This window comes from Diplotaxodon limnothrissa, linkage group LG7 (genome assembly GCF_057381915.1).
Source record: "Diplotaxodon limnothrissa isolate DT_005_m linkage group LG7, D_limnothrissa_male_GT1.1, whole genome shotgun sequence".
Taxonomy (NCBI): domain Eukaryota; kingdom Metazoa; phylum Chordata; class Actinopteri; order Cichliformes; family Cichlidae; genus Diplotaxodon; species Diplotaxodon limnothrissa.
Genome location: NC_140602.1, coordinates 26,532,952 through 26,669,857, shown reverse-complemented (window position 1 = coordinate 26,669,857; position 136,906 = coordinate 26,532,952). Strand labels below are relative to the sequence as shown.

General features: G+C 40.2%; 2 protein-coding genes across 5 annotated transcripts; one reads left to right on the top strand and one right to left on the bottom strand.

Moving 5' to 3' along the window:
- Window positions 1–16,619: 16,619 nt before the first annotated feature.
- LOC146628386 (NT-3 growth factor receptor-like) lies at window positions 16,620–94,657 on the bottom strand. Of its 4 annotated transcripts, XM_085357799.1 has the most exons (19): window positions 94,401–94,657; window positions 79,917–79,991; window positions 73,549–73,620; window positions 67,269–67,340; window positions 57,394–57,548; window positions 51,564–51,706; window positions 47,171–47,312; window positions 43,534–43,646; window positions 41,931–42,111; window positions 40,545–40,559; window positions 39,323–39,337; window positions 39,130–39,176; window positions 38,576–38,681; window positions 29,597–29,785; window positions 27,617–27,747; window positions 24,942–25,114; window positions 23,173–23,416; window positions 20,690–20,848; window positions 16,620–16,805 (listed from the first exon to the last, which is right to left on the bottom strand). In XM_085357799.1, exons 1-19 carry the CDS (start codon window positions 94,655–94,657, stop codon window positions 16,620–16,622), a joined length of 2,475 nt encoding a protein of 824 aa, XP_085213925.1. The 4 variants fall into 4 exon arrangements, with proteins under 4 accessions (XP_085213925.1, XP_085213923.1, XP_085213924.1 ...); XM_085357797.1 differs by lacking the exons at window positions 39,323–39,337; window positions 40,545–40,559 and adding an exon at window positions 40,254–40,270 and having other exon boundaries at window positions 41,927–42,111; XM_085357798.1 differs by lacking the exon at window positions 39,323–39,337.
- Window positions 94,658–121,522: 26,865 nt separating this feature from the next.
- Window positions 121,523–136,647, top strand: pard6a (par-6 family cell polarity regulator alpha). The gene is made up of 6 exons (XM_085357795.1): window positions 121,523–121,600; window positions 128,815–129,037; window positions 134,266–134,555; window positions 134,804–134,929; window positions 135,805–136,004; window positions 136,320–136,647. Exons 1-6 carry the CDS (start codon window positions 121,523–121,525, stop codon window positions 136,645–136,647), a joined length of 1,245 nt encoding a protein of 414 aa, XP_085213921.1.
- The last annotated feature ends 259 nt before the right edge of the window (window positions 136,648–136,906 follow it).

Sequence of the window (136,906 nt, the reverse complement as noted above, 5' to 3'; positions counted from 1 at the left end):
TCAGGTAGTTTGAGAGATTTCCTAATTTGACTTAATATCTTTAAGGAGTGTTTAACAACAAAATTACGACTGAGCGAATTGTTAAAAGAACCCGTGTTAGAAAACAATAAGACCGGTAATGAGGCTTCAGATACTGTTGCTGCCTCTACCTGGAGCCAGATCGGAAGCTTGTCATGACAATAATCAATAGGCGAACCCCACTGCCAGTGCAATAGAGCTCTTGAATTTGCTGCCCAATAATAATGTCTAAACACAGGGAGACCTAACCCCCCGCAGGAAGTGTTTTTTTTTTGAAGATGAGCCATGGATATCCGAGGGGGTTTTCCTGCCCAAATGAATGAGTGAATCAATGAATCAAGCTGCTTAAAAAAGTTTAAGTGGCAAGTGAATAGGAAGGTTTTGAAAAAGATATAAAAATCGTGGCAAAGACACCATTCTAACCATCCCTCAAAGCTAACTGGTAAATGTGCTGGTACTTATATAATGCTTTTCTACTTAATTTGAGCATTCACAGGGCTGTCTTACTGGAAGCCTCATTCACCCATTTCCAACGCATTTTCTTTCTATGGCTAAGTGCTTTCAACCTAACATGCACACACTCACACTTTGATAGATGCATCTGGTGCAACTTTGAGAACAGTATCATGCCCCAGGATACTTCAGCATGCTGTTTGAATGGTTAGAATTCAATTTATTTCAATTTTATTTATATAGTGCAAAAACACAACAACAGACGCCCCAAGGGACGTAATCTTGTTAGGCAAAGACCTTCCAATATTAGACAGAAACCCCAACAATCAGATGACCCCCTATGAGCAAGCAGAGTTTTATTTATTTCTGGTTAAATAAACATTAAATAAAAAAATAAAAAAATAAAAAAATAACGTGGCAGCTGTCGCACAAACCATATACTTCTGGGCATCCTCGTCTCTCTCTCTTATTTTCTTCTTTCATGAGCTTCTCAGAGTAGTCCTATCTTCTTAGCACATTTCTATTTCTACCCTTAATCACCCTAACCTGCTGCACATCCTTTCAAAATCACTCAAACTCACTATAACCCTTTGCCACATCTCTCTTTGTTGTACATCTTAACTTCAATTACTAGTGTATATTTCCTGGGTATCCCACTTTTTCTTTTCTAACCTCTTCCTTTGAATACTTTCCTGTACTTCCTCATTCCATCACCACGTCTCCTTATCGTCTTTCCTCTGTCCAGAGGATACACCAAATACCTTCTTGGCACTTTCTCTCATCACTTCAGCAGTCCTTTCCCAGTCATCTGGTAACTCTTCCCCACCCTAGAGCCAATCTTAATCCCTTCCTCTTTCCTAAATGACACAAAGTTTTCAGAAACATTATTTGGCTATTGCAAGGTTCTAACCTGTTGCAATATTATATTATCATTTCAGTGATAAAGTTTTATTTTCATTCTTAAATGCACTTGTTCATTATATTCCACTGGTTGTAAACTACTTTTGGTTGCTCCCTTATTCACACAAGGGTTTACTACAACAGTAGCTCTGCATAGATTTAAGAGATTTTTACACTGGACACTATTCCTTATGCAAAGCCTCCTACTGAACTTATTATAGACTCAAACAGCACTGCCCTCATCATAAATGGAGAATGGGTGGAATCTGTCTCCAGCTTTAGGTTTCTGGGCACCCACTCTCTGCCAGTCTCAACATTGGTGTTGTGGGTCACCAACAGAGATGGGCAGTGACGCGTTACTTGTAACGCGTTACTGTAATCTGATTGCTTTTTTCGAGTAATGAGTAAAGTAAGGGATTACTATTGCAAAAACGGTAATTAGATTACTGTTACTTTCCCGTAGGAACACTGCGTTACTAAAACCGTGATTTTTTGCAAGAATGTCTCATGACAGTGACGTAAGCGAGTGCGCCGTTAGTGACAACAGCTGTGTGCAGATCAACAATGGATCATATATCGATTGTGGGAGAGAGTATGAGCGTGCAGCGTTTAAAGCGTGGAAGTACTGACCTTACTTTGAGTTTGATTCCATAAAAAGTGACAAAAACATTAGTGTCCGTTAGGGCTGCCACGATTTGTCGACTAGTCACGATTACGTCGACTATCAAAATCGTCGTCGACTGATTTAATAGTCGATGCGTCGTTTGAAGCTTTGTAAGATCACAAAAGACGCAGGAATAAGTAGTAGGATTTAAGAGTGTAATAACGGACTGAAACAGAAGATGGCAGCACTGCATGTACAAGGATGCCAGCTGCCGTTAAACCCCGAAGAAGAAGAAGCTGTGTCCCAGAATTCATAGCGCAGCCCAGCTCAGTTTCCAACAATGGCGGCAGCTAGTTAGTTTTGATATTACTCTTATTATTCTTTCTGGGTCACAAAATAAACGTTTAACATATTTTCAGGCGAGAATGAAGCTGTGTAAACCTCAAATATCTGCTCAGTTTATCAAGACACCACATGTTTTCAAAAGCGCTCCGACGTTTTCGGAGACGTCTGTTACCCACTAGCTCGATAGCTAGCCGGGGGCTAGGCTCGCTAGAGCCGTGAGAACACCGGACTCCTGGCAAATCGTTTTCAAACCCACCGCTGTCTTTCGCTACTCAGGTTAAACATGATATATAAGTCACTTAGATAACTTAAAAATTTTATTGTTTGGCTTTTGTAGTATTTTATTAGTTCCTGAGTAAATCGGTTTGGCTGAGATTAAAGTTATAGTTTTTACACAGCTGAATAAACTTCAAGCAGACAGCTGATTATCAGAAGTGTGAGATGCTCGAGAGTTTACTCCGGTGTCCTGTTATATTTTAGATAGCAAGGAGTTTATTAAATTTTAATGAAATTTGCAGATTGTTTCGGTGAAGTTTAATAAACTATCATCTTGTCTTTATTTTTAGTTAGCACAGACCTTAAACACTTAAAGCTGTAAGCTAATGATAGTTATATAAGAGCAGATGCTGCTGGTGCAATAAGCTGTACGTTTTACGTCCAATGGATGATGATCTGATTAGTCGACTAATCGCAAAAATAATCGGTGACTAGTCGACTATCAAAATAATCGTTTGTGGCAGCCCTAGTGTCCGTTGTGCGTGGGAAGAAAACTTCTTTTTACAGCGAAAAAACCCCCTAAACTTCCAAGCAAGTACCGAGTGCGCAACAACATAATGGGAAACTCACAGAGAAACTCGCGGATTCTTCCACTGACCGCAGCACACCTGCACCAGGTTAAACCTCCGCCTACCGCAGTGCTGCTTAATAGGTGAAAATAGAGCAACAGGACCGCTGAGTCTTTGACTTTATTTATGTTCTGCTGTGTTTTACTTGCATCTATTTGAAAGAGTGAGTGTAAACACAAAAAATATTTTATTTTATGTGCTGGAATGTGCAGAAAATAGGTTTCAATGTTAAACTAATTTATTCAACTCAGAGAATGTTGCATATAATTAAATTTTTGCTTGATGCATAAAGTTAAAAGATTAAATCAGAATCAGAATCAGAATCAGAATACTTTATTGAAACTAATAAAACAAGTTTTGAAAAGAGACTTTTCCATTTGATTACATTTTGTATGATGGATTATGCAGAAAAAGTAGAATTGGGCTGAAAGATCTATCGCATAGGTGTCAAACTCTGGCCCGCGGGCCAAATTTGGCCCGCAGCCTAATTATATTTGGCCCGCGAAGCCATACCAAATTATTGTTAGAGCTGGCCTACTGGTATTATACAGCTAATATATATATTGTTTAGTATTAAGCTTTGCTTGTTCCATATTCAGTTTTTCAGCAAAGCTTGTTTGAGTCTATAAGAAAAGATTCATTCTTATATCTAGAGGAAGATTTTTTTTTCAATAAATATTAACGTTAGCCCGCGACTTTGTTCCAGTTTTGAATTTTGGCCCACTGTGTATTTGAGTTTGACACCCCTGGTCTATCGCTTTATCACCTATTCAGGGTGTAAATCGTGTTTTTAAAAAGTAACTAAGTAACTAAGTAATTAATTACTTTTGAAAATAAGTAATCAGTAAAGTAATGGGATTACTTTTTTGGGGAAGTAATCAGTAATTAGTTACTGATTACTTTTTTCAAGTAACTTGACCAACACTGGTCACCAATGCCCTGGTAAAGATGAAGTGCAGCAGAGGCTGAACAGGAAGGCTGTGAAGAGGGTAATTAACACTGCCCAAAAATTCATTGGCTCTACCAGGGGTGGCCTCCATTGCCAGCTGCTCCTGTCTCAGGAAAACTAGGGCCAACAAAAGTTACCCCTTGCACCCTGCACACCGGTCCCACCCAACCCTGGACACACACACACACACACACACACACACACACACACACACACACACACACACACACACACACACTACCCCTGGGCCACCCACCCACCAATCTGAGACAACCTTCGTAACCCTCATCACTCACACCACTCACATATGGACGCTACTCAGACTGAGTCCCTTGCACTACTTCCAAGCACTCTGCAACCTGTTCTTTAATGTGCCTTTTCTATTGTTTGTCTTTTTCTTATTTTGTATATATTTTTCATGTTTGTTATTTATACCTGCTGTCTTTCTATATATATTTCATTCCTGCACAGCTGATATGGAGCTCCCAAATTTCGTTGTACATGTACAATGACAATAAAGGGCATTCTGTTCTATTTACTAAGTTTAATTAGCGTTTTTGCTATTACATCACTTTTATTTTTTTTGCTATTTTTAATCTATAATAATAACAATATAGGGCTGTTTACCACACGCCTGACCCAATTATGAAGAAGTTCTGGTTAATATCAGCTCAAATAACAAAATCAAATCTGACATCTTACCAGCACCCCTCTTAGATCACAGACCCACAGACGTTTCTTGAGATAAATGTCTCGGCACAGTACAAAACAAGAAAGGCAATATGTTGGAAAGCTGGATTTGTGCGTGTGTGTGTGTGTGTGTGTGTGTGTGTGTGTGTGTGTGTGTGCAGGAGAGGTGGTCTAAGTAATGGCAGATTGTGTGTCACTTAGGCAAAGAGACTCCCGTGGGATGATGTGATAAAAGAGAGAAAATTTGATTAAAATACTGACAAGGCACTCAGAAGCACAGACACACTTACACACATGTAGAGTAGAAAGAGAAGACAGAGCAGGAGATGGAGCGATAAATGCAGTAAATGGAAGGAGCATACAAATATGGGGTGAGTGTGGGAAACAAAGACAAATACTTGACTTAAGTAGAGTGAAACTAATTGAAAAGAATTTCAGTTCATGCATAACAATAGATTGAATTTTCTGAACATTCAGATCCCAGTTTTAACATTGGTCCATGAGTTTGTGAATAACAATACCCCAATAGTTCTCGTTCAGGTCACTTACTCGTTTAAAGAATTTTATTTTTATTGCATGTTACATGCATTACAGTACAGTGGCATGGTGGTTAGCACTGCTGCCTCACAGCCAGAAGGTCCAGAGTTGGACTCCACCATCTGCTCAGAGCCTTTCTGTGTGGAGTTTGCATCTTCTCGTGTTTGTGTAGGTTCTCTGTGGGTATTCCAGCTTCTTCCCAAAACCTAAAGACATGTTTGCTTAGGTTAACTGGTGATTCTAAATTGCCCATAGATGTGACTGGTTGTGTGTCTCTCTGTGTTATCACTATGTTAGACTGCCAACCTATCCAGGGTGTACCCTGCCTGGATAGTGTATATATACATATATATGCAGCTGTTTGCCGGGGTTACTTGCATAGTAGCATTCCAACAACGCCCTGTTTTCGTCTCTTGCCCACCGATGCCTTCTTCTTCCAGTAGCCCACTTTTCGTCAGGGTGCCCTGGTTCCTCAACACCTGACGCGGACCTTGTTGATCCGGGCGACGTCCGAGCCGGCATGCCTTCTTATTTATTTGTCTCGCTCATGTCTGCGGTAGGCTCGCTTAGCATAGGGGGTCTAGCCTTAGGACCCTTACTGGATACAGACGCCCCAGGCAGGAATTGAACTTGCGATCCTCTGTTCCAAAGGCATGTAGTCTAACCACTACGCTATCCAGCTGTTAAGGAACACGAGAAGCTGGAGAAATACCAAGGGCTCAGAGAAGAGCTCGAGAGGATGTGGAGGGTGAAGGTAATGGTGGTCCCCGTGGTAATCGGAGCACTAGGTGCGGTGACTCCCAAGCTAGGCGAGTGGCTCCAGCAGATCCCGGGAATAACATCGGAGATCTCTGTCCAGAAGAGCGCAGTCCTGGGAACAGCTAAGATACTGCGCAGGACCCTCAAGCTCCCAGGCCTCTGGTAGAGGACCCGAGCTTGAAGGATAAACCGCCCGCAGGGGCGTGCTGGGTGTTTTTATATATATATATATATATATATATTTGAGACATTTATCTCAAGAAACGTCTGTGGGTCTGTGATCTAAGAGGGGTGCTGGTAAGATGTCAGATTTGATTTTGTTATTTGAGCTGATATACATATATTGAACGAATTTAGCAGACAGAGTAGTAACGCTTAGTAAATCTTAATGGGAGCTGATTCTTTTAATGCTGCTGTTTATTCCTAATGTGATGGCTACAAATGATAGCTTTCAACTGGATCCAATTAAACATCAAAGCTTACTGCCCCATGGCCTTAAGGAGACATGGAAATCACTGTAGTTTGGAAGCTGATCAAACATGATTTGTAAAGGTGTATTCATGTGGGTCCATGAAGAGTGTCAATGAAATGTTTATTCTGTCAACAGACACAATGTATATGTTCAGTACACTGACTGACATCTCAAACCAAATTGTTTTTCCAAAATAGTCCAAAAGAATTTTTTAAAAAGTGTCCTTGTGCAAACATCCAACCGAGGTCCAACAGCATGATGTAGTTCTGCTTTCCTGTATTGTAAAAATTATATCTAAACACAAGAATTAATATAATTTGTGATTTCTTTTAATAAAATACACACACATACAATAGCACAACCTAACCCACTACTATTATAGTAGCAAGCTGCTTTCATGAGCTGCAGTAAATATGCCTCTAAAAAAACATTAAGAAGAGAGCAGCAGTCTGTAGTATGTGGTCAGTCAGTTGTATCATGTCTCCTTTAAAAATTCATTGGCACCAAAAGACTACTCCCTTATTATTGCTGATAAATTCACTCCAGACCATGTGGAGGCTGATAGGCAAGCATTTACCATGCAACTCTATACTTAAAGGTCACAAAGAGCAGTACAAGCCTGTGTGTGGTGTGTGCTATGCAGTAAGGATTCCAGCTTCAGTTAACAAATGATATGGATTTGCTGTGTCTGTGTGTGACTTGGCTCATGTCCCTTCTGAGGATCAAATTTCATGGTTGACAATCTAGATAAAAAACCTAATGAAAATTAAAATGATAATATAATGTGTCCCCCTTGTAATACATAAATCCTATCACAGTTGGCACAGCTGTCAAAAAGACCAGTGCTGAATCACGCCAAATCACAGTAATGGTCACCTCAAAGTGCTTATTGTAATGTAAAGACCCTACAGTAATAAGGTGTAAAATGTAGCTGGCAACCTCTAGTTAGATACATATAGATAAAGTTGGGCTTGTCTAAATGCACAGGTTGAGCTCTGGAACCAGGTGGTGGAGAGGGGCTGGACCAATCTGGAGTTGCTGAGATGCAGATGACAAGGTTGGGTAGAGTTGTATCTGTACCTCAATTCAACAACTGAATCTGTTTTCCCTGGTGTATTAGAGATTTGCTTCTCCACGCCCTTGGCTTGGGGAAAAGGTCAAGACTGTTGTTTATGCTTATGTGACAAATAACAGTTCAGTGTACCCAAACTTCTTGGAGTCACTAGGCAAGGTGCTTGAAGATGTTTGAAAGTTCCCTGCTTGAGACTTACTGTGATATTGAAACCTTGATTCTATCTGTTCACACTGTTAGATATTTCAAGGTTTGGACACAAGTTTGATTTAGAGCCCTGCCTGTGTTTATGTAAAATAAAAATGAGTACGTCATCAAGGTGCATTGCCAGTCAAAAGTTTGGACATAACTTGTCATTTAATGGTTTTTCTTTATTTTGACTACTTTCTACACTGTAGACCAGGGGTGGGCAACTACTGGCCTTGAGGGCCAGTGTCCTGCAGGTTTTAGATGTTTCCTTGATCCAACACAGCTGATTCAAATGGTTAAATTCAGGTGTGTTGACCCAGGGTAATAGCAAAAACCTGCAGGACACCGGCCCTCGAGGCCTGGAGTTGCCCACCCCAGCTGTAGACACATACTGAAGACATCAGATATATGAAGCAAGATATATGGAATCTTGTAGCAAAGAAAAAATTGATAAATAACTCAATAACACATGCATTGCCTTATATTTTAGATTCCTCAAAGTAGCTACCCTTTGCTTTATTGACAGCGCTTTAAACCCTTGGCCTTCTCTCAATGTGCTTCATGATGTAGTCACCTGAAATGCTTTGCTGGTAACACTGTTGGGGATTTATTGAAAATTGAAGGCACGCTGAACCAACATGGTTACCACAGCATCCTGCAGCAACATGCCATCCTATCCGGTTTGCTTTTAGTTGGACCATCATTTATTTTTCAACAGGACAATGACCCCAAGCACACCTCAAAGCTGCGTAAGGGCTATTTGACCCGGAAGGAGGGTGATGGAGTGCTGCGCCAGATGGCCACAGTCACCTGACCTAAACCCAATTGAAATGGTTTGGGATGAGATGAAGGCAAAAGGGCCAACAAGTGCTCAACATCTCTGGAAACTCCTTCAAGACTTTTGGAAAACCTTTTCAGGTGACAACCTCATGAAGCTCATCAAGAGAATGCCAAGAGTGTGCAAAGCAGCAATCAAAGCAAAGGAGGGCTAATTTGAAGAATCTAAAATATAAAACATGTTTTGAGTTATTTTGCACTTTTGGTTTACTACATAATTCCACGTGTGTTAATTCATAGTTTTGATGCCTTCAGTGAGAATCTACAATGTAAATAAAGAAAAACCATTAAATTTGAAGGTGTGTTCAAACTTTTGACTGCTGGAGTGCTTGTTAGACTGAAGGGCATAACCAGATATTCAAAGTTACATAAATGTGTTTTCTTTCATCTCCTTCCTTTATCCTAACGAAATGGTAGGTATTATGGAGGTCCAGTTTTTGTGAACATAGTAGCACCTTGGAGGAATTAGAGTAGGGAAAGTGGATATTTTACCATGACTTTATTTAGGCCATGAAAGTCAAGGATGGAGCGATTTATCTTTCTTTTCTACAAAGAACAAGTCCCAACCAAAAGACCCATAGATGGACCCAGTGCTTGGCAGTTTGGCAGTGACTTACTCCAGTAATGATGTCAAGGAAATTAGTCTGAGTTATGGCCTGAGTTCTATGTGTTGTGTCCAGCAGACAGGGAGAAAGGTTCAGGAAGCGGAACGGGAGATAAATATGAATGAGCAGCAAGAGAGTGATCAATACTATTTGACTCCGGAATCAATTAAAGCTTTGAGGAAGTACGTTTGACCGCTGACTGAGATTTTAGCTAGAAGCATGAGTCTTGGCATGTTTCCAGCAAACATGAAACACTAGAGACTTTGCCAGCCAATAACCCCATCGTTATTGGTGGGCACAACTTTTGGTATGGAAAACCCCCATGTTTCTCTAACTCACCATCTTTCTCTAACTAACTCAGGCGTAGGTAAAGGCCTTTTCAGAAAATTGGGTGGCGGCGATGGCTGCAGAACAACAGGTGGTGCGGGGCTGTGACGAACAGGTAGGTTAACCAGAAATTCAGTTACATGTGTTTGCATCATACCTTTCACTTCACCCAAGTGAAGGGTGATTGTGTTCATTTCTCCTGAGATGTGCTGCAGCATTTCTTCGTGCCAGCCCAGCTGTTCTTGTTGGTTTGCAAGGGCGCAACTCACTTGACCCGAGCCGGCTGGGTCCATCGGATCATTCTGTCAAGGTATGGACACAAATTGGATTCACGTGGAGTTCCAAGTCAAAGTTTAGTGTGCTAATTCACTAGCTGGGCCCACGTCCTCATTTTAGGTTTGACAGCGTTTTAGTAGGTAAAAGTAAATGCTTTGACATGAATTGAGCTGCTGTTTGGGGAAGGCATCGAAGGGGACTGGCAATGGCTCCCGGGCCTGGCAGATCCCCGTGCACTAAACAGAAATGAAGAAGTTAAAGAACTGAGAACAAGGAGGGAGGAAGGGAGGGTGGGGCACGTAAACTAGAATGAACAGCTTGCAGAACTGGGGGAACCTATACAGATGACAACTGGAAGGAGCGTGTTTGGAGGCGTGGTCCCGCTCCTGAAATTCCGATACATAATCTCCAATAAAAATCAGAGACTCTAGTATGGCTGTCCACAGTTTTTAAACTATTTGGCGAATGTCTTTCAATCCAAACATAGCTGACCATTCTGTAGCAGGGAATTCTCCAGTTGGAAGGCAATAATGCTTGGAGGACTTTTAAGTTACGCCTGTGAAAAGTCTCTAGCTGAGGCCTGAGGTCCTTTGTCCCCATGGTTAAGATGCAGAAGAATTGGCCTTCCTTAGCCCGTAGAGCATCTGGACAGGTAGGAAGAAGGTACAAAGAGGTAATCAGAAGCAGGTGAGTGATTAGGCCAGGAACCCCGAAAGTCCCACTTCTGCACCAAAACCAGAACACACACACAACAGAGTAAAGAGAGAAAAGGAGAGAGAAAGAAGGAGAGAGAGAGAGAGAGAGACATAAAAAATGGTGAGTTGACCAATGAGGACCGAGGGACAGTTTTCCATATGTACAGGGTATGTTCATATGTACATGTATTTATTTATAATTCTTTAAGCTTGCCTGGCTACGCCCCAAAGCACAGACTAATCAGACCTCATAGTACTGTATCACCCCAATAGATTACTTCTCTCTCAGACTGCAGGCTTACTTGTGATTTTTAGGTTATTTAAAAGTAGAATGGGAGGCAGAGCCTTCAGCTTTCAGACCTCTCTTATGTGGAACCAGCTCTCAGTTTGACACACTTCTTATCTTCCTGGATTCCTCCAGATACACACAAAACTCTTAAGGTTGAAGCTCACACACACACACACACACACACACACACACACACACACACACACACACAAACAAAACTCAGCCATCAGAACAGTCATTTTTACTACTCAAGCTATGCTATGGTTTTGAGTGCTGCATTTTCATTTCGCAAGATGGAGAGTTTTGATGAACCAATTAACAATTAAAACAAACCAATTAACACAGTTTGTGTTCAGAGCTTTGAGAAACTGAGCCACAGTTTCCAGATATGTATATAAATGTCTGGGGAATAATATAATTTTGAAGTAGGGAATTGATGTTACATAATGAGTATGAGTCACTTATTTCCCCTTTTTTCTGGTTAAAAAATAAGTGAACGCAAAGATCATTGAAGTCAGTTTTAATGAGAATTGAGAGTCAGAATGATACACAGAGCCACCTTAAAAAATCACCACGTCTAAGCTTTTCAGAAAGATGTTATACAAGTTTTATAAGTCAAATGATTCACATACATATGTGTTGAGATGGATATACAACAATTAGAAAAGACATGGATTCTTAATAGAGTAATGATGTTTCTTACATATTCAGCTTAGAAACTTTGTATGGTGAAGTGACAGTGGGAAAGGGGAAGAGAATAAATGAGAACACAATAGACGAAAAAGAAGAATACAAAGAGCAAACAGAGAGAAAGATTTAATTTAACCCAAATATCATTAGAAACAACCAAGATTGTCAGTCTGTGAAAGCTTAAGGCTTGATCATACAGGAAACATTTATCTGGTGATTTCTGTTTTGTAATACAATTTGATGTATTTTGCTAGCCAATTGTGTCCTCCAGGAAGCTTGCATGTATCAAAATAGCATGCTTGCAGCATTTAGGAAAGTCTCTTGAGAAAACAGGATAAGGTTAACCACTCATAGCTGCCCCTCCCTGAGCCTGGTTCTGCTGGAGGTTTCTTCCTGTTAAAAGATAGTTTTTTCTTCCCAGTGTTACCAAGGATGTTGTTTGATTGTAAAGGTTTTCTCCATATTATTGTAGGGTCTTTACCTTACAGTATGAAGCACCCTGAGATGAGTGTTGTTCTGATTTGGAGCTATATAAATAAAATTGAACTGAACTGAATTGAATATGGTTCTGTTCTTCAGTTTCTTCTAACATGGCTTGTTGGGTCCCTAATTTTGGCTTGAGCATAAAAATAAAATTGAGATGAATGATCTTTTGCCCATTTCTTACAAACAAAAAGTGGAACTATGTACAAAATTGTAAAAATATAAAGTTTTTGTATCATCATCATAACTCCAAGCTGCTAGGAAGAGTTCCACTGCTCTCACTCAAATCTAAATCGCAGTTTTGCAAATCTCTGAACACAAACACATTTTGTTCTAGAAACATGGCCTCAAAGTACACTCTGACTATTAATTCATCTCGCTCATGCTCCTCCTTTGAACCACTCAACCGGAAGAACGATCCTGTATCAGAGGATAGCATCAGCTTCAAGTGATAGGGAGAAGATGAAGCAACCAAAACACAAAGGAAGAGGAAAGGTAAGAAAAAAGCCTAGGAGGAAGAAGGCATTCTTTTATTTTTGTCAGTTCATCTGAAAACTTTGTATTGTGGTAACAAATAAATGTTTTGTTTGTTACGTTTTTTCTAAAAATCTGTGCACTGATTTGCTTTGTTTTGTTTCTCATTTATTTCCATTACAAAGGTTATAATGCACTAGATAACTGTAAATGGTATCTAAGGACAAAATAAAAATAAACATGTATACTTTTCCAAAACAAAAAAAAGTATGTACCATGGCCAAGCCAAGCCAAGACATAGTCAAACACCTCTGATGGTAGGTTTTGAATTGATCCAATCAGTGTTTTTTATTCTCTCTTAATCGTATAATAGCTGTTTGTGTTGTTTAGTTGGAAAGAATCAGTTTTGAGGGTGCTGTGTTTCATGTTGAAAGAGTTAACTTCTTTGATTTTATGTTTAGAGTTCTGTGCAACCGACTTTTTCTAGAAATGTGTTGAAATTTCTCTAAAATCTGGATTTTCTTTTGTGTGTAGAAAACAAATGAAACAAAATTTAATTCTGTAATTCACTAAGTAATACTGACTTCCTGGAGGACTTGGAGTAAGCAAACACTCATAGTGAGAGAAAGACACAATTTAAAGCACTGACACTAATGCAAATATAATCAATTTGCTCAAGTGAAATGAATAGCTTAGAAACAAGAGTTCACATTATGGATGATACTTGGTAAGCAAGTCTACTGTAAGATAACTTTGATCATGTTTTATCCTAGCATTAGGATTGCAGTTTAGAAATGCACATATCTTTAATTACACAGCTCTAATCTAAATTTAGAAAAGATACAGAATCAGATTTCTTCATACTACCCAGGCAATGCAGGTGATGCACCTGCTTAATGTTTATACAATATACCTATATATCAATGCAAATCCCAGGTATATGTTCAGTTATTTTAGATGAACTGTTTTAGAATAAATACACTTTTGGGAAACAAAATCTTATAAAAACCAACACCAACTACGTGACACTCAAACATCACGCACAGAATAGGATGACAGTGACTCACAGTATTGTAAATCTGTCTCATTTAACAATAAGGGACGGAATAAATGAAGTCTGTCTTTCACTGTAGACTGATGATACATTCAAATATCAATAAATAATTAATTAAAGGCTTTTCATTTTGCTCTTCAGATGACTCTTCTAATGGCTTAGGAGGGGTTTCATGTATCAAGCTAATGGACAGCATGCTGCTGCCCTTTGTTGATTCAAGTAACATAAAGAAAAATACCGATTCCTGCATCTCATGATGCTCGCTGAAAACTGAGGTATAGAGTCAGTAAGGCAATGCTAAACCCAGTACTCACTCATTGACCCAAGAGCATATGAAGTTAACAACTTTATGCACTGAATTCCTTGTGAGACTAGATTTTAAATTCTTTAGGCCAGTATGGACAAAACAGTTAAAATCTCAAATACAGTGTAGAGACTAGGTGCACGACACATCATTAGACACACTGATGAAAGTGTTGTCATTTTTTGACTGTGGTCGATGAATGACAAACTATTTCTTTTAAATTAAAGAATGCATTTGATCCTTGAACAGTTCTTGAAGAGGGCAATAAAACATTGACTTTTTAGCATTTGTAACTTTGTAGTTTTAATCGGTTTTCCTGACTTATTATTTTTTATTAATTTATTTCAATTATATGAAATGCCTCACAACCCTGAATTGGATAAGAGGAAGAATATGGATGAATCGATGGATGCATAGTATAAAATGACACAAAACAAATTGACATTTCTTAAATCTAGATTTTTTTTAGCCAGTCTCTAATGAGATAAATGCAACTTGTGACAGTAAATTACAACTGGAAAGCAAATCAAAAGATCTATTAGATTTAAATTAATCATATAATAACATATTGAGAAACAAGAAAATAATCCAACATAGGAAAACAAAATAAATATCTTAAGACAGACAGATTTACAGTATATACATCCTAGTGTCTCAAGTATTATCCTTTCAGTTCACACATATATCAGTTCATTCATTTTTTTTAGCTTTGGAAAATGGCAAAAGGTTATTTGTAAACGGTCTAGTAGCACACCTTGCTAATAGTGAGTTGGGCCAGTTTCTAATTTCAAAACTGCCATAATTCTTTGCGCCATAAAATCAACAAGGTACCCCAAACATTTCTCAGAGATTCTGATCCATGCTGACACAGTTAGTACAGTTTTTTTGGTTCTACATCCACAACGTGAAGCTGTGGTCTCACCACACCCCAAAAGATGGGTATACTGTGATCATAGTTATGGTCAACAACAATGTCTAAATATGTCTAAATATACTGGGTTGCTGTCATGTGATTGGCTGATTTAATACTTATGCTAATGACCAGTTTAACAGGTATACCTAATAAATTGACTGGTTAGTGTATATGTAATGTAATTTCAATTTCATGTTGGGTAGTTTGGCTTTTAATTTTTTTTTTTTTTTGCTTTAAATTTAATTTTTTTAAATACAGTAGATACTTATGAAACTAGGTAATAAGAAAAACAAGAGTTTACAGCTAGTGGCCATTAGGCAGGTAAACAAAATGTAAAAGTGCTATTATTTTGAAAGACTACTTTCCTGGTTCCTAGTGTTCAGAAAGAAGTAGGAGGCACTTAGGTCCATTTCTATAGTGGCAGACAGTCACTCAGGCCATGCTTCCAGGCTCAGGATTGGAAGGTATGGTCAGGGTCTTGTAAAGCTAAGCAGCTCAGTGAGCTATCATGAGCTCAGGACTTAAAAGTGTTGTAACAATGATGTTTCAGATAAAAACTGTGTTGCAAGCTGCCACTGAACTAGCACTTAAGAACAGCAGTCATGTGTAGCAGCTGCTGTACATGAAATATTTGATTTATGTGCATTGTTCTATTTTTTCACCTCCTTCCTTAATTTATACATGAACAGAAAGAAAAGTCAAGAAATATAATCTGCACATGGTCACACAAACTACACATTTCCTTGACATTAAGATACAACTATCTGGTCTTTGTAAATGCTCAATAACTGTGGTCTATTCCCCAAATACCTGCGTCAGAACAACTGTGTCACAAGTCACAAGACTGTTGGTGGTTTCAGGCAGAGGCAGAGCCAAATTGTGGCCACAGTGTAACATAAACAACCAACAGCAAAACGTTTTAGAGATCCATGTGCTGATCCACGAAACTGAATTACATCTAGTGAATACTGTTTCTCTGAAAAAGGGGGGATGGAAAGGGCTCTAAAAAGAAAGTGAATTTTCTGTGCTCAACCTCAGCCTTTCAGCCTGGCCACCCACCCCTGAAAATATTTTGGCTCTGCCATTGGTTTCTGGGGTAGCCAAAAGTTAAAAACAGAAAACAGAAATGCTAGTACTTTGAAACTTTATAGTCACCATCATTACTTTAGATTAAAGATGGCTACCATTGCAACCCAAGGTATGAGAAAGATTTTGGGAAATTGACCAGCTTGGGCACAGATAAAAATTTAAATAATTAAAAAGAGAATAAATTAATCCTTCTGACTTTTCACATTTCACAAATGAAGACCTGGCGAAGATAAGCCAAAGGAAGACTAGAAGGTTACTTAAGGTTTGTGAAACCAACTGAGATCAATGTAATCCTGGGCAGGATTACTACCAGTAAACTACCAGTCCAGGTCAGGGTTTATTAACAGTTGATTAGAACTAGTGCTGCTATGATCAAAACAGGGTGAAACCCACATTATTATGATGTGACACCTTAACTATACCACATCAGAACAATCAGCATAATCACTCCACATCGTTGCAATATATACTGTATACTTAAGTCTTTTTAGTTACAATTCCATTTGAAAAAACAAAATGGGTATAGAATTTGCAGGTTCCAGATTATTAGGTACTGATGCAATTCAGATCATTTTGGTCCAGTTAAATAAACATAATATACAATGTGTTAGTTGCAGTCCTCAAATATCTGGCAGATGAAAACAGGGTATTTTCAGCCCCTAATCCACAGAGTATGCAGACAGATCACTTCTGTTCGGGGGCAATTCAGTGCTTTGAATATATTCCATTAGTGTCTCCTTGGGGCTATTATTATCCCAGTATGTCCAGATAGACTGGTGTGGCTTTCATCAAAGTAAACAGCATCTTCTGGATGTCCTTAATGTTGAGACGTTGTTGCGGTTCCCTCTGCCAGCAGCCAAGCATAATATCGTAGATTTCCTTAGGACAGAGTCTTGGGCGCTCCAGTACTCTGCCTTGAGTAATACACTCGATTACCTGTAAAGACACAGAGACCAGTAGTTGAGCAGAGATACTTTACTGTCTTGTTTAAGAAAGGACTGCTACGCAACCAGACTTGCATCAGTTGTGCAATGCACTGGCCGGGGCTATGGCTGTATTGTGGAGTGTCATTACACTGACAGGCAACAAGTGATGCACACAGTATATAATGACTACATCATACAAATAATCCAGGTACATATTATCCTGTAGAGTACAGTTTTAGAAAACAAAACAGCCTTTTAACAATAATGTTAAAATGTTTGAACCTTAGGAAGACTTCTTTTAAATACCCTTCTTACAAATGAAACCAAGCAGTACATCTACTGAGTTTTCCTGTTAATGCCAGGAGTATGAGGAAAATCTGAACATTGTTAAAGCCAGTGATTGTACTTGTTTGTGTCATCTGCATCATAAGAAAGAAATAAGGATATGTGAAGATTTTGAAGCAAAACTGGGTCTGGGTTATTGCTTCAAACTCTGACTTAAATTCCACTGGAAACCCACGGGGTGACCTGAAGACTAAGGTCCAACAAAAATAGCCTGGGATTGCTCAGAAAACATGTATGAAACCTTACAACAAGGATACACAACCTACTTTTAGCATGATTGGGGTAATAATTTTGACCTAATTTTTAATAGGGGGGCTAATAATTGTGTCGTCATCTGTAGATCATCAACAGACTCTTCCCTTGTTACGCCAGTAATGACCTCAATGGGCACTCAAGTGTCCACTGAGGATTGGATTCCACACCAGAAAGACCCTGCAGAAAGACCTCTGTTGTTACTGTGAAAGGACCAGATATTTTCTTACTGTACTGTCATTTTGTTTTCCTGATACCACAGGGTAGGTTTTCTATAGCTGTTGCAAGTCCTGTAGTGTCACCGGCCCTAAAGGCTGCCTTGGGGGGCCTATGAACCTGTCCTGTGAGCGATGGCTTCTGGTGAGCATGGACAGTAACAGTTTTGCAGTGAGTGACATTATCAGTGCATTTTGCAATGTATGCTGCAACAGCGTCAGCGTATTCCTTAATGTCTGTTTTAGGTGGGTGCTTGTTTGATGATCAAGGTTCAAGGTTTTTTTATTTGTCACATGCATAGTTAGGGCCCGGATGGCTTGGGGATAGAAGCTCCTCTTGAGTCTCTCTGTCCTTGCCCGGAAGATGCGGAACCTTCTACCAGATTGCAGAAGTTGGAACAGTTTGTTGCCAGGATGGGACGGGTCCTTCAGTATCTGCATTGCTCTAGTCCGGCATCTCCTGGTGTAGGTGTCCTGAAGCGGGGGGAGAGCAATCCTGCAGCAGCGTTCTGCTGTACGGATCACTCTCTGGAGAGCTTTTTGGTCCTTCACACAGCTGTTCCCAAACCACGATGTCATGTTCTGTGTGAGGATGCTCTCCACAGCGCCTGTATAGAAAATCCTGAGGATCTTTGGAGAGACCCTGAACTTCCTCAGTTGTCGTAGGTGATACAGGCGCTGCCTAGCCTTTTTGGTCTGGACCTGAATGTGGGCAGACATGTCAGGTCTGAGGAGATGTGGAGACTGAGATACTTGAAGGACTGCACCCTCTCCACTGGAGCTCCATTGATGATAATGGGCTTGTAGTCTCTGTGCTGACTCCTTCTGAAGTCCACCACCAGCTCCTTGGTCTTGCCAACGTTCAGCTGGAGGTGGTTTTCCTGGCACCACGATGCCAGATTCTTCACTTCATCCATATAGGCCGTCTCATCGTTGTTGGAGATGGCGCCCAACACCACTGTGTCGTCAGCAAACTTCACAATGGTGTTGGAGCTGTGGGTGGACACATCCCTGTGGTGCTCCTGTGTTGATGGTGATGCTGTTAGAGACACATCTGCCCACCCTCACCACCTGAGTTCTGCCAGTGGGGAAGTCTAACACCCAAGCACACAGACGGCTATTGAGTCCCAGATCCCTGAGCTTTGTGAACAGTCTGCAGGGCACTATTGTGTTAAACGCTGAACTGTAATAAACAAACAGCATTCTCACATAGTTACCCTGTTTCTTGTCCTTGTGTTCACTCTCCTCAATGCCGTTCGGACGTCGTGCTCCGCGATGCTGATCACCGGTCAGATGTACCAGTTTGTAGTGCTGAAGCAATCCTTCAGAGCAGAGGAGGCCCCCTCTGGCTACACACATCTGATTTTGTGTTGGTCTGAAGGCCCTCACTCTGGGTCTGTATGCAGGTCTCAGAATGATGGTGATGTGATCAGAGAGCCTGACTTGGTGTACTCAGCATCCAGTAGTTATCTTCCACGGTCCTAGCTGTGGCGTTAGTGGTGGGAGGGATGCAAACAGCAATAAGGTCAATCGATGTAAATTCCCTTGCTAGGTAGACTGGTTGGCACTTAATGATAACAAACTCCGACAGTGGAGAACAGTGTTTGTGCACAGCAGTAGATTTCAGTACCAAACGCTGCTGATGTAAACATCAACACTGCCCTGCCACAAGTCCTTCCTCCTTCCATTAAGACTTGGTTGGCATGATAGATTGTTACCTGATCTAGCTGAATGGAAGAGTCCAGGATGTAGTCCAGGATTCCATGAAAATAAAAGCACATCTTGCACTGTGTGTAAGATATACTGGATCAATTTTGTTGTTTAATGAGTGAACATTGGCCAGAATGGCCTCTTTAGGCTAGTGGCTAGCCTAATCTAGATACCTTCATACTTGTCCCACTTGTGCTCTCTCTCACTGCCCCAGTGTCTCCTCTCTGGGTGAGATAGAGTCCGTTGATGTGGTAATAGGGGCAGGGATAGCCATAGGGGCAGGGATAGCTCAGTATAGGGGCAGGCATAGCTCAGTAGGTAAAGTGGTCGCCCCATGATCGAAAGGTCGGCGGTTCGAATCCACTTAACGGCTACCCTGAGGTACCCCTGAGCAAGGTACCGTCCCTACACACTGCTCCCCGGGCGCCTGCTTAGTGGGCTGCCCACTGCTTCACTGAGTGAATGGGTCAAATGCAGAGAAAAACAAGTAATTTCCCCATGGGGATCAATAAAGTATCCATTATTATTATTATTATTAATCCAGCAGAGAAGTCTCAGTCCCCTGGAGTATCTCTGTAACTTTCTGGTCTAAGTTGAGGGTGTTTGGTTTTATTTGTTATATCCAAAAGGGAGTGGTTACAGTATCTTGTAAACTACATCAAGCACTTGACATTGTAGTAATTAAACACAGCTTAGACTCTAAACAACAACAAACAGCTTATTGTCAATTGCTGTTGACAATTCTTTTGAGCTTCTGGTACCCAAGGTACTGACAATCAGTTATCTGATTAAGGATACCTGTGAGTTTGGACCCTGCTACAGTGGTCAGTTGGTGTCTGTTCTGAACTTGCCATGTTTGACTAAATTAGCTAGGACTCGTGCCATAGGGCAACCATAAGCTGATGTTCTGCAAAACCAAGTGGCAGAAGTATCTGGAGTGAGTCCTAGTAGCATCTCTAAATTGAAGGCCCAGTTCCATATAACAGGGGATGTCAGAGACAGGGCACCAACTGAGCATTCCAAGAAAATTACACCACCAAAAGACAGATTCAGTCCAACTGAAATTTATTTATATAGCACAAAAGCACAGCAAGAATTGCTTCAAGGTGCTTTACAATGTAAGTTAAAGACCCTACAACATTATTTTGTGGAAATTCATAAGTTTTTGGAGAAGTTAGGTAAAATGAGAGTGGCTATTAGTTCTGCTCATTAAGTTACAGTGATATATGCACCTCTATTTTTTTTCACAAAGCTGGACTAATAAATTGGGTCCCTAGGGGAAAAAGCTAATTTGAGTAAAATGTTCAAATGTTTTGTTCCTGGTAATTACATCATGTCCTCAGCAAATGACAGTGTTGAAATAATAGTTTACCTCATTATTGGCGAGCTGGAACCATGGCTGTTTTCCATAAGTGAAGATCTCCCACAGAATAACGCCAAAGCTCCACACATCACTTTCTGTGGTGAATTTTCTGTACATGATGCTCTCTGGGGGCATCCAGCGGATAGGCAGCATGGTGTGACCTCCCACCTGAACATACAGATACATACACACACATTGAAATGCTTTATGGGAAAGGTATAAGCAGTATGATAACTTCAAAACGTACACAAACAAGTCAGAATCAACATGGCAAATCTGACTTATACATTTGTGATAATCATTTGAATATAAAAGTAAATACATGAATTCATGCTGGACTGAAAAAACCGATAACCCATCTAGCTCAAAGTCTTCCTCACAGTGGAAAGTGGATTGTGCTTTGTTTGCTGTCCTCTCAGTATGTTGCACCCAGGTCAAATGACTGCTGCATGCATTTTAAGGTCTACTAGGCACGCCAGCCCTTGATTGCTCTAATTCAGCTCACCTGGCGGAGCAGCTCGCACCAGGCCGCGCTTAGTTGTAGATTGCACAAGGTCTAATTAGCGGCCACGCGCAAGCAGCAGCACAGAGCAGGTAGTGAGCAGGAGGAGGAAGAGAGGAGTAACAGCCACACAGACCTACTAGGTCAGCGCGACAATTACATTACTTGCGACAATAATAAGTTTGATGTGTCACATGGCCCTCTTCCTATTGAAAATACAAAAGTTGTATCCAAGATCGCCGACGTCTAAATGGCCACCATGGTCACCACCCATCTTGAGGAGTTTGCCCCCTCGAATATACTAATGTGCCACAAACAGGAATTTAATATCACCAAGCATTCCCATTTTATTACGGTGTATCCATATAAATGGCCCACCCTGTATTCAGAAAATATATAGAACATATCATATTTTTGTTTTTAATAAATTTGCAGGAATTTCACACAAAAATTTTTCACTTCATCATTATGGGCTATTATGTGTAAAATTTTGAGGTGAAAAATAAATAAATAAATGTAATCTCTTTTGGAATAAGGGTGTAACATGACACAATGTGGAACAAAAGAAGTGCTGTCAACGCTTTCTGGATGCACTTGCAAAGGTCCCTGTCATAAAACAGATGTTACAGAACAATTCCTCTGCTTTTCCAGCTCTTGAAAATTTCAGAAAAGCTGTTTTTATAAACTGGCATTAAGCGTTTACCAATATGTCTTCAGAGTAAACACATCAGTGTAACTGTAATGAAACGTGTAGAAGATATGTCAAATGCAATGGTACTCACGAAGAAACACTTTGTGTATTTCTTGCCTTTTAAAAAGGCTTTTGATACTACAGGTCTTACATTAATGATGAACAATTCAGTAGAGTTGGATGTCTCGAGACCAAGACCGGTCTCGAGACATCCAACTCTACATCCGGTCACAAGGCCACTTTATGTGGTCTTTGTCTTGTCTTAGTTTGACGGACTTTGGTCTTGGTCTTGTCTTGGTCTCGCTGTCTCGGTCTTGCAGCTTCAGATCGACATAGTGGTCGGGAGATTTGGAGTCAACAGTATCCATGACACACAACGTTACGTTTGTTAATGTGTTGTGTGCAAAAGCATCAGCTCTAAGCGCCGTGCTTAGAGAGTGCTTTGTAGTGAGTAAGAAGAGTCGACTCCCATTGAGCGAGAGCCGGCTCCTCACTCAATTTCCTTTCACTGCTCAGCTCTCACACAGTGGCTCAGCTATGCTCCAATCCCTCCATATTGTGGCCAATCACATGCGAGGATATAGGATAATATCATTATGTGAAAAACAGAGAGGGTGAGAGACGCGACAGTCAAGTGGAGCGTGCGTCTGTCCTCTCAGTAAGTGAGTGAGACAGTAGACAGTGGTGAGGAGGGCTGTGCGAGTGCATCGCAAAAACAAATAAATATGCCTGACACCCGTAAACGAAGCAGCATCTGGCTGCAGTTTAAAGACTTTTTTGTCTCGGTCTCGTCTTGGTCTCGATACCCTCTGGTCTTGGTATTGTTTTGGTCTTGGTTTTGGCAATCTTGACTACAAGTCTACAATTTAGCAATGTTGCCCATCTGCAAATAAAACTAATTTAGATTGTTCTGGGCAAAGCGTGTTCGCCTCAGTAATAACCACCATTTTGACTGAGCAGCCTAAATTAGTGACTCAAAAATCCACAGACCAGAGAAGGGGGTGTGAGGGGAAGAGTGGTGGCCTTATTAACCAAACTGATGCAGTATAGGCACAATGTCCATGATTTTTTTAAAGATTTGATTATTTGACTTGATTTATAACCATGCTTTACTAATATAACTTGAAGGTAAATGTAAACATTCCACAGATTACTGCTGTAACACCTCACAGTATAAGTGTACCATATGTGAAGAGCTGCACTTAATTAAACTTACCATTTCATTGCTCATCTTTGAAAACATTTCCAGTTTTGATAAAAAAGAGGAAGACAAAAATACAAGAAGAAAAATGTCCTTACCCTGTAATAATCTGTGCTGTAAATGTCTCTGGACATGCCAAAATCTCCTATTTTGACCAGAAGACCATTCCCCACCAAGCAGTTCCTGGTTGCCAGATCACGATGCACAAAGTGTTGAGATGCCAAGTAGATCATCCCAGCTGCAATTTGGCTGGCTATATGAAGCATCTGGGACAGACCGAGTTCACCACTCGTCTGCAAAGGCTGTCCATCCACTAGGATCATGGCATCTGGCCCATGGGCTCTGATGAGAAAATCATCAGAGGGTTGCACTGTTAGAATTGCAGGACATTCAGGACAATTTTAATGCAAGACGGTTCGACTTAAAAAACGTAATCTTCTGCACAGAAAACGGAATGAGGCCTACGAAGAAAAGAACACAACACCTACCACAGACAAACATGGTGGAGGTTCTAAGGTGTTTTGGGGATGTTTTGCTGCTTCTGGCAGTGGATGTCTTGACTGTGTGCAAGGCATCACTAAATCTGAAGACTACCAAAACATTTTGGAAGTCAATGTAGGGCCCAGTGCCAGAAAGCTGGGTCTGCATTAGAGGTCATAGGTGTTCCAGCAACACAGTGACCCCAAACATCTCTCAAAGCACTCAGAAATGGTTGAAGACAAAGTGCTGGAGAGTTCTGAAGTGGCCAGCAATGAGTCCGGATCTAGATCCAATTGAACACTTATGGAGAGATCTCAAAACTGCTGTTGGGAGAAGGTGCCCTTCAAATCTGAGGGGCCTTGAGCAGTTTGCAAATGCAGAATGGTCTAAAATTCCAGTTGAGAGGTGTAAAAAGCTTGTTGATGGTCATAGGAAGTGAATGATTGCAGTACCAAAAGAGAGTGCAACCAAATATTAAGTTGAAGGTGCCAATAATTTTGTCCAGCCCAGTTTTTGCATTTTGTGGGAAAAGCTGTCAAATTCAAGTTTGTTTATGTTGATCCACTGCACACAAAGGAAATAAAGATGTGTACACCAAAACAAATGTAATTGTAACAATTTTATGGGAGAAATTGTGCATTTTTTGGAAAACTTCCAGGGGTGCCGATCATTTTGGCCATAACTGTATTTATAGATGGAAGTGTAATGGCTGCAATTATCTCCGTGAGTCTTTATTATATGGCGTGCTACTGGGAAAAGCCAGTTCTAACCTTTGAGTCCATACTCTTTTATGAGTCTTGCTTAGGTTGTGGAAGAGGTTTGTTGTGTTAATGTCTGTAGGACATGTTTGCTGCGTAATTTGTTCAATACAGTTTCCTGCTTAGTGTCAGACTTTCCATAATAAACCATGTCCATGCTACAGAGGTTGCCCCTCGTTTAGGAAGTTCTTTGGTGACCATTACTGTTATCTAAAGCAATGAAAAATGTTGACAGTAAACAGTGTGTTTTGCAACATCACGAAATAAATAATAGAGTACAATATGAAACAATAGATGTTTTAATGTGTGAATATGCGAGTGAATGTGAGTGCGAATGGTTGTCTGTCCCTGTGTGTTGGCCCTGCGACAGACTGGCGACCTGTCCAGGGTGTACCCCGCCTCTCGCCCTATGACAGCTGGGATAGGCTCCAGCGCCCCCCGCGACCCTGAAAAGGATAAGCGGAAGCGAATGGATGGATGGATGGATAGATGTTTTAATATTGTCATCATATCTCTCACAGACACACATTAGTGAATAGCACTGTTACAAGTAGAATCTACTGGTAAAACTGTCATCAAAACCCTGTAGAAGAAGAAAGACACACCTGCTGCTTCAATGCTTGACTTACCTGAGAAACTTATTGAGATCTCCGTGCTTCATGTACTCAAAGACCATGATGAGAGGGTCTCCATCCACACACACTCCGTAGAACTTCACTATATGCTCGTGTTGAAGGTTAGTGAGGAGCTCAGCCTCACGCTGGAAATCCTTTCTGGCTGCAAGTGTGGGATCCTTCAGCGTCTGGGAGATTCAGAGAGTATTCTGTTGTCATACAATGGTATCACAGCACAAATGTTACACTCGGATAGCTCGGATAGCTATGGTAACAGTCCTCCCTCATGTGTATATCCATAAGCTTTTCAAAGCAAGGGAGTTATATGCACTCGTGAACTTTTCAACAGAAACTTCATTAATTACTTACAGTAAATGATCCTTAAATTGGGCCAGATTCTGCCAGCATCTGACCACAAATGCCAGTTATTTTCTGTACTTAACACCGGTGAGTTGTCACACAGACTTCCATTTTTTGGCACCCTGTTAAGTGGCAGCCTGTTACAGCACTTCCCATTATTGTTGTTGCTGTGCTGTTTTAAATGACTTTATCACCCGATAAGGTTGACCTTCCTTGCACAACTAAGTTGAGATAACTCATTGTTTTGCATCTCATGTCCTACAGCCTGGAGTAAGACTTGTAATTCTGAAGGAGCCACAGGGGAGACAGACCATGAAGTAAGTGGACAGCTAAGAAGAAATATAAACAGGATGTACCAGCTGTAATTGATGTAAAGTCCTTGGAAAATAGGGTGGACGAGCTAGGTAAGCTTATTAACAGAATAAAGGAAAACTGTGAATGCAGTTTGTAGTGTTTCATGGAGATGTGTTCACACTCACACTGGCTTTTTGAGTGGACAGGGATGATAACCTCAATGTTAATGAGAAATGTGCAGAGACTGCACTGTTTGTGAAGGGTTATTGCCATTGCTCTTTGAACTCAGTTTGAATCAACACAGTGCTTAGATTCCTTCACTAATATATTTTAACTTCGACCAGATGCTTTTGGTAGTCATCACCAAGCTTCTGACATAATTCTGGCTGGATATTTGACCACAGTTCTTGGCAGAATTGGTAGAGTTGATTTAAATTGGTTGATTTCCTGCCACAGACCCAGCTTTTAAGAATGGGCCAGAAATATTTTAAAGAAGTCAGGGTTTTGGGTTGGGCAACATCAGAGGTCAAGTTAAAAGACACCGAAGAGAGTGTAGTAGTCTGACTCATCTGTGTAGGTTCTCAGTCATCCAGGTCATAGTAAATGGTAAATGGACTGGTTCTTATATAGCGCTTTTCTACAAGTACACAATGTACAAGTACACAACCTGTACATTCACCCATTCACACCAGCACATTTTTCTAAGTGCTTTCTAAGTACCGTAATTGTCGGGCTATAAGCCGCTACTTTTTGCACAAGTTTTGAACCCTGTGGCTTTTAGTCAGGTGCAGCTTTTCTATGGATTGTCTATGATTTTTGTCATATCGTAAGACGATTTGTTTTGTTTGTTCCGCTGTTGTACGGCACTACGTTGCCTGGCGGAAGGGCGTGTGATCAGACACACAGTATCGGGGTTCAAGAGTGGTATGTTGGTCACATGTCCATCCGCCAGGCAACATAGTGCGAAAAACAAACTTCAAAGTAGCGCTACGCATTCAGCGGGAGTCGTGGATGACGAGCGGCGATAAACTTGCGAAAAGCAAGTTATGCTCAACTCCACCGGTGGAATCTGACAGCGTGGAAAAGTGTGCAAACATCCACGATCACCAACGGATTTTGAAGGGCTGGACTGCTGCATGATGGAGAGGAGGACACCGCCACGACCCTTCTGAGGGTGTTCGACTCCGACACTGACAACGAGGATTTGTTTGGTTTTGAAAGTGACAACGAAGGAAAGAAGCGGAGAGTGGATGACGTAGCCATCCTGAGCCTGTTCGTATCCGACACTGGAGGAGAGGACTTTGGTGGTTTTAGTGCGCAGGAAGATGGTGGTGAATGACTGACTTTTCTTCTTGTTAAAGCCGTGTCACTGCACCTGAGCCTAAAAGGTAGTCCGGATCTATTTTTCTGGTGTGCTGTAGGTTATTGTTATGTACTACATTTGTTACTCATTTATGAAGCACAGTACATGTTTCGTACTTGTAATTACCACTACTTGTACATATACCTAAAAAGTTATGCAAATATGTACCCATAACTTGTTTTTCAAAATATTAATAAAAGTGATGTCTCCAAACAGCCATCTTTTTCCTGACAATTCCCTTTGTGCATATTCTCTTACATATGATAAGTCAAAATTGAAACACCTGCGGCTTTTAGTCACGTGCGGCTAATGTATTTACAAAACAGGATTTTCCCCTGATTTTAGCTTGTGCGGCTAATATTCAGGTGCGCTTTGTAGTCCGGGAAATACGGTAACATTCACACACACATACTCCGATGGATGCATCAGAGAGCAATTTGGGGTTAGTGTCTTGCCCAAGGATATTTGGCATGCAGACTGGGGAAGGCAGGGATCGAACCACCAACCTTCCGATCAGTAGATGACCCGCTCTACCACCTGAGCTAAAGCCTCTTTAGACAGTAGTCTGTTTCTATAATGCTCTGAGCACGCACGCACGCACGCACACACACACACACGCACGCACGCACACACACACACACACACACACACTAGTTACATCTATGTAGCTTACCTTTACAGCCACCAGCATCTTGTCCTTAGTGGGACTCAGGTTGTAACACTCGGCCAGGAACACCTTACCGAAGGCTCCCTCACCAAGCTCTCTTTTCAGAATTATGTCCCGTCGCTTAATATGCTGAACATCTGAAAAAGACAGAGATAAGGAGGAAATGAGTTTTCAGCCATTATTATTACTACAAAACAGCCACTCAAATGAAACCTCCCAAGTATTCATTCCCGCTGCTTATGTTTGATTGCCACCTGTTGGCTACAATTTACATCATGAAGTTGAATAAAACTGCAAAACTTATGAATAGATCTACTTTAAACTAATCAAACAGAAGATTACTGAAACTGTTCTCTGTGGATGATCTAAAATAGTTTTGGGTTTGTTTTTTTTACATGTGTTTTGTGGATTAAAAAAAAGAAGATTTTTTTCATTTGAACACACTGTTTTGGGATTTAGCACAAGTGGATTTTATTTACAACAGATATTTTTCCTGCCTGTAGCAGTGAATGACACATTTTCAGAGACTAAAATGGGCTTCGATTACACCTTAATATTATATCTCAAATAGCGTATATTTATGCAAGGAATTATTTTAATATAAATTTATGTGATTATATGGCTGCTTGGTAATTAGTACAGTTACTGTCATTAAGGAGGAAGTTATCTAAGACACACACACACACACACACACACACACTGAAAACTGTTCCACCACTGGGTCACAATTAATGCCACTGTAATATACCATGGGACTCATCATCATTGAGTTTCTTACACACAGCTGCTACCACAGCTGAGGAAGGTGATGGCAGCAGAGTAAGTGCATATCATAATAATCATCGGAATAAAATGATAACAAAGATAACATTGTTACATACACAATCAATGAGTTTCATGACTGAATAACACTTTGTGGAATTATTCAAAAACATCAGCATCAAGATTTTATTTAACAGTGAACCAGTTTATTGGCATTTGACCATTTAATGTCAGGGGTATAAGGCCTTTTGTGGCGTTTCTTGTCCCTGCCTCTAATGCTCAGAAATGTGTGAAGCTCTGCTCCACCAGAACCATATCAAGTGCAAAGCACAGTTTGCCTTAGTGAATCATTGTAAGATTCATTTAAATATTCTCCTCTCAAAATTTGTGTGTGTATGTGTGTGTGAGAGAGAGAATCTGAATACCTGCATCTGAACAGTTCCCTCATTTTCAAGGGGAAGCTATTCAGAGACAAATATATCAGACTAAATCCACCTCTATTTTAAGTCCATATTGATATTTTTTTAAGAGCACAGTAATCGAACTGTTAACAATGAGTACACAGTGGCTGCTGTGATTGCAGCCATTCCCCAACTCTCTGTGAGTGGTACTCATGGCGACTAATCAATGGTCTCCGATCAATGATCAGTGGTCTGATCAATGGTTGTTGATCAATGGTCATGACAATTTGGATATTAATGATCAAAGACCTGACCTCACAGCCCATTGTTCATTCAGTGGGCTGGTTTCAGTTATTGTGCAAATGTACTGTTTATAAGGTTGGGGGAAACTGCAGTCAGCTGAGACTGAAGAAGTCACTTGGATGACTGTCAAAGCGCACTTCTCTCACTGAAAACGTTTCGTCCAGATGAACAGAATCAAGCTTCTGGCATTTACTTACCTGGTTGATTGAGCATGCATCAAGACATTAGTTATTATTAATCTCTGGTTCTATTTCACAGCATGTCTTTGTCCTCCCCTCGTCCCCAAATGGTCGCGCCAGATGGACTCACTTCCCTGAGCCTTGTTCTGCAAACAGTTCTTCCTGTTAAAAGGGACTTTTTCTATCCCCAAGTGCTTACTCATAGGGGTCGTCTGATTGTTGGGTTTCCTCTGTCTTTACCTTACAATATAAAATACTCCAAGAGTGTTGTTGTGAATCGGTGCTATATAGGTAAAACTGAAGTGAATCGAACTGAAAACTGAATACATGTTTTCACTTACAGGTGGTAGGTTTGTTGCAGTTGTGGCCATGTCTGAAGTACTGTGGGTTCTCTATAACAGGAATTCTAGTCATTCCAATCACCACTGCAGCTGGTCCAGCATCCAGTGTACAGGGGCTAATGATCCCATGGTTAACATGATGAAGGGGACTGGCAGAGTCTTCCTCACCACTTATCACTGCCACCGGACCTACAAAGACACAGATGGAGTGTTTAGATTGGATGAATATCTCTATACTGTCAGTCACTAACTGTTTCTAAGTCTAGGACACTTCCTCAAATATTTCCTGTTATTATAAGAAGAGTCTCTGAAACAAAGGGATGTGATGCAAGGGTAAAAGCAGAGTTTCTTCACTGACTTATCCTCCTGAGAACCGAGGAAAAAAGTATCTTTCAGTTCAACGGTTTTTATGCGCTACAGAGGACATAATGAATAGGCTGTGTTTTAGGACGATATAGCTAACCTTAACAATCAGTCATAACAATCAATCAACAAACTAGAATCCAAACAGCTTGTACTTCAAAGCCAGTTCAAGATATACTTTATGTCACAAACATGACAAATATAAAAACAAGGCAAACATGAATTATATTGTTGTCTTAGTGACAGTAGTTGTTTAAAGTGCTTTAATTCTCTCTGTTGACAGTAGACTGTGGGATATTTAGTAGTGAGGACATTTCATAGTTGGACTTGCACAGGTGGCATCCTATCACAGTATCATGGAAATTACTGAGCTCCTGAGAGCGACCCATTCTTTCACAAATGTTTGCAAAAGCAGTCTGGATGCCAAGGTGCTTGGTTTTATACACCTGTGGCAGTGGAAGTTATTGGAACTTCTGAATTCAATGATTCAGATGGGTGAGTGAATAATTTTGTCAGTACTACAGCTTTGTCTTATCTGCCTTATTAGCAATCCTACTAAGTTGTCAACTGTTTACTCAGTAGGTCAGTCCAGAGTTTTTATGTATCTGTGCTGCCCAGAGGACTGTACTACGAAGCAGGATTTCACCTTATCTCTGTAACGTCAGGGTTAACCCTGGGTTTTCTGTACTATGAAGGTGGTTGATTATTTATCGAAGTACAATCTCCATAGTAACATGCACTGCAGATTCGAGATCAACTGATTTGAAATCACTACCTACTGACTAGGGGTGCAACGATATTCGTATCGATATTGAACCGTTCGATACAGTGCTTTCGGTTCGGTACGCATATGTATGAACAATACAACATTTGTAATTTATTTTATCAACTTTCCTTCTGACGATGCTGTCTGTGTTGAGCGCTCAGTGAATCTGCGTTCGACTACTCCGCCTAGGCTGCACTGTCGAGCGCAGATCCACTGAGCGCTCAACACAGACCGCATAGTCAGAAGGAAGAGCGCAGGGCAAGCTAGCAAGACAGAAGTTAAGCTCTCCTTGCAACATGGACCTCCCCCACCCTCATTCAGATCTGGCGTTTGGAATTATTTTGGTTTTCATGTGACGTATGACCCTGAAGGTAAGCGAGTCATGGACTAAAGTAAAACAGTATGTTGGATGTGCCATGCAATGCTCAATTACATGGGTGGGAACTAGTGTGTTAGCGCAGTTAGCTCGTTAACGTGTTGGCCGTCCAGCCCCATGCACGGGGCGATCGGCGGTAGCTCGTTAACGGAGATTTGCCGTGTTGTGGTGTTAAGGTCATTTCAACGAGATTAACCTGAAAGCACTAGTGGGAACACAACGAATATGACTGCACATTTACGCCGACATCATCCTAGTGCAAAGACAAAAACAACAAGCATGCTACTAACTTTAGCCGAGTCATTTAGACAGCTGTTAGCACATGATTCTCCTTATGCTGCTGAGAGTAAAGCCCAGAAGAAGCGGATAGTATAGCTTTTATTTTGGAAAGAGACATTTCTCTGTAATAAACTCTCTTTTCCAAAGATGCATGATTCCTCAATCAGATACAGGGCTCGCAATATCGCTAGCCCGACGTCCTGGGGCTAGCGATTTTTTTACCGCGGTAAAGTGAGCCGTCATTTGTGAGCCGCGGTCAAGCCAGCCGCCTCCTATCCGCCGCATAAATTTCCTTGAGCTTTTACACCAGTCTTTACGGTAGCGCCTTTTCGCTTTATATCCTGATTGAAAGCCTAGACTCGCGCACACGTGCGCGCACACGAACACACAAATTACAATGGAACAGCCCAATACAGCCATCGTGACAGTCTGGTTGCATATTCAAAAATTCATTAAAAATCATTCTTAAAAGTTGATGCCAAGCTTTCAACACAATCCTCTTCTCGGACACCTACTTTACCTCTGGGCCAGGTTTTACCCAGATTTACTGTAATATTACTCAGAAATCACAGTAAACTCATATTCAGTGCAATACAGTCAATACACTATAATTATGTTTATTTCAAAAATTCATTAAAAGTCATCCTGAGTAGTTGATGTCCATATATATATTGCTCATATAGTACGTGCGCGGGTATAGGCTTTCAATCGGCACATAAAGCGAAAAGGCGCTACCGTAAAGACTGGTGTAAAAGCGCAAGGAAATTTATGCGGCGGATAAGAGGCGGCTGGCTTGACCGCGGCTCACAAATGACGGCTCACTTTACCGCGGTATTTTTTTCAGTCGGGCTACCAAAATCTATCTCTTCCCTACCCGTCGGGCTATTGTAGGAAGGAAAAATATATGTCAATGCTTTTGCATTCTTTCAGAAATGTAGCTGGGTAATTATGTCATTGGCATCGGTGAGCCACTGTCAATATGTGACATATTGAAATCGCGTTTGAATTTGCGCTTGTTTTTTTGCTTTCACTTTGCAATCGTGCGAACTGTGTATAGAGAGCGACAGCACTGATCTGTGAGTGATGATAATTTGTGCACCAATTCCTCTGACATCGTCTTATTAATTGTTAGCTTACTATGCAAACATGACAAGTGAAATCTCCCGCAGCTTAAACATGTGAGAGGTTGATTGCGCAGAGAATCGCTGAGCTTATGTGAGTGTGTGTAAAAGCAGCAGGAGAAGTTATGACAAATCAGACTATAAGGCAAAAAGAAAGTGCAGCTTTATGGTTTCATGGACAAAAGAATTTCTGTGGCTGCAATATGACGAGCTAAATAACCAGGGCTGCACATAAGTGGTCCGCAGGTGCGCATTCGCTGTCAAAATAAAAAACACGCACAAGGGTTAGGGTTAAATTTAAAAACTGTACTTTTGAGTTAAAATATATATTTATAATTTTAATAAATGACAAATTAAAAAGGCATGAACATTTTTTTTGTATCGAAAAAATATCGAACCGTGACACCAAAGTATCGAACCGAACCGAACCGTGAATTTTGTGTATCGTTGCACCCCTACTACTGACTTCAAATAATTTCAACCTCATCTTCACTCAAATATTTGGATATCTATCGCAGATATCAGTGTAAACAATTACAATATAACAAATGACGCAGCTAGACTGCTGTATCATTTTTTGTTTTTTATGATTAAGGTGTATTAATAAGGCAGCACGGTGGCACGGTGGTTAGCACTGTTGCCGCACAGCAAGAAGGTCCTGAGTTCAATTCCAACATCAGGCCGGGGTCTTTCTGTGTGGAGTTTGCATGTTCTCCCCGTGTTTGCGTGGGTTCCCTCCGGGTACTCTAGCTTCCTCCCACCTCCCTCCAAAGACATGCAGCTTGTGGGGATAGGTTAATTGGATAAACCAAATTGCCACTAGGTGTGAATGTGCGAATGAATCTGAGTGTGAATGGTTGTCCCTGTCCCTGTGTGTTAGCCCTGTGACAGACTGGCGACCTGTCCAGGTTGTACCCCGCCTTTCGCCCTATGACAGCTGGGATAGGCTCCAGCGTCCCCCGCGACCTTGAAAAGGATAAGCGGAAGCGAATGGATGGATGGATGGATGGATGATTATGGTTTGGCTGTGAGTTCACTTCCTGACCTTTAAGAACATTTGAGTTCGAAACTGTTTATCCTTTATTAGATAATTTAGTCATAGTTGCCAAAAAAGGCTGTACGCTCACGAAAAAGTGAGTGTACAGCCACAGACGGACTATATAAAGATGGCTAAAACACTCAGAGCCTTTTCACTGGCTTGGGTGGGAAACTCAGAGAAAACACTCAGTTGTCACAGCAACAAACTCATTGTGATGCTGGTTGCTGCTTTGTGCCTTGAATGTTACAGCAGTGTTGACAAACTGCAAACATGACATTCTTTGAAGAAATGAACTGAATAAAAAAAAGAATATGTGATTAATCCACAGATGAATATAGTTTTAACATGTGCAGCTTGTTAAAGGGGGGGGGCGGCTAAAATTTAATCCCTCAGACACAATGAAAAAGAACCCTCTCAATACAATAAAGTTACAATTCAGATATTTTGTAAGTTAAGAATTGTCCACCAACATGTTAAACCTAAATCTACATTTTATTATCTAAACCCTGAATTACAAATGCACCGAACTAAATAAATATACAGTATGCCTAATAGTTTTTCATAATTAATTTTCATATAGATTTTCTGCATGTAGTACAGCCTCGATTGAATTTCACTCCCAGAAGACCTATATGACTATATGCATCAGACAGACAGATGTAGAAAGACAGACCGTAGCTCAATGGGGGGAGAGCATGGTATCATTCAAGGTTTACAGTAGAATAAAACAACTAAAAAAGGGTCATACTAAAGAATGGACTGGACTGACCAAGGACCATAACACATTCAATTACAGACATTTTTTATTCTCCTAAGAACACAACAATCCTATTGGAACCAAAAGGAGAGTACAGTGACATAAAGATGCCAATGTTCTTAGAAGAAACCAGAGAGTTTCTCCCCAAAGAGTCTCTGAGGAGCAGGATTTATGAAGCCCTAATGGAATCATCCCTTTTTTATTCTTTTACAAACCATGCATTTGGAGCAATGGAAGTGAACAGTGACACAATATCAGTACACTTCATCTCACTGTAAGCTAAATGTCTTCAAAATGTGAGCGTGCATGCACGTGAACAGCCAGATGGTTCATATTGGGTTTCTGTGTGTTCATGGCCATTAAAACACAGTTTCTCTAGGGCTTCACTCAGGCCACACTGATCACACTGAGGGCCAGACATAGGTCACTGATGTATTTTAATGTAAAGTAAAATTGGCATCTCATTTATCATCTCATCATATCATCTCATTTATCATCTCATTCAACCAGGCTCATTCCATGAGCCTGGTTCTGCTGGAGGTTTCTTCCTGTTAAAAGGGAGTTTTTCCTTCCCACTGTCGCCAAAGTGCTTGCTCATAGGGGGTCATAGATTGTTGGGTTTTTCTCTGTATCTATGAAGCGCCTTGAGGCGACTTTTGTTGTGATTTGGCGCTATATAAATAAAATTGAATTGAATTTACTCTCCTAACAATCTCTTTTCATAATCTATATCAATTAGATACAATTAATTATGCTTTGTAACAATTAGTTACAAAATTATTAATGATGTTTGCCATTCGCTGGCTGTAATTTTTAGCAATATTTTTTTTGTCAAATGTTGAATAATTCTTCTTTTAAATCTTTTGAGATACAGATGATGACGATTGGTTGGATTCATCCTTTCTATGTCATTTTAATCTGTAGACCATCAGGATCAGCTGTGAGTTTCTTAGTGTATTTTGGTGATTTCTTATTGTCCTCCATTAAGTTGGAAAGAATCATTCTGTTGGGGAGTTTAAATTTTCATGTTGATTACAGCTTGTGCTCCATAGCTTCTGACTTTCATAATCTTCTAGAATCTTTTCATTTTATTCAACATGTGACTCGGTAAACACATAGCTGGCCCAGCCAACCAACTATGATTCTGTCACTTGGCCTGGACATTTTTATTAGTGATTATAATGTCTTTTATTTGATGGTTTGTTTGTTTTTTAGCCTTGACAGCTTCTCTATTGCACATACCAAGTACTCTTGACACATTACTGGTGGAGAAAATTTGGAGAACTTTTTGCTAGAAATATCTTTGTGATGATATGGAAGTGTGTGCTGCTTTCACTGTGTTTAAATATACTAGCAAAGTGCCACTTTAGTCAAGCCAGCACTCCTTGGATCTCTGAATCCATCCACAGTTTTAGGGGAGTTTGCCATAAAACGCATAAGCGCAGACAATAGTCAGGACCCGTTCCCCAACCTGAAGGTGCAGGAAACAAACCTGCTCATCTACTGGGAGAAACCCAAATGTACAGGCAGGAAACTGGGTTGATACTAGGATACCCACCCTGGCTCACCACCTCTCTCCATGGGCAACTCCAGACTGAGACAGAGTCCAGCCCCTCTCCAAGAGACTGGTTTGAGAGCCCAAGCCATGTGTTGAGGTGAGCCCCACTATATCTAGCCAGTACTTCTCAACCTCAGGCACTAACTCAGACTCCTTCTCCACCTGGGAGGTAACATTCCATGTCCCATTAGTTTTGGTAGTCAGTTATCAGTCTGCCAGGGCCCCTGCTCCTGGCTGCCTCCCGACACACATTGCACCCAAACCCTACGGCTTCTGCTGTGGGTGGTGGGCCTACAGGAGGATGAGCTCATGTCACTTTTTCAGGTTGTACCTGGCTGGGCCCAATGGACTAAGGCCTGGCCGCCAGACGTTTGCCCTCCCCGGGCCTGGCTCCATGGTTGGGAGCCCTGGTAATCCTATCCCAGGCTGGGTAAACTGTTCCCTCAATGTTCTACTCATAGGGGTCTTTTGAAGACCCCTATGAGGTCTTAAAATGACTTAGAAGATATATCTGAAATATTGACCAAAATGAAACCTCAGTCCTCTGTAGTCACTCTGATATATTGCTCTTTGCGTTCAGGTTGTGTCGCCAGATGCTTTAAACGGGTTTATCCAACCACCACTGAAAAACAAACATTGACACACCACTGAAGAAAACCTACAGGCCCATTTCCAAACTTCCTTTCATTGCCAAAATATGTGCCCAAAAGTTTGAGACACAATTAAGGAATGTTGGAGAAGCACAATATTCTTGAAATTTTCAATCTCTCTGTGGAGACTACGAAACAACTGTAATCTAACTACACTGCAGTACAGCAATGTGAAGATGAAGTGATACACTCAGTATTTCTCTGTTGATGAGAAATTGTCCCAATAAGTATCACAGTTAATGGTCACCCATCACTGAGCTCTGACCTGTGTGCATACTGTCAAAGCTAATAATTATCATAATAACTGCAACTATGGGGTTTCTCATTTGTGTAAGAACATCATCACCTTAAGTAGTTCAACTCATTTTACCTCAGAGAGCACAGGGTATCTTTGCAACTCCAATATTTAACAGCCTTTAGTTTTATTAAGAATGAACCTACACACAAGTCACAAAGTGATTGTGCCTTCTGCAAGGTGAAACACCATTTTTTTTGTCAGTTTCTCTTCAGAAAAAGCTGCCTGACAGCAGTTTCAGGATAGAAAACATTCATCTAATTGGGCTTTTGTTGCCTCTTTCTTTTACACCTTTGTGAAACCCTTTAAATTAAAAATGTAAAAGCTGCACTTCAATCACATCTCAATTGTTCGATTTATGGATTGTGTTGGTGCACAGAAGAAATAAAAATTGTCTAGTAACTTTAATTCTCATCAAGACACTAAAAAGAAAATTTGGTTTGAACTGAAGCACATAAACTCTCCAACCAAACAGAGTGACAATGTGAAGCTGAGAAAAATCCAAGCTTGACTCATCATGCCTGGACCTTTTCCCACTCTAATCCCTTTCGAATCCACTGATATGAGTCAGGCTGGTAAACATGAGCATTCTGTGGACAGTTTACTTTCACTATTTCTAGATTTGATGTGTGCAAACACCCACCTCTAGATACCACCTCATGATGGCAGTGTGTGAGTTGACATGCAGTAGCTTTAAACCTCTGTTCTGCTGCAGACACTCAGCTAGGAGTGTGTACTACTGCACGGCAAAGGCCACATGCTACTCAGTGTACCCGTTCCACCCATACTGCATGCCAGTAGCATGCTTCTCTTTGTTGATTTTTTTATAGTCAAGTTTTCACCACTAGTGTCTCCCCATTTATTTTCAATGTAACATTTTGATTTCAATTCAATTCAGTTTTATTTACATAGCGCCAAATCAGAGCAACAGTTGCTTGAAGGTACTTTACATTGTTAGGTATAGACCCTACAATAATACCGAGCATGTTTCTAATTGCTTCTCAGAATAACAATAGGGAGAATAAATTATGCATGGAAACATCTGTTTCCCAATATTTCCAAGGAATTGTACTGCTTTTGTACACACTTGTGACATTTAGCAAGCTAAAAATCCCAATATCTTTGCCATCAGCAGTATAGCTAATCAAATAACATACAACACAATGTATTGCTTAGTCTTGCAATATGTTATCATAATCAGTTCATATAGATTTCAACAGAATGCTGTGCTGGTTGTTCCTTACTAGTCAGTAAATAATATAAAATAAAAGTCTTATCCAACCAAAAAAATGATTTCATCCCAGCATGCATCAAGTGACAAAGGGGGAAAAGAAAGATGCTGTAGAGGTCAAAGGTGAAAAAACGCCCAGACTGGCCAAACAGTCAAACTGTTTTTTTGGCACTTTGTTGTCTCCTATGTGTTCTTCCATTGTTCCTCCATTTGGTCTTGACTGCACTTGTATTGCTTGCATAGTATAGTACCATGTTTGCATAGTATGTCACAAATATTATCTGCAATTTTCTGCAGCCCACCACACTATATACTCATATGAGTGTGTGCACACAATGAAAAAACGAGCAAAGCAGATTTCACACTTTTAATATTTCCTTCCAAGGATTCAGTTCAATTTTATTTCTATAGTGCAGATTTAGAACGACTACAATCAGCACTGTGAGCTCCTCTTTCTGCTGCCCACCTTCATACAAGTCACACATGTGATTTTTATTCCAGATCAAAGACAGAGTAGAAAGACTAAAAATACATTCGCTCTTACCTTTCATGCCAAACTTGGATCGTCCACCATACTTGTTGATGAGAAGAAAGAGAACCACCAGCATTAAACTTAGGGCAAACCCTGCCAGGCCCACTGCTATGGATACCTGTAAATCACATGAAGTCTAAACGTCACAGTCACACAGTTTCACGGCATTGAATTGAAAGTACCTGACTTCTAAAGTATTTTCAGGAGCGAGGACTCAGTATCTTTAGACCCACAAACATCACAAAATACTGTCTTCAGCAGGCAGTAATCTTTGAACTAGTAAGATTTTTAAGTTCTAAAACCAAATGGTGAAGAATCCCAAGTATTTAATCCCTAGATATGAGGGTCGTCAGCTCACTATCAATCATGGGCCTCACCACATGCCAAGGTGTGAAAAAAGCTGTGGGTCATTATCAGCAGAGGTTTCGGGTGAAACGATTGGGAGACCTTAGCTCACCCTATTATTTGACCCACTGAAATCACCTGATGCAAGATGTGAATGGCAGTTGAGATGCCTGGGAAGGGGTCTAAAAACTGCACTGTAGGCAGCAGACAGTTTCTCTTACCCCAAAAGTATCTTCCTCCGGTATGTGAGTCTCTGCAGTTGGAATTACTGTAAGAAAAACACAAAAAATGTTAGTTTGTTTTCCCAGGCAGAGGTAAAGTACAGGTGCATCTCTTAGTTGTTGGGTGTAGCTGGTTAGTGTTTGGGGCAACATAACTGACTCGTTTTAGGCGGTGGCATCTTATTCCACTCACCTTTTTCTGTGGGTCCTTTAAGAAAAAGAAAGAAATCACACATTATTAACAAATTCTTGCAGTTTTGCTTGATATGATTTCTGCTGCTGAACAGTTTCGTTTGTTGAATGTTTTTTTTCATAATGTTAGACAAAACAACAAAAAATAATACATGCAACAATTCAACTCAATTCAGTTTTATTTGTATACTGCTAAATCACAACAGTAATTTCCTCATGGGGCTTTTTATTGTAAGATAAGGGACCCTACAATAATACAGAGAAAACAGAGGAAAACCCTATGAACCCCTATGAACAAGCACTTTGGTGACATTGGGAAGGAAAACATCCCCTTTATCAGGAAGAAACCTCAAACAGAACCAGGCTCATTGGAGGAGCAACTATCTGCCACGGCCTGCATTACTCCATATTAAACCTTGGTGTGTGAAGAGGGGTCTGTAATTACATAAACAAGCACCACTTCATCTTCAGCATATGAGTTATTTGCTCTAAGGTGTGTGTTTAAGAGTTATACCAATGATTCAAGTACTGGTAGTGTTTCCCAGAGGAACCACAGTATGGAGTCTTACACAGTGAAGATGTAAAACTATTAGTAATATAATTTACCTCTGTGGGAGTCGAGTTCAGGAAGCTGTTCTGTATTGTGTTAGCACATGACACTCAAGTTGACAGTGAGGGAATTATATCCTTAAATTTAGTTAGACCACTTTCAGAAAGACATTTACTGCAATGAAATTTATTCCCAAATAATCTGTAATCTATTATTGTAAATGTTATTAGCGTTAGTAAGGAATTAGTTAGGGCTTGACCCTGAATCCTCAGCTGCAATAGCTCTAGGCTGATGATGCCTTGAGTGTTTCAGCTTTTTCACTCACTTTGTGTTTATGCACCTCTCTGAATTCAATGATTATTATTTATTAATAATCCCTGACTCTTTTCCACAGTGTGTCTTTGTCTTCCTCCCCTCACACGGCAGATGGCTGCCAGTTCTGTAAGCCTGATTCTGCTGAAGGTTTCTTCCTGTTACAAGGGAGTTTTTCTTTCCCACCATCACTAAAGTGCTTGCTCATAGTGGGGTCAAATGATTGTTGGGCTTTTCATTGTATTGTTTTTTTGTTTTTTTTTTAAAGGAAAACAAATGAAATGGAAAACTACATAATTTCCCCTAGTGATCAATAAAGTATTCTGATTCTGATAATGTATTGATGGATAATAAAACTCACCATAATCGTAATCATCTATAAAAGAAAGAGAAGAGAAAAAGTGACGATTGGAAAAGATCCTCTGTAAGGCATACTCTACAAAGGAATCTGATCAAACAACCTACGGCATCACTTCAAAGAAAGCAGGTGTAAATGACTGAAAATGACTTAAAACTGAAAATGTGAAAAATTTGGAAATAAATAACACTACTAAGAAGCTTATCATATCCTGTATGACTTTTCTAATTTCTCCGCATCTAATTTACACTTAGGCTAAATATAAGCATTATTTCACAACTATATCCAGTACTAACACAGGGCGATGATTAGAGCATGTTTTGTTTTATAAGAAAACTGTGACACTGAGTCAAACCGAATGCTAAGTCATGACAGTGTGCTTGATCGTAATCTCTGATAAAGCACAGGGAACTAAAATGTCCCTTTAGCAGAAACTTGTTGTTTTGTTTTGTTTTTACTTTTTCCTGCAAAGGTTCTAAACAAAACTGAAAACTGAGCTTGAAAGCAGCAGAATAATGCAGTGGTTCCTTGTGGTACAAGGCTAAATTAGACAGGGAACATTTCATGTTTTGTTTGTTTGAATATTACTTTTAATGTGGCAAAGCAGTTTTTGAGTTTCATTATTGCCATTGTTTAACATTCGATCACCATGCAGACTAATAATTCAGAGTCATGTTCAAGAGTAAAGATTTTTCCTTGATTCAGACAACTGATACATTTGAAACTTCCATGTTCACTTTAACAGGGGGCACTTGCAAGAGTGGGACCCTATGGTGCTGTAGCCCAAAAAGGTTGCGTAACTTTTACAGGATAAACATTCTTCTTGTTCTAGTTTGTGAAAGATTTTGATAAAATAGAAATGGCATGGAACACATCTGCAATGATACATGTAGATTTCTCTCTGGACTGGCAGAAATGGATGACATTTAAACCTTTTAAGAAAGGGACTGGAAAATGTGCTCCAGCTACAAGAGGATCCCATTCCTCAGCCTCCCTAGGTAGATCTATGCCAGGGTATTGGACTGGATGCAATTAGTTAAACCTCGGATTCAGAAGAAACAATGCAAACTATCGGATTCCCAGACGGAGAACCGTGGTTTGACTTCCAGCCAATACTAAGATGGTTTGCAGCTCATCTGAACTGGCAGGAAAAAGAATTAGGAACTCGACATTCAAAGCCACGGCTCTCAATCAGAAAAGGATGGAGTGCCCACTCAAAATGTACTGCCCTTTCTCTGAGTCTTGTTCAAAAGTAAGGGGAAACTGGAGCAGGTGAGTGACAGATTGATGTAGTGCCGACAGCGATGCAGGTGCTGTGGTGAAGACACAGCTGGGGTGAAGGCAAAGCTTTTGATTTACTTTAGTATAACTCTAAATGATTGAACTTACCAAAAGGCTTTTCCAGGAAGTGCCCATACACAGTACTGGTGGCTATGCCCAGGTAGTTTCTGGCCTCCAGAGTATAATTGCCATTATTGTGGTGTGTTGGGTTTTTAAAGGTTAGGCATCCCTCTATGTAGTCCAGGTAAATATCCATGTCAGGCCGCACATACTCAGTGTGGGAAATTTCCTACATTGTCAAAAAATGACAAGGATTGATGTGAAAGAGATCAGCTACAGCCCTGAAAACTTATGTGCATGATACAGTATACAGAGCTCTGTAACATTTCTTCTAAGACTTTGTAGAAACCTTTACTTTAAAAGTAAGTTTAATATTTTTTTCTAAAACCCTAGTAGTTATTGTTGGTAGTTAACAAAGCAGGTTTTTTCTTAAACCAAACAGCAAATAGTAGTCCCTCAGAAATGTAATGATAAAGCTAGATAGAAGTCTAAATAAAATATATTAATAAGCTGATAACAATGGATGATATTTGATATTAATTGAAATTCATCTTCCCCTATGTTCCAAACATTGCCCTTTTGGCTGTTTTGAGGTAATGATGTGAAGAAAATGACATGGAAACAGTTATGGTAGCTTCTGTGTAACATTTGGACTGTTAAACAAACCTTTTCTCCTGCATTTCATAAAATAGAACAACATATCTAGCATTTGCTAATTCATATTGCATTATGATTCCATGGACCCAAATTGTATTTTTATGCTTAGTGTCAGTCACCTCCTGTTTTTAAATTCTAACTGCAATGCCACATACATACTAGCACGGTTGTTTCCAGGATCTTTCAAAGGACTTGTCACTTGGGGAAACAGCAACAAGTCTGAGGGGTGCCACAGGAAATATGAATATTTAATCAGAAATAACTTTTCTTCTTCTGTCAGCTGCTCCCTTTAGAAGTCACAGCAGATCAACTGCCTCCATCTCTTCTTATTTCTAGAATCCTCCTCTGTCACACCAACCCTCTGCTTGTCCTCCTCCACTTAATCCATGAAAGTTCCCTGTACCCCTCATCTGCACATATCCAAACTATTTCAGTCTTGCCTCAAAACCTGAACTGTCCCACTCATATGCTCAGTTCTAATCCTATCTCATCCCCATTTAGGATTACAAAAAACAAATTTAGCATTTCTATGGTACATGAAACAAACCAAAAACTAAAATTTGAAAGGACTATTTTCAACTTTATATAATCCATAGTAAGGTTATTAGAATTACCAAAATAAACCTTGGATAACTACAATTGTAAGTGGAATTGAAGCTTTACAGACAATATGTTTCTAATAAATGGTTGCTGAGTTACTTTCAACCTAAACCAGTCACAACCTTGCAGTACTTGTATTAGAGTTGATGAGTATGTCTTTTTTTATTTTATTTACCTCTTCCCAGTGGCATTTACCCAACAATTTACTGTAATGTACTGAGTAAATACTAACCAAGGGGCTGTAAATGTAACCGCTTTTTTGATGAGCACAGAAATTCTGTTTTTTCATAAATGACATTTCCTTTTACAGAGAGTAACAAGTACACAACACATTTTTATCAAACAAAAAAAAAAAGTGCACAATAGATTTACGAGCATGAAATTAAAAATATACCTTATCTTGATAGAACCATCGTAAGACTGGGTGGGGTGAACCACGAACGGTAAACTCAATGCACGTGTCATGGCGGCGTTCTGGCTCCTTCAGCCTAATAATGGTGGGAGGAACTTGAGAGACAAAGAGGACAAAGAATAAAGAAAAAAATGTAAACGATCTGCACTTGTATAGCACATGTTAACAGGTACTCACCTGCCTAAGTTAAAATTAAACCAAAGAAAGAAGTAAACTATTTTTGTGTTTCCCATATAAACTTGATCGTTTTTACTGTCAAAAAACCTTAAAACACTGAAATGTGCACTTCTGAAATTGCATTGGATTTCCTTTCAGGTTTAAGGTTTTTAAGGTTTTAAAGTAGCAGTTTTAAAAAAAAAGATTGAGAAAAACTGAATGATTTTGGCTGTCTTGTAGAAAGCAACAAAATGACAGAAGTATTTCTACCCTTTCTACCACCTGATCTGCTTGTGTCAGAAATTAAATCCCACTTCACCATCAGCCTCCAGAAAGTCTCATCAAAGCAAACTACACATCAGGACAAATTTAAAGGGTATTTGCATGTGGACAAAACTTCAAGTATGAAATTATTTTTATAGGTATTTTAAATAATTTTGCCTTTAACAACACCAAGATAGCGGATAGACAGTGCAGCAAGTTCCACAGCCAGACTCGGCTCATGTTCATTACATGTTCTTTTGGTCAGTTGGCCATAGCTGGTATAATTTTTTCAATAAACTAATACTGAGTAAATTACATAAACCAGTTTACCTTTGTAACATTTTCTGTTTTAGTACCAATAATAATCCTCTATGCTCCTCCTCATGGATCCCTTTGTGTGTAACTATGCTTGTGTATGGGATGAACTTGAACTTAAACATGCTTACATCTAGTGCTGAATTTATACATCATCAGGAACACAGTGGAGATGTCTCAAGAGGTGATAATATTAGATGATGTTTTTCTAGATGTACTGAGTTTATATAGCTGTTACCTTGGACAGGTCTCCATTAAAACGGGTTTTGATGTCAGTGGGACTTCCGAGTTAAACAAAGTTTATTATAATAATAACAATAATAATGATAAAAATAACAACAAATATCATTATACATAAATGGATGATTGTATATAGATATTTAAAGCTGTAATGAACACATTAAAAAAAAGAAAAAGAAAAAAAAAAGCTTGGGTGGTAATGGTAAATGGACTGGTCATGTCCCCGGGTTTCTACCAAGTATTTTGAGTTTTTGTTTTGGGCTCATAATTTGTTGCTTTTAAATTTAGTTCTGCATTATTTAGTCTTGAGTATAGCTCTTGCTAGTGCCTCTGTGTTTTGTTTCTAGTTCCTTGTTTAACTGTGTTAATTCCCCTTTGTGTCCAGTCTGTCCTGTCCTGAAGTCAGTCTCATTTCTGTATTCCTTTTCATCTCTAGGGCGTGTCCTTGTCCTAAAGCTTTTCTTCTCTACCTGAGTAATCGAAGTGTTTTATAGAAGGTACCCCATTCACCGATTCATACAAGCACTTCTTTTTATTCATTCACACAGATTAATACACATATTAACACATTAATGGATGCATTGGAGAGCAACTTGGGGTTAGTATCTTGCCCAAGGACACTTTTGCATGCAGACTAGACTAGATTATAGCTACCCCAGTAAATAGGTGAAATATAGTGGGTAATCCCTAAATACCTGAAAATACCTGGAAATTGGAGCAATACAATAATTAATTTAAAAAATGAATACATACAAAATAAAAACTATATGGTCAGAGGTCCCGGGCAGCTCAGCAGAGTGAGCCCAAGCAAGTCAGGAAATTTGATAAATATATAGATCTCTGTATAATGGAGACCTTCCTCACTTTTAATGGTTACTAAGAATAGCATTACACAGATGTTTAGACTGGAATCACACAGCTGTCTTGATCAAAGGGAGGATGACCCAGTGCATGACCCCTGCCAAAAAAGCCCCCACACTATGCTGGGAGACAGCTTATTGGTTTCTTTGCATTTGCTGCCCCCTCATGGGGTTATTCAGACTGGTCCAGATCAATATACTACAATAACCTGCTGTTGATACAGATGAGGGAAAAAATCTACTGCAGCTTAAAAAAATAATTATGCAGCTTATTTCCAGGTGACTCATCCCCCTGTATTACTGCATTGTTAACCCTGAACTCGGTTTCTCCACCTGCCAGATCCCACTTTAAACACTGCTAAATAATAATAGAAATAAAAAATAACCAAAATAGTTATAGTATACATCACAAAAACAAAGTGGTCTTTCGGCAGTTGAACACAGCCTCTACAACACTTAGTGTGAGACTAGGTACCAAGAATAGAATAGAATAGAATTCAACTTTATTGTCATTGCACATGTCACAAGTACAAGGCAACGAAATGCAGTTTGCATCCATCCAGAAGTGCCACTTCTGGACTGGCAGAAAACAAAACCACACTGTAAGAAAATGAAGTCAACATGTAGTGATCATGAGCTGGCCGTGATGTTTCCAAACAAGAAATGTAAGAAACTGAGATTCCGTTCCATCCAATTCTGAGGAGAAGCAGCAGCAGGGAGACTGGTTTGATCCAGGAGTTAAAGCTGTATAATGGCTTTTATACATATTTCAGGATGTCAGTGGGACAGTTTGAGCTCTTGCTGGCAGAGTTGGGACCACATCTAAGGAGGCAGTGAAATCCTTTTAGAGTGCCCACTGACCCAGAGCAGCATCTACTGTAGCTGTGGGTCTGAGATTAAATAGGATTACTCTACTATTTCCCAAATCTTTTTTTTTTATCAGTACTGGTTCTGAAAATTTAAAAAGAATCGAGCTTGGTTTGAAAACATAAATTCCGCCAGTTACATGGTTGGTGTAAACAGCTGCATTAAGAATAGTTGAGTCTGAAAACTAGTTTTAACACATAAAATATGTCCACTGATTTTACATGTCTGTTGTGCATAGGCCTTTATTGCTATAATATTCTTGCAGCCGCTTCAGTCCTTTACAATCCAAGGCCTACCCTACAATCTCAAACACAGCTGCAACATATTAGTCACTGTGTGACATTATTTAGCCCTCTGCATATACAGTACCCTTGGCTGCAATAAACCTTAAATACCACTAGTATGCACTCAAAGAAGACAACTGATACCACAGTAATTTCTCCCTGCAATATTCTAAGATTTGCACAAACATTAACCTAAGTACAAAGAAGCAGCTATCTAATAACGCTAATATATTATATACTACTATATACTAATACTTATAAATATTGATTCAAGACAATTACAAAATTTGGCAGCTAAAATAGAACTAAAACAAAAATAGATGTAAAGTCAAAATTTTAACAATGAATTTGTCAGCTCCCATCTTTAACTAGTTATTACTATTATTAATCTCTTCCACAGTATTTCAGTCACTTAACTGCCTCATAGAAATCTCAAAGACAATCTCGTAAAGTAAAGCTAGAGTTTTAATTTATGAGTGCATCTTACTAAGATTTATATATTTAAAAGAAGAGAGCTTAAAATGGATACAGTAGCCAACTCACATTTCCACAACTATTTATAATGCTACTTTTCACAGTTTTTATGGAGTGCAGTTTTGTGTATAACGTTGTGTCTGTGGTGTATCTACTTACAGTGAACAGTTAGCTGAACTGAAGCGTTGGTCATGCCCACTATGTTGGTGGCAGTGCATACTAATAGGAAGTTGTTGTCATCTCTGCTTACATTGACCAAGGTTATGTTGATGGAGTGAATAGTATTGTCGTAGACTCTAGCCTGGAGGGACAACAAGATAAAATAAACAAGCATAAGCAACAAAAATATGGTCCAATAGAAACATTGATTGTTTAGAGGATGTCATGGTCCTGGGCCATGTTGGCCCAGCATTCTCAGTTTTCATGCATCTTGTATTTTTCTTTATTTATGCCTTGGTTCCCAGGTTGTCCTGTTAAAATGTTCCTTATTTGATTACCCCCTGTGTGCCCCTCTGTGTATCTGTGAGCCCTCATTTCCCCTCCTTGTGTTTCATTCAATGTTTTCCCCAGCCCGTTATGTCTGTTCTCTCTCTCCCCTCCTGTCTGCACCTCTGTGCACTTCCTGTTTCACTTTGTCAGTCTCCCATCAGTGTTGTTTACTCCTGCCGTGTCTTGTTATAATTATCAGTGTCACCTGTGTTCCCCGTGTGCTCCTACTTCCCTCGTTAACCCTCTGAGTATTTATGTCCGCGTCTCCCTCAGTTCAGTGTCGTGTTCTCCCTCATGACTGTGTGCCCCTCCGTGTGTTTCCTCGTGAGTCAGTTCCTTTATGACTCCCCAGTTTAGTTTCATATTATTTTGTATCGCCTTAACTTCCATCAGCAATAAAGCTGTACTTTGAGTTCAGTCCTGTTCTCCCGTGAGTTTGCGCTTGGGTCCTCATCCTGCCTGCACACAGCCTAAATATGACAGAGGAAGCAATTAATGAACTATACTCAGCAAGACCAATCGAAGAGAAACAGTCTCAGCGGTTAGTTATACTTTTATTTATGAAGAAATTCATCGCTAGTTTAAAAACACACAGCTCAACAGAGTTCTTAATCTGAAGAAAGAAACTTGGTCTTGTTCCAGTTTTCCTCTATCAGTGACAAGTAGTAAGATGTCTTTTCTTTACTAAGGTTTTTTTTTTTTTTTTTTTTTTTAAACTTAGAGTAACAAAACATTTTTAATAAATATCTACTAAATTACGGAAACACTTTCGAGCTACTGGGTTATCTGTTTTAAGGAGTGCGTTTGAGAATTATACTACAACTCAAACCAAGAGCACAAGTTTTGGAGTGTAGCTGCACTAAATAAATGGAAAAATTGCAATACTAAGCTGAGCACCAGATGCAATGTCCTGGAGACGCTGCTCCTACCTGAGATGCCACCTTTCCCTCCGGCGCAGCTGACTCCCATCAGCAATTAAGGGTATTTAAGCCCAGAGCAGGGTGAGCTCTGGGCCAGAGTGCCATTTTGTGTGGGTACAGCTAGTGAGCTGAGTGTTTGCGGTGGGTTCCAGCTAGTGAGCTGTGTAGTGTGTTGTCCAGCTAGTGAGCTGCGCTTTCCTTTTGACTTTTTGCTTTATTTGACCAACGCCTGAGTTTTGTTTGTGTTTTGTTGGTGTTTTATGGTGATAACGGCTTGTCCGTCTCTTTTAGTTGACTTACTTCAATAAAACTGTTTTATTTAAACTGTTTCGCCTCCTTGACTCCTTTTTCTGACCCGGTCACTTTTGTTACTTCCCCCTCACCGCCTAGACCCCCCCCCGGGGAACGTAACAGTGGTCTACAAAAAATTTGTTCAGTGCCTTCTTGGAGAGACTGCACAGTAGGTCTGCTGCCATCGACCAGCGAGCCAACACACATGTATATTAAAATCTCTAACAATGAGAACACAATCATAGTTGGGCATAATCCCAGCTACAGTGGGGCAAAAAAGTATTTAGTCAGCCACCGATTGTGCAAGTTCCCCCACTTAAAATGATGACAGAGGTCAGTAATTTGCACCAGAGGTACACTTCAACTGTGAGAGACAGAATGTGAAAAAAAATCCATGAATTCACATGGTAGGATTTGTAAAGAATTTATTCGTAAATTAGGGTGGAAAATAAGTATTTGGTCACCCCAAACAAGGAAAATCTCTGGCTCTCACAGACCTGTAACGTCTTCTGTAAGACGCTTTTCTGTCCCCCACTCGTTACCTGTATGAATGGCACCTGTTTGAACTCATCATCTGTATCAAAGACACCTGTCCACAGCCTCAAACAGTCAGACTCCAAACTCCGCCATGGCCAAGACCAAAGAGCTTTCGAAGGACACCAGGAAAAGTATTGTAGACCTGCACCAGACTGGGAAGAGTGAATCTACAATAGGCAAGCAGCTTGGTGTGAAAAAATCAACTGTGGGAGCAATCATCAGAAAATGGAAGACATACAAGACCACTGATAATCTCCCACGATCTGGGGCTCCACGCAAGATCTCATCCCGTGGGGTCTAAATGATCATGAGAACGGTGAGCAAAGATCCCAGAACCACACGGGGGGACCTGGTGAATGACCTGCAGAGAGCTGGGACCAAAGTAACAAAGGTCACCATCAGTAACACACTACAACGGCAGGGAATCAAATCCCGCAGTGCCAGACGTGTTCCGCTGCTGAAGCCAGTGCATGTCCAGGCCCGTCTGAAGTTTGCCAGAGAGCACATGGATGATACAGCAGAGGATTGGGAGAATGTCATGTGGTCAGATGAAACCAAAGTAGAACTTTTTGGTATAACCTCAACTCGTCGTGTTTGGAGGAAGAAGAATACTGAGTTGCATCCCAAGAACACCATACCTACTGTGAAGCATGGGGGTGGAAACATCATGCTATGGGGCTGTTTTTCTGCCAAGGGGACAGGACGACTGATCCGTGTTAAGGACAGAATGAATGGGGCCATGTATCGTGAGATTTTGAGCCAAAACCTCCTTCCATCAGTGAGAACTTTGAAGATGAAACGAGGCTGGGTCTTCCAACATGACAATGATCCAAAACACACCGCCCGGGCAACAAAGGAGTGGCTCCGTAAGAAGCATTTGAAAGTCCTGGAGTGGCCTAGCCAGTCTCCAGACCTCAACCCCATAGAAAATCTGTGGCGGGAGTTGAAAGTCCGTGTTGCTCGGCGACAGCCCCAAAACATCACTGCTCTCGAGAAGATCTGCATGGAGGAATGGGCCAAAATACCAACTACTGTGTGTGCGAAACCTGGTAGAGACCTATAGTAAACGTTTGACCTCTGTTATTGCCAACAAAGGTTATGTTACAAAGTATTGAGTTGTATTTTTGTTATTGACCAAATACTTATTTTCCACCCTGATTTACGAATAAATTCTTTACAAATCCTACCATGTGGATTCATGGATATTTTTTTTTCACATTCTGTCTCTCACAGTTGAAGTGTACCTCTGGTGCAAATTACTGACCTCTGTCATCATTTTAGGTGGGGGAACTTGCACAATCGGTGGCTGACTAAATACTTTTTTGCCCCACTGTACAAAAAAAAAAAAAATCAGGGAAGTTGTTTATGAAGTTCTTATTGTATTTCAGGCACCTGCAGATGACAGCACAGAAAACTGGGTTAGTGCGACTTATTTGAAATGAGGTAAAGTCGAAGCTGGAGAATGAAGATTGTAGAAACCATTGCTTCCATTTGTAATCCTTTTTGTATTAATATACAGTATAGTCGCCAGAATTACTGAGCATAAAATCTGCTCGGACCAGGGTCTACCACCCTCGGCTGACAGGTTGGTAGAACAGCTGAAGACTAACAAAGAGGTGAGGCAGTTTTTGGGGGCTTGCTGGCTATGACGGCGGGTTCGTTCTCAACTTCACAGAGCTGACCAGCCCCCCAAAAGGGTGCCCCGAGTCTGGTTCGGTAGACGGGGCAGTGTTAGGTGGCATATGTGTTGGTGAAGAAGGCTCTCTGTGGGGAACCCTTGCTCTAAACCCCTGATTCTATTGATTATGGTAAATTTAAAAGTTGTCAAAAATGGTCATTAAAAAAGGAGGGTTTTTTTGGTATATGATCAGTTTTTATGTCCTATCCCAGGACAAGATCAGAATGCGATTAAACTTGTGAGTAAGCTTATTTTAATTTTGAGGACAGCCTGTTGACTCAAATATTAAATTAAAAGTAGTCTTGAGGCAGTTATTTCAAGCTTCTACGTGATTGTTAAAATCAACTCCCATAAAAAACAGGCAAGTGATTGAGCTACAACAATTAGTTGTTGCAGCTTTGTTAATTAACCCCTTCATATCAGTAGCTAAAGCTAACTTTTAAAATAAATCCAAAGAGTACAGTGGTCTCTTTCTAGTAATAATTATGTCAATAAATGATACCAAGAAGACATAGAAAAGCTATTTATGAAGGAACGTCCTGCTGCCATTTGGTATCAATTTACGGAATGCCGTCATTTCAAGCCTAGGATTAGTCCGTTCTCTGTGAAGTTGTGAATTTGTGCATGCCCTCCCTACCTCTTGTGCATTGATGGAGTGCAAGCCAGTGACAGGCCAATCCACTTCAGGTAATGGTGAACCAGAGCCATTACAGATTGCCGTTACTTGATCACCTTCGACAACTGTGAGGTTGCTGTGGCTGACGCTGATATCTGGTAGGTCTGAGAAGGGAATACAGAGAAGGAGAAAGAGAAAAATATGTTATCCTATGTTCCTCCTTCTTAAAGTATGTATTCACCAAAGTCGTTTCCATCCTTTTCACAAAACCCACCATCATCTGAACAATCTCTCCGTAACACCATACCTACCTAATACCTCCTCATCACCTCTGTTCCCTTCAGCTACAGGTCTATTAAAGTCTGCTCTAATCACTGCTCTCTCCACCCTGGGTATGCTCTACCACTGAGATTCAAACTGAAACTGATCTGATACCACCCCAAAGAGATTTTTTTTTTTTTTAAATGTTTGAAAATGGCTAAAATTTCCAACTGTGTTAGGTTTCAAGTTCACCAAGTTGTCACTGTGGATGTCCAGGTACTTGCCCCACCATATCAGCACCTTGTCCCAGCACAGACACAGGCCATGCAGCCATCCTCTTCCTGCTGAAATGACCACTAGATCACTAGGTTGTCTAGCGCTGTTCACATTCAGAAGCAGATGATTACTCCAAGAACACTTCACAAAATCGTTCACATGTGCTTGATCCACCTCCTACTGTACTGCTCATCACTAATACACTGTTCAAAAAACTTTGTAAAAACATCAGATATTAATGAGGAAAAAACCCTGCTGGATATCTACAGTAATATCGACTGATAATGTGTTAGGAACAAAAGGATGTCACATCATTGGTTGGAAATGAAAATGATCAACCTACATTGGGCTGAATTCAAGTACGCAACAAATTCCTTCTGACTCTCTCTCCTGACTTCGAGAAAGAAATTCATGCCTTAATTCCATCCAGGTTTGATTACTGCAACAGCCTTTATTTTGGAATCAGTCAGGTCTTCTTTTCTTTGCAACTAATTTTGAAGGGGGCTCCTCCTGACATGTGCATGCAAATAGAGTAAGACCATATTTCCGATTTTTTGACTTCTTTAGACTGACCTCCAGTACATTTTAGAATTTTTTGTCATTTTAAGTCTTTAAATAGATTAGCACGCTCTCACCTTTCCAAAATTTTAACAATGCACGTCTAATAGAACTTTAGGGTCAGCTGATCAGATTCTTCTGGTTTTCCAAAAGCAGACTAAAGCATAGAAAAGATCAGGCCATTGCTGTAGCTGCACCTAAAATTTGCAACAGTCTGCTTCTTTAAATTAGGAACTCACCAACACTTAGGTCTTCAAGTGTTTAAAGGTATTATCTTTACACCCATATCTTTACGCCCTTGTGTTTAAATGTGACACTATGTTTTTTTTCTTGTCTGTCTTAAGTTTTTTTCTGCATTTTCCTGCTCTGTTTTATTCCTTTTATTTATACAACACTTTTGTTAACCCTTTTTGTTTTTAAATTTTGATTATAAATAAATTGACCTAGCTCAGTGTGGACCAGGGCATCACTAAGATCCAGGACAGATGGAACCTGGTGGGATTGGATGGACTGAAACATAATGTCCCAAAGGGGTTCTATTGGATTTATGTCAGGCAAGCGTGGGCCCAGTCAATGGTATCAATTCCTTCATCCTTGAGCAATTTCCAGCATATTCTCATCTCACACCTAATGGCAGTGAGGATGCCGTTGCCAAGCATGTAGAGGTCTGTGTGTCCCTCCTATTCCTACCATCACTGACCCACCATCAAACCAGTCATGCTGAACAACATTACCGTCAGCATAATGCTCTCCACAGCTTCTCCAGACCCTTTCACATCTGTCACATGTGCTCAGGGTTCAACTGCTCTCATCTGCACACAATGCCAGAGGTGAAGCTGCCAATTCTGGTACTGGGCGACTGTGGCTCAGGGGGTTGGGAATTGCATCTGTAACCGGAAGGTCGCCGGTTCGATCCCTGGGCTCTCTGTCCTGGTCGTTTTGTCCTTGGGCAAGACACTTTACCCTACTTGCCTACTGATGTTGGCCAGAGGGGCCGATGGCGCGATATGGCAGCCTCGCTTCTGTCAGTCTGCCCCAGGGCAGCTGTGGCTACAACTGTAGCTGCCTCCACCAGTGTATGAATGTGAGAGTGAATGAATAGTGGTATTGTAAAGCGCTTTGGGTGCCTTGAAAAGCGCTATATAAATCCAATCCATTATTATTATTATTATTATTATTATTACTCAATGGCAAACGCTCATTGGGCTTCATGGTGCCAGGCAGTCAGGACAGGGCCCACTAGGGGATGTTGGGCCCTGAGGCCACCCTCCTAATTCTGTTTCTGATAGTTTGGTCAAAGATATTCACATCAGTTGCTTGATGGAGGTAATTTTGTAGCTCTGGCAGTGCTCATCCTGTTCCTCCTTGCACAAAGCAGCAGGTATTGGTCCTACTGATTGGTTAAGGGCCTTCTACGTCCTTGTCCAGCTCTCCTAGGGTCCTAGCATTTCCTTTGCCTCACCCTTTGGTCATGCTGCATTCTCCTCAGTTCTTCTCTGTGCCCGAACCTGAAGATGTTGGATTTAACCCTTTAATTAAGTAGTTCCTTTTGGTCACTAGCAATGCAAGGCTTATTGTTCATTTTGTTAGTCTGTGATGCAGCAAGGGAAACTGTTAATGTCTCCTCCATGCAGATTATAAAGTACTTTCCAGGCTCCAGACTCAAAGCAGACCTGCAGTGTCTTCACAGCCTCATGAACAACTCTTGTAGATACAATGTGTTGTTAAGCAAGAGGAACATACCTTGGTGTCAGCAGGACTACATTGTGGTCAGATGGTCAGAAGAGGGATTGCAGTGACAACAATAAAAACCCCAGAATTCAGGGCTGGCAGGCATTTTACCGAGGAAAGAGTGATGTTACATGCTGCATCTTCATCAGCTGATGGTTCAATGTAAACAACACCAACAATAACCGATAAGAAGTACTATGAATGCAGTCTAACACCGTCCAGATCAATATCTGGCCCACATAGTAACATGTCCAGGATTGTACCATTTTTCAGTCACTAATGCTGTCATCTGGGATGTGTGAGTTCAGCCATGTTTAGATGATGCACAACATACTAAACTCACAGTAGTCCCTCTGTGTCATAATCAGCCCTCTTTAATCTATCCTATGCTCAAGGAACTCACATTCCCCATGATGTTAGCTGGAATGGACAGGTTACATCTCTTATTTTCGAATCACTTAGCTTTACCCATGCAAGCCCATTGTCTCCTCCGGAAGAGACAGATTATTCTCCTTAGAATACCAGGTCTTGCTCACCAGTGTTAAAAAAAAACCTAAATTAAAGAAAAAAAGCCCAATGAGAAAAAAAATGTGTTTAAGTAGCAAAGTCATAAACACAAGGGCTACTGCAACAGCTTGCATCTCAACACAGCACCATGGTAATATGAATACAGAGAGACAGAACAAAGAAGAACAAAGAGATACACATTCTTAGACGATTGTGTTTTGCTTGATTACTTTAGTAAGAGTGTGCCTGTGTGTGTACAAAGGGGGGGGGGGGAAGAACAGCTATCTGCTGGAGCTGCAGGTCCAGTCAGTGGCAGGTGCCTTCTTCTTTGATCTTTGAACCAACAGGCAACTGATAACTGAACATATAAGAATAATTTAACCAACTAGCATTTCTAGTATACAGTATATGGTGTATGTTTGTGTGTGTGTAAAAAACATTTCTGCCAACATTTCTATTATTATTATTACTATTATTATTATTATTATTATCTTTTAATAACAATAAAAACAACAACAATAATCATCATCATCATCATCCTCAAGCTAGTGACTTTTATCCATTTTTGTTTAAAGGTGCTGTGTTCAGTTTTTCTCTCTGCTGATTTTATGAGGTTGACAGGGATACCTCAGTAGCATCGACAGACTTAAGCTGTGCAAACACTGTGCGATTTTTTCAGTCGCGTTATTCAGCTCCTGCTCAAACTGTATGATTGACTTGCAGGGGTTAGAAGTTCGTAGGTCACGATGCAGAGTCTCACACTATAAAGCCCGAGGCTCTGATGCGACCTGAGTGCTCACACTGTGCGTCCATAACATGAAGGTTATAGCAGAAAATCTGTCGCTCGCTCTCCCTCTCTCTTCCTCTCTGTCTTTCACTCACACAGACACGCACACCACCACCATCAACCTTGCTAAATTGCTAATAAAAAACTATGAACAGGCAGCTGTGATTGAGCAGCAATGTCCATCCAATTATTTTCACGGTTGTTGTAGTCGTGATAATTTTGTGAGGCCGACAAGATTTCAAACAGGTTTGATTTTCTTATGACCAAACGATTGATGATCGGGAGCTGGACGTGAGGTGTTAATCGCTTCTCGTTACCCATGTATACTACATGATGCACGACACACGATGAAGTCGGTCGCACGACTGAAAAATCGGCTCAAAATGGGCCAAAAATCACACAGCGTATGCCCAGCATTACTGAAAGAAAGACAAATGCTCTGACCATCATTTTACTGGCTGCATCTTGATGGATGCTCAATCATCCAGGTAAGTAAATCTCCAATAGCTGATTCTGTTCATATCACATCAAATTCACCAGGGAGGATATGAAAAGTGGCAGGTTAGCCTTCTTAGACTGTGAGATTTCCATCAGCAATGGGGGACATCTAAAAGCTGATGTGTACCGTAAACCTACGCATACGGATCTGTATTTAAGGTTTGACTCTCATCATCCACTGGAGCATAAACTGGGTGTCATCAGGACGCTACAACACAGAGCGAACACCATCACCACAGACACAGCGGCCAGGGAAGCAGAAGAACAGCACCTCAAGAAGGCCCTGAGTAAATGTGGTTATTCCAGCTGGACTTTTGTCAAAGCTGGGAAGGCGCCAAAAGCAAGCTCCAGCCGATCCAGGAGAAAAGGACAACCACTGCTTAAGCGAAAACCTGTAGTGATTCCGTACGTGTCAGAGCAGTTGAGACACATTTTTTCTAAACACCAGGTCTCTGTGGCTTTTAAACACCAATACACGCTGCGCCAAAAATGGGTCCACCCCAAGGATCGGGTCCCCCGACACAAACAGAGTAACATAGTGTACGCTGTTAAATGCCAGGAGGATTGTCAGGATTTATACATCGGGGAAACAAAACAACCTCTGGCAAAGTGGATGGCACAACACAGAAGAGCTACCTCGTCAGGCCAGGACTCTGCAGTCTATTCACACCTACAGGCCCGTGGACACTCTTTCAATGATGAGGATGTACACATCTTGGACAGGGAGGAACGCTGGTTTGAGTGCGGAGTCAAGGAGGCCATTTACATGAAAAGGGAAAGACCATCTCTGAATCGAGGAGAGCGCCTAAGGGTACATCTTTCGCCATCTTACAATGCTGTGATTGCAGCCATTCCCCAACTCTTGGTGAATGGTACTCATACCCATTGATCAATGGTCTTTGATCAGTGGGTTTTAGTCAGTGGTTGTTGATCAACGGTCATGAGAATTTGCATAATTAAGATTAAGGAACTGACCTCCCAGCCCATTGTTCCTTCAGTGGGCTGGTTTCAGTCATTGTGCAAATGTACTGTTTATAAGATGAAACCTGCAGTCAGCTGGGACTGAAGAAGTCACTTGGATGAGTGACGAAACATTTCTCCTACAAAACGCTACATCCAGATGAACAGAATCAACTACTGGAGATTTACTGGCTGCAATTAAATGGAATCAGCAGTCAGAATACCATGGTTAATGTGTATATTTAGAGTATAAATATAACCACACAAGCTTACCACAACTGCTGATGTTCATATCTTGAAGCAATATTCTCCTGTAGCTGTCAGCACAGTATAACTGCTGGCTGCTAAGACCTGCCTCTCCTCTCTGTTGCCATAACTGCAGCCAGCGAATCTCACAGCCACAGGTGAACACCACATCCTCCAAATGCCTGAAAAGAGAAGAGCACTGACAGAATTAGCAATGCTCTAAATCTCATACTCACCTTTAGACTCACTGCCAGCGGAACAAGAACGTTTGTCATTTTCAAAACTTTTTAAGAAGGTTCTGATTAGATGTTAGTTCTATAGAACTAGCATCTAATCAAGAAGTGCAATGTTCCATGAGGTGACTTGCTCCCCAGCGGGCCTAAGCCGAACACACTCCAGTTTGGAAGTCCTGGAATCCATGGCAACAAAGACTGGTGTAACAGTGAACATTAATGGGTCTATTTGGGTCTATTTCCTTTGAACTGTGCATTTTCAGGCTGGTGAAATGAATCAGCCAAGTAATTATATTAAAATAAATGAGTCAGCTTGTATTTAAGATATTTTTAGAAACTTCTGGCATAAATTTAGAGAAAGACAACCATACTGGAATCTTACCAACATCAGCACAAATCAGCTAGCTGGTATATAATGATGTGCTACGTGATCGCTAGCGACACAGCTATGTTAGCACAACTTTTTTCTACTCGATGAAAGTTAATGTGAAGTAGGGCTGCACGATTTTGCATAAAATGAGAATCACGATTTTTTGGCTTAGAATTGAGATCACGATTCTCTCACGATTTTCTTTTCCAGTATAAATATTTATTGCACTTATTAACTGCACATCAACTTCGTAACAGTTGAGACTGAACATAAAAACAATAAATAAACATAAAAACAACAAATGTCTCACGTTTTGTTGTTGCCGCAAAATGTTGTACTGCTTGAAATTCCATCTCCACCGTTGCTGGACACTGCGTGTATAGAGCAGGTAGTGCAACAATAAAAAAATAGTTGCGGGACGGCACTGTGTAGCGTTTGTCTAGGGTGTTATCATTTTCCTAAATCCCTCGTTTTGCACAGTGTTGATGGGAGCCATATCTTTGGTCAGGTGATAAGTGATAGCCTCCGTAATTTCTTTGTGCCTGCGGAAGTTCGACGGGTATAGGGAAGCGCTGTATAAGGTTCCCGTTATTGATGTTTGGGTGGTTGACCGGGACGGATTTTCTCCTGTCACTTTCTCGTCATCCCTGACGTGCTCTCCGTTGTTTTTTCCCTGCTAATTTTAGCATCACATGGCACAGCTTCTGTACCATGTGGTATAAGGCTCCGCCCTTGTCATTTGTTGAGCAGGAAGAGTGAGCGCTTGTTTTCATGCAGATTACGTCCCGGATCAAAATGCGGTACAATCGTCGTCGTCTTTTCTTTTTTTTTTTAATCGTTGTCATTTGGAAATGAGATCGCACATAAGTATGAATCGAGATCGCGATTTTCTAACGATTAATCGTGCAGCCCTAATGTGAAGGTTCCCGATGGTTAGGGACAAATGCAATCGCATGGCAGGATGCTGTAAACGGACCAAACTTCAGTCAGACAATACGAGGTTAGTCAAAATATACTATACATGGGAATAGAGCAGCTGCCAGAGAATTCAACATTAATGAATCAATGGCTAACCAAGCCCGAGGCTTGGGACTCCGGAGGCAGCCGACAGGTATCGACAGGCCAAGCGGAATGCGGCTCGGGCAGTGGCTGAAGCAAAAACTCGGGTGTGGGAGGAGTTCGGAGAGGCCATGGAAAAAGACTTTCGGACTGCCTCGAAGAGATTCTGGCAAACCGTCAGGCGTCTCAGGAGGGGAAAGCGGTGCTCTACCTGCACTGTGTATAGTGCTGGCGGAGCGCTGCTGACGTCGACTGAGAAAATTGTCAGGCGGTGGAAGGAATACTTCGAGGACCTCCTTAATCCCACTGACACGTCTTCCGAGGAGGAAGAAGAGTCTGGGGATGAGGGGAATGACCCGCCAATTTCCGGGGGCGAGGTTACTGAGGCAGTTAAACAACTCCTTGGTGGCAGAGCCCCTGGTGTTGATGAGGTCCGCCCCGAGTTCCTGAAGGCTCTGGACGTTGTAGGGCTGTCCTGGTTGACACGCCTCTGCAATGTTGCGTGGAAATCAGGGGCAGTACCTGTGGACTGGCAGACCGGGGTGGTGGTCCCCATCTTTAAGAAGGGGGACCGGAGGGTGTGTTCCAACTACAGGGGGATCACACTCCTCAGCCTCCCTGGGAAAGTCTATGCCAGGGTGCTGGAAAGGAGAGTTCGTCCGCTAGTCGAACCTCGGATACAGGAGGAACAATGCGGTTTTCGTCCTGGTCGCGGAACACTGGACCAGCTCTTTATCCTCTCCAGGATACTTGAGGGTGCATGGGAGTTTGCCCAACCAGTCTACATGTGCTTTGTGGACTTGGAGAAGGCATTCGACCGTGTCCCTAGGGGTGTCCTGTGGGAGGTGTTGCGGGAGTATGGGGTGTCTGGCCCATTGCTACGGGCCATTCGATCCCTATACAACCGTTGCAAGAGCTTGGTCCGCATTGCCGGCAATAAGTCGGACTCGTTCCCGGTGGGTGATGGGCTCCGCCAGGGCTGCCCTTTGTCTCCGGTTCTGTTCATAATTTTTATGGACAGGATTTCTAGGCGCAGCCAAGTGGCGGACGGCTTTCGCTTTGGTGGCCTCAGAATCTCATCTCTGATTTTTGCAGATGATGTGGTTCTGTTGGCTTCATCGGGTGAGGGCCTCCAGCTCGCACTGGAGCGGTTCGCAGCCGAGTGTGAAGCAGCGGGAATGAGGATCAGCACCTCCAAATCTGAGGCCATGGTTCTCAGCCGGAAAAGGGTGGAGTGCCCACTCCGGGTCGGGGATGAGTTCCTGCCCCAAGTGGAGGAGTTCAAGTATCTCGGGGTCTTGTTCGCGAGTAATGCGAGAAGGGAGCCGGAGATCGACAGACGGATTGGGGCTGCAGCTGCAGTAATGCAGACGCTGCACCGGTCCGTCGTGGTGAAGAGGGAGCTGAGTGTAAAAGCGAAGCTCTCAATTTACCGGTCGATCTACGTCCCTACCCTCACCTATGGCCACGAGCTGTGGGTAGTGACCGAAAGAACGAGATCGCGGATACAAGCGGCAGAAATGAGCTTCCTCCGAAGGGTGGCTGGCCTCTCCCTTAGAAATAGGGTGAGAAGTTCGGCCATCCGGGAGGGGCTCAGAGTAGAGCAGCTGCTGCTCCACATCGAAAGGAGCCAGCTGAGGTGGTTTGGGCATCTGACAAGGATGCCCCCTGGGCGCCTCCTGGGTGAGGTGTTCCAGGCATGTCCCACCGGAAGGAGGCCCCGGGGCAGACCCAGGACACGCTGGAGAGATTATATCTCTTGGCTGGCCTGGGAACGCCTTGGTATTCCCCCGGATAAGCTGGAGGAGGTGGCTGGGGAGAGGGAGGTCTGGGCCTCTTTGCTTAGGCTGCTGCCCCCGCGACCCGGCCCCGGATAAAGCGGATGAAGATGGATGGATGGATGAATCAATGGTACGGAAGTGGAGGAAGCAAGAAGAATGAGTTGAGTAAAGTTTGACTTATCTGATTGTTTTGTTTTGCTTAATGCGCCTTATAATCCTGTGTGCCTTATGGTCCGAAAAATACGGTATTTAAAAACCTTTTGTTACCCAATCTTTCCTCCATTCATTGGCATAGGACACAGGTGTCGAACTCCAGGCCTTGAGGGCCGGTGTCCTTCAGGTTTTAGATGTGTTCTTGATCCTACACAGCCGATTTAAATGGCTACATTGCCTCCTCAACATATCTTAAAGTTCTTGAGAGGCCTGGTAATGAACTCGTCATTTGATTCAGGTGTGTTGACCCAGGGGGATATCTAAAACCTGCAGGACACCGGCCCTCGAGGTCTGGAGTTCGACACCCCTGGCATAGGATACATTTTCATTGCTCTACAGATGATACCCAACTTTATTAGAAACCAGATACTTACTCTGGATGGCATTACCTTGGCCCAGTAACACTGTGAGGAATCTTGGAATACTTTTTGACCAGGATATGTCCTTCAATGCACATATTAAAGAAATTTGTAGGACTACTTTCTTCTATTTGCGTAATATCTCTAAAATTAGAAATATCATGTTTCAAAAGGATGCTGAAAAACTAGAATTAGAATTAGAATTCAACTTTATTGTCATTGCACATGTCACAGGTACAAGGCAACGAAATGCAGTTTGCATTCATCCAGAAGTGCTTTAGCCATGATATAGATATATTACAGTATATATTAGCAATAATATAGATATGTGAGTATATTACAGAAATGGGTCTATTATGGTATGTTATAATGTACACGGTATGAAGTATGTTATGAATATGCTATAACTATAAGTATGTACAGGCTGTATTGAGTACAAGCTATGTACCGGCTATAAACAGGATATAAATATGAAAAACTATACAGAAATATGAGCTATACAGCTATACAGAAATGTGAACTATGCAAGTTATAAACAGTTGTAGATTTAAAATTTATCGTATGTACAGAATGATTATTTACACAGAATTATACAGTAGTGCAGTTAAGATAAGTGAGATATGTGGATAATGTCTACAGAGGCTATATAAAGTGCAAGTGGTTGTGAGTGGTGGTTCAGTCCATGTTATTATTGTGTGTATGAGGGTACAATTGTCCATTGTGTGTGTAGGTGGTTGTGGGTGTGTGTATGTCCAGTCCATGTGATAACATGGGTCAGATGTCAGGAGGCAGAGTTCAGGAGTCTGACAGCTGTGGGGAAAACTAGTTCATGCATTTATTACTTCTAGGCTGGGCTACTGTAATTCATTATTATCAGGTTTTTCTTGAAGCTCCTTCACTTGAAATCACTTGAAAAATTTGTATTCAAAATGCTTGGAAATATTTTGCCCTTCAGTTTTCAGGCTCTTCTTTTGTGGATCCAGCTCCCAGTTTAGACGTGGGAGGGAGACACATTCTCAACTTTTAAGATTAGGTTTAAATCGTTCCTTTTTCCTAAACCATATAGTTAGGGCTGGATCAGGTGACTCTGAATCCTCCCAGGCTTCTTGGGGTTTCTCATAATGCACTGGGCGCTTCTTCTTTACTTGCCTCTTTCTACTCTTAGTTATTATTAATTTCTGTCTTTTGCATCAGATGTCTGCACCTTCTGCCAGAGGTTTTTTTTTCATCTGACAGGGAATTTTTTCCTTCCCACTTTTGCCAAGTGCTTGATTGTTTTGGTTTTCTATTATTGTAGGGTTTTTATCTTAAAAAGCACCTTCAGGCAACTGTTGTTGTGGTTTTGCGCTATATAAAATTGAATTAAATGTGCTATTAAATAATAAATACACGGCTGCATTTTTTACAAGCACTACAAAACAGATGGGGAGATGTGTCCGGTTTGATGCTCAAAAGCTACTTATTTGGTGCCAGTTCTTTACAAAATGGTATATTTATATCAATAATTGTGCATCATTGTCAAATCTTTTGATCACTAGTTATCATTATTGTCTGAAAACATTTCTATATTACACTTAAAAGAAATGGAGAATGTTAAAAAGGAAACTATCAATACATTATTTGTTTATGGGAATAAACATTTAATACATTTGTATTAACCTCTGCTTTAAACCAACATCACCAATGATGATCCTCTACACTAGAGCAGGGCGATATGGCCAAAAATATTTATCACGATATATATATATGAAAATTTGCGATAACGATATAACTGACGATATAATTGATGCGAGACAAAATACAACTCCACAACATTACTAGCGCAAAAAGACAACCTTCCATTTATTTTCACTTAAACAAGAAGCTGTTTTTTATGTACATTAAAGCTTTATAAAAACGTAACAGTGCAAATGCAAATTCCTTGCTGAAAGTTTAACCAAAAGGCATTTCCAGTAGAAATGGGCTGACATATCCTGAGCATAACCATGTATAATATCCACTGAAGTTAAAAAGAGGTGCTTTGCAACATTAAACTGCAGTGTGCAGTACGCATTTTTCGGACCATAAGGTGCACGGGATTATAAGGCACATTAATCGAAACAAAGCAGTCAGATAAATCAAACTTTATTAAACTCATTCTTCTTGCTTCCTCCACTTCTGTACCTTTGATTCATTAATGTTGAATTCTCTGGCAGCTGCTCTATTCCCATGTTGTTGCAGTATATTAATGACTAACCTCGTATTGTGGATGGATTATCTCAGTTGTTCTCCTGACTGAAGTTTGGTCCGTTTACAGCATCCTGCCATGCGATTGCATTTGTCTCTAACCATGAGGAGCCTTCATGTTAACTTTTATAAGTGGAAAAGTGTTAGTGTTCGTCCTCCAGCTTCACTGTGTATGTTATACTAACATAGCTGTGTCGCTAGCGATCACGTAGCACATCATTGTATACCAGCTAGCCCAACTTCAGTAACCCTACAAACGTCACTGCTGTTTAGTTTCCTGTCTTCATTTATGTTGGAAGTGATAGCAGAGCTGTACGTTTGAATTTTTTCAGAAATCTCTCAGTCAGAACATGCAATATCATGCTTAGGTAACTAGCGAAACTAGCGAGCTAACGTCCGCTAGCTTCCTGCTAACTTCTAACTCTGTTAAATGTAATAAATTTTGTTTTCATGGATGCCTGGAAGTTAAACTTCATAGATACACCTGGTAAAGCAGCAATTCTGATCGTTTTATTAAAGATGAAAGAATTTAGACAGTTTTTAAACTCTCAGTGATGCTGCAGTGTTCTTTTGACCTGAAGTATACGGAGTTTAGGACCCAGATTACTCCCAGATTTAAGAGCATCTTAGTCCGACAAATACGACAATAACGACGGCCGCTTGCATGTTCTGCAAAAAAATGTGCTTTGTTGTGTATCTGACGGACAAACACCAAACCAGTTCCACATCACTGAAGTTGCACCATTTTTACAAACCAAATCTGGTTCATCTGTTTCACTCAACAATCGGCCATGTGCGTATGAAAACAAAGGCTCTGCGCATGCTCGTTTTACTCATATTCTATCGCGATATTTCATTTTCCTATCGTTGCCTAACATTATACCGGTATTACCGTGAACGGTATAATATGGCCCAGCCCTACTCTACACCATATTTGGGTCAGTTTCTTTTTTAAAATCTTTTGGGTTTTTTCAACATTGGGTTGTGCAGCATGACCTTATCCCCCAGAGTGAGAATGTCAGTGTTCTCTTCTAATGTCATGTTCTAAGGTGTCTGAGGGAGAACCTTCAGAGGAAATGATGTATGGCATCATCTCATGCCTATCTCAGAGCACACTGTAAAAAACACTGTACAAAAACTATTTTTTGTTCATCGCTTACCAAATTTGCCATGCTGAAACTTTATAGATAAGAATACAGATAAGAGAGAAGCAAATAGGGAGAGATAATATATTGGGTTATTCTCACAAAGCCTCAAACATAAGATTGGCCAAATCAGCAAAAGCTTGTAATCTGTTCTTTAAACTTTTTGATCTTCTATATTCCTATTATTATAATGTAATATTTATTTTACTGGATGCAGTCTTGCACCATCTAGAGATTTTTCTTTAGATGCACTTGTGGTATCAATTTGAAGCTCCTACATTGCATTCTCCAGTTATCATATTCAGAATTTAGGTGTCTACGCCACTGATGGGGTGATGACACCATCGGTCTTTTATGACGGAGGGGTAAAAAGTTGGCACTATTGAAAATACTGCTTGCCATGGCTATCTGTGGTAAGCAGACAAAATGCATGATATGTATCAATTCTCTCCTAAACAAATAAACCTTCTGAAAATATTGCAGACAAGTTCTGGATACACTACTATAAACTTAAACGCAAAAAGAAAAACACAAAAAAACTTCAAAAACTGAAAATGATTTGGATAATAAAATGAGAGAGTCAAAAATCAAAAGGAGGATCAACCACTGAGAAGAGTGAAAATGTAATAAAACATGGCCTTTGTATCATCTGCAAACTTAAAGTCTAAGTTGCTGGTGTCTCAGGATCAGACAAAGGCTACGTTCACACTGCAGGCAAAAGCGCAACAAATCCGCCATTTTTGATCCTATGCGACCCATTTCCGGTCATGGTATGACAGTTTGAACAGCACAAATCCAATATTTTCAAATCCGACCTGGGTCACTTTCGTATGTGGTACTGAATCCGATACATATCTGATGTTTTAGAAAGCAACTGCTGTTTGAATGGTCATGTCGCATTAAATCCGTCCTTTATGTTACTGACACAAGACAGAAGCCAATTATCAGCGCCGGAGAAGACAAATGAGAAAGCATGGCGGCGGAAACTGGAGATGGAGCAAGTCAATGGACAGAAACTGAGGTTTTGGACTTGATTAACATATGGGGGAAAAAAAAAAACATATGGGGAGACAATTCTATTCAAGCTAAATGACTCCGTGTCCATATAAACCTCTGAGGTAGCAGCCACTGCTCCAAACAAGGCTATTGTTAAAGCACGGACTTTTTTCTCAGTGTCCTTCTTTCTCTAATTAATTTGTCAAAATTCTGTCGGTTACAACACCTACTAGCTCTGTAGCCACCATTTTTACTTCTGTAAACAGAGCGGGTTGTGTGTGACGTCTTCTTTTCCTCATGTGGGCCGCTTTGAGGGCCGTGAACCGTTCACACTAGCGCGCGTTTGCTGTCACATTTTATTTGTAGTGTGACCAACCAGACAAAAAAAAAATCGGATTTGATCAAAAAACCGAAATAGACCTTTTAGTGGGTCTTGGATGAGTTTTGAACCACTAATTTGTATTCTTTCTGCAGAATGCTGGTTTTACTGAAGTGAACTCCCTGTATCTTTGTATACACAGTAAATTATAGTGCATTGTTAGTATATCACCCTGTGATTGGGACATCACAACAATTTGCCTCATTAAGTAAATCTGACTATCATATAAAACTTAAATTCCTCTTATTTTCCTTTATTAATCTGCCGTGTAACTCATTTCCTTCTCTATGTTCAGCATTTCTATGACTGCAGAAAAATTTCCTCCATCCATCAGTTATCCCAGCTAACCTGAAGTAAAAATTATGGTTATCCTAAAGACTGCAATACAACAAAGTACATTACTAATGAAAACTGATTATACAGAAACTTAAGCACATTTTTATCAGTTAATATAGATCATAATCTCGAGGTTATATAGCATCGACTCCACTTTGTTTATTATGCTGATGGTTTTAATGAATGTTTGGATAGCCAGTTAAAAGGAAGAATTCTTACTTTGAGTTATCGATTATGTCACTAGTTAGCGAACAAACTAATGTAAGTCTATTAGCCACAACCAACCAACCGCATGACGTCATGTTGTGGCGTTGTACTGACAGAAGATGGCGCTATGCATGTTTTTCAAACTTTAACTTCGGGCACTGATTTCTTAAATCCAGCGTCACAGACACTGTTCATTTTTGAGAGCAGAGCTTAAGGGTGTATATTAGCCTGTATGTGTGGAGCATTTCATGTTCCCTTTAAGGTTGGTAGTTCGATCTCTAGCTGCTCCAGTCTCCATTCTGCATGCCAAATATCCTTGGGCAATGTTTGAATGCATGAATGTTAGCTAGACAGCACTTAGGTGTAGATAAAATTGCTTGTATGAATGTTTGTAAATGGGTGAATGAAGTGTGTTGTTTAAAGTGCTTTGAGTCTAGAGTAGAAAAGGTGCCACTGAGGTGCCATTTCAGGACATAACACAATTCACTGATCATATTAACTCGGTTGAAAAAGACATCAACCCATTTCCTTGCAGATGTATTCAGGTCTACTGTGTGTCAGCAGCAATGAACTAAGAAAAAGACATGGGTCTACTTACAGCTCCAAAAGCGGCAGATGTTCAAAGATCTGCCAGGACAACGTGGTCAACATGGGGTTCTTGGACAGGTTTCTAAGAAAGAGAACAAGAAAGTAACAGAGAGTGTCAGAAACCTCACTTCAACGTGACAATAAAAGCTCATGGATGTTAGGTTTTCTACATGATGTTTTGTAATGAGTGCAAAACACGAGGGAAAAGTGAAATTCATAAAAGAGCAGAATTCCACTTAGGGTGTTTAGTCAGTTTAAATCGACTCTGGTTCATTTTCCCACTTAATGAAAGTTGTTTGAGCAGATGTGAACAGTAATAGTGTTTCTGACCACTGGTATACCACAACTGTACCCTTTCAACAGCTACCAAACGTTAAAGGACCTAGCTTGTATGAGCCTTATGGGATATTTATATAAAGATCCTCCAGCCTCAAACGGTATTACCCTTCAAGGACCTGCAGTTCAGAAAAGCGCCCCTCAGACAGCCAAACCCATCTGTTCTCTGATTCGATAGTTAAATTTGTGATTGACATGACATTGACCAATCAGCTGAAAGGAAGAAAAATCGGGTCAAAATCCATACTTGTAAGTTGAAACCTGAGTGCAGCGTTTCACACGTATTTTTTGGCTATGTCCACACACAAATCTTTTTTACGCACACACAAATTCTTTTTACACATATAAATCCTGATTTACAAGTACAAAATATTTATGACCACAATTTGAGCCCATAGCACTCCCTCACAACTATAGGAATAAGCCCAGGTTTCTCTTCAGTGCTGCAAAGAGGCTGACAAGGAATCAGAGCTCTGTTTAGCCGAGTATTCCTTTAACTTGAAATAGGCAAGGCAAGGCAAGGCAAATTTATTTGTATAGCACAATTCAACAACAAGGTGATTCAAAGTGCTTTACAGAGACATTAGAAACAAAAACAAATAAAAAGCATGATTTAAAATTGATTAAAACAAGCAAACAAACAAACTAACTAAACACACACATTTCACACCTGTTCGCGCGATCTGAACCCTTATCGTAAGGGGAGCTACCAGTCCTTCTGTGGACGAGCTACTTTCTATTTTAAATTTCCTGAATTTAAAGTACTCTCTAGACCCAGTCTAGACCCAGTTGGGGAGCTACCCAGAGCAATAGTGAGGACTTCACAAATTTCTTCATAATTAACCATAAAGAACCAACCATTCCTCAGATACATCATTAGGTACAACCACTTTTAAAATAAAGAACTGCTGATATTTACTTGTATTGTCTTTCCTCAGTGATTTTTCAGTCACTTCAATTACTTCCTCCAAACCATTAACATATCTACTTGACTCCAGATCCTACCATTAATTCATTCTTTAATCTGAAATATGATCAATCTTTATAGAGATCTGTATCACATGCTTTTAAGGTTGCAATAATTACACCACTTTTTTAAAAAGCAAAGGCTTTTTAAATTAACTGATCATCTACAAAAGAGCAGTTTATTCAAAGAGTTACATTCAGCATTTAGAGTTTACCACAGCTGCATGTTCTCCTTAAATTGCTGGCTGCCTTCTTATGGCTTCTTATCTTCTTATGGCTCAGTGTGTGAAGAGGACTCTCCATGTACGTGAACAAACCAAGGATAATTATGGAGTTCCACAGGGTTCTGTGCTAGGACTAGTTCTGTTTACATTATACATGCTTCCCTTACGCAGTATCATTAAAAGTTATAGCATAACATTTTCACTGCTGTGCAGATGACACATAACTTTATCTATCCATGAAGCCAGATAACACACACCAATTAGTTAAACTGCAGGAATGTCTTCTTGAAGACATAAAGACACAGATGACCTCTAATTTTCTGCTTCTGGCTGTCCCTCCCCAACCCTGGTTCTACAGGAGGTTTTTTCTTGTTAAAATGTACTTTTTCCTTCCCTCTGTCACCAAAGCACTTGCTCAAAGGGGGTATATGACTTTTGGGGTTCTGTCTGTTTTCTTTGTATTATTGTAGTGTCTTAACCTTCAAATATAAAGTGCCTTGAAGCAACTGTTGTTGTGACTCGCTGCTATATAAATAAAATTGAACTCAGTTGAAAACAAATACTAGTGAGCTTATGGTCAATGTACTAATTGATTACTTGTCCTGACCTCCTTTGATAGAACACAGAACAGGTATTTAAATAATCACCCTGCAGTGGTTTGAATCTCATTTATCTGCTTCCATAAGAAAACTGTGAAAACAGCAACACACACACACACACACACACACACACACACACACACACACACACACACACACATCAGATGTTCTGCAGTATGTTCTTGCTTTCATCTGAACTTTTGTATAGTGATAGGATTAAAGCAGCTGATAGTGCTTTGTCCTTTTCAGCTGAGAAATTAGAGGGTGGAAGAAAACACAGAGAAGGAAAAAAACAGAAAGAGGAACAAAAAAATTTGGAGGAGAGGAAGAAAAATTTATTAGAAAAGCGAAGCTGACGGTTTGAAGAAGAGACTACCACTCACACCACAAGCAGTGATGAAGAATATGTAGCCCACTGAATGCACACTACTGGTCAAAAGTTTTAGAACACCCCAATTGTTCCAGTTTTTAATTGAAATTTAGACAGTTTACGATTTCATTACACTCTGAAATGAAAGCATAGTACAAATAAGCAATTTGAGTTAAAAAGAGAAATTGTGGAATAAATTTATAGACCAAAATGTATTCTAAACCACCTTTGGCAGATTTAACAGCTGCAAACACCTGTGGCATTCTTTCTACAATAGAAATAAATATTCAATATTAACATTAATAAAACTATTAGTAATAACAAATATTATTAAGAAATTTCTTCCCATATCTTTTGCAGAAATTCCCATAATTGTGTGGCACTTGTAGGTTGCTTTGCTTTCACTCTTCTGTCCAGTTCATCCCAAACCAGTTTGATGGGGTTTAAGTCTGGAGACTGTGCTGGTCACTCCATGTTTTCAACTGACTGTCTTGTTCTTTTTTTTCCTAAGGTAGTTCTGGCATAGACTTATGTTTTGGGTCATTATCTTGCTGTAGGATGACCCCTGATCAATTAGGCGCATATCAGAGGGTATTGCATGGCGCTGCAGAATGCTGTGGTAGCTGTTTTGGTTCAGTGATCCTCTCACTCTGTACAAGTCAACAACCCTGGATCCAGCAAAACAGCCCCAGACCGTCACACTTCCTCCTCCATGTTGGACAGTTGATGCCACACACTGTGGAACCATCCTTTCGTCTACTCTACGGCGTACAAAGATCCTGAGTGATGAACCAAAGATTTCAGATTTTGATTCATCAGTCCGTAATACCTTCTTCCAGACTTGAGTAGTCCAATGATGGTGTTTAATGGCCCAGAAAAGCCTCTTTGTCTTATTCTGACATCTTAGCAATGGCTTTCTTGCTGCAACTCATCCTGTCAAACCTGCAGCTCAAAGTCTTCTCTTGACAGTTGACAATGAAACTTGCTCACTACGACCTCTATTAAGCTGTGCTTGAAGCTGTTGTGCTTTGAGCCACCTGTTAACTCTCAAAAACTCACCCTCTGATTCAGTTTCTTTTCCTTTTTATGGTGAAGGAAACTGGAATCACTGACACCTTGACTTTCTTTGCAATTTCTCTGTAGGAAAGACCTGCATTTATAAGTGTTATGATGGTCTGTCTCTCTTTCATTGTTAATTGCCTTTTTCTTGTCATTTTTGTAGCAACACAGAGAACTATTGTTCTGCAGTACAATAATGTTCCATTGATACTAATGAGGGTATGCTGCAACAGTGTGTTCCAACATAAACCCTTATGCAGACAGAGGGGGTGGTAAGTAATCCTGAAAAGTTGGAACACCTGTAGGAATTAGTAGCACCAGCTTTCAAGACTTGATAAACCTTCATAGCTGCAGAACAGCTTTACATTGTTGACCCATTTTGTGTTCGTTGAAAAAAGCTTTTTTGTATAATTCTGAAATGTAGATTATTTTTCAGTTTTAGGTAACCTTAGCTTATTTTTTTCAATCTCTGGCAGTTCACCACTTACATTTGTACCATTTCAAGCTATCCATTGGACAAACCTGCTGTTGAGGACTGCGCTTGAATATTCCCAGTACATTTATCTGACAGCTGTAGCTTTTAGCTAATTCTAATCACCAAAAGAAATATAATTCTCCATCTTCTCCAGCAAAGTTCTAGGTGCAGCAAAACTTTTCATTTCAGATTCTGTGAGAGTAAATGAAGTGCACATGACAATTAGCTTTCTTAAATGGGATTCAGTTTTAAGTGTCATCAACTTGTCCATTTCCTGCTACAACAAACCAAAATGCCCACTGCTCACAAACAATAAACTCTGTTTTTCTCTTCTGTGGTCACAAATTCTTTGATTTTGTTCTATTTGTTCCTCTCCTCTTCTTTCAGCTGGTGATGTAAGAGTGTTTATTATTCATAGCTGCTGAGATCCAATACCTCATCAGTATTCCACTCAGGATTGGGAGAGAAAAAGCATGCAAGAAATATAAAATACATATTTTTTTATGTAATTTCTGATGAGTCTTTAATGCTGTTTGACAAACAGCATTAAAGAGTCGAAATGTGATCTTTGGATGTATTTTGCTGTACCCAGTGATTCACAATAGAGGTAAAAATAGAAAATATAGTGATGATAAAAATCCAGGTCTCATTTTATAAAACCCTCCTTATTCCTGTCAGCCTTTCTCTATACAAACCAGTAATCACAGATCTTACTGGCAGCACTTCCTGCTTTAAAATAATTTAGAGCATAAAAATTACATGAAATTAGAAAAAAAAAAGTATTTCACTCACAGTACTGCACACACTACCACAGTGTCATAATCACTACAACTGATCATATAAGACTAATATTCTACCATTCTCAAATTTCTGTTTGTACTAACGACCATTGTGTTGCATGTCATGCACTCTGAGGATGGTGGGACTACAGATTTATCTTCAACCTTCTTAACACACACACACACACACACACACTAATTTATATTGCTCAAGAACATAAGTGTGTGATGGTAAAGTGCAAACTGCATCCAGCTAGCCAAGAACCCAGACTGATGTTAAAGCCGAGTGAATGCTGACCTCAGCCCAGCAGTCTGACCCTGACCTTTAACAAATAACAAGGGGTTAAACAGTCTGTCTTTCTAACTGTTCATGTTTCTAAAGTAGAATCGCTGTGGCTGTCAGCTTTGTGTTCATGCGTAAATACTAAGAGAAAGAGTATGTGTCTTCATAGTATAGGGATTTGTGTTGGTATGTGGGACGATAGTCTGTAGGTTTATATTATAAAATGGTAAATATGTTTCAGGTCATTTTACAAAGGAACAAGAAAGTAATGTAATATGTAACAAATTACTTTCTTTGGAGAGTAATAAGTACTGTAACGAGTAATGTGCAATAGATTACTTTTTTGAGTAATGACCTTAACACTGATCACAACAAAAATGGGAAATGCCTCCGACATGCACAAACATTTGTCCACACAGCATGCAATTCCTTGGCGAAACCAAACAGCCACTCCTTAAACCATTTGATTTTAGAACTGAAGCAGCCTCTTGGATGAGAGGTGAAACATCTTCACAAAACTTTAAAAAGTCCAGTTGCTTTCTTTCCAAGCTCCTGAGACATAAATAAGGACAGCTGTAATATTAATGTATCTACATGTGATCTACATCTGAATCTGTGATGGGAGTTTATGGGTAGTGGAATCAGTGCAACACTCCCTATACTCATGGATCCATGGATGACTGCATATATTACAGTAATACATATCTGTAGTGACTGTAGTGAAATCTTATCTGAGTACAATACTAAACACAAGCACTGGTGATTAGTATGTGCTATTTTCAGAAGTGACAGATGTGAAATGACAGGTGTTGTTGCGGTCAGTCATTCACTCTGTCTGTGACACAATACTGAGTGTGTGGTTGTTTCATGTGTCAGTCTAAGTTCTGTCTGTTCTGCTCACCAAACCACTAATTGTGCTTCAGTTTTAATAGAGTTCCCTGCTTGTAAACACTAAAAAAACTTTAAAGGGACACAATGTTTATTTCCATTAATACACTCTGCTACTAGTTTATTAGGTTTTTTTATCAGTCCAATTCAAAAGTGTCCTGTGTTACTGTGTTAAAGAGACAGTCGATATGTGCAGGGTGCAGCATGGACAGGACAAAGGGTTTGTATGTGCCCAAAAACGGTAAGTGTTTCAGTATCAGTATTATCAATCAAGTTTTTGTGTGTGTGTGTGTGTGTGTGTGTATACTCACATGTAGCGCAGGTGTGGGTTCTTGGAGAAAACGCGAGCCTGGATCGTATGTAGGTTGCTCCTCATAATGGTTCTACCACACACACACAGAGACAAAGAAGAGAGAAAGCACTTTGAATAACTTTCAGCTCTGTTACTCTGACAAACAGACAATTAAAAATGAATGAACGAATGAGCAGATAACAACTTAACAACTCGAGACGATTTATAGTTGGATCAAAATCAGGTCAACTACACAACAAATGTGAAAATCAGTGAAAGTATATTATTATTAGAACTTATTATCCCACTTCTGACAGTGAGTTTCTTGCTTGAAACAGCGCCAATGAATGGATTATTTTCCATTTTTGCTCGTAGTACATCTGTATATTTGCTCTCTGCTTAACTTATATACAGTGGCTTGCAAAAGTATTCGGCCCCCTTGAACTTTTCTGCATTTTGTCACATTACAGCCACAAACATGAATCAATTTTATTGGAATTACATGTGAAAGACCAACACAAGTGGTGTACACGTGAGAAGTGGAATGAAAATCATACATGATTCCAAACATTTTTTACAAATAAATAACTGAAAAGTGGGGTGTGCGTAATTCCAATAACATTGATTCATGTTTGTGGCTGTAATGTGACAAAATATGGGAAAGTTCAAGGGGGCCAAATACTTTTGCAAGCCACTGTATATGTCATGTGAAAGTGTATGAAGAGAGCTGCACAACAACCAACATTTAGCATATACCTGTAGAAGCAAAAGATTTCAGCCAATTCTGGTCCACTTTAAATCCGGAGGGGAAAGTAGGCTGTGCGAGTTAATAAGCAGCACTGCCCAACCGTTGAGGCAGCAGTAAATCTGACAATTTTTAAAGGTCAATGGCCAACAACTAGCACATTTTGCTACTCACTCTTTCACCTGTACTGTAACAAATGTTATTTACAACATTTAAAGAAATAAGTTTGGTCTCAAGAAAAGTGAGGCCAAAATTAAGAAAGGTGTTGTTGCTGGTTCTAAAAATCCATGATCTGATATTTAATGATGAGTTAAAAAGGAAACTCAAGTCAACTGAATGAGTGGCATGGGAAGGATTCATACAGGTTGTCAATCAGAGCACACAATTACAAAGAGCTTTGGATAACATGAAAGCACATCAGCTAATGAGTGACAGAATGTCAGTGAAGATGCACTTTTTGAAATCACACTTTGACTTTCTTCCACCAAATCTGGGCGATGTCAGTGATGAGCTAAGGCAAAGATTTCATCAAGATACGAAGGTGATCGAAAGTAAGTGATTTTGGTTTTTTTGGAGATCTTTGCTATTCCACAGTGTTAAGCGCACTAATTAATAAACTAAACAGATTTACAACAATTTGCTCACCTAGAACATGCTGAAAATCATTTAATAGGAAATTATATATCAGCACAGTATTATGTATGTCTGTGAAATAAAGCTATAATAGAGGCTATTTAGTGTTTTCTATGAGAAACATTAATGGAAATGGTTGTAGAGTAATAGCCTCCAGAGAACCAGCCTATTCATTGATGTCCTCTGTGATGGACATTTGTTTTCGTTCTCTATCGTTTGACTTATTTGAGCTACTCTACTAAGTCTTGATGTACTAAAAAGAGTACAACCTGGGCTTTCCATTGATTTCTCATGTGTTTGTGTGGCCTCTATTAGATCCAAAGAGAAAGGAAATCACAACAAAAGTTCAATGGAAAGATTCTTTTTTCCACGGTTCTGAGGAGGAAAGTCCAAACGATAGTGAGCCTTTCTAATATTTCCCTAGAAGTGCCTCTTAGTCCTTAACCAAACTCTTAATACATGTTAAGATACACACTGATTTTAGACAGCAGTATGTCATTTTGAACTCAAAAGCATACAGGAGTTATGGCAGCTGGGATGAAACAAATCTCATCTATAACTTGCATCTTGTTGTGGAGACAACAAATGTTTAGCATAACAAGAAGAGAAAAGAAAGAAATGGAGGATGATAAAAGAAAAAAATTGACTGGTCAGAGATGCACAGAAAGAACAGAGCAGCTGTGTCTCTTGTTTGGAAGTTTTATGGTTCATTAAAAAACAAGTATGATTTGAGTACCAGTATACCCCAGTGGGTTGAGCAGCCGACCCAAATGCTGAACGGCTACTGCAGATCTGATTCCCCATGCCAGGACATTCCCTGCGGATCATTTCACTTGCTCCCTGTCCATCCTTTCCTGTCTGCACTATTGTCCTGCCAAAAAAATAAATGAAAATTTAAGGCCAAAATTGAATCTTAAAAAAAGCTGTAACTATAGTAACCTATTGCTAGTAAATCATAATGATTTAACAAAGTGAAGAAAAATTCGATGTGGAGGCCAGTGAAAAGCTGCTCTGTTGTTTGTTTTAAGGCACAGTAAAGCCACATTTTAGGTGTGGCCAAGTGACAAAGGGTTTTTGGTTTGGTGGCCTCAGGATCACCTCTATTTTGGGCGGATGATGTAGCTCTTCCGGCTTCATCAGGTGCTTGCAATGGTATTGGTTGCAACCAACAGTGAAGCAAAATGACTGTACAAAAGATGGATGACCTGGCTCCACTTCCTCCCACTATGCAAAATTGAAGCCAATATGTATTGCTCCAGGGGACTGTCATCTTATATAAGCTCAAAGATATAAAATGATCACTTTTTAATCCTAGTACAGCATCGAGTCAGTCAAACTTCTGGGATGTTGATCTGGTAAGTTAATTGGCAGAGGGGGGTGTTGATTGGTTTCAGCTTCGTTGGTATAAATTAAATTAAAGATGCACTAGAGAAGAAACAATAAGAGAACCGTGGAGCCTGACTGGCATTTGCCATAGAGTACCAGAATTGGCGGGTCCACTACTGGCACCCTGTGCTTTTCACAGATGAGAACAGGTTCACCCTGAGCACATCTGCGGTTAACATTATGCTGCCTGTAACATTGTTCAGCATGACCGGTTTGGTGGTGGGTCAGCAACGGTCTGGGAAGACATGTCCATGGAGGGACACACAGACCTCTACAGGCACCCTGACTGCCATTAGGTATGAGGATGAAATCCCTGGACCCTCTGTCAGAACCGACACTGCTGCAGCGTCGCAGTGCAGTGAGTCAAAATCACTCAAATGCTCATGCTTTCCCATTTTTTTCTGTTCTTAACACATCAACTTTGAGCACAAAATCTTCATTTGCTCTCTCATAGGATGTCAACAGTTCTACAAAAATTTGGATTTGGTTCATTCTTCATGTATTGGATCAAAACACTAAGCAGTTCTCAAAATGCACGTGTTAGGACAAATGACCTTACTTTCCAAAGCTTCAATCTAAAGAGGGACACCAGACAGCGCTGTCTGCTTTCAACCTCAGTTTTAGTCATTTTCATCAAACTACTGTTATGGAAAAATTCTAGTTTATCCTCACATTTAGATTTATATGTTTAGAATCTTACTGTATGATTTTTGTATAAACCTTTGCCTGCTTAAGATGAAGCAAGTGTGTGTCAGTATGACCTCACAAAGAACTGCTTAGCTACGCCTAACGATATTGTGGAAGGACGAAACTCCCAAGATGACCGGTGTCAGGAGCTTCCTGGGAAAAGATAGTGGCAGTTGCTCTCTGCCCAGCAACAGCCCGTGGGACAGAAACCTGTTGTAACTAAAAAGATGCAGAGAGTTGTGTGTGGAGGGGTATAAAAGAGGAGCTGAGACATCCCAAGGGCAGAGCTGGCATGACTGTGAACTGTGATGGTTGATGTGTGTGTTGGCTCTCCTGCGCAGTAATAAATAGCTTGATCACAGCTCTTTCCATGTTGCAGACTTTATTTACAAAATTCCATGACACTACTAGCAGCAGCAATCCGACAAAATGTAGATATAAATAGATACAGACCACAAGATAAGCCTGTATGCTGATGATGCATTACTGTTCCTTGGGAACTCACAAACCTCTCTTCTGAAGACAATCACACTCATAGATAAGTTCTCATCCATGTCAGACTACTCCATTAACTCAACAGTTCTGCCTCTGAACTGTAAATTTCAGAAGACCTCCATCACTACACTACAGTCGGGCAACATTAGGTATTTAGGTATAATTTTTTCCACCAGCCTCTCGGTATGATTGAACCATATCCCTCTAGTAGAAATGGTAGAAGATAATCTCACGTTTTGGAAAACTTTACCTATAGCACTCAATGATCAGTCGTCACAATTAAAATCTGCCTAAAATAAACTACTTGTTCTCACTGATCCCTAACAAACCATTTACTGCCTGGTTTAAGACACTGGACTCAAACATCTCAAGTTTGAAAACTCTACAAAAGCCAAAACACAATGGTGGTTTAAAACTACCAAATTCTTATTATTATTTCTTATCCAATAGATTGCTTATATGCTTCAAAATGCATCAAATCAAGCTCGCTAGGTAGCCCATGGCTGGACCTAGGACAAGCACTCTGTGGAAAAGTAAAAATCTCTAATCTGCTTTTCATAAGGCATAAACCTTTCACCATGGAACGAGAAAGGGATAAAACACGTAGGAAATGTTATTCAAGGGGAAAACTTTAATGCCATTTCATTTAATTTCAGGAACTCTCATCAAGACATGGAATCAGCAACACTAAGTTTCTTGATTATCAGCAACTGAAATGTATCACACAGGAAAGATTTAATCCCGATCAACTGAACTTAGAAATACCTACTTTGGTAACAGAATTTTTACATTTCTGTATATCAAAATTTGTAATAAAAGCTTACTGTATATAGTAAGTTTTTATTAAAAAATGATGATTCAATCTTCCGACTACAAAGTGAGAGTGATATCTTTCCGTCAATCCAAATCACAACTTCTGAACACAAATACGCTTAAATACATTCAAAATGACTAAAAGCCCTTCTTACAACTTATACAATGTACTTGTATGCAATATACAAAGATGACCACTGCTGGGACTGGTGTCACACCTGTCTCCTCTATTTTAATAGCATTCTAGTTTTTCACACAGTCATGCTCACTATTTACAACTCATACACTCACTCAGTATAGAGCGAATGAGCTAAACAATTTCTTTAGCAGGCTTAGTTCACAGAGATGGTCCTGTACCACAATGCTGTAAAATACTCAGTTTAGCATCAACTACCAGGCTGCAGTCCATGAAAAATTCTCACTTCACATTACCCTATTTTGTAGTCAACTGCCTATCAGATGTAATTACTCAGTTGAATTTAACCAATGACTACACCCTGTAATACAATAACTTGTGGAGCTGGTGGACTTTCAGCATGTCACATCGCAAAGGAATTTTGCTCACTCTTTTTTTAATATGTAGCTCCTTGTTGTTTTCCTTTCTATTTTAAAAATTAAGGATTTTGCTTTAATTTATTTTGAAAAACTTTAGCTATTTCTGATACCAACAGAACAATTGCACGTGGAGGAAACACATCTATTACCTATTGTTGGAAGAAAAATAACTATAAAGCTATGCAGGTTACTTTAAGTTTGTTTTCCTATTGAAATTCTAATACCATGATAGTGAAAGAATGTTTATGTCATTAGTCTACCTGTATTTATGGAAGTAAATCTAATTACAATTAAATATCTAATTGAATGGAATCAGTGAAATAAAGTCCTAATAGCTTTGACAATAGTAAAAGTAAAAAACAAAGAAAAGCTGGTTTAAGTAAGTCACCAGCAATTGGGGTGAAAGCAAACCAACCTATTCATGCACTGTTAAATGCTGTTTTCCTCGACGCCCTCTCTTACCTAGATTTGAAATAAATGACAAAGGCAACTCCAGACTAGCCATTTGTGTGCATGCATGCATTGAATTCTGCACGTAATCTGCACCACAAATTATTTTGCTACCACAATAAAACAGGAAGTGAGGGAAACAGACATAGAACTAAACATGGGGGAATTAACACAGAAGGGAAAGGCTGGAAAACACTAAGGGACTCCATAAAGATTAAAACAAACTGAAGATATTTAATAAGAAACAGGATTTGAAATTCAACACACAACTATGTATCAAAGCACTGCTAACAGCCTTACTGGACAATATTGTTTACTTCCCAAGTGGTCCAGCTCCAAAGTATGCTGAGGTGCTTCCTTTCATCTGCTGTAGACTAAACTGTGAATTGTGAACAGATTCTTTCCTGAGATTGGGATATCTCTGGGTCTAAATATTATTAGAACCCCATGCTTGGGTCAGTGGGTCTTTGAAGTGTGCAGGGCTGCTTGAACCTCTTTAGAGGAAACATTTGCTTTTGCGCATGTGTTTTTAAAGCACTGGTCTGATCCCCAAGAATAAAGTTAAATTTCACTGGCCAGACATTTCAGTGATAACATGTTGTAGAAAATGCCTTACTACTTACAGCCTCTGTAAGCCGGTGTAGAGCTCCATATCGAAATCCCTCAAGGTCTGCAGACCAGTCCAATTCTCGATGTGTCTGTAAAGGAATACAGGCAAGACACTGTAGTAAGGTGTATAATGTATCAAGTTACAAGTAACAAATTAATAATCTAACAATTTATTTCATGGATCAGATTTGTTGGGCTGTTTATTCTAGGGTGACCAACCGTCCTCTTTTCCTATATTCTGACAGAGGACCCGTGTGTGTGACATCACCCCCAAACTGCTGCTTGTTCTGCGCTCACAGACAGGACAGACAGCGCGTAGCAACGCACCTAATGATGTTTAAAAGATCCCAAAGCGCAAGTCCATCTTTCAGACGAACTGCAAAAGAAATTTCCCTCGTACCGACCATAGCTGGATGGTGATTTTTCGTTTTTATGGGCCGATGGGGGTTTTTTTGTAACGGTATAAACAATGAAAGGTGGTGGATTGGCCAGATGCTGGCCGATGTGTAAAAATAACTCAGTTGTTTGGTGGTGGCTGTGGCGGAGCTTCCACAGAGGTCAGCAGGTGGATGAGGGAAAGGGGAGGCAGGAGGAGGAGAGACCCGAGGCGGTTGCAGGTGAAATGAACTTCAGGTAAGAAGTTATGACCTGCAGTCTGAGTCAGATATAAACCAAATTTAGGTGGAGTTTATTTTCATTATGCTGACCTTTTACAGTCAGTTACAATAACTCGCACTGCGTACTAGCTAGCATGACAGAGTTTCTACAGCTGGGTGGGTGCTATGATGCTACTGATGTTGAACTTTATTCACAAGGTTAGTTATTAGAGTTGCCAACCGTCCTGTAAAAAGCGGAATCGTCCCGTATTCAGAGGAAATATTAAGCATTTCGTATTGAGGTGAAAAGGAACAGTTTGTCCTGGACTTCAGCTAGAATGGAAAAAGACACAAAGCTGGAGTTATTCTGCATCGTTACGCTGCACAGCTGCTTCTTCTTCTCTCATTCTCTCCCCCTCTCTCTCCTGTTGCTCCTTCAATCATGACACTGATCAGTGATAAGTGAAAGAAGAACAGAAAGAAGATACCGCCAGATGTCGCGCTAAACAACAGCAGCACGTTTAAGCTTGATCAGCTGTTGTTAGAATTTATTTAATATTAATTTCTAGTATCAGCTGATCTTTGCTGGAGCCACAGCTGTAAAAGCTGCTGGTCATGATGTCGGTTTGGATATGTGGTGAGAGGGAAACATGAGGATGAAACCAGGAGATGTCCTTACTGAATCATCAGAGCTGAACAAGTGATGGAGAAACAGGTTTACCTTTTAGGTGACATGAATGAGTTGAAGGGAAGTTATGAACTGTTTCTGAGAGACAAATAACACCAGGATCCTTTTTTATGTAGCTGACAGCTGGTAACTGTGCAGGGGTGGGTCTAGCAAAGCTTTGCCAGGGGGGCAGGTAGGGCATTAACAGGGAGAGGGGGACACAAAGAAATACTTTTCTTTCTTATTCTCATTTAAAATCTCTCACTTTTATTAAACTATTATCTGAATCTTACAACCAAAGTTTTTACCTGATGTAAAATGTATAGAAATCATACATATACCAACAAGACAGTGTATATCACTGTCACAACAGCATTTGTTTTCATTCAAAGGCTTTATGGTTTTTCCTATAATACCTGGTGGGCCGGTCTGTAGTCAAAATGCCGGGGACGATTTTATGTTTCTTTAAGCAAGTTCTTCATGACTGAGCCAAGTGTCCTCTTTGTTGGAAATCTAAATATGGTCACCCTAGTTTATTCTATAACATGTCAGATAGTTAGCCCTGTAGCCCAGTTGGTTTCCTCCAGTTATGCTGGCCTCCTGCCACAGTCCAAGGACACTGAAGTGTGACATGTTAGGTTGACTGATTATTCTAACGTTGCTGTAGCAAAATAAATATTTGATAACTTTGAGCAGAGTGGTTGAACTGATGATTGCCATATGACATGGTATAAATACATTAGAGCAGGGATATCAAACTCATTTTACATGGTAGGTCACATACAGCCCACTTTGATATTAAATAGTCGGTTAGATCCCAGTTACCCCTGTACAGGAGGTCTGGACCAGCTCTCCATCTAACGGGTCAGAGTCTCTATATCCCTATGGGTATCACCATATTAGATGAACTGAGACTGATTTAAGCCGGTGTTGATGAGACTCACCATGGTAGACTGACTGGACCAGTGAAACTCTTCTTTGTGTCATTTTAAAGTTTACTTATACATTTAATTTCAATTGGTTGTCTCAGTTTTTCCAAAAGATTAGAAAATACTGCTTTAGTTAATGAAAAGTGTCCGTTTGACGTTTTTGGCTTTAATTTTAAGAAATAAAGGTGTAAAACTGCAGAAGAAGTTTTGGTAGCTCATTGCCCAAACTGTCCTGTAATTACAAAGCTATAGCACATAGAAAGAGAAAATGCTGAACACAGACTTAATTAAAGAGATGAATATTTGGTGGAGATCAGTGAATACTGCACTCTAGAAATTGATCAGCTAGACACAACACCAGTCCAGATATCTCTGAGTATTTCTCTCCATATTGCATATTTACAGCAGACAGTTAAAAAAGTGGTCAACCACATTTTGAGCAGTAGTGCTATTACGTAACCCCCAGGTAAAGCATGCACATACTGTAGTCTTGAGGTTACTAAATATAACAGTAGTAATGTTCAAACCAACTATTTTTGTGCCCAACAGTACTACTACTGCCTGTCCTTACTCCTCCTCCTCTCTCTAGTCCTCCTTTCTATTTCTACCCCTCTCCTCTTTCCTTCCTTAACTTGGCACTGTTTGAAAAGTCACAAACAAACCATCAATGTTTGCTTGCCAGAAGGAACTGCAATGTTACAGCAGCCTCCTACACACTCTGCCTCCAAAGTGTGAGAAACACAGCCGTAGAGAGAGGGAAAGCAAATTTGGAAAGAAATTCACAGACCGAATGTCATCTGTTTGGTCGTAGGGATGATGACTGCCAAGTGTGGAGCTGAAAGAGCAGTTTATTGCTAAAGTCTTTATTCGTTTCCCTTCTTATTTGATGTAATTACAACAAATATATATCAATATATTGTTTTAAAAAGCACATTTTATTGCACATACAGTGTTGTGCAAAAGTCTTGAGCAATCCCCATTGCTTTGTATTTTACTTACATGGAGCCAGACTCTTAATTAAATAATTCAAGTGATCTTGAGTAACAGTCCAGGTCTGTCAAAGTTTTTCTTTGGACTTTTTCACTTAGTTTATTATTGTGTAATTCATTTATCATTGACCTGAATCACCCAAGCATAAAAAAACACCTAACTCAAGTAATGAACCAATGTGGTGTATGCACAGAACAGTCAACTTGGGATGTCTGTAAATGGACCGATTATTTTACAGTGCTTACTCTACTTGAGCATGCAGAGTGCTTTATATAACATGCCTCATTCACCCATTCATAGAAGCATTTGTTTTATATGTCTTAGTGGTTTTTTTTTTAATGTTTTGTTAAACTGTTAAAACATGGGTGATGTCAGCTTAAAAAAAAACTAAAAGCTTTCCACCTTTAAAGTGACCTTGAAATTTTTGGATGGAAAATTTCTAGTTTATTCTCATATTTATATTTAGGTGCTTAGAATTTCACTGTAGGATTTTGTATTTTCTTTTATCTCTTAGGTGATGGACATATGTGTCAATATGATCTGCTGTAGGCTGCTTAACTATGTTATCTGCCGACTGTTAGGGTGTAGAAGGATGAAACTCCTAGAAAGACCAGTGCCAGGTGCTTCCTGGGACATAGATAGTGTGAGCTCGCTCCCTGTCCAGGAATTGCACAGCAAAAGCTTTGGGGGGGTGGACTGAAAAACCAGTCCCCATGGGACTGAAAAACCATGACTATTAGGCTACAACAGTCATTTTGGGCGATTGTGGCTCAAGAGTTGGCAGTTCGTCTTGTAATCGGAAGGTTGCTGGTTCGAGCCCCGGCTCGGACAGTCTCGGTCGTTGTGTCCTTGGGCAAGACACTTCACCTACCGCCTACTGGTGATGGCCAGAGGGGCCGATGGCGCGATATGGCAGCCTTGCTTCTGTCAGTCTGCCCCAGGGCAGCTGTGGCTACAACTGCAGCTTGCCTCCACCAGTGTGTGGATGTGAGAGTGAATGAATAGTGGAATTGTAAAGCGCTTTGAGGGTCTCGAAAAGCGCTAAATAGATGCAATCCATTATTATTATTATTATTTTAGTATTAGCTAATAAACAATAATTGTATTATATACTATATTAGCTAATATAATATGGTCAACATTACATTTATTGTATTATAATATGAAATATTTTTAATTCTAAATTTACAGTAGTGAAATTGAATTCAAATAGCGAGCTTCAGTAAAAACTCAAGAAAATTCTTGACTTTAAAAAGAACACAAGCTGTGATCAATTGTATGTTTGTGATAAAATAAAGTGTACACTGATACATTAAATATACCTTTATTTCCTGTTAGAAAGCTGAATCATGCCATATCATAACCATGATTTTTGCTGAATGGGTCAAACAGAGATTTTTTAAAATTGTGGAATTGTTATTTATTCACACGTATCAGCATAAATAAAGTGCAAAATATACAAATAAGCATATACATCTCAAAAACACTTCTCAATTTTTGGTTCAAAAATTTAATTTGTTATTTAGTACGGAGGTGTTCAAAAGAAAGGTAGAACAATGAGTCTGTAGCCATCTGTAAAACACGATGGAGGCGCTGACATGTTTTTGGGCTGAATTTCAGCCAGCGTTGTGAAAATTGATGTAATTATATACACAGACAGGTACCGTCAGTTTCTGATCATCCATACAGTGCCAACTGGGAAAGATCTGAAACTTCCCTGTCTGTCATTTTAAACTTCAATTACACATTTAATCCCCGTGATATCTCAGAATAAGAAATAACTGCACGAGTATGTCTATTTTTTTCTAAATCATAAAAAGGATGCTGCTGTAGTCGGTGAATTAAATCTGTCAGCATGACTCTCTGTGCTTAAACTGTAAGAAATAAATGATTAAGCCATATTCTTAAAAATTAAAACACTCAGTGCTCATCAGTGAACTTCAGGAAAAAGTAATGAAGGTTAGAATTCAGCAAGTCATCTACTATCGATCCCTGGCTACTCCATCGCTATGACAAATATCCTAGGGCAAGATACTAACCCCAATGTCTCAAGTTAAAAGTTTGGTGGAGGTGGAATTATGGTGTGAGGGATGTTTTTCAGGAGTTCACCTCCCTACTAGCAGTGTATGGAACTCTTAATGCTTTAGCATACCAGGACATTTTGGACAATGTCAGGCTCCCAACTTTGTGGGAACAGTTTGGGAATGGCTCATTCATGTTCCAACATGACTGCACACCAGTGTATAAAGCAAGGCCCATAAACATCTGAGTCAGTTTGGTGTGCAAGAACTTGACTGACCTGCACGGAGTCCTGATCTCAACCCTATAGAACAACTTTGTGATGAATTCGAGTGGATACTGTGAGCCAGGCCTTCTCGTCTAACATCACTGTCTGATCTCACGAATATGTTTATGAAAGAAAGGTCAAAAATTCCCATAAACACACTCCTAAACCATTGTGGAAAGCCTTCCCAGAAGAATTAAACCTGTTATAGCTGCAGGGTGGGCTGACATCCTTTTAAACCCAATGGATTAAGAATAAGATGCCAACTCATGTTAAGATAAATGCAATATAGTGTACATATTATAGATGTTCATATCATGTATGAATTTTAAGGTAAGTTAATCTATCTCTATATCATGTTTCACAAGGATGTTATATGCTTGCATTACCTCTGTCCTGTTAGAGCTAATTTAGCAAAAAATCAGTCTGTTTACATAATATGTAATACATCAGTGTGTCTTTAGCATTAGCATTTAGCATTAGATATCAATTACCAATGAAACATCTCAGAGTATATCACCCACCATCGCTGTAGTCCTGACTCACAAAGTTAAAAAACTTTATCCCGACTGACACCAAAATATTATGGTTCATCCACTGCTCATTGTTTTACTTTCATTTTTGACATGAGTGTCAATTATCTTACCTGTTGACAGGTAGTGATCACATAACAGAGTAAGAAAAACAAAAAAGCAGAAGAGGGGATTAATGACTTAAATCAATAATTTCCATTAATAATTAAAAAGCTCTAAATTTTGGGTTGAAGAGAAGAAGAAGACAAATGTTCAAAACACAGTAAATGGTAAATGTAAATGGTCATCAGTATGCTAAAGAAAGATACATTTTCTTTGAGTATTAATTTAAAGATTTTGTTTAGACTTCATCTGACTTCACCAGCTTAACAAGACTCTAAAGGTCTTTTCACACATGACTATTAGAGGAAACTAGGCTAGAACATTATCTGAAGTTTCCTTTTTTTGCACTTAGCTCACAATAGTCATGTTCCTACTCCTGGAAATACTTTGTCTATTTTAGGCAAAAGTGCTGCCTGGATAGACTGGGCAAGACATAAGACAGGAGCTACAAATAACATGCATGAATTCTCTGGACTGTAACTTGCACTTATTTTATCTTTATTTATACTATTCTCTTATCTGAAGAATGTGAATGTAAAAACCTACAAGCTGCCAATGGAGAGATGCCAAACTGTGTTCATTGTTCTGGTAACAGTGACAATAAAGATCTATCTTATCTTATCTATTATCACACTGCTGCAAATTGAATATCATAGTGATTTTGAAGACCATTTAATACCCATTTGCATTCTCAGATACATCTCCATCACATAATCTCGAGAAAAGTTATAGGCCACGGTATATGTTTTTAGTTGTGGCATTCAATTGTATGAGCCATGATAACATGGTCATCAAGATCACTTAACATAGTGTTTTCACTAAAAAGTCTTAAGATTCAAGAATCCACCCATACAACTGAACACAAATCCCCAAACAAGGCAAATTTGTTTATTTCACTACTTTTGAAATATTTTCACAAGATTACATACAGCATTGTGGTGTGACTTAAAATTTAATTTAAAAGGCTTGTGGTCCAAACAAATTCCAAACGCTGAAGCCAAAGTAGCCACGGCAACCACGACACACCCACAAAGCCTGGGATCAGCTGTTCTCTAAAATTACTTTGCATTCAGCAGGAGGAAACACTGTCAGCAGAGCTGTCCAGTGCTGGTTTTCAGCAACCCTCGAAACCTGCTTCTAAGAGCTGCTGGTGAGGAAATTCTTGGCTATTATTACCACATGATTCCAAATTTAGTACTAATCAAGTCACTATATCCATACCAGAACCTACTGACACAAGCTTGGGCAAAATGTCACTTGACTGCATTGATGACATTGGACCTGCCACATATATCAGTAAACTTGACATGTTGAAAGGATATTGGCAAGCTTGTAAACAAAGCACTGTGTGATGTGCCAAACTGCAGAGTATATCTTTATGAGGTCATCGTGCACTCCAATCATTGGGCTGACCACCTTGCTACTTTCATATGCAGAGGATGCCCGGCTTTCTCCATAATGTCCTGCAGTTTCTTTAATGTCCTCTGCTCTGCCACTGTCACCAGAGTGTCCAGCTTCATGCCAACCACAGAGCCAGCCTTCCTGATTAGTTTTTCCAGCCTGGATGAGTCCTTCTTTGCTGTGCTGCTCCCCCAGTAAACCACAACATAGAATAGTACTCCGGCAACCACTAACTGGTAAAACATCCTCAGGAGCTTCCTGCAGTAGTTCAGTCTCCTGAGGGAGTACAGTCTGCTTTGGGCTTTTTTTAATACAGGTGCAGTGTGTTACATGACCAGTTCAGTTTTTTGTCCAAACATAGCCCGAGGAACTTGTACAGGGTGAGTCTTGGCTGATGCACTGTCATGTGCCCTATGATCTTGATCTCATCTTGCTTGGACTTGTAAGGGCATGTGTCTTGCAGACTGTTTGTTTTTTCCCTGCCTTTGTTTTCCGTTTCTCCATAGGTACACAGAATGCAGGCTGGTGCCGATTTGGAATCCCCAGCTAACTGGAGGGAGGAGAATTTGAAAGGACCAACCTGGATTGAGGACTCCATGGTGTCCTGGGACAGCCTCAGGACAGCTGAGATATTACATATCTCGGCTGTCCTGGGAAAGCCTAGGTGTTACCCCAGATAAGTTGGAGGAGATGGCTGGGGAGAGGGAGATTTGGGCATCACAAACTGCTTCTGGATAAGCAAAAGAAAATAGATGGATGGCATTTACCTTTTTTTACATAATATATTTGAATCACCTCCTTCCATCTCACTTTGAGACTGCAGTGGTTACTGCAGCCATTATATATAGACTTAGACTTGACTTTTTTAGACATTAATCCCACAATGGGGATATTGGGGATATTCACATTACAGCAGCACAAGGGTCAGCAACAAAATGTGAATTAGAACTATAAAGGACTGCAACCGTTTATCGAGTAATTGGAATAACTCAATTATAAAGAATCCTCAACACAATGTTTTTGCTTTGATGTTTTGTTAAACGGACAGCTCTATATCATCATGTGAATGCAATCATTTCATTTTCCATTGCAACTAAAAAGAGATGTGCATTAGACATGCATCAAGGAGCAGTGTGTGAATAAAAAGTCTGACAACATTAGGCCCATGCAGCCCCCAGTTTTTAAACAAAAAGATGGATAACACAGATAAACAGCTATCACCATCAAGATGTTTACTTGGAAAAAGCTAGCTTCATCAAACCACCTGTTTAATAAGCTCTGATGTGAAGGAAAGTGAACTTCATTTCTTATACACAGTAAAGCTACAGAAGTTACATTAAAATATACAGAACTGTTAATTTTAGTCAAATAAAATATTTAAATTAGGCAGCTTGCATGCCTAATTGCATTTTACATGGCAGCGATACCTGCAAGCAGAACAAGGAGGAGTGAGTATAAACGGCGGCATTGGGTGTACTAGACCATATTTATTTCAAAGCTTTTGAAACATTTTTCAGATATAAAGTAAAATAATGTAAATATCACATTTATTAAATTGTTTTAATATTTTAAAAATTCAAAAATAAAAGCTTTTTTTCCCCCACAGGCCAATAAAATTCTACATGGATCAGTAAAACTCTGGGCCACTGACTCAGGGCTGTTGGGTTGGACACTTAGCTATTATTAACATTAATTATTAACATCTACACCAACATAATGTCTGTTTTCAGCACAAAAATGTTGCATTAAAACACCGGGCAGACTTGAGAATGCTGAGATGCTGCCTTTGTTTATTGCAGCCGCCACATACTCCTTTAAAGGCGTACAGACACAAACTCATTCACTTACACACTTAAATATGCAGAAACACACACACTAAATCCACATCATCCAGGAGATACAACACTGTCAGAACTCTTTTTGCTCCTATTAATGTAAGACCGTTTTCCAAGAAGAACAAATTCAGGTAATTTTTATGGCTTAGTTTATTTTACTTGACTTAACCTTAAAACTTGAAATATAATAAAAATTAAATAAATAAATAAATAAATAAATAAGAAAACATGGTGTACAATAGTAAAACTATTTGGTAGTGATCAGAACTATCTATGCATAACAGTTTGTTCAGTGACCTCCTTTACACCACAACTTCAGAAGTCTCCAGTTTGCAGCCAATCACAGAAAAATCTGTCCTGATCAGTTTATTAGTCTGTTGGTGAGTATACTGTGTACACACCACAACTGACTGACAGGAAATAGCCATGTTTTTACATTAAAGGAGCTCAGTGTACTTAGGAAACAGAGTCTGCTAATCCACTTCTTTTTTAAACTTTATTTAATCAGGAAGTGAATATCTGGAGACAGAGAATATCCTTTGTGAGTGTGTACTGGGTTGGCATGGGAAGCATTAATCTAGCCTAATTTTTTTAATACCCCTGAAGGCAATGAATGTGTGTAAGGGCCATAGTGTGTAGAGTGTGTTGTGGGGAAAAGCAGCAGAGGGCTGTGAACCAAAAGTGTTTTAAAAATCGTTCAGCTTTTCTGCTCCCTTCAGGTTTCCTTGCTGGTGCCGGTTATTGTCCGTCACCTTAAAACCAGTGATTTTCTTCATTTCACTCCACACATCCCTCACACTGTTCTGCTCATACTGTCCAGCTTCCTCTTGCAGGAGTCCTCAGTTTCACCCTTAGGTCGTACTATGCTCTCCTCAGTTTGTCCCCATCTTCAGAAATTCAGGTTTTCTTCTTAAAATAATAATATCTTAAATTATAGTTTGTTTGTTTTTTAATTGTTTTAAATTGTCTTACAGCCATGGTTGGTAAGATGGTATGTTCACAGAATTTGATACATTTAAACTGTACTCCCTATGTGGGTCACATTGTACATTCCAGTCTGTAGTCCTCAAAGCCTAACCCATCCTACTCATGCCAAGATATTACTGTTATTATCATTATTATTATTAAATCACAATTCAATTACAAAAAAACTGTTTTCCAGATAACAGATACTTTATTTACTCTCTGACTTACTGTGACATATCAGACATCTCTTTGTTCTCTGCGTAATCTGTAATTTCAGTTAGTGCATTAGTGAAGAACTTATTGACTTTATCTTCATGGTCATAAATGACAGCATTTTAATATTGATGTCAGCACAGTATTGATGTTGTGTCATAATGTCTTTCAAAAACAGCTCAGTTAAATACATAAAGGCATGAAAAAGAGGACACAGTCACATGTTTATTGTCAGTATGACTGTTTAATGAATACAGCTCTTAAAGTCAGCATGTTGGTTTGTTCACAGCAAATAATTAATGATTTTAAATTAGTCGTTGGTTGATTTTCCTGGCACTTTTCCATCATCATAAATTTCAGAAATCTACTATATATATCCACTGAATTTATTTTAACTTTAAACAATGGCTGCTAAAGGGGGAAAAGTGCCAGAAACCATGATAATTTAGTGGCAATGAATTATATTAAACCTTAAATACTTTTCTCTGAAATTAAACTTAAAATGAAATAGACAAAAATCCAAAGTAAAAATTATCCCCCCAAAAATTTAAATTCAAAGCCAAATATATTAAATCGTGAATTTACTTCAAATTAAAGATAACCCAAACCTACTAAAAAGTACATTCTTACACAATAAATACAATTATTCATGATGATTTGTGCCAATTTGACCATTTTATTAATCAAGTTACCGTAACCACCCAGGATATGCTGGTGGTCTCGTAGTTAAACGAAGCTCCTTTCAGAAATGAAAAGATGCTTTTATTCACGTTAATATCCTGACATGACTTCAAATAAACTTCAAATAAACTTTATTTCCTGTACTTACACACACTTTATCTCATATTATTACATGTTAAAACTCAACCCCTCACTTAACTGTGTGGGATATGCAACTGAAACCAATCCTGTGTTTTTCAACCAGTTTTCCACTATTGTGCTGATGAGCACACGGAACAATGGAGCTGACATCTGACACTACACATGCTTCACTTATTCTGCTTAGGCTTCCTGGCTATTATTATTATTATTATTATTATTATTATCATTATTATTGCAAGTAAAACTGCTTTTTTACACGGTTCCCTTATTTTTCCGGGTGTAGCGATCAGTGTTGGAGAAGCAGGAGGGAATTCGATGTTCAGCAGCTCCTTTGATCAGTAATAATTTTTCAGAAAACCAGGTTAATAATGAAGTGAGGTTTTGTGCTCACAAAATAATCTGTGCGTGTAGCAATGTGTTCTGCCATCTTGTTGTAGACTGGCCACAGTTTACAAACTCTTCCCGTTCTTATTAATTACTGTGTGTTTTACTGTAGTGTGTGTACAAGATGTGTGTTTTGTTGGCTACATAAGAGATAAAAACAAAGAACCTACAGATGCTGTGACAGTCAGGTCCACTTCAGTCCACAACAACAACATGATGGACCACAGCCTGTGCGCACGCGTGTATGTGTATGTGCATTATCCCTGAGCCCTTGAGCACATGTGTATGTGTGTGAATGGCGGGGTGAGGTTTTGTAGTTTAAAATCACTTTGACTGGTCACTGAGATTAGGACTGTCCACGTAAACTTTACCTAATACTAGAGTGGACTTTATATTAAAAGGAAAGGGTTTATAGCAAAGCTCTAATATAAACTGTCAGTGCTGCAGCAGGTGCACTCCTGACAACTAGAGGAGACAAGAGGCAGTAATGATCTGGATCTTCTGATCAAAGTGACTGCAGTGCCACTCCCAAAGCAGGATGTCCACTCAGCATGACCTACGTTCTCAAAGAGGCTCTGGAAGAATATGACAAGGAGAGAAGACACCACATCTTCTCAGATAAAACCAATCTGTAGTTAATGAGGAAGAGTTATCAGAGCATCAGGAAAATTTATATATTTATATACTAACCCCGACACTACAACCACACTCACCCTTAGAGGACTTTGACCACACCATTTTGGGGTTCAGTATGTCACCCATGGACATTTCAACATATATTTGATTTAATGAATTAGGATTTAAAGCATCACCCTTCCAGCTAATGGATGAGCTGGTCTACCTCCTGGGCAAAGTGACTGATTGAATTCACAGTAAGGAAACATACTGTACAGCGAAAGTCAGTGTGATTTGACAAATGCAGCCATGGCATATGCTGAACTAAGCAGGCCACCAAAAAGAGCACGAGCAATGCTGAGCAAGAGACTAAAGGCTCAGAAGAAGACTGGACTTTGGTTTAGTCACAGACCAGTAACTAAACACTATCCCTAAACTTAGACAGAGTGCTACATTTATTTATTTATACAAAAAGCCACATTAACCCACTCACACACACATCTCAGTCGTTGTGTCCTTGGGCAAGACACTTCACCTACCGCCTACTGGTGTTGGCCAGAGGGGCCGATGGCGCGATATGGCAGCCTGGCTTCTGTCAGTCTGCCCCAGGGCAGCTGTGGCTACAACTGTAGCTGCCTCCACCAGTGTGTGGATGTGAGAGTGAATGAATAGTGGCATTGTAAAATGCTTTGAGGGTCTCGAAAAGCGCTATATAAATGTAATCCATTATTATTATTATTATTATTATTATTAATATTATTATTACAACATTTCCTCACCAAAGAAATGAATATAAATTTAGTTATATTAAAACCTTATGATATACTGAGGACTGTTTGCCACTCTCTTCCAAAGCAAGAAGAAAGTTTTTGAGAAAAATTCACTTGTGGTCTGATGTGGTCAGTTTTCAGTATCTGCCCAGATAACATTTTTCATGGATATCTGGATGGCTGGTTGGCTCTTCATCTTAAAGAAACAGACTTCTGCACTAAAATTTGCTTAATATTATCTGAGTCATGACTGTTCTTATAATGCAATAAAAAAGCTATTTGGAAACATCTGGACCTATTACCTCTCACGCTGGACTGTTTCCTATAAAACCATGGCATTTAGCAATGTTATGCAGGAACAGCTAAGGGAGAGGCACACTTTCCATCAACAGATGGCTATGTTTAAAAGTATCAAATATATTCATGCATTTCAGATTTCCATTTCCTATATAAATTGATTCATTCACATCTTTTAGATCAGTTCGGAATTCGGAATTTGAACACTTGAATTTGAACACTTGAACACTTGTGGCATACCAAAGACCTGTTTAATACCCTAAACACAGACAAAGATCAAGCCTCCTCATGTGAGATAAACCATTTCATCATCATTCTAATCTTTTTAGACCTGCTCAATTCTTTTACATTTAGATTACTCATTTATTTTACAAGAAATTAATAACAGAATGTAATTTTTATAAAGCAACTCCAGACCTGCCAGCTCTGCTTGTTCTGATGGGGTTTTACCATCACCATTAATCACAGTGTACGGTTCCCGAAAGTGAGGAACCACTGCACATGTGCACAGATGAAGGGAAGTTTTGGAGAAGACTGAAGTTTCTCAAAAAATGTTTAAGAGGATGTTTAAGATGGTTCATTATAAAGTCCTGAATAAAGCAGGTACATTTATTATTTGAGTCAAGTGGAACATTTATTTGCATAATCATTCTTCGGTATTCTGAGCCTGGATCCCTGAGTCATCTGGATCATTATTGATGTTGCTGTTATTCATAGTAATATTTATTAATAGTATCATTAACAAGAAGAAGAATCATTTTATTTTATTTCATTTTATTTTTTTTATTTTTTTATATATTTTAAGTATTATATTTAAAATTTGCCAGATTTTCAAAAAGTTTACATTTTTTGAACAATTCTGTGATTTCAATTTTATTCTATGAAAAGAAAAACACCAGAACTGTTTGAACCAGGAATCTCGCCTTTTTGCCCCAACCGAGGAACCATCACTCATTTCTGTAGCTGGATCTTATCGTGGGTTTTTAGTCCACTTGTTAAAAAAAAAAAAAAAAACTATAATAAATTCACCAATTAAAAGGACAAAACTTCTCTTAAATATCCTTAAAGCTTTGATCTAGAGAAGCAGCACTCACATGGAGGTGATGTTCTGGAAAAGATCCTCGATGCTCCCGGTATTATTCCCAGCATTCCCGGTCCCCTGGAAGGACAGCAGCGGGAAGAACTGGCTGTTGTCGGACTTACTGCAGAAGATTTCAGTGGGAGAGCAGGTGCAGGTGGGGGGACAGTCCAACAAGGAGCTCGGGCAGCTGTGAAAGAAAACGCTGAGCAGAACGGAAACCTTCCAGCAGCACCGGATCCCGAGAAGGCGACGCGCGCCGAACAAATCCATGCTGTCACGATTCAGTCCCAGATTCCAACTTTGAAGCTGAACGAGAATGAAAATGACTAAAAATGAAAATGACTCAGTCCGTCAGAGTCTGAAGCCGTGTGAACGCTGCGCTCGCCTTATTCCGCTCAGTGGAGTCCAAACGGTCAAAGCTGTAAACATCTCCCTCCGTGTGTTCACGCGTGTCTGAGTGTGCGCGTGCTTGTGGGGGTATCAGAGGTTTTAATGATGCCAGTCACGCCCCCCTCCCTGCTCGTCACACCAACAACGTTTGGATGGAACAAAGAGGACAAAATAAGAAAAATCCAGAATATTCTCCCGCTGTTTGATGTGTACGGTCGCAGTGAGCATTTCTCTCATTTTCATCTCCTTTTTGAGTCATCTGTCCATCTCTCAGTCTCTCCCACACACTCTCTCTCTTTCTCTCTCGCTCCCCGTGGCGTTTCTTCCACCAGGGGTCGAGTGAGAGAGAGAGAGAGAGAGAGAGAGAGAGAGGCCCCATCCTGAGTCCACCTGCTGGGCAGAGGAGCGCAGTGGACACGCGTCAGCTTTGCTTTTGTGCGCACGCACACACACGAGCGAGAGAAAGAGAGAGATATTCACACTGCTCTGATCAGGCTGAGTTACAGTAAAGAACAGTTTAAATAGCAATTGGGATAAATATGACGCCGAGTTCGTGATTATCAGACACATATGTGTGTTATATTATCTCCATCAAGCTCTCGAACTGTTGTAAAATGAGCAGCTACTCTTTCTCAGGTGACGGTGCAAGAGTAAAGGTTTGGTTAGGTGGATGAAAGCTGGCCTTTGAGGCAGCTGCGCTGTGACCGCTGAGCCACAGCGCTCCCTGTTTGGCCTGACTGAAACTATAGCATTATGTGACCACTAGAGGTCCCTGAATGACAGAGTGTAGCTGTGGGATCATACAGGCTTAGTTTTCCTTTCTAACATAATGTATAGCTCCAGTTTTGGAGCATACTGTGATCTACGTGTAAGTATATGTGTCTGCATACGTGTTGGATCCCAAGGAGATGTTACACAGATTCTCCTCCCCTGCAGATCATGTCCTGTGGAAATCACAGTTCACCTGGAAATGTGTCCACACATATTACCCCCATATTCTGTTCTCCACACACTCTCACTCAACAATAAACGGTCTATACAAAGCATCTCGTGAATGTTAATGTAGAGCAATGAGCCTGCTGACCATTATTCTTCCATTCATGTTTTCCTCTGTCTCCGTTTAATCACAGCTTATCAAACTGATCGTCAGGCAGTTTTCCTCCATCCAGGGATATCAGTTGAAAATGTGACTTTCATCTCATAGTCACTTGGCCTGTAATATTAAAAGGACTCATAAGGAGGATATCCACTTTAATGACTGTTTGAGACCTATCACTAGTTTTATGTACAGATGGCAAATTTACACCGAGGGGGAAGAGTTTGTGTGGGAGCCACCACAGTGTCTCTAGTGGGCTCTTTCTACCCGATGGCACAGTCATGTTCACTGGTATGTGTATAAAATTTGAAAAAATTACCAACACTAGGAGTGGTGTATATTTGTATATCAATATATTCCACGTATACTCGCAATTGATATCAGGGGCAGACAAAACAGAATGATGATGCATCCTGTATCATCCTGCACTTCAGCTGGAGTGGTACACAACTGATCTCAGGCATTGATAACTGGTCCACTGAGGAAGAAGTTGTTAATCCTTTTCTATTTTTTGATCGATATAAAGGAGGTCAAAAAGATATTTAAAAAAAACAACCTGGTTGGAATAAATCTTTATCAAATCTCAGTATCATTTATGAAATTAATTTTCTCTCTCTTTTATAGAGTATCAATGATATAAATTCTGATCAAAATATCTCAACAACAACTATAGGCAGGGCAGTGCGTGTGAGTGTTGGGGGAGCCTGACCTCCATAGGCAGTATCTTTCATTGCAGCTATGAAGCAAATTTCCAGACATGAAGTGAATGCAAAAGAATTGAAAGCATACTTATTGCCCAATTTACTCGCATTTTAAAACAAGTCGAGTCAGTTTGACTTGTATTCCATTACAATCGAGTACCATCTAATGTGTATTGGCTCGTTACAGCAATGCGGCGAAATATTTGTATGCGACATGAATGCCGCAACAAAGGTGGATCTTGAGGCAACGGTATACCTGCTGCTTGGTCTGTTGTTTTTGGTCAGGCTCGATGACCACAGTGTTGTTTTTGTGCAGCTGTTTCCTTCATTGCCGAGTTTCAAAAATGGTGGTTTGATTTTTCTCAAAGACACGCTCTCATGACTCATCGAGTGACGCCACTGACTAGCCAATCGGCACGTAGGCTGTGAATGTCACATTTTTTGGATCGTTCAAACCACTTCAAGTAGCTACTAAAAAAGTAGCTGGTATGAGGGACTATCATCAAATGGAAAACCCTAAAAACTGTATCAAGCCATTAGGTAGTAATGGAAAAAAAGTTATAAGTGACAATTCAGGGTCACCTGATCCAGCCCTAATTATATACTTTATTAAAAAGGAAGTTTTTAACCGTATTCTTTGAGTAGAGTAGTAGAGAGGGTTTTTGTCCTGTGAATTCAAACTGGAAGCTGGTTTCACAGAAGGAAGCCTGGAAGCTGAAGGCTCTGCCCGCCATTCTCCTTTTAATACCCAAAGCACCACAAGTAAGCTTGCAGTCTGAGAGAAAAGTGCTTTATTGGGGTGATACCATGAGGTCTTTTAGATTAGATTAAGCTTGATTATTCAAGGCCTTGTATGCAAGAAGTAGGATTTTAATTTCTATTCTGGATTTACCAGGGAGCCAATGAAGAGAAGCCCGTATAGAAATATACTCTTCTGTTTCTAGTCTATTTCAGTTCTCTTAGTGCAACATTTTGGATCAAGGGAAGGCTTTTAGTGAGTTTTAAGGCAACCCAATAATAATCAATTATAATAGTTCAGCCTAGAAATAATAAAATTAACTACTTTTGTTACCATCACTCTGTTTTACTAATAGGAAGCTCTATAGTAGGGTACAGGAAAGGAGAGCTAATTAGTCAAACTTCAGATTAAGGAGGAACGATGTCATTTTCATCTTAGTTGAGGAATGTAAACCAGTTCTTTATCCTCTTCAGGATATTCAAATATGCATGGGAGTTCGCCCATCCAGTCCACATGTGTTTTGTGGACTTGGAGAAGACACTGAACTGCATCTCTTGGGGGACCCTGTGGGGGGTCCACTGCTATGAGCCTTTCAGTCACTGTATAACCATTGCAAGACTAGGCCCACATTGCTGCAAATAGTTGGATCTTGTTGGATCTCTTGCTTACGAGTGAGGGGGAGGAGAGCAGAAGATTGGAGCCAAGTCTGATGTGGATGTTGCACCAGTCTTTCCTGTTGAAGAAAGACATGAGCATAAAATAAAGCTGTTGGTTTACTGGTCAATCTATATCTTCACCCTCACCTATGGTCATTAGCTCTGAGTAGCAACTGAAAGAATGAGATTGCTGATACAAGTGGCAGATATGAGCTTAGTCAGGATTGCTGGTTTCTCTCTTAGAGATATGATGAAGAGTGCAGTCATTCAATAGAGGGTCAGATTAGAGCTACTGCACTTCCACATCGAAAGGAGCCAGTTGAAGAGGTTCGGACATCTGACTAGGATGGCTTCTGGGCAACTCCTGATTGAGGTGCTCTGGGAATATCCTACTGGAAGGTGGCCCCAGGGCAGAACCAGGACCGGCTTGAGATATTAGATCTCTCAGCTGGCCTGGGAAAGCCTTGGTGTTTCCCCCCGATAAGCTGGAATAGTTCGCTGGGGAGAGGAAGGTCTGGGCGTCCTTGGTTAGGCTGCTACCTCCGCGACCCAACCCTGGGTGAGCATAAAAAAAATGGATGTATGGATCGATAGATGGATGGAGTTTTTAAAACCTTATTGTTGTCATTGTCCCTCAGTCCTCCAGGTTTGTCTTCTTTATATTTCTCCCCCTTGATTTTTTTCCTTTTTGTGCTCGTTTGTTTGTGTCTGTGTTTGTGGGCGAGACTCAATGCAACAATCAACCACCCATTTCTGAAGGTCGCATCAGGGAGCCACTACTTAAGGTAGTAGCTGATAGTCATGCTTTGCATCATTGAACTACTCAGTTAAACACTGGCTCTTACTTCTATGTGTGTGTCTGCCTCTCGTGTCTCACGAATTCTTACCCTGTGTTTTACTCTGTACAAATCCCCGGATTCCCTTCTCTGGTGTGCTGAGCTTGACGTTTGAGAGCGAGTGTTACCTGTAAATATTGAATGTGTAGATTCCCTACCTCCCTGGACCCGCCTGGAGCACTATTCCCCTGTTGCATTGTTCACGGTGTAAATATCTATTCACTGGAAATAAAAGCCCTGAACTGTGGTCTTCTAAACCCTGCATCTGAGTCCTACCTGCCCATTAGCCTTGATAATTTTAGTGTATTATGAGTCTTAGGTATTTGTATTATTGGCTTTTTGGTGTTGTCTCACCTTTATTATTTTTCTAAAGAGGAGTTTTTAAAATTTGAATTAAGTTAAATTTAAATCACACGTTAGTAGAATTTCCTGTTTCTGTTTCTTTTGCTAGGCTTCTGGCTTTTGAAAAATTAAGAGGAAGAAAAGAAAAATTGTCTTTGCTAATGTCATACTATAAGCTGTGCACCTGTTTTTTGTTTTAATTAAATTTAATTTTAGTTTGTTCTTACTGTAAATCACTATATATCTATATTTATTCCACTTAGGTTTTGGGCTAAAAGGGTTTGGTGCCACCCATTCTGATGAAATCAATCAGATGTTAATGTCATGACTTCTTAATGTACCTATGACCATAATGCATTATGGATGAGCCATTGATTCCTAATGGCTGGTTAATGTAGAGCATGTGACCAGGCTGTGGTTTCATGATAGATGGATAGAAACAAACCTCTCTGTTTTTAGGTCTTTCAGCGCCTCTGTCATGTTCTTATACACACACACACACACACACACACACACACACACACACACACACACACACACACACACACAACACAGGCCTGCAATATGTTTTGCAATAACAGGGGTGTTGCTAGACTCTTGAAACACTGAGGGCATCACTTGATAGCTGCACATTTTAATTGTTATTTATTATATTTTATAGTAAAATTCATATAACTATAAATAGAAAACATCAAACATTATGTGCTTCCTAAAGGTTGAAGACACAGAATACTGAGTACTGAAATCAAACACCTGTGCAACTGGAATTCTTCTTCTTATCATTTTTTTTTTAAGCAGCAGGAATAAAACCTTAAAGGTGATGAAATGATGATGACAGTACTTAGTTCAGTTTTTAAACTTTACCAGCTCTGGCCTCATAGCATCTGCTTTTGTTGTGCCATACTGGCTCCTTTAAACTGTGTGCTTTTGGTGTATTGTTTGTCACCTTGTCCATAAAAAGAATGGGCCAATCAAACTCCATCCAAACCTATCAACTTATTTAATACACGCTGACTCAACCAACTATTCAATTATTATGTTTTCTTGTCTTTGTCTCATCCCCGTGTCTCCTGTGACAGTCTGTCATGTCCTCTGTGTATGTTTCCTCAGTCATGTATTTATTTATTCCCTCTCTGTCCCATGTTTGTTTTCCCATTTGTGTCTTACTCTGTGTCTCTTGCTCACTCGCCCTCCTTGTCTCTGGGTTTGTTCCCATGTTCTTCTCCTTGTGTTTCATCCTTTGTCTCCCCAGTCTGTCATATGCTTTCATGTTTGTTTATCATAAATCTTCACATCTCACTCTGTTGCAGACACTCAAAATCTATTCCAAAAAGTTATACCTAATAAAGACAGTGCAGATGAAGGTGGTACATTATCCATAGCTTCAGCCCATAACAACTGAGCAGTATTACCTCTGGTGGGCCACTAGACTGGGAGTGTCACAGTGCAGCTATAAACGGATGAGTGAGATAAAGCTACAAATTCTCCTTTCAGTCTGGTTAGCTTTCTTAATATTCATTTTAGCCCTAACAAATATATTTATGTCCCCCCTATTGAATTATTTCACCCTCTATCTGTGGACTCACAGAGCTGAAGGACAGATGAGTCCATTTAGGAAAGTAATGTCCCTATTTGTTCTATGAAAAACAAAACACACACACACACACACACACACACACACACACACACACACACACACACACACACACACACACACACACACACACACACACACACACACACTATTACACCATTACAGTCTGTGCTGTGCCCCTGGCAGTATAACCCATTAGCCTTTAGCCATTAAGAAGGTTTTTAAGGACCAGACCACAAACAAATCTTTAAAAATCAAAACACAGACACATGTACTCATGGACCACTTCCTTTTTTCTTCATACAGATGTTACACAGATGATACGTAACTGTGCATCCTAATGAAACCTGGTAACCCAAGCCTATCTACCCGATGTAGTACACTATAAAAAATGCTAACTTAACCATAAAATACCTAAAATAATGATGCTCATGTCTGGCTGCTGGCATGAGTGCTTTTCAAAAGTGTGTGAATTTGAGAGTGAGAGCATGGGAGAGCACTTGGAAATGGCTTTGAAGGACAGAACAAACACCAGAAAAAGTATTAGCAGGTCAAAAATGAGAAGAAAGTGTTAGGTAATCAGGTGTCAGCTGTTAATGTTTTAACTACAACAATGAGATTCCACACTGGTATCAAGACTGAAATACACACTGATTTCAAGTGGAAATGCACAGTTCAACCCATGGTTGTCAATAAGTCCGTCCTTTTTCTTTTGTTTTTGTAATAATGGAGAGCTTTCACGATGTTGTGTCTTTGATTCAGATATTAGTTTATACACATTCTTCCATTAAATGTATCTTGTGATATTATTGTTGTAATATCTGTAATATTATCTAATAATCATGTTATCTCTGCAAAGGAGTTTCACCAGCAATCTTTGTGCTCCATAAAAGCGTTTATGTGACTTGACATCTTTCCTTTTTATATCCGCTTCTTTCCTTTTTTAGCTTTTCCCCTTCCCCCTCTATCTACCAATTAACATCAGCATCTCCGTCATCCAGAGCTCTTACTGCCTATCTCTTCCTCTTCTCACAGACTACATCATCTAATGTTCTTAATGCCCACCAGGATCATCTTCATTTATTTCATATTTGACTGCATATCCCAACCTCAGCCTCCTATACTCATGTCTTCCTGCATCCTCTTCCTCTTTGTGCACTATTCCCTCAGGCTGTTTCCAGTTATAACTTCAAAACATATGTTTCAGTCCCACAACAATTTCTGACAACACAAAAAACCCCATGGTGGTTTGTTGTGCTGTGGTCAAAGGCCACACAGAACAGCAGCACATATAGATAGGGCAATATGATTTAATGATCAAGGCACATATTCACGTAACAAGCCTGTAACCATTTGCTACAGTCAAATCTTATACTGTGAAATCTCACACACGTCAAACTGAAGGCAATTCACCACATCACTGAATGTGTATGCACACATTATAGTTAGGGGACATGTACCTGTTTATATATGTGTGTGTTTGTGGGTATGTTTGGGGCAGAGGGGGTGTTAAAAAAACTGCCACCAATCAGAAACAGCCTGCATTTAACTGGTGGTTTCAAAAAAAAATTCAGTGCTTCATTTTCATGCACTTTAGCTCCAGGTCTAGCTTTTTTCCCTATGTTTTTGAAAATGCAATTTCAGATTGCTTTAGATGTTTTAGCTAAATGCTTGTTCTCTCATCTCCTCTCTCATTTTTCAAGTATTCAGTTGAGGGCCAGCACAGTGGCAGTAGTTACCACAGTTTCCTCACAGCAAGAAGATCCTGAGTTCAACTCCACCACCTCACCAGGGCCTTACTGTGTGGAGTTTACATGTTTGGATGGGTTCTCTTCAGGTACTGTGGCTTTCTCCCACAGTCCAAAGACACTTTGTTAGTGTTAACTGGTGATTCTAAAAGTTAGTGTGTGTAAGGTCCTACTGCTCAAGAAGGCTCAAGTACAGGACTAATCTAAATTTGCCTGTGAACATCTAAATGATTCAGAGAAGCCTTAGGGGGAAATGCTGTGGAGTAGATGAGGCCAAAATTAAGTTTTTGGCGTTAACTAAACCAGTCGTGAGACATGCTGTGTAAGAAATGCTGTTCATGACCTGGGGTAATTTATTTATTACAGAAAATCAAGATCTTTCATGTAAAATACTGGTGACCACAGCAAACTGCTAGAGCACAGATCAACCAGAAGGAGGTTTCAGCTGCTGCACTCTCTTTACAACTGAGTTGCCACAAGTGTTACAAAATTTATCACCCCATTCAACCTGATGGAGCTTGAGGAGAGAGAATGACAGAAACTGCACACAAAGGGGGGTCCCAAGTTTGTAGCATGTGTGATACAAAAGAAACTGAAGCATAGGCTGCGTTGTGGAACAGTACACATTTTATGTAGCTTTGCCATGTTACTCTTCTCAGCCCACCCCTTTGGCTGCTCCGACATGGCTGAAATAATGAGCACTAGTTCTAGTTGTCCTAGCTCTAGTCGGCCAGCCTCCCCTCGAACTATCCCCTGAACCCACTGCACCACTGCACCACCCCTGCACCACCGCATATCTCCATTGCCCGACTTAGGCTCGGTAGCCGTCCAAACTAAGTTAGGCCACCTATGTGTCAGTTTAATTTTCCCCTGGGCTTAAACCTTCCTCCCAGTTTTCTTTATTTAGGTCCAGCACTAATATAGTATAGTTTATAATACAGGGAGTGCAGAATTATTAGGCAAATGAGTATTCTGTCCACATCATTCTCTTCATGCATGTTGTCTTACTCCAAGCTGTATAGGCTCGAAAGCCTACTACCAATTAAGCATATTAGGTGATGTGCATCTCTGTAATGAGAAGGGGTGTGGTCTAATGACATCAACACCCTATATCAGGTGTGCATAATTATTAGGCAACTTCCTTTTCTTTGGCAAAATGGGTCAAAAGAAGGACTTGACAGGCTCAGAAAAGTCAAAAATAGTGAGATATCTTGCAGAGGGATGCAGCAGTCTCAAAATTGCAAAGCTTCTGAAGCGTGATCATCCAACAATCAAGCGTTTCATTCAAAATAGTCAACAGGGTCGCAAGAAGCGTGTGGAAAAACCAAGGCGCAAAATAACTGCCCATGAACTGAGAAAAGTCAAGCGTGCAGCTGCTAAGATGCCACTTGCCACCAGTTTGGCCATATTTCAGAGCTGCAACATCACTGGAGTGCCCAAAAGCACAAGCTGTGCAATACTCAGAGACATGGCCAAGGTAAGAAAGGCTGAAAGACGACCACCACTGAACAAGACACACAAGCTGAAACGTCAAGACTGGGCCAAGAAATATCTCAAGACTGGTTTTTCTAAGGTTTTATGGACTGATGAAATGAGAGTGAGTCTTGATGGGCCAGATGGATGGGCCCGTGGCTGGATTGGTAAAGGGCAGAGAGCTCCAGTCCGACTCAGACAGCAGCAAGGTGGAGGTGGAGTACTGGTTTGGGCTGGTATCATCAAAGATGAGCTTGTGGGGCCTTTTCGGGTTGAGGATGGAGTCAAGCTCAACTCCCAGTCCTACTGCCAGTTTCTGGAAGGTACCCTCTTCAAGCAGTGGTACAGGAAGAAGTCTGCATCCTTCAAGAAAAACATGATTTCCATGCAGGACAATGCTCCATCACACGCGTCCAAGTACTCCACAGCGTGGCTGGCAAGAAAGGGTATAAAAGAAGAAAAACTAATGACATGGCCACCTTGTTCACCTGATCTGAACCCCATTGAGAACCTGTGGTCCATCATCAAATGTGAGATTTACAAGGAGGGAAAACAGTACACCTCTCTGAACAGTGTCTGGGAGGCTGTGGTTGCTGCTGCACGCAATGTTGATGGTGAACAGATCAAAACACTGACAGAATCCATGGATGGCAGGCTTTTGAGTGTCCTTGCAAAGAAAGGTGGCTATATTGGTCGCTGATTTGTTTTTGTTTTGTTTTTGAATGTCAGAAATGTATATTTGTGAATGTGGAGATGTTATATTGGTTTCACTGGTAAAAATAAATAATTGAAATGGGTATATATTTGTTTTTTGTTAAGTTGCCTAATAATTATGCACAGTAATAGTCACCTGCACACACAGATATTCCCCTAAAATAGCTAAAACTAAAAACAAACTAAAAACTACTTCCAAAAACATTCAGCTTTGATATTAATGAGTTTTTTGGCTTCATTGAGAACATGGTTGTTGTTCAATAATAACATTATTCCTCAAAAATACAACTTGCCTAATAATTCTGCACTCCCTGTACATAACTAATATCAAGCAATGTCCACGTGCACTCTTGTAAAATGGCCTGAGGTCCATGCGCTCAAACTGACTCTCCATCAGCAGTAACTTGTGGCACTCCCGGGATGGCCAGCTGGTTCACCTGCTGACACACCTGACAGGATGGGCACCACCAGCAACCCAGACAAACACCTGTACCTTCACTGATGGAGGTGTTGGCCCAATAGTGGTGGAGCATAGGCAGCGTGATGGAACAGTGCACCTCTGGAAAATATTTGCAAGAATTTCAAGCAAACACTTAACTTAGTTGTTATTGGGTATTGTGTGTAGAATTTTGAGGAAAAAACGAATTTAACCTATCTTTTTTTTTTTTTTTAATAAGGCTGCAACATGACAAAAAAGAACAAGTGAAGTGCTGTGAATACATCTCAGATGCACTGTAAGATTCACTAGAGAAGTTTGCAGCCAAGTGTGAAGCAGCAGGAATACAAATTTTTCTGAGGCCATAGTTCCCAGCCAAAAAATGTAAAGTTTGCATCGGGGAGAAGTTGAAATAATGTGAGGAATTCACCTTTCTACCAGGTGAAGAGTTTCAAGGGCTTGGATGAGGCCTTGAGACAGAGCCACATGAGAGAGAAAACGTCTTGGCTTGCTTCAGAATGCCCCAGTGTTTCCCTGGAAGTGCTGGAGGAGGTGGCAGTAAAGATGAAGTACTGAGAATCTCTGCTTAGACTGCTGTCCATCGTATGGACCTGAATAAATAGCACAAACTGTATGGATGCCAGAAGATTTATATTTTACCCCATTTCCATGTGTTGTCTGATGTTTTGCCTCAGTGACTTCACTCACTGCAGACTATGATTGTTCATTTTAAGTTGAGAAACAAGCATTTTAGCACACCCAATGCCAGTTGGCTTTGAAATAAATACAACTTAATCTTTTCTAATGGCTTTTCCTCTTATCTCAGCACATTACGGGACAATATTTCCTCATTTGTATCCATTAATGTATTTGGTTTCTTGCTGATTTTCAGATAAGATGGCAAACAATCTGCCTCGTTTAAATTGATCTTGTTTTGTTTGTTTTTTTACTAAACTGCTCAAAGTGCAGATGAAGGTGTAAACCAATCCTGGACAACCCAATTACCTGTGGTCACTTTATCTTTTAAGTCATCGATAAGAGGCATTTTATCCCTGCTGTTTATGATTTTATGTTGTTATATTGATGTCAGCAGTCCTCCTATACCTCCACACACACCCACACACACACACACTTTCATAACCCTGTTTCATAGCACATACACACATGCACTCCCAAACCAACTTTATGACTTGATCTCTACCCATTCAGCCACGTTAATGGAAGCAGACCACACATCCAGTGCTGTTTTAAATCCCATTGCGAAGTTCTTATGATTCACAAATGCTTCCTCTCCTTTTTACTAATGCTCCTTCACCACAAAAGCCCACGAGTCAGCAGACCTCAACAACCTATTCCCCACACACACATACACACACTCACACACACAAACCACGATTGCCCATTAAGTGGCATTAGAGCCTCTTTCTGGTGGCTTATTCTGGCTTCATGGCACCAAAGTAGCATTCCACAGTTACCCTGTAAGACTCTAAGTCTCACCACACATTTCACATCAAAAACTACTGCTAATGCACTAGTTCACAATATTACAGCATATTGCAGACCGTTACCTGGAAACATCTATACTTGTCACTCTGTCTGCTTCATCTGCATTCTCTTTTTCTCTGTCTTTGACTATGTAATACTATGTGGATATGGTTTTATGTCCTAACAATGTAGGCAACAGTCCTGCTAGGACATACATTGTCCCTTGAAAAGATTGTTTCACTGTATTTTCCTTCACTCAAGAAAAAAAAATGCTGTTGCTGACTTTAATTGCTTTAATTACAGCTACATTTTTCTTGTAATTTTGTGATTTAAGTATAGTAACCTCAGTTTCGATAATCACATCAACAATGTTACCAGAACTGTTTTCTATCACTTAAAAATCTGAAACTGACTCATTATAGAATTGCCTTTAAAAATAGTTTTACATTTGTGCTGTTTTACCCTTTTACTACTTTAAACCTGTACAGTTCTTTGCAATGTTTCTTCATTTCCTGTGTTAAGCATATTGAGTTTTCATGTATTGGAAGGTGCAATATAAATGAAATTTTCACTGTCATTTTTATTGCGAGAAAGGACAAGAGCAAGCATAGTAAGTAAGCATAATAAGCATAAACTGTGCCTGGAACAGAAACACCTGCATTAAACTGTTGGCACAAGAATCTGCACCAAAAACACGGTAACACAAAGCCAGTGTCCAGAGTGATGTAAAAACCCAGCCCATTAACCAGAGCCTGATCTTCAACATGGTCCAAGGCATAGCAATGATGAGCAGTGAGGTTTGTAGCCTCTGTTTCTATGTATGTAAGTATTATTGTAGGGTCTACTTTACATTATAAAGCGCCTTGAGGCGACTGTTGCTGTGATTTGGCACTGTATAAATAAAATTGAATTGAAATGAATTACCTGTACATGTTTTTACAGAAGACACAATGTGGTATTTGCCCTAGGCTGGGTGTCTTTGGGTTCTGTGACTGAAGCTTGAATTCAGTGGGAAACAAAATTATTACATAAGCTGTTTAGGAATTTTTTTTTTATACATAGTCCCCCTTTTAAGGGGTTCAAAAGAATTTGGGCACCACACAGGGTCTAGCTGCTGGACTGGGGTCACATACGGGCAGCTTTATCATTACCCTGTGTTCTTGGATAGCTCTGCATTAGCTTCCTGTCTGTACATCTACTTGCAAAGAGCAGCAGTTATGTTAGCAATATATTACAGTTGTTTCTGTCCTGGACACACGTTCCCTTGCTCTGGTCCTTTTGTAGAATAAAAATAAATGTAATGTCCATATACACACTCCTCAAAAGTTGCATCACAGTACTGCTTTACTATTTTCCTCCTCCTGCACATGAACTGAAAGCAGCAGATTGTACCACAAGCATGAACATGAACAGAACAGAATCATGAAACACTTGAAACCTGACGGGGAGGGAGGAAAACAGACGCACAGACACTGAACAGAGGAAGACAGAGGACTTAAATACACAGAAGGGTAAAGAGGGAAGTGGAAACACCTGGAGAAACACAGCTGACATAAATGAACATGATGCTACAAGGGAAGTGAAACTAAACACAGCGAACATGGAAACACTAGACCTTTCAAAATAACACAGGAAACATCGATAGATGAAGACACGGGCATAACTTACACGATTAACACAGGGGACAAGACAGACTACACAGAAGACAGGAAAAGACTCGGAGAACACGGAGAACTAGAAGAAACATAGACCAGACTCAACTAAGACACACTAAATAATAATACTAAAAACGAAAATAATACTCATAAGTAGGGATGGGTACCGGTATCCGGTGCCATCATGGCACCGGTTCTGTCATAAATGGTAGTAACCAGACCGAAAAGCAGCGCACATTTCGGTGCTTTAATGTTGTTCGTGTGTAATTTACGTTGAGTAGGCTAACCACGTTATTACATTAATGCATGTAAGGTGAACTAGCAAACATCATCATAGCTACATGCGGCTGTCTTCTTGTTTGATGGCAGATACTCCCTTCACCCTGGCCAAAAAGGCTAAAATGACCAAAGAAAAAGTGGAAAACAGTTAAACATGAGAGGTTTTTGGACAAAGTTTGTGTTTTTTCCATTGTTTAAGCACTGCTTCCAGCCAAGAGTGATACCATATATGCCCCATAGCTGCAGAAAGGCTAACATTGTTATCTTTTTACAAAAAAAACAGCTGAACATGAGAGGTTTTAGGACCAATTTTGTTTTCTCCATTCTTCAAGCACCGGTTTGAGCACCGTTTAAGCACCGGCACCGTTTCAAAAGTACCGGTTTGGCACCGGTATCGGATAAAACCTAAACGATACCCATCCCTACTCATAAGTAATCAAACATACAAAATTCTCAACTCAACCTCAACTAAGAACAACACACGAACTAAACAATACTTTACCAAAAGACATCAACAATTCTAAATAGCTCAAAGAGCTGGGTCACAGACCATGCCCCCGACAGCTGTAGGAGGAAGGCCCAGAGAAGCCTCTCTGATCCCAGTAATGATGTACCGTTGTATATGACAAATAAACTTGATAAAGTGCACTGTGAATGGGTAATAGGCCTGTAAGTGTAAGGGCACTTTGAGTGATCAATAATGACTGACATTCAATTTTCCCAGTACGGCCTTAATGAAACTGAGTTTGACACTTTAAAACTTAATAAATTTTTAATTCCAAAACAAAAAACAAGCTGATTTCTTTCTCTAGCAGAGAACAAAAACAAGAAAACAACTCATAGCTGTGGCAATTTTTTAGATAAACTTACAGTGCATCTGGAAAGTGTTCACAGTGCTTCACTTGTCCCACAGTTTGCCATGTTACAAAATTCCAAATTAATTAAATTCCCTTTTTTTCTTTTTCTTTTTTTTCTTTTTTTACCTCAAAATTCTACACACTATATCCCATAATGAGAAAAAGACGTCAGTAGTCCAATCATCCGCCCCTGGAGCCAATCAGCCTCCACTCTACAAGGTTTTAATCTGTGCTATCTGTCATTTTCCCTTTCAGACTCTTGTTTGTGCAGCCCACCTCTTTCCCATCTCCAGCTCACAGACACCTCAGTCAGAGTTCCATCCAAGCCTCAGCCTGTTACTGCAATCTGAAGACTGCTGAAGATTCTAAGAAACATTCTGTTCTTCGACAAAGTCTACAGCCTGTTCGAATGTTCTTCATCAGTGTTAATGCTGTACAAATATATCAGAAGCTGTGTATAAACCTCTTTGTGCATAGAATGTGCCCATATGGAAAAGAAATAGTAAAAACATATATGATTTACTTATGAAAGTGGCCACTTTCTCATTACTTTCATATATTTTTTTAGTAAGTATACAAAACATACAAGTTTCATTATATAATTTTTCAAGGGATCTTATATGTGTTTTCACTTTTGTATGCTTTTCATACAAGTTTCACACAAGACAGATAAAAACTTTATAAGATTTATATATATCTTTTCCATATGGGTGAGCTTAGAGAATGAGTTATATATCATGTCTATGTTAGACTTAAATGTTGCAATCATTTTTCCAATAAAAAGAACCTTGACAAATGTCCTGACAAATTATGTTGTAGGTTACTTTGGAAACACTCTGGCAACCAAATACAATATGCTCAGACGCTTAATAAACAATACTAAACTGAACAAAGAAGCTGGATTATGAAGGAAAGGAGAGCTAGTGAAGTAAAACAGTAGGAGTCATGTGAAAGAGACATCAAGGACAGAATCCACGAGGACCCAGAGCCAAAAAACGAGAAAGAGATTTCAGAAATTATAACAGTAAAGGCCTCCTTCTATACAGAAATCACATCTGGTGTGTGCTGTGTGTGCGCTAAATGGATATGCCACAGGGCCTTTGTCTTATTAAAGTTATTACAGGGACATATCCAGATCACCACTGCTTCTTGTTTATTGAAGATAAATTACAACCACTGTAACAGGAGCAGGTTTCATAAAAAAAACACCACTGTTCTCTTAGAGTCTAGGCAGTGTTTGGCGAATTCTGTCATTTTTCTTCAAGATACTGACATTTCATTTGATAAATCATGAACGTAATTGATTTTATTTCAAGAGGCTCACATTGTGGCAATACAAGGTGTTCTCAGTTATTGAGCTGTTTGAATATAATTTAGCACCTTTGGAGAAACAGTCGGATGTCCCACAATACACTGTGCCGACCGTTTGCTGACTGTCGGTCAGCTTTTTTTCTTCTTCTCTGAAGCTGTGCACATCTTTCATTTCTCTGCCGCAGCTGACAGCCGACATCCAGCTGAACAACAGAGTCCGAATAATTTGGGAATTTTCAGTGATTTTATGTGCACACACACACACACACACACACACACACACACACACACACACACACACACACACACACACACACACACACACACATAATGCCTTTATTGTCACTGTGATGACACCATATGAAGGTGACAAATGGTGATTGATTGTTTAAAAAGTTGGCTTTAAAGGGAAAGTGAGATGCAGTGAAGTTCAACATGAGGAGAGAAATGCAGACAGAAGCACAAAACAGAATCAAAAGAAGAACAGCTGAGATGCAAACAATGGATGCAGCAACCAACCTCCTCTGAACAAACAAGAGCAGCATATATTTACAGTCAGCTGACAGCACCATCTAGTGGTAATAATATAAAGCAAAGAGGAAGTTAGTGAGGCTGTGATGAAGACACAAGACATATTGGTACAAGCTATCACAGTACAATGCTGGAATTCACTGAGCCTCTGAGAGCAACCCATTTTTCACTAACATTTGTAGAAACTGTCTGTGTGCTGCTTGAGTTTATCTATATATTTTATTCTAGTCTAGAATGACACATTATGTCATTAACTGCCAGAACTCTGCTGCCCGTGTCATCACCAGGACCCCTTCTGCCCACCACATCACTCCTGTCCTGCAGCAGCTTCATTGACTCCCGGTCAAATATCGCATCAATTTCAAAATACTCTTGTACACATTTAAGGCTATTCATCATCTCTCTCCTCGATATCTCTCTGACCTGGTTAAGATCACCGCCCCATCTCGTTGTCTCAGATCTTCTTCTTCCCTTTCACTCTCCGTCCCTTCCCCCCGTCTTGCAACCATGGGGAGCAGGGCTTTCAGCTGCTCTGCTCCATGACTCTGGAATTCCCTACCTCCTGATTTAAGAAACATCTCTTCCTTCTCTCTCTTTAAGTCCAAACTCAAAACCCACTTGTACAAAATAGCTTATCCCACATAACCTTTCCACTCTCCTATTTTATTTGTTTATGTCTTATGCTTTTATGATTCTGTAAACTTCTTGCTTTTATGTTGCTTTTATTCTACTGTGTACAGCGACCTTGAGTGTTTTGAAAGGCGCTTTCAAATAAAATGTATTATTATTATTATTATTATTATTATTATTATTATTATTATTATTATTAACTTCTTTCTCCCTTCAGACTTTCTGTGCATGCCCAATTGGATTTTTTTAAACAACACTAATTACAAACACTGATTTATGTATGCCAACATTTATTATCAAGTTTTTCTAAAAACTCCCTGAAAGTCCTTATTTAGGTGTGTCTGAAAGGTGAGAATAGTAACAGGGAATACAAACTTCACTTTTACATCTAGATTTGAATTTGAAATCCTTTCACTGACTGGCAGAGTCCTGAATGACCAGATCCCAAATCACAACAACAGTTGCTTTTATATCATAATGTAAAGACCCTACAATAATACAGATTCAGACAAAGACTCCATGGTATCGTTTTATGCCAATATTGCACTTTTCTCTCAGACTGCTGGTGCATTTGTGGTTATTAGAGTTTGGGAGGAAGAGCCTTTAGCTTTCAGGCCCCTCCTGTTAAAACCAGCTCACAGTTTTATTCAGGACACAGACATCCTCCAGATTCTTAATTATATTGCATAAAGACAGCTTTTGTTGTGAATTAGTGCCATGTCAATAAAATGATTTAAACTGAATAATGTAATAAAAAATCAGAAATGATGTTTGCATTCTTTTTGTTTTAAACTTATTTACCACTAAAAGTGCTCTTTGCACTGCAATCCACATGCAGACAGTCACAGTTATTAATTCAATGTACTGTGTGGTTCAACACTCAAAGACAAAATGCAGTCTAGAGAAGCCTATTACTGAGTGCAGATTAAATTTATCAAGACAATGTCCTGAAAGCCATGAGACCACGACCCCCAGCATCTGTCAGGACTGCTGCTCACACTCTGTCAGATCACCAAAAAGACGATAAGCTAACTATAAAAGTATCACTGAGCTTTTTTCACATGAGAACCCTCGGCCCTTGACCTTCACCATCTGTTACAGAGTGATTTGTTTCAGCTATCCAGTTCCAAAAGTAAGAATCAATGCTAAGAACAGACTGGATTGCACTGAAGGCATATCTAGGGAATTGATTGCATGAATTCACTATCAGTGTAGGCTGAAGGAAAAAAGGACTCAGGACTGATTATGATACTTAGGATTTGACAGAATACATCTTTATTTACTTATAGGATGTGTTAATATCTGATTATATCTTACCTAATATTTATGCATAAATGTAGAAAAACATGAAAAACCTTGTTCATCTCAAAATATTTCATTTCAGTCAGTGCTCTGTATGCTACTATGATCTTGTAGTAGAATGACCCAACTGCACACCTGCAATCAATGCTTATTTACAGTCCCTTCAACTTTATTTTGCTTAACTCAGAGTCGTAACTTTTTTAGCTGCATTCTGCTTCTGGATATTGAGTTGCATAATCCACCAAAACTAATACAATGTGATAACCTTGTGCACTCCAGTGAAACAGCTCAATGAGGTCCATGCCAATGTGCTCAAACAGGACCTCTATTGAAGGTAGTGCACAGACACAGAACAGACTTCCTTGGAACCTTAGTTCCTGGGCCGGAGAGACATACAAATCTTAAATACATCTCAAAGCAGGATGAGTTTTTTTAAAATACAGGAACACAGGCAGGCAGATATGCTGGAGAGAGACAGAAGTGCTGTACATGGAGAAAAACCATGGTGTACAATCTGGACTCATAACCAACAAAACAAGCAAAACAAGCAAACAAATACATGACCACTTCAAAGTCCACCTCTGTTGTTTAGTTGAGGTGTTGGTGCCCTCCAGAGGCCAGGAAATGTATCACTTGTACAGGTTTGATTTCAAACTGCATATCTGGTTTGTATATGTGCATGAGGAAAGAGGAAAAACGGCGTTATTTTGACACAAAAATCTTGTCACACTGTTGATAATAATGTAATTTCAAGGCCTTATACACTGACATTAGTTTAAATAGAGCAAAACTGTATTTTCATCAAAGTTAGGGTCTCCACTTATTCTGTTTTTGATTACTTTATTATTCTTTAGAAATGTCAAAACACAGTTGGATTAGCATATAAGTAAAGACTGTGACAAATATTGCTACAGAATGGATAAATTATGCAAACCTTAAGCAATCACTGTCTAACAAAATGAATCTGTGATGACTTTTTGTGGTCTGGACTTCTTCTTTGACTGGGTGCGTGGAGTTTAAATTAAGTGGATGAGAAAAACACAGACACTTCATAATCTAGGAAAAGTTGTTTCAAATGCCATCATAGCTGTCAAGAAAAAATAGACAAAGTATTGAAATGAGTATAAACTATATGGGTGACTGCCAACTAACTGCACTTTGAAGTTAACCAAAGTCTAAACAGTTATCATACCTCAGGAACTTGCCTGACTCTCACTCCTTTAGCTCCTCCCCTTGATGAAACTGCATCCATCAGTATTTGGGTCCAATGGTCAAGTTTAGCCATGAAGGTAGATTCAAAGCTTACAGTGGTTATTCTCTTGAACTCTTCTTTTATCTGTAGACAACACATACAGAAAAATTGCTGTAAGAAACGTTAACCCTTATTACAAACAAATGTCAGGCTTCACAATTTAAACTTGCTTAAAACTGCAGACAGATAATCCACCACAGTTATAATTTAATATATTTTTAAAAATATTAAATAATGTTTATCTATGCGCAAATCGCTTACGTAAAGTCTTAATGTCCTGGCATTCACATAGTGTATGCCAGGATGCTACTGCCAAAATCATATCAACAATATTTCACGAAACTTGATGTGTTAAAAAAGTAATAATGATACATACAGCTCTTAAGATCAAGAACAATACGTAGCTGTTTCGCAACAGTAACCAAAATCATTTACAATGTAATATCATGTAGCAGGTATCCTTCTCACAGAAGTATTCACAGTTTGAAGGCGTCTAACTTTTAAACACACAAACAACAAAAAAGAGTCTGTGACTGAAATTAGATATAATTAAAAAGCAACGTTTTAATCGTGCTTTGCTCTCATAAGTATTATCCACTTCTATGCTAAAGTTCAGAATGACTATATACAGTGTTAAATATTAGCATTACTTACATGTGGTATGGTACATTTGTAACATGAGCGTAACATCATAAACAAATCCACTACTGCTCATAACATTGCTTTAGTAGAACTGCTATTTGTAAAACAAATGTTACTTACCTTAAACATGCAACACATTATCTACCTGATTTAATTAACTGCACCTTGAATTTCACTTTAAACCCATTAAAATTGGGATTTAATTTCAAATTAAATAAAAAATTAAGTTGATGGAGTTTCTCAAAATTATTCAGTCAACACAACCTAACAAAATAAAGTTTGCAATTTAGAAGATGTATCTTAATAAATTTTTCTCTTGCAGTAATGCATTTAATCAAGTGGTGGTAACAGGTGTGGTGAGTGTAGAGACCAGATCGAGGATTCTCACAAGGAGGATTTTGCTGCAGCACCCTCTTTCCAACTGAGTTCTGCTAGCTCCTGTGAGGAACTAATCACCAGCCACTTACACATTTTCCCCTAAAGTCCTTCTTTGTCATCTTCAGGGATTCCATGTTGTTACTGAAATGACAATATAAAAGTGACTGTGCCACAGATGGACCAGTCTATGACATTTTGGTATGTTGTGCTAAGATTAGCTGAGGTTGTAGCAGTATAAAAGGTTTTTCACTACTATGTTCAAATATAATGGAACTTTTGTTGAATTCACACCTCACGTGTGGAAAACAGAAAGGAGGCGGGCTTGCTATTCTTGTTAACAACTGGTGGTGTAACCCTGTTCACATAACAATGAAAGAGCGGAGTTGTTGCCCTGACATTGAACTGTGCGCTCTCGAACTCAGGCCGTGTTATTTGCCCAGGGAATTTACCCATGGTGGCTGTTTATGCTGCTCCCTCTGCTAGCCCCACAGCTGCATGTGACACTGTTCACTCTGCCATGGCCCAGTAACAGACTGCGCACCCGAGTGCCTTCATTCTATTTTGGGTGACTTCAACCAAGTCAGCTTGGACAATAAATTGCCAGCTTTTTGCATTATTTCCTCAGGCATTAATAAAGTTTTCTGATTCTGATTCCAAAAAGATAAGTTTGCACATGCAGGGAAATTACTGTTACTACTATTTTAACACTGCTGTGTTAATGTTAATGGCCCTTCCGGGTCTCCTCTCTGCTCTCTCCTATCTTGTCCCTTTTGTCTTACTTCTCTCTATCACCTTTTCTATCCCTTTGAAGAAGTGAGACTCCATAAATGCTAAAGAGGTAAGTATTATTGCTCAGTTGTAGTGAATAGATAGAATAAACTGTAGAAAACTAAACAGAAGAAAGAAGAAGAAATAACAATTTAACATAAACCAGTGACACACTCCAGGGCCTGATCAACCCTGGCAGGGCCTCCTTGGATGAGGGTGTCTAGTGATAATGGCCGAAACACCCGATGAATCCAAGGTCCACTACTGACGATGTGTCCCAAATCTTAATATCTAATCTAGATCAGATCTCTAATCCCTAAACCTAACCAAGGAAAATTAGCCTGGGGAAAAGACCGAAAGTTGATGCACACAACGATGTGTGCTGCTGGTAAAGTTTCTGGGCTGCTTTTCCTCATAACAGCCATCCCTCAAGAGTCTCTCCATCTAAAGCAAAGCATTATCAGGGACTGTAACATCTAGTCCTTTTTACTGAATTATAATACAAAGATGAAGAACTTTCACTAGGCTACTGCTTACATAGTAAAAGTAAATCACATCTTGTGAAGTTGCAGTTTCATTTTACAATGAAAATTTCTGCTTCATTCAGAGTCGTAACATAAATCTACTTATTAAAAATAGAAAAATTTGCAAAATAAACAAAAAACAAAAACAATACAAAAACTAAAGCTCATTCTCATTTTCATTTGCATCAGTGATTTTTGAAGTATGGGCTGAAAGTCATCCATATTTTTCCTTTTTTGAACAAACAGTAGGGTAAAGTAAAAGCAATCATAAAATCATCTGACGTAGGACAAGACACTGGTATGCAGATCCTATTGTGACTAGCAGTCAAGAGGCCTGAGTGACATCCCATTGTATGCTGGAATGTGTGCGCGTATGACCTCCACCCTGTATTGTTACACTGGAAACCAACCAGAAAAACACGTGACACAGATAAAAACCTGTTCTACAGCATCACCACCTGTCACACCTCAACACACAAAACTAACTTACCTTTGAAGCTGGGACATACCACACATATCAGACATACAAGAGCAGGACCTGCAGAAAAATGTGTGTGAGGTGTTGCTAAAAGCATGTCTTACTTCACTAAAGTATGCCAGATGTTATCTTTGGGGGAAAAAAGTGGTCTCCATAGTAAAGACGAGTGTGAAGAAGAAAAAGGAAAAGCACTAACCATTAAACAGAAGAACACATTAAACTGAAACCCCTGAGGCTGAAGCACGAGAAGGAAAGAGTGGAGTAAAAAAGAGTTGTGTAATTGAGCGGAAAAAAAGCAATAAAATCAGAAGTGTTTGCAGGTCAGATAAGATGTGTGTATTAGTAATCAGACAGGTTTCATGAGAGAAACATGGAAATGTAAAACTTAAAAGGAAAGAATAAAAATGAGCCACAAAGGAGAATACTTGTTACGTGGAATTGGGAAGAAAATGAAAAGCAGAGAGACATGAAATATGAAGGCATAAAGAAGAGCTTTGGATTAAGAGCAGTTGCAGGTCAGCTCACATAGCTGACATTCCTGATCACATGCACACTTTTATCTGATTCAGTCTCACTCTGTCTCTCACTGAGCTCAGATTCATTAAACCTGACTCATCTGGTTTCCTGGGTGTGGCTGCAGGTTAATAGATGAAACACGTGGCACACTATAAAGACCTTTCTTCTTTATTTCCATTAGGGTCTAATGGGAATAAAGAATAAAAGTTTGTGTTCTGCGTCCTGATCAGCTGTAGACCATTGTGAATCAATCTCGTCTTCTGTACAGCACAGAATGTGTCCAGCTTGTCAAATTGACATAAATCTTCGATCACTAGCAGTGTGACTCTGAAGTGCTGTACTGTATGTTGGTAAGTTTTCTCCCCAACAAATAACAACAATGTTGATTCAGCGTTTTGCACCGCCAAAAGCACCTGCAGGTGCCTTTGGTTTCATTTTATAATACTGGACTTATTTTTCTACAAAGCTTTGAACTTTGAGAGTGTTTAAACAATAGAGAAAAGTGTGAAAATGTTCCTGCCTGTCTGAGAAAAGTGTATAAAGTGTGTAGTGAGGGGTTTTACAGCTTTAAAACATCTATAATAATTGTAAAAAGTAAAGTTGGCTACTTCACGGATTTCACCTATTGCAGGTTATTTTTGGAACGCAGCTCCCGCGATAAACGAGGGACCACTGTCTCCCAGAGCTTTTCAAGCTTTTGTACATAGACTACAGCATGAACCTTCTTGATACTTTCTTGTTTCCAATTTATTACCCCTCTATTACCAACCACTCTATAATAGCAACTTCTACTTATATTTTTTGTCTGACTCAAACCTGGGACAAAAATCATGATCTTTTGGTGTTCACAGTTTTAGTTTTTAATACTCATGCTATCTCCTGTGGGGCATATATATTTATATGAACTACATAACCATGATATCCTGCTTCAACAATCCTTCTGATCAACATGTTCCAACCATGACCCTTATTTGAATGACCCTAACTCATAGGCTAACATTAAAGCAAACCATAATGCTAAAGAAGTGGCAAGTTGGTGATGCACAGAAAACAAGAGAGGATTAGACATGTCTGTCCATCTCTCTGTCCATCTCTCTGTCCATCTCTCTGTCCTTCTGAGCATTTCTGAGGTGTGGGTTGTCTACTAAATGCACATGCCAAAGTGTCCATGAGCAAGACACCGAACCAAATTAAAGGCTAAAGGGCAAACAGTCTCTTATATAAGCAGGGGCCCTGCCATGATACACACACACAAACACACTGGCCTAACTGGCTGGAGGCTTCCCATGATGCACTGTGTGTTTATATACGGCTCTGAATCTCATCATTGGTTATTATTAATGGTTATTAACATATATAATTATTAATTAGTTACTCTCACCAAAGCAGATGAATAATTGCTATGCTGATTCATGTAATGAATTTTTCCATTGCATTTTGTTTAAGACTTTACTGATTAGACAAAGCTTTACATTAATACTCACCAGAATCCCACCAGGTCACCCGTTGCTTCAATTCACACTAGGGAGACATCGGCGAAGTGTCCTTACTGTAGCCTTTGCTGTCAAATAGCATTCTCATCTGGTCCTACTTGGCAATCTGGAGAGATGCAGTGATGTCAAAAGCAGAACTTTTTTTCTCCGCTAGGTTACCAAACACAGTGTACAAGATCTCACTAATGGCTTCAGCCTTAATTGAGCTAGTTTTGGTGATTTACATATATTGTAGTTACAGTCTTCTTCACTCACTATAATTCTTTATCCTGTCTTCACAGGTAGCCCTATCTGTTAAAAGAGAGCTTTTCCTTCCCACTGTTGCCAAAGTGCTTGCTCGTAGAGGGTTATCTGATTGTTGGGATCTCTTTGTTTTCTCTGTATTATTGCAGGGTCTTTACCTTACAGTATAAAGGGCACTGAGGCAACTGCTGTTGTGATTTGCTTCTCTATAATCAAAATTGGATTGAATCCTTGTTGAATCACAAATCAACTGTGATTGACCACATTTTCTTTTGGAAAGATGAGTTCAGTTTCACTGCGACAGACTGGCGACCTGTCCAGGCTGTACCCCGCCTCTCGCCCTATGACAGCTGGGATAGGCTCCAGAAAAAGGATAAGCGGAAGCGAATGGATGGATGGATGGAGTTCAGTTTCATTAGCCACAGCCAGGCCTGATTATTGACAGAATTTTTGACAGACAAAATCACTTAAATAGAACCTATCCAACAAAGTAAAATAGTCTAAAATTCTGCTTTAATCCAAGGAAACAGCTGAGAAACAAAGTCACTGACATCTATTAGTCTGAACAGGGGGGATGAAGCCATTGCTAAGGCGTGGGTAACTATGGTTACAGCTGTTATCCACAAATGGAGAAAACTTGAACAATGGAGACATGCTGGACTTTTTGGAAAGTTTGAGTCCTGTTAAATCTGATATAAAACTAACATAGCTTTTCATGAAAAGAACATCATACTAACAGATAAACATGGTGGTGTGGTAGTGTGATGGTCTGGGGCTGCTCTGCTGCTTCAGGGCCTGGATGACTTGATGTAATTGATGAAGCATGAATTCTGCTCTCTACCAGCAAATCCTGAAGGAGAATGTTCATCCACCAGTTCATGAACTGAAGCACAAGCACATTTGGGTTATGCAGCAGAACAATGATCCACACACATATAGTAGGTCCACCTCTGAATGGCTCAAAAAACCAATGATCAAATGAATTAAATCAGACTGAGATGCTTTTTAACATGACCTCATGCTAGAAAACCATCCAACGTGGTTGAATTAAAACAATTCAACAAAAAAGAGGCCAAAACTCCTCCACAGCTATGTGAAAGACTCACTGCCAGTTACCACAAACACTTGATTGCAGTTCAGCTGCCAAGTGCAGCACACTCAGGTTTATGGGGGAGTTACTGTTTTGCATAGGGTCAGGTAGGTCTGGATAGCCTTCTTTGATTGAAAATCATGAAATCACAATTTAAACATTGCATTTTGAATGTTCTCATCTTTGTCTGATAGTAAAATGTGTTTGGTGATCTGAAACATGTACCCAATATGCATAAAACTATGCATATTTATAAAGGATGCAAATGCTTTGTCACAGCACTATTGTGCTCTAACATTATATGGTTGGAACATAACTTATGGTTGTTACAGCTGGTTGTCTAATACACTCTTTGTTTCTGTCTTGGTGTTTCCACACTGGTTAAAAGTGCGTTGTTTGCACTAGTTGAGTTTTTCTCTGAAATATAACATTTTATATTCACCAGGCTATCAGTATGATATAAGTAAAAGTGATTTGACATTAGAACACAGTATTATCCTTTCTGTCCTTGTGCCAGCAAAAGCAAAGGAGGAGTAATATGAATCTGTCCACTGGAGTATGGAGCAGCACACACACGCGCACGCACACACGGAAAGAGAGAGAGAGAGAGAGAGAGAGAGTAATAGACAGGTCATGTTGTGTTTTCTTCTTCCAGTATCACGTCCCGCCCCCTGTGTTCATCAGGAGGAGGGGTGGGGAGCAGAAGGGCGGGTTTCGCTGGTACCTCAGATCTCATACTGGATTTACCGGACTGCACCTGTGAGGAGCCGGGTTTGTTTCTGCGCGTCGGGAGGAACGAAAGGCGGGCCCGCAGCAGCACAGCAGCCAGGAGCCTGTCCGAGGACAACACCAATACCGCTGCAGCCCCTCAGCAGCTTTACGCTCGAGAGTAGAGGAGGGAGCTGCCAGGCTGTCAGACCTCCAGCGGATATTTTTACCCGCAGTGCCTCAGACAAGCAGCCGACCGAGGAGCACAATGTCCAGGCAACAGCACCAGCAGCAGCAGCGGACTTCGTTCAGACTGTCGGACAACCTGGTGGAGGTCAAGAGCAAAGTAAGTGATGGGCTGCTGACTGATGCTGTTAGCGACGCAGGGTGTGCGTTATCAGGACCCCAGCCCTCCGCTCTTCTCATCCAGATCGTGATGTAACAAACACAAATATCTGGCCGCTGCAAATTCACGCGATATTTAGAAGAAACGAAATCCGACCGGGTTCAGCTGACAGCGGCCTGGCTGCTGCCGCCCGCAGCCCCCCCACCAACACCACCAACACCATCAACATCGTGTCAGCCTGCTCAGCCTCGATAATCCCAGTCCTGTGTTTAACTCGATCTCTCTCTCTCTCTCTCTCTCTCTCTCTCTCTCTCTCTCTCTCTCTCTCTCTCTCTCTGTGTGTGTGTGTGTGTGTGTGTGTGTGTGTGTGTGTGTGTGTGTGTGTATAAGAACATGACAGAGGCGCTGAAAGACCTAAAAACAGAGAGGTTTGTTTCTATCCATCTATCATGAAACCACAGCCTGGTCACATGCTCTACATTAACCAGCCATTAGGAATCAATGGCTCATCCATAATGCATTATGGTCATAGGTACATTAAGAAGTCATGACATTAACATCTGATTGATTTGTGGTGGTGTGGTGCCAAGCTGTGTTGGCTTATTCTTTGGTGTTCACATTTTAGTTGTTTGTGAGGTTTAGCTTTTGTAATAAGAGAAATAATGAGAAATAAGCATACCGAACACATAAAATTACAGTGCGATTATTCTGTAATAGTAAGTGCTTTCATGAAGATGAAAACCAAAATATTTTTTAGGTGAAGCTGTGTCCGTAAACTCAAATATTGGCAGCATTTTCAATGTACTGAAAAATAGTTTAAAGATAAAACCTTCCACAGGCCCTTCAGCCGCCTCGCACAGACTGTAGACTGGTTTCACATGAAGAATGTGGACCAGTCCACGTATAGAAATATGTAGACTGAGTCAGTGCTCAAACCCACGCAGTTTTTTGTAGGTAGGAGGGGGTGTGTCAGAAACACCTGTGGTTCTGTAGAAGTCTGTGTCCTGTGACGTGCTTAAAGTCAAACAACATGAAGGGCAGTTTAGTAAATGAAGCTCCTGTTAGAGAATTCTGTGATTTCCTCTGCTTCACAGTCAGGTTTGTGCCGTGCTCATGACATCCGCCTGCAAACTGATCGCGTAGGGAACATTTTTAGCTTTACAATGGGATTTACTAACCAGTGGGTCATGTCACAGTGGCAACGTTCATCCTTTATAAGCAAGTTGTGTTTCCCATGATTATCCAAAGAAATTGACACTAGAATGGGCAACATAGCCTCAAAATGATATCCATTTTTTAAGGAAATCCAATAATATGAATTTGATGATGTTCTAAATGAACATTGTATCAGAGAGTGCAGCTTGCAGACAGCAGCACTGATTAGTGCAAAAAAAGAGGGAGATTTTCCTTTTATTCCAGTGTGCTACTGTCAGTGATGACACATTATAGTGCAGTAAGAGTGACAGCATTATATACAGTGACAAAGAGTGAGTCGAATGCTTAACTCTTTAGCAGTAACTGAAGTAACTCAACAGTTCAGTAACGCGGGACGGTGTTATCACCTATTAGAATCAGTACATGGTTTGGTTCTTATACAACACCTTTCTCCTCAGTTTCATCATTTACAACAGTTTCTACTGCTTGTCTCATTCACGCAGTCACACACACACACATTCACCTAGTGCTTTTGTCTATCAGTCACACACTTACCCTCTGAAGAATGGATCAGTATCTTACCCACTGTCCAATCTCTGCTCTTCCTGTCATTCAGTTCAGTTCAGTTGTATTTATATAGCACCAACTCACAACAACTGTCAGCTCAAGATGACAGTTGTGATATGTCATTTGGTTGTATGGAGTATAACTAGCTGGTGGTCCAGTGATGATGGCTGAGTCATTTGTTTACTTTTGGGTCACACGTCACCAGCTGATCATATTTCCTGCTCAAATGCCTTCATGGCCTTGCTGTACTGGCTGCTGTGTTTTTAACTCAACCGGTTTGTTGTTTACATTTTTAGTGGGAACAGTTTCGTGAATATTTTGCGCAGTCTTTCAGCTTTACTCTGTGCTTTGCCATACAACCAGAACTTTTTACACCAGAGATGAGCTAATGAGCATCAGGGCTACAACTCCTGAGGACTTATTTCCATCATTCATTGCCTGATCTGGCCATTCAGGTTCATGAAGTGAGACGCTGTAGGAGAGGAAAGCAAGCCGGTACACTCCTGCATCTCCACCGCCTCCATACTCCACTACAGGGAACATAAGCTCATTGGGCAGTAAAATAGATGAACTCCAGCTATTGATGGGGAAAAACAGAGACTGCTCTAAATTGGCTGTTTTGTGTTTTATGGAAACTTGAGTGGATCTATACTGGACTCTGTGGTGCAGTTGGTAGAACTCCAACTCTTCAGAGCAGATTGCCACATGAAGTTCTTCGGCAAGACAAAGGTGGAGGTATCTGGTTTTCTGCTTACAGTGGCTGGTGTAATGATGTGACTGTTATTCAGCAATACTGCTCCCCTCATCTGGACTCAAATGCTCATCCCTTCAGTAATTTCTCCATCTCCCTAGAAACCTCTCTCCCTACTTGAAAGAGATGTAAACAAACTCAAAACAGAACACCCAGAAAGCAGCAGGACCAGGCTCAGTGTCTCCATCCACCCTGAAGCCCTGTGCTGATCAGAGACATGTCATGTGCCAGCCTGCTTCCACAGGACTTATCATTCTTGTTCCATTTTTTAAAAAAAGGGATCACAAACCGACCTGTTGCTCTGACCTCTGTAGTCATGAAGAGTTTGACCGTCTGGTACTATCACATCTAAACTCTATCACTGTCCCCCTCCTGGATCCCCTGCAGTTCGCCTACAGAGCCAACAGGTCAGTAGGTGATGCTGTTAACATGGCACTGCACCTGGACTCTGCAGGAATTTATGCTAGGCTACTTTTGTGGACTTTGGTTGTGCTTTTAATATATTCATCCGTACTCTGCTGCAGGAAAAGCTCTCCCAGCTGAATGTGTCTGCTCCCACCTGCAGGTGGATCATTGACTTCCTGTCTTTCATTGCATCAGCACTGGTTCCCCTCAGGGCTCTGTCTTTACTTTTCTAATCTTCTTCTTGTATACCAACAGCTGCACCTCCAGACACCAGTCTGTAAACTCCCGAAGTTTGCAGATGACACCACCCTGTTGGGCTTATCTCATGTGGAGATGAGTCCGTCTATATGAGCGAGATTGACTGGTGACTTTGTGCAGTGACAACAACCTGGAGCTTAAATGTTGTGAAAACAGTGGAGATGACAGTGGAAACCAGACATCCCTCCCAAACATCAGCCTCCTCATCAAGAAGACACAACAGAGAAAATACAACCTGCAACGTCAGTGATGGTGCAGTTTTTCTCCATCAATGAATCTATTCTCACCTCCTCCATCACCGTGCTGCTGCCAAGGACAAATGCAGACTGCAGCATGTCATTCCCTCCACTGAGAAGGTGATTGGCAGCAATCTGCCTCCCTACAAGACTTGTAGACCTCCAGGACCTCTAGGACACCTCCAGGACTCTATGAAGTGGGGGGTCGGCATGGATCTTGCTTGCCTGTCTCAAACTGTTTGTGACACTGCCCTTTGGCAGGAGGCTGTGGTCCTTTAGAAACAACATGTCATGGCATGAGAACAGTTTTACACAATGACACAGCAACAAATTCCTCTTTTGTACAAAGTTGCCAATAAAAAGGAACAGATATAAATACATTATATTGCCAAAAGTATTCACCCATCCAAATTATTGAATTCAGGTGTTCTAATCACTTTCATGGCCACAGGTGTATAAACTAGAGAGATTTCTATGCTGAGCCTGGGACAGAATGGATGGAGAGCCAGTGCATAACATATTGTATTTTTCATTTGCACCTGTGTAAGAAAAAAAATGAAGAAAATTTTTGCTATTGTCATCAGAAAAAACAGAAAGAGCAGGTTAAGCAGGTGATATGATCATGGTAATGGTATCAAATAATAATGTTGGATTGTGCTGACTATTAAAAGCCAGCCTTGTAAAATAGACAGCTCTGTTTTCTTTGACCAGGGCTGATAGAACCAGGTGGTTGGTAGATTAGTTTTTACCTCCAACTCTAACAAGCTGAAGTTCAAAGATATAAAATTGTCCTGCATCCACTGCGATGCTAACTGGTGAAACACTCCAAACACTAATATTAGTTCTCCTCCTCCTCTGCCAGGGTCCCAGTACCCATCTGAACCAACCCCAGTGAGGCCTCTGTAGTCTGTCCTGCGCTACCAGGATTCAGTTCAGAATAAAAAAGTCAAACGTCATGAAACCAACAAAATCATTCAATGCAAATGATTTATTGGCTCCAGAATGACAGAGTGCCATCTGTAAAGTTGCACAATTATCAACAGCAGCAGCCAGCAGAGAAAGCGCAGGTTGACTCTAAGTCGTCAGTGAATGCTGAGGACTGCAGGATCAGAGACCAGCTGACAAGGAGAGACAGGGTGAAGCAGCCTGAGGTAGTACGACCCGGAGAATCAGTCTATAGATGAGAAGTTCCAGTCAGTGGGGCACGCAAGGGAACAAGTGGTCAGATGCATTGTCACTGAGCACAGCCTCAGTTTTCCTTGGATCCCAGCTTTTTTTCTGCTCAATCCCATCCAGGAAATAAGATAAGAGATAAGATAAGATAGAACTTTATTAATCCCTCGGGTGGGTTCCTCTGGGAAATTCGACTTCCAAAAAAAGCACAGCAACGACCGAAGTTACAGTTACAGAATTGTTATATATATATATACACACACACACACACACACAGACACACACACACACATATAAATACAGAGACAAATATAAATAAAATATACAAAGGGGATAAATAGAATAAATAGGAATAAAAAATAAAAATACAAGTGAAATCATCTCCTTCTCATTTTCAAGCAATACAAAATGCTGCCACCAGAATACTTATGTTTTCTCCTAAGTCAGCTCATATTACTCCTGCTTTATACTCAACACCGGCTACTTATATACAGAGCACTAAATGGAAATGCAGCAATCTTTTATCTCAGAATGTGTTACTCGTGTGAGATTGGGGTGGGGATGGAGCCTTTCAGCCGGTGGCAAAAGAAATTTTGGATTTCTGAAGTCCCACTTTGACTTCATTTATCCAACTCTGTGGACTCATTCTTATTGTTTAATAACTTTCTTTATAATATTTTCTTTCATGCTGTGTTTGAACTTGGCTTTATATTCCTGTTAACTGTGCTTCCATTTTCCATTCAATCGTATTGTTATTATTCATAAGAACATGTGAGCACTTTATGCCAACACATATGTGAAAAGCACTTTAAAAATAACCTTATTGTTTTACTTACACAAAGAGCACCAGTGTGACTCTTCTGTACCCCACTAATCCCTAAAACCTGATTACGGCCCTGAATGCAGCAACGTCAACATTTCCATATATCATATGACAGTACTGGTAAAGTAGCATGCCACCCTAGAGTCCAAGATACAGATGAATGCTCTGATAAAGCACACATTCTTCACACTGAGTACGCCCAGTATAGCTTTCAAGGCAAACATGCCAGTGAGAGGTCTAATACTCTGTGCTGTTAATTATAGAGCTAAAGGGAGGCACAGTATTTGTGTTAATATCCACCGGAAGAAGCATAATGTTGGGAGACAAAACAAAGTCAGCGTGAATCTCATTGTGTAATTACTGTTTGAAAGTTTCTGTTATAATATACAGTTGGGACAAAAATTAAACTCCAGAGTTTGAGTTTTAGGTCATGTCTCAGTTTTAATTAAACAATTTTTAAACATTTCTGCTTTCGCCAGGCATCACTAGTTCCAAACAGCACACAAACAGTACGTGCCTTGTCAGTACATCATGCAAGTTGGAGATGTCACGATACAGGAAGAGTGATAGAATGACATAATTTTTAAGATTTGTTACTACAGTACATAAAAATAACAAATATTCCATAATATTTGAAATATGTTTAAACTCCTGTACCAGTACTGTCCCTACAGTTCCCTGTGATTTTTCCTTGTTTGTGTTTCCATTCATGAAATGGGCACTGTACCTTTACATCCATATCAAAGGTGGTTACTGAGGATGGCCTTTATGAGGGGCTTGGATTTTAGCACTGAAATGAAACAAAATCTCAAATTTTACTGTCGGTGTTCACGTTAGCCTTATCTATGTAGATTAATTTACTTCTATACTATACTAATATAAAGCACTTTGAGGCGATTGTTGTGTGGTTTGGTGCTATATAAATAAAATGGAATTGAATCGATAATTAGGAATGCATTAAGAGGATCCCCTTTTTGATTTAACGCAATGCAGTCGCTGCTACTGAGAGAGAAGCTACAGGAAATGGCGGTAAACAGGTCCAGATAAATAGAGAGGGTTGTGTCAGGAAGGGCATCCGGCATAATATCTTTGGAAAATAAAACATGCAGATGATCAAGAATGAGCTTTCCATGTCAGATCAGTCGAACCCACAGCCTCCAGTGCTGTTGGCCATGAGGGTGCTGGTGGAAACTGTGCTTCTGCTGGCTGAAAACAAGGAGAAACAAAGGCAGGGTTGTGGAGGTGAATGCAGGGACTCTAAATGTAGGGACTATGACTGCTGAAGTGAGAGAGATGCTGATATGATGGTGAGAAGAAAGTTAGATATAGTGTGCATGCAGGAGACCAGGTGAAAGGAACCCAGGCCAGGGGCATTGGAGGTGGATGCAAGCTGTTCTCTCATAGTACAGATAGGAAGAGAATAGAGTGGGGGTCATGTTGAAGGAAGAGTTTGTGAACAGTGATCTGAAGTTGAAGAGTGTCAGACAGAATCATGACTCTGAAGCTGGAAATGAAACAGCCGATGTTGACTGTTGTCAGTGTGTATGCCCCACAGGTTGGATGTGAGGGAAGTGTCTAAAACTTTTCTAGATAGGTTTTAGTGACATCGCACTTTTTCTATGCTTAGAGGTGACATCGTATCAAAACTCTTAAGGACTACGGTCTTCAAGAATGAATCCCAAAGTATGTTAAATAGGCTCAACAGGTTTTGTTATCCATTCCTAGTTAGTGGCTGTAGCGGTTAGCCACACTTAAAATGCTTAGTATTACATTTAGCTAAAATTGTAAACACAGATTGAGCCTCACTATTAAAAATCATTTGATGTGTGTTTGTTGCCTTCTACAGTTTGATGCAGAATATCGTCGTTTTGCTCTGAAGAGAAATGGTCCAGGGGGCTTCAAGGAGTTCTACCGCCTCCTCCAAACGATTCATCACATCCCTGGTGTTGATGTGCTACTGGGATATGCAGATGTCCACGGGGACCTCCTTCCAATCAACAATGATGAAAATTACCACAAAGCCATTGCATCAGCCAATCCGCTGCTCCGCATTATTATAACCAAGAGAGGTAAGAGAAAAAACGAGGTAAAAATACATTTTTAGTTAATTAGGCTTGAAAAATTACTTTGCAAAGCAGTCTAAATGACAGATCTCAACATGTTATATGTCTTTCTACACATTGATCCTACAGTTATTTTAATGGCTTCCAAAGTATATTTCATGTCTTTTTAAAATGTTTTCGTCCCTCCAAGAGAATAACATCAATGATTCATTTACTAGTGGACGATCACATCCACCTGTCTATCCATTTTCTTCCGCTTATCTGGGGCCACGTTGTTGGGTCAGCAGCCTAAGCAGAGAAGCCCAGACCTCCCTGTCCGTAGCCATTTCCTCCAGCTTTTAATGGAGAACACCGAGGCATTTCCAGGCCTGCCGTTACCCATCAGCTGCCTCTGAAGTCCCGTAAGCTAACCAAGCCCAACAGGACTCCTTCTGTAGCGTGTTGGCTCCCTTCACCTCGGTTATCCACTATCAAGTTCGGAGGTTACCACCATGACAGGCACCGGCCACCTTGCAGCTGCAGCTCAGTGCAGTAGCCTGTAGCCTCATGTGCAGCAATGGAGGTGTTGCACATGGTCCATTCGGACTCAATGTCCTTAGCCTCCTTCGGAATGCTGTTGAAGCTCCACCTGAAGTGGGAGTTTAAGATCTCGTGGACCGGGGGCCTTTGCCAGGCATTCCCAGCACACCCTCGCTATACATGAACAATCCCGTTGCTCTAATCAATCACTGCTTACCAGTTTTAAAGAATTTACAGAATCTGATAATTCTTGTCCGACAATTTAGGTCATGCACGCATTTTTCCTGAGCTTTTCCCGAGCTCACTTCACTGACTCCAGCTGGTTCTAAACAATTTATTCCAGTGCTGGCATTTAATCTGACTGCTTGTTAAATTTCATGTTAATTTTGAAATCATTTAATTGCTCAAAAGTACACTGAGGACTTATTTGTTACCCTTATGTGTCTGGATTTTACTTCACTGAATCGGCAGAGGTCAGCAAGCTCAGTATTCCCACTGAGAATGGCAGCTTCTTCCAATTTTAAATCTCTTTTTAAAGCATACAAATCAAGAATTAGTGAAAAATTGGCACTTCCAAAGCTCTGAACATAATCCACAGTAATGTATCCAAGTTTAAAAAGAGAACCACCCTTGTGACACTGACAACTATGACGTCACTAACCAGTTAAACTGGCTTCGTAGCACACACCTCTGGTAGCACATACTTTGTGCCCAAGACATAGCAAGAGTGAATAATTCAAGAAAGACAAAAATGTATCCTGTAATTTTACAGGTAGACTGTAATGTTAGTGAGCTTTATTGTTTACCCCTGAGACACTACATATGAAGCAGAAACACTTATTACACCTGCTGACAGTGGTGATGTTTATCCATCCATCATTATGGATTATGTGAGTGTTTTCTAATACACTGTACCATTGTTGTCTCCCAGTACACCTTTTCATGCTATGTCATAACTCAGGATGTGATGACATTAATGTGCTGCTTAGCAGGCTGCTAGAGATCGGAGTCACAGACAGCTGCCAGCAAATCAGATCAGCTCTATGGTCTGGGGAACTAAAAAGGAAGCGAGCTCAGGAAAACAAGGCCCTGGAAACACAGAGAGAGCAAACATGTGCACGTGCAATACGTTTGTTGAAATCTTATTGAGGAGGCTTGTATTCGCTTTGTTTACTCTTTTAAACTCTGCAGTCCAGAAATGATAAAATCCTGTAAATCCTACTGGAAAATCTTAAACCCATGCATTGCATTAGGAGTAGTGGCGTCACTAGAAAGGATTAGGACTTGAGTAAGGCAGCTAAAATCTATTCCCACAATCACTTATCTTTCATTCCTGAAGTGTAATCCCATTTATTCACTGCATCCACATGATTGGCAAAATTTGCACAGCTGAAGGATAGAGCAACAGGAAGATTAAGTGGTGACGATAGTTTGTTTTTAACTAACCAGGTCTGTCTCAAATAAGTTCAGTAAGGATCTCACATTTTTATTAGTAGTCTTTGTAGCAGCTCTGTTGCTCACTAGTGTCACTTGTAAGTATTCAGTGAAATGTGAAAGACTTCTAAATGACTGAAGACATCATCAAACCCTTTATGAAGGCAACAAGAAGTTCATTTTACACTGAAAACAGCAGATATGTGTTTCCTTTCCTACACGCTTCTCTCTCCACTTCAATTCCTCTTACTTGGCTACATTCATTTTGACCTTTACTACAGCTTGTCTTTGTGTGTTAGCACTGGTGTGCATTTGTGAGTATGTGTTTGTGAGTGAGGGATAGACAGGGGGATACCACAGGATAGAAACCCATCTGCTGCTTTAAGCCATTAGCCATGAGTGAGTTTATTTAACTTTTTGGAGCAAGATAATCTCACTCAGTTTATATGACTGATGTCTTTTGAGACTTCATCAGTCATATCAGATCCATGCAATGCCACTACTGTGTGTGTGTGTGTGTGTTTGTGTGAGAAAGAGAATTGTTGACTTGCACTTGTTGATTACTTTAACACATTAACACTGCAACAAAGTCTACATCGAGTAGACTTTGACACAACAAAGCAGTTATATGTATTTTAATCAGTAAGGTTCCATGTGAAGAATCAAAGTGACTACGGTCTTAGTAATACTGACAGAAGAGCAGTGTGTACCTTTGTGCTGCTCCACCCTGAGTATGTTGCTGAGGTGATTTATGATAACTAAGAGACAAAATACCTTTTTTCACATCACAATTTTGCATCTGATAAACTAAAATGATTCAAACTGGAAACTACTGAGACAGTACAACTTGTAACACGTGGCACAGAAATGTCATGTTCCACTGAGAGAAACACTAAGAAATGGAGCGGCGGTAAACAGACTAAGTAATCATGGTTGATGGGTTCAAAACACAAGAGCTTTGAAAAAAGTGTGTTTTAACAAATACAATTTAAACAAAATAACACAATAGATGCACCAGTTGTCTGATGCATTGTTTTAAATGTAAAACAGCGTCACAGTGATTACAGGAGCTTTTATCACAATTGAAAAAAAATGATACAGTTTCAGACCTAATAGTCTGCTTTTAAATAGGAGGTGAAGTAACAAAGCCCTTACAGAATGACGCTCCCCCTTTGTCTGCACTGTGCACAGGCCTGTTGTTGTCCTGCACTGCATATGGCCATATGGCACCCCCTTGGGCTCCAGATGGTGGGCCACTACAGAGTGAGGTCACACTAGAAAGAAACATACAAATGCTCATGACAGCTGCAGATAACAGGAACATGGTACATTAGGGACAGATATATGGGGCACTAAGACACAGACACAGATTTACTCTTTACGGCCATCCTGAATACCATTTCTGAGCTCTAAAGCTTATGATAGTAGTAAGCAGCAAGTATTTAAAGCTTTAGCCACAGAGAGGGGGAGGTTCATGTCTGATCTTATAGCTTTGATGTTGTCTGTCAATGTCACTCCACATACATGTTAGAGATCGTGGGTTCACTGTAATTTCGGCTATAGTGCGTGTTTTGTTGATTTAATTATGAGGTCATAGAGTGTTTTATAAAATGTGAAAAGATGAGCGAAGGCCCTGCAGCCAGAATGCCAAGACTACTGATTAATAAGCCTGGCTGGGCTAAAATTTTGGCAGAAAACAGTCACACAGGTCGTTTATGCCTGCTGTTACCATCATTAGCGGTCACGCTAGAACTGGACTGAAAATCAGTATCAGTACCAACAGGTCGGATGAATCCAAATATGAAATTTTTGGTTCGAATTGTCACCAGTTTTTACTGTATGGGGCGGGTCAAAAAATAAACAAAGATGAGATTCAGTAAAAAATGTGCAAAGTAAAGCTAGCATGTCACAGGTCTGCCATAAATATTTGCAGTTATTTGAGACTGTGGTGGGGCAGTGATCATTCCTCACTGTTTCCTGTAGGAGCTGGTCTAACTGGGACACACTGGAATTTAACAACTTTGTATGAGGTTTAGCACATGTTTAACTTTTCTGAAAAAGACTATATTTTGTGTCCTTGTATATAACATACAAGAACACAAAATAATGATCAATACAGGTTGATCTATAGTGGTCCAAAAATAGCTTTTGCAAAATTAGAGGGATCTGATTGCATTATTTGTGCATTTAGAGAAGGCTTAACCATGTTTGTGTCTTCATGCTTTAGTCTGGCTCTGTATGCCTTGATAGGAAACATTATTTTTGTGCATTAACCATTAATGCTGCTTAATGCTGCTTCCCAATGACCTAATGTGTGCGTGCATGTGTACACACACACACACACACACACACACACACACACACACACACACACTGGCAGCCATACATTCCCATTAACCCTGTTTGACAGCTAATGTGCATCAGATGATGAGTTGTTTCTCCCTCTTCTCCATGCTTTTCTCTTTCCGTCATTCCGGTATAAGTTCAAAGATTTTATAGAACTGGGTAGAAGTTTTGAAAAATGTGAAAATTGTGAAAGTTTACATTTTTTGACATTTTAGTAGTTATTCTGCGTGTTACAACTGCTATCTGTATCTGTAGTTCAGTTAGCTAAAATGGCTGGTTTTATTCCTGACAAAATATGGATACAGACAGAATGGAACTGTGGGAAAAAATGATCTGAAGCTAGTAGTAATATTGTGTTCATATCTGAGACTGACAGTACACACAAGAAAGCTCTGATCTTTTGAATGTAGAAATTTTGGAATGAAAAGTTCAACTATCCAGTATCAAAGACTTGTGGAAATGAGCTTCTTCCGAAGGGTGGCTGGCCTCCCTTAGAGATCGGGTAAGTTCGGCCATCTGGGAGGGACTCAGAGTAGAGCAGCTGCTCCTCCACATTGAAAGGAGGTAGTTGAGGTGGTTCGGGCATCTAACAAAGATGCCTCCTGGGTGAGGTGTTCTGGGCATGTCCTACTGGGAAGAGGCCGCGGGGCAGACCCAGGACATGCTGGAGAGGTTATATCTCTCGGCCTCGGAGCACCCTGGTGTTCCCCTGGACAAGCTGGAGGAGGTGGCCAGGAAGAGGGAGGTCTGGGCTTCTCTTTTTAGGCTGCTGCCCCCGCGACCCAGCCCGAATAAGCAGAACAAGATGGATGGACTTTATTTTTTCCAATTATGGTGTAAATAATACACCGTAACTGTAAAGTTTAACACTTTAAAAGAATCACAAATCAGCAAGTAGCCATTAACAGTCTCCATTCTTTTGTGTCTTCTTAAAGAGGATGAACCTATCATTTTTGGCACCAACTCCCTTCAGAGGCGTAGAAAGGGGCTGGGCTTAACGAGCCTGCGTGCCACTGGCTCAGGCTCCACCCACTCAAAGGGCAGATCTGGCCTCATGATTGGACCGCCAAAGAACTTCAGACAGATTTCTTCAATCATCGATGTGGACATTTTGCCTGAGACACATCGACGGGTACGACTTCACAAGCATGGCACTCAAAAACCACTTGGGTTCTACATACGTGACGGCGTGAGCGTGCGGGTGACACCGCAGGGCGTAGAGAAGGTAAGGTTTGTTACTTTGCTTTTACCCTGCTTACAAGACAGTATTCTGCCTTTAATGCTGACAAAATTGATGAATTATTTCCCTGTAATTCACCAATGATGTACCAATTGTGCAGTTATGATTGGGCCGGTAAGATACCCCCATCTCAAAATTTCTCTAAAAATATCAGCAAGTAGCACCTTCACGCAGACATAAAGACAAAAGTTATGAATATATGAATATTTGTATCTTTCTTCTTGCTCCTGAAGGTTCCAGGGGTGTTCATATCTCGTCTTGTGCGTGGTGGGTTAGCAGAAAGCACTGGGCTGTTGGGTGTTAACGACGAGATCCTCGAGGTCAATGGCATCGATGTAGCAGGAAAATCTTTGGATCAGGTAAATGCCCTTCCAGGCTCAAAGAAAATTCAATATATACAGAAGATTCAGAATTAACTTGATCAAGATTCAAGTGTGCTTCTTTTTCATGAACAGTAAATGTACTTTGCCCATAAATTACAACACAGTCGCACTTGTGTGTGTCGTTTTTTTTTTTTTTCTTTATCCGTAGTGGATACAAGCTTACAAAGTAACAGTTCAAAAACAGCTTAGGAAGTAAAAGTAGTAGTAATGATTAGACCAGCGTTTGTATGTATCAAAGTAACGGGGTGTTAAGTCACTCTATATGCACTCATTAGAGCATTTTAATGATAATCAGTCAGGGCTGGACTGGTAATCTGGCATACTGGTAGGCCAACACATTTTTGGGCCAATGGGTCAATTGAAGCGCTGCTGCGCACTGGCTTTACAAGCGCTGACAGCAGCCCATTCGGTCATTTTAATTACTGACAATGTATTGCCCAATCAAGTCTCTAAAAGCTACCGGGCCCTCCCATACTTACGCACACCCACCTTGTAGAATACAGTTTGGTAAAACAAATGGCTAATTTCACCATGGGCCGCTCTTAATGGCTAAAGTTTAGCTTTTAACTGTCACATGTTTCAGTGGAGTGCAAAAAAGAAACTTTTGTGTTACAGCAACATGATAAAGAGTAAAAATAGTAAAGTCTACAATAAATAACAAATAAACTAACAAATAAAGTAAGACTGGCATTGTGTGGAGAAGAGTGGAGTGCAAATTGCACAATATTATATTCATTAAAAAATAATATTATATGTTATATATAACATGTACACTTTAAATCTAAGAAAAACAGCTGCATTTTTCATCGCATCATTTAAGCCCTATTTGACTATCTCATCTGTCATTTTAGGTCACAGACATGATGGTGGCAAATAGTCACAACCTTATTGTGACCGTAAAGCCAGCTAACCAGAGGAACAATGTTACGCATCGTAGGAGTAAAACCTCCGTAGGTAACTCGGGTTCTCTGGGCTCAGTTGGATCTACAGGCTCTGCCGTGTCACATGACTCACAAAGCCCCGCCTCTCTGAGCAATCCCATCACTGCAAGGTTTGTCATGCATACTATCTTTTTTTGGGCCTGCTAATGAACAGAAAGAATGGGGACTGTGGCAGCACTGGCATACATCATATCTGTTAAAGGAGAAAAAGAAAAAGAAGTTTGTGCTTAAACGTTTAATGAAATGAAACTTCATTGAAACTGTTGTTTTGAAATAATAATGAGAATCATGAATTTTAGAAAAATGCAGTCAAAGCTAGCTGAATTCTCAACTTTATTCACAAGTTGCCAATAGGAACGGACACGTGCAGTTTATATTGCATTCACTTTTTTCTTAATCATTTGGCATGTCTTTTGTTACCATAGCAACAGCATTGCTGAGGGTGACAGTGATGATGGTGGTGATGATGATGATGAAGGTGACCTCATTCTGGAGAATGACTGCCTGACACCCTACGACTCCCACCGGGTCACTAACAGCACCACTATGCCCGACAGAGACTCACTTAGCAATGGGCCACATAGCTACACCGTGGGTAGGCCCCTCCCACAGAGTGTCTCATTGCCCAGTAATGTCGGAGCATCCCTGAGAGACAGCGCCATGATGATCTCCAGCCACAACGGAAACTCCACCCACACAACTAGTAGTAGTGAGGAGAGCATGAGAGAAGATAGCAACGTAACAGCACTGTAACCACGACAGCACTGTTCCATTGAGGACTATGAATGTTAGCGCAACAGTGCTGAAACCACGGCAAATACAGGTGGCTGTGGTCCTGTTAGATAACAGACTTCTAAAAGAGGAGGGAGTTGACGTATGAAGCACTGACAGGACCTCCGGAGGGACCATTCAGTCTTCTGCTAGTTTACACTTTACCTCTTTCCCGCCTTGGTGGATTGTTGGCTTTTACTGTATGAAGGCATAGGAACACTGTATACGATGCAACGTATGG

Bases quoted from the DNA above. Each gene is read 5' to 3' on its own strand.
- pard6a (XM_085357795.1), top strand. From the start codon at position 121,523: ATGTCCAGGCAACAGCACCAGCAGCAGCAGCGGACTTCGTTCAGACTG. The intron at 134,930-135,804 runs GTAAATGCCCTT...CTGTCATTTTAG, and splicing joins CAGGAAAATCTTTGGATCAG to GTCACAGACATGATGGTGGC. The intron at 136,005-136,319 runs GTTTGTCATGCA...TTGTTACCATAG, and splicing joins AGCAATCCCATCACTGCAAG to CAACAGCATTGCTGAGGGTG.
- LOC146628386 (XM_085357799.1), bottom strand. From the start codon at position 94,657: ATGGATTTGTTCGGCGCGCGTCGCCTTCTCGGGATCCGGTGCTGCTGG. The intron at 73,621-79,916 runs GTAAGTAGTAAG...TGTGTGTGGTAG, and splicing joins TACACCGGCTTACAGAGGCT to AACCATTATGAGGAGCAACC. The intron at 20,849-23,172 runs GTAAGGACATTT...CTGTATGTTCAG, and splicing joins ACAGCACAGATTATTACAGG to GTGGGAGGTCACACCATGCT.